Below are 116,397 nucleotides of genomic sequence, written 5' to 3'. Positions count from 1 at the left end.
ATTCCTTCCCAATATCCCACCCAAATTTCCCCTTTTTCACTTTGAACCCATTCTCCCTTTTCCTGTCCCTCCATCCCTTGTCCCTAGTTCCTCTCCAGGTCTCCTGGAGCCTCTTTGGGCTCTGGAAATGGCTCTGAGATCTCTCTGGAGCCTTCTCCTCTGCAGGCTGAGCAGTCCTACCCTCTCAGTCTCCTCTGGAAAACTGCCTGATGGAAAAGTACTTGAGAAACATTTGTGGGAATGTGCCATCTCTGAGGTTCACTGCTCCATCCAGTCTGGCTGGGGTGAGGAGGTTCCAGAGTTGTTTGGAGGGAAGAGGGGGTGGGTTACAGCAGGATACACAATCAGCATCATCCTCAAGTGCTGTAGGAATAAAACAAACACTCCAAAAGCAGCTTGTGCATCAGCAATCCAAACTGACACCAGGAGAAGGGAAACCAGGACAACTGGGAAATTTCTACAAGGCGCAATTAATCAGACCCAAAAAACAAACCACAGTTCTGCCTCTGAGGCAGCAGGAGAAGCAGAGAAGCAGAAAACAAGGCTGAGCCTCTCCCTTTCCCCACATCCAGCATGCAAATCCACTCTGAGCAATTTCTGGAGCAGCAGAAGGTCAGTAATTGATTTGGAGACCCGAATTTCTGACTGCATCACCATGCAGATGTGTTTCCCAGCCTGGCTGGCGGCTGTGCAGCTCCCACTGCAGCAAATGAGCTCGGAATACCAATGGAGAGGGGAAGGAGCACTCTCTTCCCTTGATGGAGGAGCAGTGGGGAGATGCTGGGGAAGCTGAAACAGGAAAGCCTTATAAATATGATTGTCTGGCAAAAGATTTTGAGAATATAGAAACTATAAGTGAGATTGAAATGAAAGCAAGCTTTGAGATCCCTCATTTACTGAACAATGGGAAAGCAATGGTGTGGCCAGTGAAGGTAATCCCCTTTTGATGAAACAATCCCCTCTGCTTGCAGACAGGTCCAAGGGTCAGAGCAGACCCTGCTAGCTTGGCAGAAGGCGTCCAAAGAGGAGTTTTTAGGGTTTAAAATGTAGCACAGCATGGTAATGTAATGATTCTTATAGGCTGTATGTAAATGTTATAGGATTTGTATATTGTACTAGATTGGCTAGTGAAAATTAGAACATTCAACACAGAAGATTTATGTATTCATTGTAAAAAAAAGAACCTTGCTCTCTTACCTTTTTTACTCCCTTACTCACTCACTCTCTCATCCTCTCCACCCCTCTCTTCTCTCGGGCCTGCTCTGAGCTGTGGCTGGCAGCTCCCAGCAGGGCCCTGCACCCAGGCGCTTTGCAGTAAACCCCAAAATCCACCACCTGCCTTCAGAGATCTCTGCTCTCCATCCTTCCCAACTGTTCTACCCCCCAGTGCTTCTACAGGAGACAAAAACCTTTCCAAGATGAATTAATGCAGTTTTGTCTGGGGTTGCAACCCTCCTTCCCTACCTCCCTTCACTCTTCAGGGCAAAATGATTATTCAGGGTTCCCTTGCTGGAGTAAAAGGGAATGGGAATGCTGGAGAAGAAGGAGGAGAAGCAGAGAATTCATCTGGGGTTGTTTTTAACTTGTTTTGGAAGATGCTGGCCTTGGAATGATGCTGCTGTTTCAAAAACCAGAGTGGCTCTGGTCCTTCCCTCTTCTCAGCCCCACAGCTCAGGCATCCTTAGGGAAGAACTGGGAGCACAGTGAGCCTCATTCCAGGGATGAATCCATGGTGTTGTGGTGGGGAATGGCTGCTCCTGGCTGGGGAGGCTGAGCACTGGCCCAAGCACTTAATCTCCCAGCCTGGATTTGAGCAAAAACCTCAAAAACCTCCTGGCTCCTGGGCAGCTGCATCCTCCCCAGGGATTGTGGAGGTTCAAGGAAGGGATGAGAGAAATTCATGCAGGGTTGGTCTATCCATAGGAATTGTGTGAAATCTCACTCAGGAAAACCTCACACTGATGTCAGAAGCTTAAAAGTGAAGATGAGATCCTCCAATATGAGATCCTGAGGAGGCAGGACACCTTCATCTCTTCCCACTGAAATCCTTGGCTGTTGCCATGATGAGGAGTATCCCAGCTGAAGGGCCAGGAAAGGCTCTGGGGTGCTGCCACTCATCCTGCAGGACCTGGATGGAGAAACATGGGAAACATTGCACAGGGTGATCCAAACCTCTGGATTTTGGGCTTTGGCACCTGAACTCCACAACTGTGACGGTGTTCACAGGGGTGCTTGGATGAGGGAAGAGACGAGGATCTGACTCCCTGTTTCAGAAGGCTTGATTTATTGTTTTATGATATATATTACATTAAAAATACACTAAAAGAATAGAAGAAAAGGATTTCATCAGAAGGCTGGCTAAGAATAGAATAGAAAGGAATGATAACAAAGATTTGTGGCTCAGACAGAGAGCCTGAGCCAGCTGGACTGTGATTGGCCATTAATTAGAAACAACTCTATGAGACCAATCACAGATGCACCTGTTGCATTCCACAGCAGCAGATAACCACTGTTTACATTTTGTTCATGAGGCTTCTCAGGAGGAAAAATTCTAAGGAAAGGATTTTTCATAAAAGATGTCCGCGACACACAACCTCGGAGTGCAAAGCAACAGCCCACAGAAGTGATGGCATTGGGAAATTTTGCTGTGGTTTTAAGAAGTTCAGATGGCCTCTAAGCCCAGTTTTGTGGGTTTTAAGCCCAGCCTGGCTCCTTAGCAATTCTAGATTTTGCAGCATCAGAATTTGAGGAGTATCTCAGAAGCCATTATGGAAAATCCAGGAATAAAAAGGAATGTGGTGCCCAGAAGAGCTTTGGGCAGTGGGGTTTCCAACCCTCATCAGCTCCTGCGTGCTGCAGGCTTGGAATTTACATGTCTGTGGTGCTCCAAACCCCACAGCAGCCAAGAGGGATTTCCTGGGATACAGCCAATGCAGGATGAGCATTAAATTAAGCAGAGAAATATCTGGGAATGCAACTCAACAGCAGAGCAAGACCAGTACAGCCATTCTTTATTTCTTCTTTAATTATGTCCTTTCTTTTAAAGAGATCCACAGTGGACAGATGGGCTGGGCGAGCTGAGACCATTCCCCACTCCCCCTCATCCCTGTCTGTACAAAGAGATGCTGCAGGGAAAAGCAAATATTTGACTGTTTGGAATGTTGGGGAAAGAGAAACCGGAACGTGAGCCAGCAAGCAGCTCCTTACTCAAGCAGAGCTTTCTGTGGCAGGGATTCAGCCCTCCAGAGGGGCTGGAGCAGGGGGTCCTGGAGGCAGCTGGAAGGCAGCATGGAGGAAAAATGAGGAAAAGGAAAAATGAGGAAAAGGAAAAATGAGGAAAAGGAAAAATCCCTTTTCAAGGATGTGCCCTTATCTCAGTCCCACAGCTGAGGGTGTTTCAGAGGAAAAATGGCGTTGGAAGGGATGCTTAGGAGGGGAGAGGAGTATTGCAGACATCTTTTATGAAAAATCCTTTCCTTAGGATTTTTCCTCCTGAGAAGCTGAGAGGCCTCAGGAACAAAATGTAAACATTGATTATCTGCTGCTGTGGAATGCAACAGGTGCATCTGTGATTGGCCCATGTTGGATGTTTGTAATTAATGGCCAATCACAGCCCAGCTGGCTCGGACAGAGAGCTGAGCCACAAACCTTTGTTATCATTCTTTCTTATTCTATTCTTAGCCAGCCTTCTGATGAAACCTTTTCTTCTACTCTTTTAGTATAGTTTTAATGTAAGATACATCATAAAATAATAAATCAGCCTTCTGAAGCATGGAGTCAGATCCTCGTCTCTTCCCTCATCCAAGAACCCCTGTGAACGTTGTCACAGAGGAGGAATCCTCCCTGGGAGAAAAGAGTGCAAGGAGTAGGCTTGGAATGCTGGTTAAAGGAGGAATTAAAGGAGGAAAAGGAGATTTGGGAATGGAATACGCCATGAGGATCCATCTCCTGGCAGTGGCTCTGGAGGTGTTGTCTCAGTTCCAAGGAGGTGCCCTTCACCTGCTGTCCCCAAGGGCAGCCAGCACAGATCTCCTCCCTGCAGCCTGCCTGTGCTGGCACAGGACACTTTTCCCACATTTCTGGTCTGCTGCAGTTCATCCGGTCTTTTCCCATCCTTACATCCCTAGATGACACTTTCCATCGTGTTCCCACAGAGATCAAAACTCCAGCAGCCCCTGCTTGTGCACAGAGCACCCTGCAAATGTGGCTGTGCCATTTTCAGAGCTGATATTAAACTACAATCTCTTTTTCTGGATAATAGAGGTATTTTTCTGTGTGGTTTAAGAATACTTGATCATTACTTAATTTGTTTGTTGGGTGACTCTGAGGCAAAGTGATTTAAATTTAAGCCTGCAGGGTTTAGTGAGGCAGCAGGGGTGTCCCCTGTCCCCGGGCATCCCCTGTGGCCACAGAGGCTCCAGGAAGTGGGGACAAGGTGGCTGAAAGTCACAGAGAAATCACACAGCCCATGGGGGACAGGTGCCCAGGGCTGGTGTGCAGCCTCACCTCAGGGAATGACCATAAAATCATAAAATCTTTGGATAATTTAGGGAGGAAAAGACCTTTGAGACCATGGAGCTCAACAGTTCCCCCAGCACTACCAAACCCACATCCCTAAATGTCACATCCACAGGGATTTGAACCCATCCAGGGGTGGTGATTCTACCCTATCCCTGGGAAGTCTGTATAATAAAATATTTTATAATATTTTATTTTATTTTGTAATATTTTTATTTCATAAAATATTTTATAATATTTTTATTCTTGTTTTATAATATTTTTATTTTATTGTTTTTAATAATAAAATTTTATAATTTTAAATACAATTTAATTATTAAAATATAAAATTTTATTATCAAAAATAAAAAAAATTGAAAATCATAGAGGCCAACCATTCCCGCAGCACTGCCAAACCCACCACTAACCCACGTCCCCAGATGTCACATCCATGTGGTTTTTGAACACATCCAGGGGTGGTGATTCCACCTTTTCCCTGAGAAGTCTGTATAATAAAATATTTTATAATATTTTTATTTCATAAATAATAAAATTTTATTTAAAAATTTAAAATTTTATTATTAAAAATATAAAATTTTATTTCATAATTATAAATATTTTATAATATTTTAATTTAATTTTTATTTTTTATTATATTTTACATTTTTAAGGCTACTGAGTAGCTTGTCTATTTGATGTTTTTCATGTTATTTGAATTTTAAGGATTTGCTTCTTATTTAGTTTTTTTTTAAATATATAAATCTAGGTTTAAAAGACTGCAAATATGAAAAGTGGAGGAATATTGGAAATAATTTATGTTGAAAAAGAGCTTTAAAACCCTTAGTCCAACCATTCCTCCAGTACTGCCAAACCCACCACTGACCCATGTCCCCAAGTGCTACATCCATCTTTAAGTCCTTCCAGGGCTGGGGACATCAGCACTGCCCTGGGCAGCCTGTTCCAATGTCTGACCACCATTTCAGGGATTAAATTGTTCCTAATATTCAATATTAACCTGCCCTGGCTCAGTTCAGCCCCAGAGCCTGGCTCTGCCCCTCTGGTCTATTCAAGGAAACATCCTGAAAATGACAATGAAAACTTGTGGGGAGCCCCCGACTCAGTGCCAGCCCCACACAAGGGCACAGTGAGACACACACAGGTTTCCACACTGATTTGTACCCTTACAGGAGAGCTTTGGAGGCTTTTCTGGTCTCTGCAGATGTCCCACGGCTCACACAGACACCCCAAAATCCCCACATTTCCCCTTTCCAGCACCCACCCCCAAATGTGGCAGGATCCACGGAAGAAATTGTTCCTAATATTCAAGATTAACCTCCTTAGCTGGGGACATCAGCACTGCCCTGGGGAGCCTGTTCCAATGTCTGACCACCATTACAGGGATTAAATTGTTGCTAATATTCAATATTAACCTGCCCTGGCTCAGTTCAGCCCCAGAGTCTGGCTCTGGCCTTCTGGTCTGTTCAAGGAAACATCCTTGGAAAATGACAATGAAATGTTGGGGGAGCCCCAGGCTCAGTGCCAGCCCCCACACAAGGGCCCAGTGAGACATACATGAGTTTCCACGCTGATTTGTACCCTTACAGGAGGGTTTTGGAGGCTTTTCTGGGCTCTGCAGATGTCCCACGGCTCACACAGACACCCCAAAATCCCTAAATTTTCCCTTTCCAGCACTCACACTCCAAATGTGGCAGGATCCAGGCAAGAAATTGTTCCTAATATTCAATGTAAACCTCCCCTGGTTCAGTTCAGCTCCAGAGCCTGGCTCTGCCCCTCTGGTCTGTTCAAGGAAACACGCTGAAAACGACAATGAAATGTTGGGGAGCCCCAGGCACAGTGAGACACACACAGGTTTCCACACTGATTTGTACCCTTACAGGAGGGTTTTGGAGGCTTTTCTGGTCTCTGCAGATGTCCCACGGCTCACACAGACACCCCAAAATCCCAAAATTTCCCCCTCCCAGCACCCATACCCCAAACGGGGCAGAATCAGGGCAGGTCCGAGCCACAGCCAGGAATGAGGCACAGGACATCATTTCCCAAAATATCCTGTACCAGTTAATTTTGGCCCTTTGCTCTGGCGCGTCCTCTGGGCAGATGGTCACAGGACACAGCTCAGGTAGGGAGGCAGCTCCTGCACGCTCCAAATCCTCCCTGTTCCCTCTGCTTCCCTGCAAGGAAGGGGCTGATTAGCACAAAATCCATGGCAACCCGGCCAGCAGCCTCGGAGCCAGCTCCTCGCTCCCTCCCCTGCTCAGGGAGCCTTTGTCTGCTGCTGGCACCTCCCTCAAACCCTCACTTTTTGCGCTCCTGGATTTTGGAGGGAGCAGATTTGCTCCTCTCTGCCCTTCTGGGACAGAAGATTCAGGTTTCTCCCTTATCTGTAAGGGACAATTTTACTCCTTTTCTTATTCCTAGGGAGTTTCTGGAGAAGCCTCAGGATTCAGGTTTGTCCTAGAGATTGGTAAATATCCTGAACTGATTCCCCTAACGTCTTGATTTCCACCTGCAAACAGCACAGGGGAAAAAAAGAATCAGCCTGTGACTGCAAAAATATTTGCAACAACCACCTGGCAATTACTGATCAGGGTGTTCCCCTGAGGAAAAACCCTACAATAACAGCCAGGTGTGGTGTCCTTTGGGGTTAAGGGCATTTCTGGAGTAATGAAGCAGCATTTTTTCCCTCTAGGACTCACAGAGCATCCTGGCTAAAACCGGCCTGGAGTCCAGACTGTGCCTTGCCTGAAATATGGAAGTGCCTGCTGAGGATAAATCAGTAGGAAGAGGGGAATTTTCCTTTCCAAGCAAAGCCAGGCTAGAGGGAATCCCCCCAGAACCTCTGATCTCTCTCACCAAGCTCACTTCACACAGGAAAACCATTTTAAAAGCAGCTCTTGAATCCACCCATGAGGATTTCCTTTCCTTCCCTGAGGGAATCAGCCCCTGCAGGGCATGGAACCCTCCAGGTACCTGCACAGGGGTGAATTGAACTTTTACATCTCATGATGTCAGAAATTCCCGCCATTCCCTCTGAAACTTTACATCCCATAGTGGCACAGATTCCTGCCATTCCCCTGAACCTTTACATCCCCCACTGAACCTTTACATCCCATATTGGCAGAAATTCCTGCCATCCCCCTGAACATTTCCATCTCATATTGGCAGAGACCCCTGCCATTCCCCTGCCTGCCTTTCTCCCTGAACATTTACATCCCATATTGACACAGATTCCTGCAATTCCTCTGAACCTTTACATCCCATTTTGACAGAGATTCCTGCCATTCCCCCGAACCTTTACATCCCATATTGGTAGAGATTCCTGCCATTCCCCCTGAATCTTTACATCCCATGTTAAAAACAGATTAGAAACTGTTGTAAAATAGTTGATAGATCATTAAGCATGTGCTGTTAGTTTGGTTATTGTATTGTAAAAGGGGTTTAAAAGGGTATATAAGAAATAAAATATATATTTTATAAGAAACATGGTACTCAACAGTATCATATTACACCTAAGTTAAGTGCACCACGAGCCAGCCTGGACAGAACTGTAATGCACCAATCAAGAGCCTTGAACCTTCATGCAAATGAAGGATTCAAAAAGAAACCAATCCAAAGGGACAAAAAACAGGATAAAAAGAGGATTCTGACCCAGGGAAGCTGTGCCACTCCATCTCCTGCTTGGCCCACATGTTCCCTTGCTTAAGGCCTTTCTTTTTCTTATAATAAATGCTGGAATCACTTGAGAGGAATAGTGGATTTGTCTTTACAAACAAGTTGTGGGTCTGCTGGCAGATAAAACTAGCAATGGGAGATAAAAGAAGCAGTGGGAAATATTCCACTGATTGATGAATGGAAAAAGATATTTGCTTTTACAAATAAACTTTGGGTTTACTGTTAAATGAAATTGGACATTGAAAGATGAAAGAGACAATGGGGAAAACCCTTAAATTCAGTAAGAATTAAAAATTAAAAGGGAGGGTTATACATTAGAGGAAAATCTTTATTATCAGGTGTATCGGGAGGTTTGTATCTCTCAAGTACCTCAGCCAGTAGGGAAAGCGAGAAGGGAAATGTGGCTGGGAAATTGGGATTAAAAAGGAGGCTGTGCCCTCCAAAAATTTGAGCAATCCAAGGGAATGCCCCATAGCCTCTCCCTTTATTCAAATAAAGCCAGAAAGGACTCTTCAGTCTCCTTTTCAGACATAAACTGCTGGTGTTTGTGGATTAATTTTCCTAACACCCGGAAAATTTTAGTACCGGCAGCTTGCTCTCGTTTTATCATCCCATCCTGGCAGAAATTCCTGCCCTTCCCCCTGCTCCCCTTGGCAATTACTCTGGGAGACCGGGGTGAGCCCCCAAGGAATCCAGAGCTGGCCAGACCTTCCCAAATCCTGGCCAGGCAGCCCAACACCCTCTGGCTGGTGCCAGTGAGGGGTGGCAGAGTACCACAGCAGCAGGAGCATCTTTGAATGAAAATGTGAAAAAACGGGCAATTCTCAGCAGTGGGGGCTCGGGCAGGGAATTTTTTGAGTGATGCAAAGCCGGCGCTGGGGCTGCTCGGCAGTGATGTCCCCGATGGAACGGCACAGCTTTCCTGGGTCAGAATCCCCTTTTTATCCTGTTTTTTGTCCCTTTGGATTGGTTTCTTTTCGCATCCTTCATTTACATGAAGGTTTAAGGAGCTTGATTGGCCCATTAGAGTTCTGTCCAGGCTGGCTGGTTTTGCTGGGGGGTGGTGCACTTTCCTTAGGTGTATTATGGTACTTTTAGTACCATATTTTGTTGTAACTACCCTTTCAACCTCCTTTTAAAATATAATAACCAAACTAACAGCACATGTTTAACGATCAATCAACTATTCTACAACAGTTTCTGACCTATTTATAACATGGGACGTAAAGATTCAGGGGAATCACAGGAATCTCTACAAATATGGGATGTAAAGGTTCAAGGGGGGATGTAAACGTTCAGGGGAATGGCAGGAAACTGTGCCAGTATGGAATGTAAATGTTCAGGGGGAATGGCAGGAATCTGTGCCAGTATAGGATGTAAAGGTTCAGGTGGGGATGTAAAAGTTCAGGGGGAATGGCAGGAATCCCTGCCAGTATGGGATGTAAAGGTTTGGGGGAATGGCAGGAATCTCTGCCAGTATGGGATGTAAACGTTCAGGGGGAATGGCAGGAATTTATGTCAGTATGGGATGTAAATATTCAGGGGAATGGCAGGAACCTCTGCCTATATGGAATGTAAAGGTTCGGGGGCAATTGCAGGAATCTCTGCCAGTATGGGATGTAAAGGTTCAAGGGGGGATGTAAAGGATCTCCAGGACAAGCCTGAATCCTGAGGGCATATCCCTTGCCTGGCTTCTTCAGAAATTCCTTAAGAATAAGAAAAGGAGTAAAATTGTCCCTTACAGATAAGGGAGAAACCTGAATCTTCTGTTCCCCAGCCAGCTCTGCCCAGAGGGGCAGAGAAGAGCAAATCCGCTCCCTCCAAAATCCAGGAGCGCACAAAGTGAGGGTTTGAGGGAGGTGCCAGCAGCAGACAAAGGCTCCCTGAGCACCCCCGAGCAATGCCGCCATCCACTCAGTGGTTCTGCTGAAGGCTGTAAAGCTGGCTCTGCCTCAGGATAAGCTGAGCCTGCAGGCCGGGCTGGCTGGATCCCAGACCAGCACAAAGAGAGCTTTGTGCGAGCGGGACGCTCAAGGGGATGGGGCAGAGCTGCTCCAGGCGGGTATTGAGAGCCCGAAGACAAAACGGGGAGAAAATGAAAGGGGACCTTTCTTTCTTTGCTGTCCGGGAGATGGAAGGGAGCTGCGAATGGGGATGGAAAAGCCGCAGGTGATCAAAGCCCCGCGGTGCGAGTGGAACAAAGCAACGCAGGAGAGGCAGAGTCAACATTGCACTGATGGGATCTGATGGGAAAGGAAGGAGCTGCGATGTGACCGTGTTCACAGGGGTCTCAGGATGAGGGAAGAGACGAGGATCTGACTCCATGTTTCAGAAGGCTTGATTTATTATTTTATGATATATATCATATTAAAAGTATACTAAAAGAAGAAAGGATTTCATCAGAAGGCTGGCTAAGAATAGAAAAAGAAAGAGTGATAACAAAGACTTGTGGCTTGGACAGAGAGTCCGAGCCAGCTGGGCTGTGATTGGCCATTAATTAGAGACAACTACATGAGACCAATCACAGATGCACCTGTTGTATTCCACAGCAGCAGATAATAAATGTTTACATTTTGTTCCTGAGGCTGAGAAGGATCTGCCAGGCTGGAGCTCATTAAAAGCCCTGTTTTCTCCTGGCTGTGTTGAAGGGTGGGAGGAAGGCAGGGTGACATCCAGGAAAAGCACATCCCTGTGTCCTGTGCAGGCTGGGATGGGCACACACACACTCAGGGGGATCTGGGGTGTGCAGAGAGCCCATCTGAGATCCCCATGAGCAGCAGCTGAAGGATTGCAACTGAACTTCTGGTGAGGGCAAGAGCTTGGCTTCGGGTCAGAGTCAGGTTTGGGTTGGAAGGGACACTGGAGGTCACCTAACATGAGGTTTCCCTAGGGCAGGTTACTCAGGGTTGTGTCCAGATGGATTTTAAAAATCTCCAGGAAAGGATAAATGCAGAAGCACAGAATGGTTTGGGTTGGAAGGGAGATTAAAGTTCATCCCATTCTGTCCCAGGAACTTCCACTATCCCAGGTTGCTCCAAGCCCCATCCAACCTGGCCTTCGACACTTCCAGGGATTCAAGGGCAGCCACAGCTTCTCTGGGCAGCCTCACCAACCTCACACTGAAGAATTTATTGCTATGATCTAATCTAAGTAACTCCTCTTCTAGTTTAAAATTGTTCCTGTTGTCCTGTTACTCCCTGCCCATGTAAAAATTTGTTAATCTTTTTTTGCTTATAATTCCCTTTAGGCCCTGGAAGGGGCTCTGAGCTCTCCCTGGATCCTTCTCTTCTCCAGGTGAGCACCCCCAGCTCTCCCAGCCTGGCTCCAGAGCAGAGGGGCTCCAGCCCTTGGAGCATCTCTGTGGCCTCCTCTGGACTTGCTCCAAGTCCTTATCTGATACTCCAGGGCTGGATGAGGGCCCTGAAGTGCTCCAGGCTGAATGAGTAGAGGGAGAGAGCCCTTGGTCAGTCCTGTCCACACCCACCAGAGTGTTTGACCTGCTGTTCATAAAGGAGAAGGAGCAGAGGACAATTGGGGTCAGGGGTGGCAGATGGGGCTCTCAGAGCTGTGAAATAACTGGACTTGCACCTGGAGAGAGGCTTGAGAAGCTCTTGGCTGTGGATTTGGGATTTCAGGAGAGTTGACTGCAGCTTTTTTTGGGAAGTCTGAGGTTGCCATGAAGGGGAGAAGGTGTCCAAGACAGCTGGCTGATTTATTTTTAAAGAAAACTCATTCAGAGCTTGGGAACAAACCCTGCCTTTGCTCATGAAAATCAGGAATTTCAGCACAAAAGCCTCCTTGGCTAATTAAGACACTTCTTAGCGAGCTGAGCTGTTAAAAGGGAGCATACAAGAAATGGAAATAAGGAGGGGAAATGAAAGAACAGTGCAAATGCAAGGCTGGGGTACTTAGGGATGAAAGCTGGAGGGCTGAGGAGCAGCTGGAGCAGAGAGTAGCCAGGGATGCTGAGAGTGACAAAAAAAGGGGGTTGTGAGTGTTTTAACAGCACACTTCAGGGAAAATGTGTGTGGGTTGTTGGATGGGGGACAGCCTCACAAAAGGTGATTATGGCAAAGGTTGAATTCCTTTCTTTTTCTCAGTTTCTATAGGCAGACTTGCTCCAAGATTCTGCACAGAACAGCAATGTTTGGGAGAGAGAATAAGCAGCAGCCAGGGAAATAAAATTTTAGGGGCTGTTTAGTGAAATTAAATGTATTTGCATCCATGGGACTGGATGAGAGTGTTCTAATGGAATTCTATGGTGGAATTGTGCTGCCTGTCATCTACAAAAAATCTCCTGGTGTCTGATCTCTGCCCATCCTCAGGTGATTCCAAGATTTATACAAACCTTAAAAAAGGAATAAAGGAGGATTTGGAGAGCTCTGGAGGTCAGCCCCACCTTAGAGTCTGGAAAAATCATGGAGCATGTCCTGTGGGAATTAATTTCTGGACATGAGAAGACCAGAACTCACATATTCCAAGTTTAGTTCTCTGGAGGCTGGTGCATAAGGTGCTCTGCAGAAATGGAATTCCAGGTGTGAGGAAGCACACAAAACAATCAGCATTTCTTCCTCTGTGCCAATAGCTTTGAACTGGGCTCAGGAGGAAGGCTGGCATTTTAAAGAAGTGAAGAAATCCCTCAGGAATCTGTCGCAGACATCTTTTATGAAAAATCTTTTCCTTAGTATTTTTCCTCCTGAGAAGTTGAGAGGCCTCAGGAACAAAATGTAAATATTGATTATCTGCTGCTGAGGAATGCAACAGGTGCATCTGTGATTGACCCATGTTGGATGTTTGTAATTAATGGCCAATCACAGCCCAGCTGGCTCAGACAGAGAGCCCGAGACAGAAACCTTTGTTATCATTCTTTCTTTTTCTATTCTTAGCCAGCCTTCTGATGAAATCCTGTCTTCTATTCTTTTAGCATAGTTTTAATATAATATACATCACAAAATAATAAGCCTTTTGAAACATGGAGTCAGATCCTCGTCTCTTCCCTCATCCTAAGACCCCAGTGAACACAGTCACAGGAATCAAATCCTGGTGCTAAATCCTTTCCATCCCTGACAGAACTGGGAAGAAATCGTGAACAACAAGGAAAATTTCACCTCACCCTGTGGCACATGGAAAATCTCAAGATTTTTGCACCAAAATCAGTCCCTGGCCTTGCTTGTCCTGAAGGTGGGATGGGAAAATGGTAAAAAAAAAAAAACCTCCAAAAAGGGCTTTTCCCAGGAAAAGTATATACAGCCAGCCTTGAGCTTGAAACGTTCTTTTTAGCTCAGGGCAGGGGCCCTTGTGTGACACCCTGGCTTTTCCCACCCAGGAAGATTTTTTCGTGGCTGTTTTTTTTGCCCAAAGGAAGGATTTCCAGGAGCACCACAACCTCTCATCCTTCACAGAGGTGCTGGAGGCTGCAGCTCCTCCCTGCAGAGCCCCTGGGACACCCTTCCCCTGCCATCCTCTCCTCCTGCATGGCAAGGAGCTCTCTGATAAATAATTCCCTCTTTTTTTTTGGCTGATTGCATGCTGTTACTAGGAAACCTCCTGGCATCCCTGGGACTGTAACTCGGGGCAAGCTGGCAGCTAATGGAGATAATTAAGATTTTATAGGCACCTTTCTGAAGGAGCTGGCCAATGGGGGTCCCAGAGGGCTGGGGTCCTCTGTCTGTGCTGAGTGGGCTTGGAAGAGACCCAGAGAAAGGAAAATAACTTCTTCAGGGCTTTGCTGGAGCTGTACTGGGGCTGGGAGCAAACCAAAAAGCTGAGAAACAAACCAAAAAGCTGAGGAGCATTTCCAGGTGCTGGATTTCAGTGGTCACCTCAGCTCCTGGCATGGGTCAACAATTCCCAGGCAAAATTTGGGAGCTTTCATGGATCAAGGACATTCCTAAGATGCGGCTTGGTGTGGCTGCTCTTTCGTAATTATGGGCTATTATGGGTATTACTTTTGTAATTATGGGTATTATTTTCTTAAAATATGGGCTGGATCAGATTGGGGACTTGGCTTCAGGCCAGAGGATGAGTCCTGGTTGCTGATGAAGACACAGCTCCAGCTGTTCCTATCCAAATGAGTGATTCCACTGCTGGGGGAGAGGTTTGTGTGTCACAAGTCAAGAAAACTTTGCCTCTACAGCCCTGGCTTAAAAATGCACTGAATTGTCCCTTTGCACTGGAATTGTCCCTTTGCAAGGTCTCTGAGTCCTCAGTGATTGCTCTCTGTAGGAAAGGATTCTTGCACTCTGTCCTGGCTGGGTTTCCTTGGCTCTCTGGGTGAACTGAACAGCACCAGGGTCATTCCTGTGCCCAGCATTCCAGCTGGTGCAGCCCATACAGGTTGGTATTGTGATAGATGAGTATTGTGGTGATTGACTCTCACAATTAATGGGAAAATATCATGTATATAGGTTAAGAGAAGTTTTATAGATTTATAGTTATGTTGTACCCCCCTCACGTGGTTATCAAGGGACAGCTGGGGTTGGGACATATGGGAGGGCTGGCTTGTCACTGTGGTGACATCTGACCTCCAACCAGGATTTGAGGAAGAGATCTCCACCACTGGACAGCAAAGAAGTGGTTGAGGGACAGAACTTTGGGAGGGGTTAAAGGGTTAAAGAGGGAAAACCTCCATTGTGAGGAGGCTGAGCACATGCAGGGGAAAATCTTTTGCTCCCAGTGTCATAACCTTTTTTCTTTATTCAGTCTTCTGTTGTATTTTTGATAAGGTTCAATAAACTTTCCTAAACTATGAAAAGTGAGGAGCTATTTCTCACACTATGGTTAAATCCTCATGCCCCCATAGAGGGTAGCAGCACCCAGGCTGGCAGTTTGGGATGATCCCTGGTTCCTAAAACTCCTGAACTCAGCCTACTGGTTGGGCTGGACCCACACCATGCCAGGAACCTTGTGGAGCAGGCAGAACCCACCCTTGGCAGGGCATTCAAGGCACCAAAACTCGGGCTGGAATTGGCAGCCTGGGAAGGGAGCAGCACACTCTGAAAAGCTGCTGCCTTCACAGGATGAGTCTGAGAGAACTGAGGACTTGATACTGTGATCTGGTTAGGAGCCTTGCAACAGGATTTCAGTTGTAATTCACCTGCAGGACAAGATTTCCTCCAAAATCCCAGTCCCAGCATCTGCCAGGGTGGTACAGGATGTGCTGAGCCTGCCAAGGTGCTCACACCTGAGCCAGGAGGGGCTCAGCTGCATCTCCAGCTGAGCACCCACAGCAGGGGCCATCCCATGTCAGGGCCCAGGACATCCCTCTGGCTGTCCTGGATTGCCAGAACCCCTGCCAGGGGGCTCAGAGACCCTGGCACAGAGCCCAAAATGCCTGTGGTTTTGACCATGACCCATGGAGCAAGTGACCAACCTTAGATGAAGACCTGCAAGCCATGACAAATTAAGTAGAATGTTAGTGAATTTATCAAAGGTGACAAAGCAGATTTTGGGGTTTTTAGAATGGAGATTCAGGGGGGTAAGATGGAGGAATCTGGGCATGTCCAGCCTTTCTCCTTCTTCTTCTTCTTGGCCTCCATCTTCTGCTGTGATGTTGGCACTTACAGATTGGTTTAGAGTAGAAGCTCACTGTCTAACATAGGTGATAGGTATTGGGAAGTAATTGTAAACATTGTATATGTAGTTTTTAGTAGAAAACTATATAAATGTAGTTTACATATACTATATACTATGTATATGTACTATATATATGTATATATATATATACACGTAGTTTTCAGTAGAAAGACATAACACTGCCCCGGGGACAGGCAGGGTGCCTGGAATTGTCCTGCTGAGCAGACCTCAGCTGGACAGGAGAAAGAATTTTATAGATAAGATACAATAAGCAACCTTGAGAACAAGAAATGAAGAGCCCTGACTCCTTCTTCAAGCACCAGGTTGGGAAAAGAGACTTTAGAACTCTTCTTGGGGTCACTCTGACAAACGAGACCCCAACAATCCCACATCTCATTTCCCACCTTATAACCACAGGATAATCCCTCCAGTCCTCTCCCTGGCGTGGCAGGATGGAGCTGACCTTTGCAGATCTCCACAGGGCACTGCCAGCAGCATTCCTGCTTCCACTGAGCTGCCTCCTTGGCTACCCAGGCTGGGAGCTGAAACAACTCCCTCTGTCCCCCTCTGAGCAATCCCCATCCAGGAGAGATCCCCCCAGAGCACATGGCATTTCTGGAGCAGCTCCTTCCTGCCCCCATTGTTGCTGGGAAAGGCAGACAATGATCTAAGAATGCAAAACTCCTGAAACCCCTCCAGAAAGCCGAAATTTATGAGCAGCCTGTTCCAACTGGCAGAGGGAAGCTGTCAGTGGAACAAAAACATTGTGTAATAACCTCCCTCCTCCCTCTCATCCCCCTCTGGGGGGAGCTGAGACAGCCACAAGGGAGAGGGGGGCTCGGGGAAGGAGCAGTCGGGAAGCTCTGATCATTCCTCACTGAGAATAGACTGAGCAGGGAGGGAAAATAAAGATTATCTCCTTCCAACCTCCACCTTCCACCATCCCAGGTTGCTCCAAACCCTGTCCAGCCTAGTCTTGGACACTTCCAGGGATCCAGGGGCAGCCACAACTTGGGCACTGCAGGCCCCTCTCAGTGGCTGCCCCAGAGTATTTTAAAACACATTTGGGTGCTGATGGCAACAGTGACCAGAATGGTTTGTCTGACCACAGGGACTCTACAATATCCACTTTTTGCAAGGATGGGGCCAGTCCAGGTCTTGGCTGCTCTGAATGATGGGTGAATGAAGGTGGTTTCCTGATTCTTCTTCATAAAATAGATTGAAAAAGTGAAAGGCTGAAAGCAGGAGTTTGGCCCACATTCAATTGTTGCTTACCTTAAATTCCACATTTACATTTCACCTTAACTTTCCAACTACTGGAACCTGGGACTCCCAGGAGTGAGTGTGATCATCCAGGAGTGATTGATCATCCAGTTCAGGTCTTGGCTACTTTGAATGATGGGCAAATGAAGGTGGTTTCCTGATCCTTCTTCATAAAATAGATTGAAAAGGTGAAAGGCTGAAAGCAGGAGTTTGGCCCACATTCAATTGTTGCTTACCTTAAATTCCACATTTACATTTCACCTTAACATTCCAGCCACTGGAACCTGGGGCTGCCAGGAGTGAGTGTGATCATCCAGGAGTGATTGATCATCCAGTCCAGGTCTTGGCTACTCTGAATGATGGGTGAATAAAGGCAGTTTCTTGATCCTTCTTCATAAAATAGATTAAAAAGATGAAAGCAGGAGTTTTGCCCAAATTCAGTTGTTGCTTACCTTGAATTCCACATTTACATTTCACCTTAACATTCCAATCACTGGAACCTGGGACTCCCAGGAGTGAGTATGACCATCCAGGAGTGTCCCAAGGAATGTCATCAGGAGTGTCCTGAGCCTGCAGAGGGGAGGGAAGTGCTGCCCTCACCTTTCCAGATTTCCCACGTCACATGGAGATGAGAGAGGATTTTTGGATGTGGTTTGCACATCTTTGGGTGCTGCATCTGGTTTGTGAGTGCTGCCAGAGGGGTGGTTCCAGCTGGGTTTTGGGATGTCTCACTCCCATCCCCTCAGACACAACACTTGGTTGTAAAATGTGCAGCGGGGGAAGCGAGCCTGGCTCCGGTCCTGGTGTGGAGCCTGCCACCTCCTCCTTGCAATCTCTTGTGTTTTCCTTCCCCCTCCTCCTGTCTGCCTTGATCTGAAGGAAAACCCACTCAGCAGAGAGTGCCAGGCTGTGAAATAAACCCACGAGCTGCTGGGAATAATCCAACTGGGATTTGTTCCCATATGTATCCATATCTATATCATCTCCATCTATAAAAAGGGTTAAACTGTGACAGTTGAAATCCTGTGTAGCAGAGCCAACCCAAAAATTCAGTCATTAAATCCTTAAATGTGTCATTTCTTGGCTTTCCTGGTGCAAGGGGACCCAGTGTGGCTTTCTGTGACAGAGTCTCCACTGAATTTAATTAAGGTTTTATGGAGGTGATTGTGAGAGACCTTGAATCACTCACTGATTATGGGATATCACTTCCCATGCCAAAAGAGTGAGGAATGAGACACTTTCCTGGGAACAATGAGCCTTTTCATCATTTCGGCTGTGGGGCTGTGGCAGAGGAGCAAGGTCCTGTCCATTACCAGGTTGTGGCAGCTCATGCCAGGGAGAGCAGCCAGCTGAGAGTGAAGTAAAATGTGCAAAATTGCTTTGTGCTTCCTCTTAATTGACCCAAAGGAAGTAAAAAGAAACCCGGCCCAATTAATTTTTAACTGGTTTTTTTTATGGCAAGAAATGTAGAGCTTCGGGTCTAGCTGAAAAAGAGAAAGTGGAAAAGTTTTATTAAGACTCCTTCAAGGAAAATTTTTTAACCATTAACAGCAAGACAATGTTTGAATGAAAATGAAGTGTTAATGTCTCAGCTGTAATTTAAAACTTTTAGAACTATTTTTGCAGAATCTCAGAATGGTTTGGGTTGGAAGGGACCTTAAAGTTCATCCAATTCCAATACCCAGGTATGGGCAAGGGCAACTTCCACTGTTCCAGGTTGCTCCAAGCCCTGTCCAACCTGGCCTTGAACACTTTCAGGGATCCAGGGGCAGCCACAGCTTCTCTGGGCACCCTGTGCCAGGGCCTCACCACCCTCACAGGGAACAATCCCCTCCTAAGCAAAGAATTTTAAGTGATATATATATATTTTGACTAAAAGCAAAGTTTATACAATTAAAATGCTAAACTGATTCCCCCCCTTTAAAATTTGCATTGAGCTTTTAGGGGCAAGCAAAAAGAATCTGAAATTTATTTTCCAGTTATCCTGGAGAAATCCATGGTCCTCCAGCCTGACCACCTAAATTAAAACTGCAGTTAATTATTCTCATGGATTAGTCTCAGACTGGCTCTTCCATTTCATGAGCAATGTGTCTCACTGCTGGGTGGCTGAGGACAGCACTGGAATCTGTGCCCAGAAGATTCCTGCTTCCAAGAGATGGAGCAGCAGCCACTAGTGCTCCAGATGGAGATGCAGCTTTGATTTGTTGGTCTACAAAGAAAGCATTTTTGGATGGTCTTCAGCAGAACCAACCTTGATTTCCAGCAGCTTTTCTCTCCAGGCATCTGGGAAAGGGAATGTGGCTCTAAGCCACAGGAGAGGAACCAACACTCGAGGGTTTGAATCATCTCATTGTGGACAGCTGAGACCTGCAGGCTCCTGTCTGGGAATTTTGTGGTGGGACCAATGACCTGTCCTCATGTTTCTCAAATTTGACCCAAAAATTGGGTGACTTTTAATTTTAATTGAAATTCAGCAAAAATCAGACCTATTTCTATTTATTTTTTCCTCCCTAGCCTGATATAGTTGAAGTGCCTGGACCCACTTTTCACTCAGTGGCTAACTAACTTTTTTTTTTTTTTTGCTTTCTTTCCCATAGGTTTTTGTCCAAACACACCATATGTGCTCCAACCTCATTTTCATCCCATCTCTCCTGGACTGCCAGGTGGAGCTGATGGGCTTGAGTGGATACAAAAACCTGCCAGGAAAAAACCTGGCACACCTGTGACCCTGGAACAAACCATCCTGGTGCTTCCCCAACGAAGTGAGAGACCAGAGGCAGAAATCAATACAGACAGAGGCTTTATAATTAAAAAATTGTGCATTTTGACAAACAGCTGGCAGTTACACTCATCCCTCTTCCCCCTTAATGCAGAAAATAAATGTCTGGAACCCAGACGTCTGATTTTCTACTGCCACGTGTGATGATCCACTTAGACTGTGCTTGAATTCACCCCTGCTTTTGGCCACCAGACAAGAGCCCAAAGGCAGGCCCACCCTGTACTCCACTCCATTTGACCCTAGAGAGAACCAATCCCCCTTTCCAAGGCATTATTTTCATGGAAAAACCATCATTTCTATCTTCTGATTGAAAACATGTCTAAAAATCAACATGTGGGACACAAAACCGATTTATTTTTATGAAAAAAGTAAACAAAGAAGAATTTTAATGAGGTGTTTTTTTTTTTTTTTCTCCAAGATGTCCATGGGGAAGTAAGGCTCTTCCTAGTAAACTGAACGGCACCGTGGCTGGTTGTCTTGCCCAGAGGTCAAGTGACAGTCTGGCCACAACCCAAAATAAACCTCCCTCACCTGGGGAGCACAAGAATCAGCACCCAGGCGTGGTGCTGATGGTATAGATAAAGCTCTGGTGCCTAAAATTCTTCTTTCCTTAGCAGAAAGATGAGGGAGCTTTGGGGTGGATGGGAAGGCATCACCCAGGGGTTGTGGGGATGAAGGACTGATCTCATCTCAAAGCCCTCAGCCCCACATATCTGTGAACCCCTTAATTCATCCCTACTGTGCAGACCTGCAGAGGAACACAAATTATTTGTCCTCTCTGCATTAATCTAGAGCTCTCTGTGGAGCCCCAGGTGTGAAAACCTCCTTTCATCCCCCAGGCACATTGGATCCTCGCAGGATCGCGGGTCCCGTCACGTTTCAGAACAAAGGCAAGAACCCGGCCTGGAGCTTCATGGGAGAGGCATCCTGTGGGTTCAGATGGACACACAGCGACTGACACACACACACACACACACACAGAGCTCACAGACAGCTACAGGCACATCGACACAGCCACAGCTTCCAGAGCAGTGGGGCTGCTCCTCCTGCTCCTCCCCAGGCCTTGGGCACAGCCAGGTCTGCTCAGCCAAGAGCTGCTCCTGCTCGGGCACGTGGGGAGGAGCTGAGCTGGGCTGAGATCCTAAAATGGGTTGGGTTGGACAGGACCAGAAAGATCATCTCATTCCAACCCTCCTGCCATGGGTATGGGCATCATGAGCAGGATTGTTCCACTCTGACAGGATCAGGAGCGGGGTGGGCACAGGGGGGAAAGCCTGAAGGCATCCACGCTTGATCTGCACTGTCTTGGGTGCCAGGTGTCCCAAAATTGCCATGGCAAAACCTCTGGAGTCCCTTGCTGGGCAGCACCAGAGGTCTCTGCCCCCCATGCCAGGTACAGGCAGCTGTGTGCACTGAAAGGCAAGAAAACACAGCATCCATCTCACATTCTGCTGGGCAGGGAGGGACCCCCCCCGTGTTGCTGAAGGTCCAGAGATCATCACAGCAATTTCTCCCTTTAATTTTAAGTCCCATTTTGAGTTCGTAACCCAAAAATCCCCTTTCTCCTCTTGAAGTCCCTCTCTCTGATGGATGTGTGCTGCTACAGAGGATCCAGGGTTTGCTGGTGCTGCTGTTGGGGGGTGTCAGCCTGGGGATTTCTCTGACAGGAAACAACATTTCCTTGTTTGCTGGGTGAACCACAGGCGGTCTTGGGGCTGACAACAGGATCCAACAGGATCAGAAACGTGTATTGCTCTGGGTATGATTTCCAGGGCACACAGGAGACTTCTAGTCAGCTGGAATCTCTGAATGTGCCCATGGTGAGTCCATCATCTATACCACAGGCAAAATGAAGCTGTAGTGCCCTGGACTCTACGGAGTAGAGTCAAACACATCTTCTCACCACTTCCTGGGGCTGGTACCATTTAACCCACAGTCCTCTGCTTGATGGGAGGGCTCCTTCCCACTGGAAATCAACTTCCCATCTGAAACAGCCCCATGGATCCCACACTTGGAGCAGCAGAGGCTGAGGGCTGGTGCCCAAGGGGACATCCATGGAGGAAAGCGATGTTGCTCCAGCCTGGGAGGAGGGGAAGGGGAAGGGAAGAGGGATTTTCTTTGTGGCAGATCTTTGACCCCTCCTTTGATTTTTGAGCACAACCACCCACACCAAGCTGTGTCCTGTGAGAGGAAGAGGAGGAGAAGGGGCTTGGCAAAGGAGCTGAGTGCGCGTGTTGGGTCTGGATGCTCTCCAGGCTTCTTCCACGCAGGTCCTGCCTTCCCCCATGAGCATCCCCAGGCCGTTCCAGTGCCAGTCTCCACTCTGCCACCAAGACCAGCTGCAGCTTCCCAGGGAAGTTCTCTCCTCGCTGGCCTCTCGATGCAGAGGGAGCCCTCTCCCCTTTCCTCCCCCATCCTTCTCTCTCCTTCCCCTCCCTGTTCAGCATAGCGAGAACCGGCGGGAGTTGATGTTCATCTTGGTGACCCCGATGAGCTTGAGGGGCGTGGAGAGGCTGAAGGAGCTGACCAGGGGGAAGTCACAAAAGAGGTCGGCGAGCTCGTCCCTCTCCTCCAGCTCGAAGGTGGCGTCGTTGAGCATGCGCTGGTGCAGGTGGCACGTCTGCTCAATCTTCAGCTTGTTGATGTCGCTGCGCAGCCGCATCAGCTGCCTGGCCAGCTGCTGGTCCTGCAGGCGCATTTCTGCCTGGAAAAGGAAGGGGAGAGGGGGTTTTTAGTGGAGAATTTGCTGCCTCCCTGCTTGAGGCTTGTGCCAGATTGCAAGGCAATGTTGGAATATTATCAATATAGCTGGATGGGATATGCTTGAGCTTGTCTGGCCCTTGGTGCTGAACCAAATAGTGGCAACTGTGGTGTTTCACCCCAGAGACACTTTTAGCTGGCTGGGTGCTGCAGCTGGGCACATGGAGACAAGTCTAGGCATGCAAGAGCTCTGGTGGTGATGGGATGGAGCTTTCCCTGTAACAGGGTCTGCTCCTCAGGTTACCTCTGGTGCAGAAGCTTTAAGGTGATGGTGAAGGAAAGGAGCCGATTCTGATGGAGGGTTTGGATCCAGAGCTTTATTCCTGGCCCACAGGCTCTGAATCCAGCAACAGCTCCAACAGAACTCTCTGACCATGTGGTTGCTGTTCCTTTCAACTCCAGGGAGAGGGGGAGAGAAAGGGGTAGGAAGCCACCAACCAGGTAAAGGAACCAAATAGCAGCACTGTGGTGTTTTCACCCCAGAGACACTTTTGGCTAGCTAGATGTTGCAGCTGGGTGCATGGAGACAAGTCTAGGCATGCAAGAGCTCTAGTGGTTGCGGGATGGAGCCTCCTCCCTTAAGAGGGGCCACTCCTCAGGTTTCCCTCTGGAGGAGAAGCTTTAAGGCAATGGTGAAGGAAAGGAGCTGGTTCTGATGGAGGGTTTGGATCCAGATCTTTATTCTGGCCCACAGGCCTCTGCATTCAGCAACTCCTCCAACAGAACTCCCCAAACTGCTTGGTTGCTGTTCCTTTCAACCCCAGGGAAAGGGGGAGGGAAGGGGTAGGGATCCCGCCAACCAGGTACAGGAGAGGAGGTCTCAAGGGACAAAGGACACCTGGATGGCCCAATGTCCCCCCGGGGATAGAGGGCATCCTTTGAATCTGCCAATCACTCGAAGCCCTTCTGGAATGCCAGGACTGACAGACAGTGCTGAGAAGGGTCAGGGAGGGAAAGGAGAGGTGACTGGCACACCTGGGAGGGAGTTATCAGGGGAGGGACCCGAGGTTCTGAGGTAAACCCTGAAATCACAATGCAACAAAGCAAGATGTATTCTATGGCAGTTGTCTTTTGTCAAGTGGGCAGTTTGCCTTATCTCTTCCACACCCACTCCTCTCTCTGGGGGGGAACATCTGCTGATAACAGACTATTGAATGTCTCTGCATGACTGATAAGAACTACAGCATCCCATTGGGAGATGCTCCACCCAGAGGGAGGAGCCAAGCATTGCTACCTAGATATAATCTGGAGATTCTGAAAAAGCAACACAGCTTCTCCACTGGATTTCCCAGAGGAACAGCAGCTGCCTCTTCCACTGGATCTTTGGAAGACTACACCCTTTTCTACAGGATCCCTGTTCCACTAGAACCAGACCTGACACTGCAGGAGGGCTGCAGCCACAATTCCAATTGGACTGCTACCAACTCCCTGACCCACAGGGTGTCAGGTTGTGTTCTGACTCTGTCAGTGTTTTAGTTTACTGCATTGTTTATTTTCTCCTTTTATTTTCTTCCCTATTAAATAACTGTTAATCCTGCTACCATAATTTTTGCCTGAGAGCCCCTTAATTTAAAATTTATATCAATTTGGAGGGGTGGGGAGAGTTTACATTCTCCATTTCAGGGGAGGCTCCTGCCTTCCTTAGCAGGCACCTGTCTTTCCAAACCAAGACAAGTCTGAGGTGTTTTAAAAAATATGTCATGGTTGACAAGGTGGTGTTGGGTCATAGGTTGGACTCAGTCTTAAAGATCTTTTCTAACCTAGCTGATTCTGTGAACTCATCTAGAGGTGCTTGATCTGTGACGGAGACAGGGATCTTCCAAGCCAGCAATGCATCCCAAAAAAACACCAGCTCAGGATGGGGAATTTTTAACAATCGAGAAATTCTGTGCCTGCTCGTGTTTTCAGAAGCACCAGGAAAGTGGAATTAAAGCTGTGCCAAGGCTGTTGGCTTGGGTATCTGTCAGGCTTCAGAGCCTCCATCTCAACATTAAACAAAGCCCAAATTAATTTTGCTCATAAGGCAGCAGCCACAGGGAGACAGAGCAATTAGAGGTGGAAAGGACCAATTAAAAGAACACCAAATAACTGATCTCCAAATACTCAGCCTGGGTTTCCAGCCTGCATTTCCAGCCTGCATAAATCAGAGCTGGCCCATGACAGAGTCCACCTCCCCTGTGGTTTATTTTATCTCAGTGATTTGAAGTGGCTCTCAGGATGGGATCTCCATGGTTTCCCACAGGACAGAGAACTACAACCTCCAAGCTAATGATTTAAGTGTTTCGGAGGTATTTTTTTCTCCCCTGGCACCTGGCTTGGGAAGGTGGAAGATTCAGAAGTAATGAAAGGAAAGAGGTCTTTTATTAAAAAAAGAAATTCTAGCTCATAATTAAGAAAATTCATTGCCACAGGATGCTGTGGGTAGTGATGGAAGGAGTGAACACTTGGTGTGGGAATCAGCCGGGCAAAAAGGAGCAGGCAGGGCTGGAAAAGCAAATCAAGACAATTCCCACTTCCCACCCCACTTCCCTCTTCACAGAGAAGCAACGAAACCACAAAAGCTAAAAAGAAAAGAAGGTGGAAAAGAAGCCGAACATGCTCACCAGAAGGGGCAGGAACAGGATGATCTCCAAGGCCCCTTCCAACTCAGCCAGTTCTAGGATTCTGTGATGCTGTGTTTTGGGATAAATTTCCTTTTCCTGGATTTTAGCAGCATGGATGTGACCAGACCATATCAGTTTCCCTCCAGGCCTGGAAATGAGCTGCTCAGTTTGTGGGTGCAGATGCAGCTCTGGGGAAAGGGAGTGAATTATTCCTGGCCTGGTGGGTTATGCATGAAGATGAAGAAGGGAAGTGAGGAAGAAAAGTTCCCCTTGAGAGACCCCACAAAGGCTCTGATATTCCCACATGAGACCTTTCCATTACCCCTTTCCAAGGCGTGCTGCAAGGATGGTGTGAACCAGAGCAGCCTCAGGGTTGTTTAGCTCCTCCTCCTCCAGGCAAGCAGAGAATCCCAGAATGGTTTGGGTTGGAAGAAACCTTAAAACTCACCCAGTGCCAACCCCTGACATGGGCAGGGACACCTTCCACTATCCCAGGCTGCTCCAAGCCCCATCCAACCTGGCCACGGGCACTGCTAGGGATGGGAAACTGTGTCAGGGCCTCACCACTCTCACAGGGAAGAATTCTTTTCTAATATCTAAATCCCTTCAAACCCAAACCATTCTATGATTCTCTGACACTACAGAGGCATCCTGGAGGACCTTGCCTGATTAAATAAGACCCCAGCTTGGCTGTCTGGAGAGGATTAAGTCACCTTTGTACCTATCTCTTAGTGAATCTTTCTCTCTCTCTCTCAGGAAATCTCTCTCAATGTTGTTGGCAGGTTGTGGTCATTTACCTTTATCAAAAAAACCCCACTATTTCCTCTCAGACCTCATAACCTGTGCTCCCAGCAGAGCAATGCCACTTGGCAGTTTTTATTCTTCCACCTGAGTTACAATAAAAAAACCACAACCCTATTCTGTTGTTATTATGCCCTGTCTCACAACAAATGCTGACATTTTATCAGGAGGTGATCACAGGTGTTATTGAAGTGACCCTGGGTCATTCTTTCTTCTTGGTGTATCAAGTTACCTAAGAAATGCCAACAAAGGCTTTCATTGAATATTTGGAAGAATGTGGGATTAAAAAAGCCTCTGCTGCCAAAAAAAAAAAAAAAAAAAACCCAAAAAAACCCCAACATCATTTAAAAGAGAATTATGAGGCCATTGTGCAGAGAGCTGTGAGTTATAGGTGCTTTTTTTCTCTTGCAAACCAGCTTTACATTTTTTGACTGGTTCTTGTTTTCCCTCTTTTGAGGAATCTGTTTGACTTCCCACAAGCTGGAAGGCAAAGCCCTCTAGAAAATGAAGATAAGGAACAAAGCCTGGCAGTGGTTGACTAAAACCATGTGGATGTGGCACTTGGGGACATGGTTTAGTGGCAGACTTGGCAGTGCTGGGTTAAGAGCTGGACTCAATGATCTTTGAGGGCTTTTCCTTAACAATTCCATGTTTCTATGAGGGGATGATGTGCAGAAGGAGGGGATGGAAGATGGGCTGAGGGCTGGCACTGCCTGGGCTCCTTGGAAGGCTGCCTTGTCTTCCCAAGGGCTTGGGAGTTCCTTGCCTGGTGACAGGTCCTGTGGAGGCAGCTGGGCAGAGCACCAAAGTGGAGCTGCTCTGCAGGGCATGAACTCTCACTCCCCACACTCATCCCTGGGGCTTGGCTTGAGATGCAAACCCCCTGTGCTGCATCCATGCCCCATTAAACACTGCTCTGTTCAAATACCCCCAGAATATTTAGAGGAATTTCAGCCAGAACCCAGAAATCCTCATTCTCCTTCTCTTTCCCACAGACTCAGCACAAATACTAAAGCCATTCCCCCTGCTCCATGCTGAGGACCAAACAATCACTGGAAAGGATGAGTGATGTCCCTTTAAAAGCAGAGTTGTCAGGCCAGCAGAGCTCCACAAATCTGCCTGGCAATGAATAATGGGATTACAGGGGCACACCACGGGGAGCTGTGGGGTTTTTGGTGTGCAGGGTTCACCCAGGAGGGAACTCCACACTCCAGTTTGTCCATGTGAGGCAGCAGCAGGATCCCACACCCGGATCAGCATCCTGGAGAAACCCATGGGGAGCATCCAGCAGAAGCCAGGCTTTGGATTTCCTTTGATCCTCTCATGGCCAGGGCAAGAAGAGCCTTAAGTGTGTCTTGCTCATGAAAACCAACATTTTAACACATTCTGGCTCTCTCTGCACACCCATCTCCAGGTGTTTCTCACCAGCATGGGTGGGGAATGTTGCTGGAAAGGAGAGAATGCCAGGTTGAACTTCCCAGTGTGGAAGGGGAACAAAATTCAGGTCCTTCCTGGCAGAGAAGTAACTGCTGGATTTAAATGCAAAGCTCGACCACCAGATCTTATGAATCTAGGGGGAATTCTCTGCTTGGATTGGGCCTCAGAGTATCCCAGGGATTTTTAACAGAGGCGAGGAAGAGAAAGCTCTGTATTATTCTTTCCTGATTTCCAGTCTAGGTGGCTCATCCTAAATTGCTACAAGCAATTGCCTTCCATTTTGCCTTCAACAGACAGGAAGACCAATAATTTTCCCATTTCCAGCAGCCCATCTTTTCTCTGCATTGCTTTTGGGGGAGGCATGCAGATGAGGAGCTCTTTGAGATTTCCCTCTCTTCCCAAAAGAGAAGAATCCCATGGATGAAGTCCCAGCCTGGTCCATGAAGCTCAGGGGGTTCATCTGTGGAGAGGCAGCTGCTCCCACTGGGCCAGCCCTTTTTTATTTCCAAAAGATCTAAAGAAACTGAAATGTCAATTGGCACTTTCCTGAGTGCAGCCACTTGGATTCAAGCACAAAGAAGCACAGGCCACTTGCTTCTTTGGCCTGTGCTTCTTTGTGCTTGAATCCAAGCACAAAGAAGCCATTTTTTGGCCATTTTTTGCCAAACCCTTCCGGTAAGTCCACATTGTCTGTGTTTTGGTTTGGGGCTTCTTCAGAGGTGCTCAGATATCAAGATATTGCCCTGTCATAGCTAATTTTAGGTGCTCACACCCTTGTGGTGCAGCCCACAGGCCCAGATGAGTTATCCCAGCTCCTTCTGGAGTGCCTGGGAGTTCTCCACCACCACCAGGAGAGCTTTCTTTGCCAGATGGACCATGTTGTGTGTCCCAAATCTCACTTTTCCTCACTGTTGCCTTCCTCTCTCCCCAAAACAGAGTGGCTGCACCCAAACTGACCCTTGGGGATGGTCCTGTTCCATAAAAAATCCTAAACTCTTCCCTAGCTTCAGCAATTTAACAGTAGAGGTCACAGAGTCACAGAATGGTTTGGGTTGGAAAGGACCTTAAAGCTCATCCTGTTCCACCCCCTGCCCTGGGCAGGGACACCCCCCACTATCCCAGGTTGCTCCAAGCATCGTCCAAGCTGGCTTTGGACATTTCCAGGGATGGGGACTCCACAGTTTCTCTGAGCACCCTGTGCCAGGGTTCCTCAGACTCATAATGAGGAAATTTGGTGCTGTATTTTTGTTTAAATTCACTCAAGCACTTGTTCAGCCAATATGAGTATCCCAAATGGAAATAAAAACACTTCATATTTAATTTTTTTTTAAATCTGACTAACAGGACTCAGGTGTTTTATGATTTCCCAGACATTTGCGTTCCTTTTCAGGTCTTTCCTGCAATTCTGGCTCACATCCCTCAGATTTCAGGGCCAAACTGGTGAATTTGAGATAGAAAACTCATTTTTCCTAAAAGGACAAAGTTAGAACTGTTCTAAGATGTCTCTATTCACAGGGCTGTACTTCAACCACACTTAGGAGAGGACTTTGAGTGCTTAATTTCAAAACTTGTAAAACCTGGTGAATTTCAAAAGCAAAGAGCAAAGTGTGACCCCTCCAGCCCTCGAGTCTGTCACCCTCCCTGGTCTGGCAATGGTTTTGCTCTCAGCACAGACGAGGAGCTGCCACACTTGACAGTGCAAAGGCAAACACAAGGGCACAGAGGAGGCAGGAGGAGCTGGGGAGGGAAATGCTCCAGCCCCGGGGCAGCTCAGCACATGCTGAGAGATGCAATTTGCTCCTACACCTCCACAGAGCCTCTCAGCACAAAAACAAGAGCAGTTTGCATGTCTGAATAAATCAGCTTCTCGGGGGCAGGTTCTCAGCAGGGCCCAGCTGAGGCTCTGTGGGTTTGTGTCAGTCCCACACACCTGGGTCTGGCACGGGTCACCTGAGGTGACAGGCCCAGAAAAGCAGATTTTTGGGTTTGTTCTTGCTGGAATGGCTCTTGAGGTATTAAAAAGTCTTTTTTCTCAGCTTTGCACTCGAAGTTGGGATTCTTCAGCTCTGATTTTTAAGGCTGTTTATTTTCTCTTATACATTTTCTTTTGGACTTGTGGAGTCTGTCCAGCAGGTCAGGTTGAGGCACACACTGACTGCTCTCAGGACGGTGTTATCTTTTTATACTAAAAACTGTGTGTACTTTATTTACAATCATTTTCAAATACTTATTACCTAAATTAGACAGTTTGTCTTAAACGAATTTAAAAGTGTTACTATCATAGCAGAAGATGGAGGACAACAAGAAGAAGGAAGACAGGACACATTTAGATTCTTAAATTTTGCTTTTCAAACTTCTATTCTAAAAACTTTAAAATTTTACTTTTTCATTTTGTGATAAATTTACTATCATTTAATTCAAATTTTTGTGGGTTGTAACTTTTCCCATAAGGTCGGTAATTGTTTCTATGAGTTAAAATTGATGTCTTTGACTCCGTGACAAAGTTTCTGAGCCCCTTGCCAGGATTTCAAGACTTTTAGGGCAGTTAGAGGAATGTCTTGGGTTCTGACAGCAGATGGACAATAAAACCTTGGGTTTTGTCTTTTGCTTCACTCCTCAATGTGAGTAGCCTGAACCTGTCTGAAGTCAAAGCAGAGCAGACTCTGAAAACAGAGAGGAAAATTCCTTGCAGTGTCAGATGATGGCTTTTGTGTGGATTGGGAGTGACAAGAGAGGGAGGGAAAGAGGAAATGGCCTCCAATTGCACCAAGAGAGGTTTAAATTGGATATTGGGGAAAAATTTCTTCAGGAAAAGGATTGTCCAGGGCAGAGGAGGAATCCCCATCCCTGGAGGGGTTTGAAAGCTGTGTGGATGTGGCTTGGGGATATGGTTTAGTGCTGGTCTTGGCAGTGCTGGGGAGTGTTTGGCCTTAATCTTAAGGGGCTTTCCCAACCTAAACCCTTCTATGATAGCACCAAATTTACTCTCCTGCCTCTGCTGCTTTTGGCTGGGACAGAGTTAAATCCAGAACTGGGTGGTCCTGTACCAGCTGCCTGATGGGAACAGCCCCCAGCATGTGCAAACTCCTGAAGCTCCAAGTGCTTGGCAGGAGCTCCCTGGGACAAGCCAGAACCATTCCAGGGTGAAGCTGTTGAAACAACCCAGCCTGAACAGGCTGGGAGCTGTGCCGAGGGCTGGGGCTGATGGAGCTGCACACTCTGCATCTCACTCCCTAAGGACAAGGCAGCTGCTCTTCTTTCCTGCATGGAAAGAATCTCCACATTCACCAGGCTTTGCCTCTTCTTTGGCAAGGTGAACCCTACAGACCCTAAATAACCATTTTGTGGGATCACAGAATCATGGAAGAGTTTAGGTTGGAAGGGACCTTAAAGCTCATCTTGTTCCAGCCTGCCACGGGCAGGGACAACTTCCACTATCCCAGGTCACTCCAAGCCCTGTCCAGCCTGGCCTTGGACACTTCCAGGAATCCAGGGGCAGCCACAGCTTCTCTGGGTGCCCTCCTCACCCTCACAGGGAACAATTCCTTCCCAATATTCCATCTATCCCTGACCTCTGGCAGCAGGAAGCCATTACCCCTTGTCCTGTCCCTCCAGGTCCTTATCCAAAGTCCTTCTCCATCTTTCTTGGAAGCTGCTTCAGGAACTGAAAGACCACAATTAGGTCATCCTGAAGCATTCTCCAGGCTGAACAATCCCAGTTCCCTCAGCCTTTCCTCACAGCAGGGCTGCTCCATCCCTCTGCTCATCCTGGTGCCTCCTCTGGACTCTCTCCAGCACCTCCAGGTCCTTCCTGTGCTGGGGCAGCTCTGCAGGTGGGGTCTCACCTGAGAGAGGCAGAATTCCCCCTCCTCTGCTGCCCACACTGGGGGATCAGCACAGGATCTGGTTGGTTTCTGGGCTTCATACTGCTGTGGAGCCTCCCTGATGGCTCTGCTATCACAACAAGAGGAAAAATCTTGTCTGTGTTGGGATCTTTGGAAGCTTGTTCCTTTATTTGACAAGAAACTACATTTCACCCTTGAAATGTAATGTGAAATGCACCTTTTGGTTCCAGCACCATGTGATGGGATGGCCTGGCTGTGCTGGCAGCTCTTACCCACACTCGTGCCTCCAGCTCAGCTATTTCACCCTGTGGTCAGTCAAAAAATTGCTCTCTCTTTTGGGGAAATTGTTCTAAATTACCAGTCATGTCCAGATTCAGCAAAGACTGGTGTAATTAAGTGGCTGGGAAATGGAAAGTGAGGAACAATTAGAGTTTGCTTGGCCTTTTTTCGTCTTTAATTCAAACTTTCAGTTTTTGACAGATGGTGGTTTAGATACCACACCCCAGTCTAAGGGGTAGAGTCAGACTCTGAGACAATTTGTACTTCCATCATGGGCAGAGATTGAAAGAAAACCCCAAATTTTTTCAAATCCAGGGTTCTGAGAAGGAAAATCTGCTTCTTACTCTCTTTGATCGTCTTGAGATTCAGGGTTTCCATCAAGTGTGAATTTAAGATTACACCCAGATTCTGGTCACAGAACTGAGGTTCTCCAGAGCACTGAGGGCTTGTAGGGGATCATCTCCAAGCTGTTCCTAATAGTCCTGAATTCCTGAAATTTTCTTAGGATCTCATGATCCTAAGAAACAAGGTCACCAAAGTGCAATATCCAGAACCACCTCTGTAAATAAACCCTCAGGGGACCAGCGGAGTTGGGAGAATGCAGCAACAGAAAGCTGACAAATCAACATTATCTGAAGCAAAAGTCACAAAGAAATCTTTAAAACTGTCATTTATTTTTGTCAGAAACTTTCCTCAAAGATTTCAGTGCTTCTCTCAAAAACAAAGTGTCTGCACAGGAACATTTTCACAAGTGTTGGCCACAAGTGAGGTCCCAGCTCCTGCTGCAAATATTCCTGCTGGGACTCACAGGCAAAATTCCAACTGGGCAACAGAAACAAAGCCACGTGTCATGAGTCACTTCCAGTGATTTGGGCCAAATAATAAAGAGTTTTCATGCCAGTGAGGAGAAGGGAAGTGTGGTTTTGGTGTCTGATTGCTTCTACTCTTGTGAAGAGCACCTGAGCTCAGTCTCCAGCCCTGACAGGGACATACCCATCCTATCAACCTCCAGGGAATCACAGAATACCCTAAAAGGGAAGGGACCCACAAGGATCATCAATTCCAACACCTGGCCTTGCACAGGACAACCCCAAAATCACTGGAAGTGCCTGGGAGTGTTTCCCAAACATTTCTTGAGCTCTGCCAGGACTGGTGCATCCCCCTGGGAGTTATCCCCAGGCTGTGCTGACTCCTGAGCTCAGCTGGGTCAGGCCCAGGATAAATTTGTGCCAAAAACCAAGATAGCAAAGTGACAGAGAAAAGGTGAATTCCAGCCCTGGCTCTCTGGATTTTCCTATCACAGGTTCCTAGAAAAGACAAAGGATTTTTGTCCTCTCATTTTCTGTGAAATATCCAGCACATAGAAACCAGAAATAAATAGATGTGTGAGACAGGGCCCAAGGCTGGGATTGGGGGGATGGCAGAAATGTGGACTGGGTTTGAAACAAGAGAAAAGCAACAGAGGATGGGTCTGGAAAAGCCAGGTGTGGAAAACAAAATGAGTGATGGAAAATTCAACAAGTGATGGAAAACAAAATGACTGATTGTTGCTTTTCCGCCTGGGGCTGAAGGCAGGTAGCAACAAGGAGTTCCCCCACTCTTTCATTTTTATCCCTCTTGAAAATCTGTGCTAGAAGGGACAGGGAGAGGCAATAACTCACCAGCTCCTTCCTGAGCCACGTCAAAGCCTCGTCGATGCTCTCAAAGCCACCTATCCTCCCCGAGGTGACAGTCCCCTTGTCCTGGGCAGGGCTCCCATTGAGGTGCAGCTGCACCTTTCTCATGGGCACAGTCTCCTCTGGGCTCTTTTTGCCCTTGGTGGCCTCGTCCTCCCTGTCCCCCTCGGCCTGGGGGCTCTTCCAAGCCTGCTCCTCCAGCTTTGCCTTCCATTCCAAGTAGGAAGGGCGCCTGGTCTCCAGTCTCAGCTTCTCTGTCAGTGCCTTGAGGGTCCTCAGGTGATCATCTGGAGGAGGAACCCCCCCAGACCCAGCATCCATGCTGTCCAGGGCCTCTTCTATTTGGATTTGTGGCACAGCCATCCTCTCTGGGAGTCCAAAGGCATAGAGGTGGGCTGGAAAGGACCAGGGATGGAGATGAGAATCCTCAAGTTTTGACCAGGGTGCTCAGCACAGCTCCCTGGAGGACAGCTGAGGTGTGGGCTCCTCTTCAAGCACCAAACCAGCCTTGGATGAACACCTAGAAGAAGAAGAAAAAGGATTGGTTTTGAGAAGGAAAAGGGAGTGAGGAAAGAGAGACAGCTCTTGTGAGGGTTTTGGGAGAGGCTCAGTGCCAAGGTGCTGCAGGGGAGGGTGACCTCACCTCTGTTATCTGAGTGCTCTGGGGCAGGAACAGACAGGCTCTGGCTTTCAGCAAAGCTCTGGTTACCCACACCTCAAATCTTAACTCCAGGGGCCACAGAAGGGTGGCCAAGGAGGCCAGGACACATTCCCAGACCCCAAAGTTCTCTGGAGACAGCAGTGTCTGCTGCTGGAGGTTGGGATGTCTGGTTTTGCTGATTTTCTGCCTGGCAAACCCACATTTCCCCATCTGGGCAAATCAGGTCCAGATGAAATAGGGCAACCTGAAAGAAGGGAAGTTTGGATTAAATTTTAGGAAGGAATTCTTGGCTGTGAGGGTGGGGAGGCCTTGGCACAGGGTGCCCAGAGAAGCTGTGGCTGCACCTAGATCCCTGGAAGTGTCCAAGGCCAAGTTGGACAGGGCTTGGATCAGCCTGGGATAATGGAAGGTGTCCCTGCCCATGGTAGCAGGTGGGATCCTTAAAGTCCCTTTCAACAAAAACCATTCTGTGATTCTGCCAACCCAAACTTCTCCCAGGAGTTTGAGTCAAAAGGAGAACTGGAAAAAAGGATTTATTCTTCCCCACACCACACTACCCTCCAGTTTAAGATCTGGGTTTAGTTCTGGGTTTGCCAAAGCTGCAGACTGAGGATTCAGCTCCCTCCTGGCCCAGTGCTCCCAGCCAGGTGAGGAACTCCCTGGGGTGCTGGCATGGTCTGGGCTCAGACACCCAGGGAGGCTTGGACTTATGGTTTCCATCACTGGCCATGCCCAGTTTGTCCAGTGGGAATGGTCCCTTGTAAACACCCTTAGGAGCAGCAGCGCAGGGAAACCAGGAGTTCCTCCCCACTCCTCCTCCTGCCAGCACTCATGGAAGCTGTGCCCACAGCTTGTCTGACAAACCCTGGGGCCTGGAGGGGCAGAGAACTCCTCAAGAGTTAAGATCAGGCAGCTTCTGTGTTCATTTGCCAGCAGGATCAGATAGGAGACAATCTCAAGGTCGTGTGCTCATCTCTAGCTGAGCTAGGAATAGATCCAGAGCTCTCCTCTGAACGTCAGGCACAAACCAAAACACTTCTCTGCCTGCCTGGTGAGGTGCCTGGAAAACCAGGCAGGATGTGTGCAGCTTCCTAGAGCCACTCAGCCATTCTCCTGCCTGCCATTCCCACAGAGGCATGTGCAGCTCTGAAATCCAGACCATAATTACGCCTCTCCAACCTTTTCAGAAAGAAGATTCGATTTAAAATAAACACTGAGTGAGAGCAAGACTTATCCCAACAATTGTGTGGGGGGCACACGAGCTGGAGGAGGAGTTGAGAGCGTACACACAGACAGTGTGGGGGTGGAGGATTACTCATGTTGTGGTCTCCTTCCTGCTCCTATTTATGTTAATGAGAGTTTTACAGGGAGAGGGAGCACACACAGACACTCTGGCAGGTTGGAGCCAACAGCTCTCATGCCTGGAACAGCAAAATTTTTCCTTTTTCTGTTGGAAAAGAGAGGGGAGAGCAGTGAGCTGCCCTGGTGGAAGAGTTCTCTGCAGGGCTCAGGGCATGTCGATGAATTTACCTTTCCTCCTGCTCCAGCCTCCCCAAATCAATAAAGGAAAACAAGTAATGACTCTAAATACCTCATTTCTGAGCTTTTTTTTTCTCTTTCCTATGAGACCTCTGTGGAGATTGCTGAGGGTGGCCCAAACCCAGCAATCCCAGAGCCTGCTGCAGTTCCACATTGGATTTGCTAATCCCCAGCAAAGATCATATTTTTATAATTTTCTGAATGCCACAGCTACAAAACAGAGCCCCACACAAACTCTTTTGTCCTGTTTTTCAGCATGTATGGGATCCTCAGGGTGGCAATGGCCCCTGGTATTTGTGCCCTGGGCACAGCTCAGATAGCATTTAGAGCATTGGACCATGAAAACAGAACAGCAGCTTGGAGCATCCCATTTGTCACAACCCTGCTGCCATCTCTCCCTCCCTGTCACCACAACTCCCAGCAATTTTGGAGGAGATTTGATTTTTCTGCCCTAAAAGCAGCATTGATTCAGCCCATCCTTCTCTTTCTCCCTGGTGTAACATGAAAAGTCTCATTCCCTCTGCAGGGATGCCCCTTAAATTGGCAGCATTCCCCAGCCTGTCTAAACTCCAAAGTGAGAGAAGGGAGCCACCTCTAATTTCCTATCAATATCTTGGACTTGGATCAAGGATCTGCTGTGGAGAAAGGGATCTGAAAGTTGTAAGTGTGAGAAAAATGCCCTTGTGCTGTAACACAAACCCTGAGAGCTCCTAAATTCCCAGGAACAAACCTGCCCCTGGCTCAAATCCACATCCTCCCAGTCTCCCTGCCCAAGGCTTGGCTCCCCCTGGGCTGGCCTGTGAGAGGGGATTTAAGTGATTAATCCTTGATTTGTCTCATTATCACACCTGCCACAGGGAGTTTGTGCCACTCCTAATTAGGGGTAACGAGTTCAGCCCCAAAACAGGGGGAGGGTTTGCTCACACCTCACTCAGATGAATCCCCCCTTCCCTTACATGAATCCTGAAAGCACAGAACACAACAGGTCACTGAGACAACAACAAAAACCCCTTTTAATTTCTTTCTGGTATTAGATTTCCACTGGAGAAGTCAACTGACCTACCCCAAGGGATCAGCAGAAGCACTAGCCTGGGATGGAGAAATAACAGGAATGTTAAACTGGGAATTCAACAATTAGCCAAGGAGGAGCTGTGGACAGCAAATTATTCTTCTTCCTTCACTGTTCCTGGTGGGCTGTGGATTCTTGTAACACCATTTCTTATTGCAGAGGAGCAGCAGTGGCTGCAGGAGTGTGTGTTAGAGAAATTCTGCTCCTCTGAAAGCAGGGAAGGCAAAAAATCCTCGATAGGAAAGAAAAGCTCAGCTGACAGAAGCCCTTTTGCCCACACACACCACAGGTGACGCTTCTGGCATGGAGCAAACAGGGCAGAGGCAATGCTTCAGCCTGTGAATGACCTCCAAAAAGCACCTCAGCCCCTCTGTGCCTCAGTTTCCCTCTCACTGAGAAGTCAGTCTGTGCAACTGGCCTGCAGGGAAAAAGCTCTGAGGGTTTTCAGAGATGTACAGAATTCAGAATTCACCTCTGGTGTCCCCAGGTCTCATCTGGGTGCTGGTGCTCTCATCCACTGGGTGCAGGGACACCTCCCATCATCCGTGGAGTTTGCTTCTCCTGATCATTTGCTCTGCAGGTTTGCACAGGGGTCACCCAGATACCCCCTGGCCCTGGAGTAAATCCAAGCTGCCAGCATCTCCATCCAGCTCTGCAGCTCCCAGCAGCAGAGGAGGACCCTGAGCCTGCACAAGTGGGATGAAGGAAGACCGAGGTGGAGTGAGAGGTGGGGGAGAGCGCCTGGTGTGCAGGGAGAGCTCTGTTTGCCTCCCTCCATGCACAGTGTTGAAGATTGCAACGCAAGTTGTTTTCCATTACTATCGGTATGGAAGATTACCTTTGTCAAATGGGGAGTTGGCCTTATCTCTCTCTTTGAGTGACCACAATCACTCCTCCCTCGGGAGGGGACATCTGCTGATAACAGCTATTGAATGTCACTGCATGGCTGATAAGAACTACAGCATCCCATTGGGAGATGTGAGCCCAGAGGGAGGAGCCAAGCATTCCTACCCAGATATAATCCTGAGGTTTTTGAGACACCAGCACGGCTTTCTCCATAGGATTCCCCAGAGGAACAGCAGCTGTCTCTTCTTCCACTGGATTTTCAGAGGAAGAATACATCCTTCTCTACAGGACCCCCTGCTCCAACAGAACTACACCTGACACTGCAGGAGGGCTGCAGCCACATTTCCAATTGGACTGCTACCAACACCCTGACCCACAGGGTGTCAGGTTGTGTTCTGACTCTGTCAGTGTTGTTCTAGTGTACTGCATTGTTTATTTTATCCTTTTATTTTTTTTCTTTTCCCTATTAAAGAACTGTTATTTCCTGCTCCCATATTTTTCCCTGAGAGCCCCTTAATTTAAAATTTATAGCAATTCGGAGGGGTGGGGAGGGTTTACATTCTCCATTTCAGGGGGGGCTCCTGCCTTCCTTAGCAGATGCCTGTCTTTCCAAACCAAGACACACAGCAATGACACAGGGATGGGGTGGGGGTGACTGACCCCCCCTGGGTGTCTGCTGCAGGTTGGGAGAGGGGCAGAGAGGAGGAGGAGATGCCTGTGAGAAGGGGTTGCCATAGCAATGGAGTAAGGCTGAGGTTGGATGGGTGTTCCAGAGCGTCCTCAGGGCAGCAGAGACTCAGAGGCCTCAGAAATGTGCTGAGGGAAGGAGAGACCCATCAGGATCAACACTGCAGTTCCCTGGAGCTGGTGTATCCCTTTCAGGGTGGTTGCACATCACTCATTCCCTTCTCCATGCCAGAATGAGCTCTGTCAGGAGACGAGCTGCTGTGCTGTGTGGATTTGGTGAGCTGGGGGTTCCTCACTCTGCCAGAGCCCCCCTTATCCTGCTGGCTCTGCACAAGGGCCCTGCAGAGGTGGAGAACAAATCCCCAGGCATCCCACTGACCCTGAGGAGAGCTGTTTTCCCTGGATTTTATTATTCAGTGTTTACCCACCCAAACCTTTCTGTAGCAGCTGAAATCCTCCCGTGCAGAAAAGCAGCCTGGTCCCTGGTGACCTTCAGCTTCCTTCCCTTCAAAAGGACAAAATCCCAGCACCAGGAAGAGCTGTCTGATCCCGAGGAGCCAGGACATGCTCCAAGGGCTGGAATTGGGGCTGTGAGGATCAGATGCTCTCTGCCTGCTCAGGATGCTTGGGACAGGATGGAAAGGGCTCTGCCCATGTTGGAAGAGCCATGGCAGAGCCCTCAGTGACACTGAGCACATGGAGACCTGCTGGCTACACTCCTGTCTGTGAGCTTGTTCCTTTCTCCATAGAAAAATGAGAGCACTGAAGAGACTAAAATGGGCATTACAAGCATAATGTGGCCATGGCATTCATCTAAAATGGGGAAAAGAGAGGCTTTCCATTCGCATATTACCTGGAGCAAGATGAGGGTTTGCTCCAGCACATCCTCCTTCCCCCAAATGGCCTCCAGAAAGAGCCCTGAACACTGCAAGGGAGGACGGGAGGGCAGTGGGGGCTGCAGAAAATCCATCAGAGGAGTGGAGGAAGCAGAGATGGCTGCCCCAACCCTGGCAGTGCCCAAGGCCAGGCTGGACAGGGCTTGGAGCAACCTGGGGCAGTGGAAGGTGTTCCTGTCCATGGCAGGGGGTGGATGAGCTTTATGGAAGGACCTCCCTTCCAGCCCAAACCATTTTGTGATTCTGTGAGATTAGAGGGGACCAGTTTGCACTCCCTGCCCCGAGGCACTTCTCCCTGGCTGATTTCCAGCATCACAGGCAGAGTCAGAACCTGTTTCAATAAACACATTTGCACCTTCCTGCCTGACTACACCTCATCCCTCCTGCTTCCCCCACACAGGCTCCTGGTGAGGCAGCAGGGCTGGGGCTGCTGCCTGCTTCACAGGGACCCTTGCAGCTCCATTTTCAGACCAGTCAGGCTCCCCTGGATCAGCAGATTTCCAGGCTTTGTGTGGAAATCCTTGGCATTCCAGCAAACCAGTCTTCCAGTCAGCTGGAAGTGGCTGCAAACTGGGGAGCTGAATGGGGGTCAGTGCTTACAACCCACCAGCCCAAGCTAGGTAGGACTCCTCTCAGGAGGAAAAGGATTAAGGAGCAGGAGCAAAGGGAAGTTTTCAGGCTCTTGGTGAAGTCACCATGTCCACCTTGGTGTGTTCTGAGCTCTGTGGAGCCACGGATCATAGGCAAGGTTTCTTCTCCATCACTGCCCAATGCTCCCAGCAGATTTTGGAGCTAAATTTGGAGGTGGCACAGCCAAGCTGTTCCCAGAGATGCCCCCAAAGCACCTGTGGCTTGGCACAGCTGATTGTTCCCCCTTTTTCCCCACTGCCACCCCAGGCACGGCCACGTTTCATTGCCCTGCCCGTGTGCCCAGGGTAATGAAAAGGGCTGGGATTCCTTGGGAATGAGCCAGGGCAGGCTGAGAAATGCTCCCTTCCCAGGAGACTAGCACGGGGAGCTATTTTTTCCCCCCAGATGCAGCATGCAAGGGTGTGTTTACAGAAAGAAAAAAACCAAACAACCCAACCTTTTTGTTTTGTTTTGTTTTGTTGAGCTCCAATCTGCCCAGCACCCAGCTCAGCCCCTGCAGGGACAACGCCAGGGTCGCTGGAGACCCCCAGGCTCCAAGTTAACACCATCAGGGGAGTGGGGTCAGCCCCTCCGTGACCCCCTAATCCCCTTTACATGCCCCCTGTCCCATCCAATTATCCAAGCCATGATCACCCAAGCCCCGTCCCCAGACCTGTCTTCTCCCAGTGCTGAGCTGCACTGTGGCATTTAAAACCATTTAAGATCAGCTGGTTGCAAACAGACCCTCCTCTCCCTCCCTCCAGAAGGGCTACGCTGCTCTGAGGCTGATTATTTTTATTTTTTTTATTTTTCCCTGCAGTGTCTCTGCTACATTTTGCAAACACCTAATGGCTGCGGGGCTGTTGCAAGCCGGATTCCTCCCGTTCTGGTGGATTTTTGTGGTGTACAGACCCCCTCCAAGAAGGATGTGGAGGGGAATTTAATGGGAATTTGAAAGCAGAGAAGAGCTGGGATGCAAAAACACAGCAGCAGCTCCCGTGTGCTGAAATGATGGCTGGCACAGAGCAAACCCACGGCAGCCAAAACAGGCTCGTTCCCGCTGGAAAAGTGGGGAATTCCTGGGATGCAGGGGATGAGCAGACAAAGCCAGAGGAATCGGCTCCTCACTGGAAGCCAGGAACTTGCTTTTCATCCATTCCCACCTCCCCCTCCTGCCTCTGCTGAGGTCTCCGATGTAGGAAATCTCCGGATTGTGGAATAACAGGGGGAGCATCACAGGGATGCAGGGAGGGATGTCCTTAAAGAGGTGCCAGCCCTGTGGCTGTGGGATGGGGATGCTGCACACCCCGGGCTGTTCGGGCACAAACACTCGTGCTGCAAGCTGGTGCTATTATTTTAACAATTAGCCCCAAACTGTTATAAAGGGCTGTGAAGAAGTTCTGTCTGGGTTTTGTTGTTATTTTATTTTTTTTCCCCTTCTCGGTGTAAACGTGAGCTGCGAGGGCCAGACCCGAGCAGGTGGAAACCTGCTCTGCTCAGCACAGGGTTTTTTTTTCATTCAAAAACCAGAGGTAGCAGGTTTATTTTTTTTGATTCAAAACCCAGAGGTAGCTACGCCCTGCGGGGCTCATCCCACCATGTCTGCACTGCACAACCCCACCAACCTTTCCAGGTTCGGGAAAGGTTTCCGGGGCTCCAGCACATCCCAGGCTGGGGGCAGAGGGAGCAACAGGTGATGGTCCCGAAACCCGGGCATCCCCTCCCCTGTCACACCTCACCCAGCGAGGAAAAAATCAGAAAAATCCTCATGGAGAGGGTGAGGAGCCCCACGCTGCTCCCAGCTGAGAGAAAACCCACAAACATCACGGGAAAGGAGGATTCAGACATTCCCAGTCAATGGGGAGCCATCTCCAGGGAATGTCGCTTGCAGGGGGGGGACACTTTGCAAACCCCATCACAGCAGTGCCGGCTCGCCAGCCCCCGGTTCGGTGCCCGCCACCCTGGGGTCCCCCACAGCTCCGTGCTGGGTGGCTCTGTCCCCCCCAAGCCATCACCAGCACCAAAACTTACCGGGGCTGGAGTCGGATCGGGGATTATGGCACGGACATCTCGGCTCCCTCCTTGCACCTCGGCTCCCCAACTTGGTGTTCGCAGAGCGGTGTCACCAGTGCCTCCTCCCGGAGCCTGTCTCATCCTCCTCCTCCTCCTCCCCTGTGTCTCGCTCCAGCAATCTGTGCGTGTGGTGGTTGGTTTGTTGTTTTTTGCCTTTTTTTTTTTTCATTTAGGGGACTTTTTTTTTTTTTTTTTTTTTTTTTTCTTTCCCCAGCGGTTGCGTCAGGGCTGTTGCCTGGAGACAGGCGAGCTATTCCAGTTTGAGCTTTTCAGCGCCGATTTCCTCTCTCTCTCTCTCTCTCTCTCTCTCTCTCTTTCATTCATACCACCGAGCCCTGAACCTACCTCCCACCAAGCAATAACCCTGGAGAGACCTGGAAGGGAGGAGGAGCTGCTCAGCCCGGGTCCTAAACACATCCTCCGGCAGCCGGGAGAGGGAGGGAGGAACATCCGCGATGCTTTCGAGCAGCGATGCAGCGGTCCAGAGGAGGGCAGGTACCCTCGAGGCGTGCAGGAGATGCCCGAAGGAATCTGTGGCTCTTCCCGACACCAACCTGATGCTGATCGTGTTTCTTACCATGGATATCAGCCCCACAAAGAGTTTGGGGTCTTCTGGCATTCGGGAGAGCTTTGGGATGATGTTTTCCAGGTGCCGAGGGGGATTTTGCAAGGATGCATCAGCATCTCTGGGAAGCCCCAAGGTGGTGCTTCCCTGGCTGGTAACATCCACCCCCGGGCAGGAACCAGCTCAGGAACCAGCCTATGCCTGAATTTTGTGCTGGGGGAGCTCCTGTTTCTTCCACAGCTGCCCCAGAGAGGCTGGAAACCATTTTAGCTGCTTCTGAGGAGGGATGGAGGGAGGCAATGCCCCTGCTGAGTGGGGTCCAGAATCAAAGGCACGGGAAAGAGGGGGTTTCCTTCCATTTCTCCTTCTCTTTCCCTTTCTCTCCTTTTTCCTTTCCTTTCCTTTCCTTTCCTTTCCTTTCCTTTCCTTTCCTTTCCTTTCCTTTCCTTTCCTTTCCTTTCCTTTCCTTTCCTTTCCTTTCCTTTCCTTTCCTTTCCTTTCCTTCCTTTCCTTTCCTTCTTTCCTTTCCTTTCCTTTCCTTTTTCCTTTCCTTTCCTTTCCTTTCCTTTCCTTTCCTTTCCTTTCCTTTCCTTTCCTTTCCTTTCCTTTCCTTTCCTTTCCTTTCCTTTCCTCTGCCATCAACCTCCAACCATCCAGGCCCTTTCCCCATTCCCACATTCAGGTTTTTTTTTTTTTTGTGAGAGAAACCTCTTCACCACCTTTTTATTCCTTTTTTTCACCCTTCCATTCTCCTGCCTGAGCCTCCCAGCTGCCCCCCGAGGGCAACAGGGAGATTTACAGCCCATTCCTGAGCTCCAGCATGGAAGGGCTGGGATTTCCCTCTTCCCTTTGAATGCCAGGGGTACCCCAGACCCCCAAAGGAATTTAGAAGCTCTGCCTGCACAGGGTTTTGAACTCTGGAGTGCAGAGAAGGGGGGTGTCCTGGATGCAGCAATGCAGATTCAGAATGAACAGCAGCATTTCCACATTTTTGATGAAAATGCAATTTTTTTAATTTTTTTTTTTTTTTTTTTGCTTTGCCAGCATCCATTTTTTTTGTCAGTTTTCAGATCTGCATATGCAAACTCAGCCTGGTGATCAGCTCTCACTGTGCTGCAGGGAGTCACCTGAAGGCTGATGATGATGGAGAGGCACCAAGGGAGATGGAAGAGCTCTTGGCTGCATGTTAAAACTGTCTGATAAAGACTTGCAGGAGCTTTTAGCAGCAAAAGGAATCCCAGAATCCCAAGAGGGGTTGGAAGGGATCACAGTGGGTCAGCTGGTCCAGCCTCCCCATCCCAGGGCACAGGGCTGTGTCCAGATCATTCTGGAATATCCCCATTGAGGAGACTCCACTCCATCTCTGGGCAATCTGTTCAGTCCTCAGTCACTGCACAGGAAAGTTCTTCCTCATATCCAGGTGGAACTTCCTGGGCATCAATTCCTGCCCATTCCTGTTTTCCTGTTTCTGGGTCCCACAGAGCAGAGCCTGATCCATCAAGCTCGTGGAGGTTCAACATTTTCAGCATCATCTCATCCAAATCAAAACTGAGTCTGCCCATGAACCAAGCAGCACCAGGGATCAGACAGGCACAGGGTGAAACAGCCCCTGGCCTGGTTTTGGTGTGGGATGAGCAATCCCAGGACATGGCTTGGGAATGATCAGGACTGGGGCCCCTTCCTGACAAACAAGTTGGATTCAGCCACCCAGATTTGATGGCCAGGAACTTTGAATCTCAGGGATGTGGCCAGACAGGGTCAGATGGCCTCAGGGCCAGAGCCCAGGTCTAGCAGGGTGAGTTTACAGCAGAGGTGTTGCTCCCAGAGCTGGACGTCTGTCTGTCTGTCTGTCTCCTCACAGGAACAGACCACACACTGTCACCCCGCTCCCTCTTCTGTAAATGTTTATTTTTAATTCGGTTGCGTAATGGATTTCAAACGAGCTGCCATGAGATAGCAGTGAAAGGCTGCAGCCACATCCTTCTGAAGCTAGTCCATGGGTTTGAATGTTTTTTGGCCTGGATTTATCTTGGATAAATTGTGTTCATCCAAAAAACACTGGTGGAGAGCTGCTGAAGGAGAGTGGTTCTCCCACTGGTGATGCCCTAACACCAACCACCTGCAATGGACACCTGAAATTAGGTGTGATCAGTCAAAATAAACTGTGCAACACCATCACTATCCACACCTGTGGCTCAGTATTTTTTTCTTTTCCTCAGACACAAGGAATCCTTTCTGTTGCCCCCAGAGCTCCAGAGACTGCCAGTTCCCACATCATCCCTGGGCACAGAAGCTTTTCCAGAGGACTGCTGAATCCTTGGGAACACACAGATCCAAGCCTCAGGTTTTGCTGGGATGAAGTTTTGCAAAGCCCAAGCTGGAAATTCCTTGCTGTAGTGGTAGTTTGTAGAATCATGAAAGGGTTTGGGTTGGAAGGGATCTTAAAAATCCTCTCTTTCCACCCCCTGCCATGGGCAGGGACACCTTCCACTGTCCCAGGTTGCTCCAAGCCCTGTCCAACCTGGCCTGGGACACTTCCAGGGATGGAGCAGCCAGACTTCTCTGCTGATTTGAACACTACAAACTCTGTAAGGTGCCTTGGAGCTCCCTAAATCTTACCTGGACTTTCTGAGCTGCCTCTTACCACCCAAAATGAGCAGAAATGGCCATTCCTTTATCACAACAGCAGCAGCTCAACTCAGTTTGGATTTGAACCTTCTGCTTCTTTCCCTTTCTGCTGGATTTGGGTGGTTTGTCCCTGCAGGTATTCTGCTAACAGAGCATGGAGGAGCTGGATCTCCTGGCAGGGTTGTGTAGCCATTCTGTGGGACCGCCGCTGGAATCTTGGAGAAGCATCAATGGTTTCTCCTCAGATAGTCCTCAAATAAATGCTTTTCCCCTCAAGCAAAGTCCCTGTAGAGAAAAGTTCCTGAAGTACTCGAAGGGAACATATAGGGAAGCTGGGACAAGAACATGGAGTGACAGGACAAAGGGGAAAGGGTTCAAACTGTGAGAGAGTGTATTTAGATAAGATATTGGGAAGGTATTGAGATATTGAGGGTGGGGAGGCCCTGGCAGAGGTTGCCCAGAGAAGATGTGTCTGCCCCTGGATCCCTGGAAGTGTCCAAGGCCAGGCTGGATGGGGCTTGGAGCAACCTGGGAAGGTGGAAGGTGTTCCTGCCCATGGCAGGGGGTGGAACAGGATGGTCTTTAAGGTCCCTTCCAACCAAAACCATTCTGTGATCCTACAGTTCCCTGGAGCTCAGCCTTCCAAGCGTGGGAAGAGGAGGCTGTGGTGCTCCCAACCATCATCGTCCCATCCTGGCCAGGAGCAGTCTCCATGTTGTCCACAGGGATTGGCACCAGGAATGTCCTCTGGCATGGCTGGAGGATCACCTGGAAGCAAATCAACCTGGAAACGCGGCAGAGGCACCTCCAGAGGGCAGCAGGTCCCCAGGTGATGCTGACACCCCGATGGTGTCCCCAGGGGCTGCAGGGGTCAGCTGTGGTCACCTGGCTGCTCGTCTCCATGGATCTCTGACTGACACTGGCCTGGGTCAGTCTTCACTGAATCATTGAAGGGTTTGGGTTGGAAGAGACCTCAAAGATCACCTAGTCCCCTTGCCATGTGCAGGGACACCTTCCACTAGATCAGGATCCTTCCTTGGGGTATCTACTTTCTCTATGGGTTTCTCCCAGGTGAGTCAAACATCAAAGAACTAACAAAGGATGATTGTGCCTGAAATCCTATCAAAATAATGGTGGGAATTTTCAGCCCATTTGTTTTTTTTCAAAGGTAAAATTAAATCCATTTGGCGATTCCATAACTAACTTTGTAAGTGTGGGTATTACTGAATTATTTCTCCCTCAACTCAAAAAATCCCCAAGACCTGAAGAACTAGAAATCATTTCCTAATAAAATCAAGACCCTTTCCAAAGATTTTTAACTGATTTGTAATGGCTTTCCATTGATAAACCTACTAACACAATTAATTACAGCAATCCATAAAAATAAAAATAGTTTTAAAAATATCAAGACTGATATATGTTTCTTCCACCTCTCTTCTTTGCTGGAAAAAAGAGATTTCAGTTCTACTTTCACTTAAAATATTTCTTGTAAATTAACTCCAGAAGTGCTAATGAATGAAAATTCCTCTTTCAGTCTCTGTCAACCTCTCTCAACCCAGTAAGGCTTTGTCAGAACCCACAGGACTGGAGGGACCTTTAAAAATGCTGTGATTGCCCTGAACTTGTATCCTAGGCTTTGGGAGGAAGGAAAGGTAAGAAAAGTGCATCTCAGACTCTTGCTTTAAGCTGGGGTGAATGAAGGGTGGAGTCCAAGCTGCAGCTTCTCTCCCTTGTCACCCCAGGATCACTTTCTGCATTAAGAGCTGGGTGGAATTCCCTGGATTTGGAACTGATGGTCAGGGGACACAGTTCTACTTCAGCAACTGGTGGCTTGACAAACAGAATCTGGACAATCTCCTCAACCCAGGACAAATAAAATGAAAGACCAATAATTGGATGTTTATGGGGTTTTTTTCTCTCACTCCAGCTGTTGGGTTTTTTTTTTTTCTGTTTCCAAATCAAACTGAGTATTTTGGAACCTCAAAATGCGAACAGCACTTGAAATGTGTTTGCTTGTTAGATTCCTCTTCTTTGCTGTTTGTTCAGACTGACAAATGAGCCATAAAATCAAATGTTTGCAACACTCCCAATGTCCAATATTTCAGAGAAATCCATACTTTGGAATTTGCCTCCAGACAACCTCCCGTGCAGAAATCCATCAGAAGAAGGGTGTTATCTCAGCCAGTGATGATCCTTGAAACTGCAGGACCAAGAGTGAAGATCCAACCTCTTAAATAATATTTTCATCCCTCATGTCAAAAAAACAAGCTGATAAACTTTGCTCAGCCAGTCTCAGACAGGATCCCTGTTGTCCTGTTTCATGAGGTTCTGTCTAGTTTTCCTTTCTCCTTGTCTCAACAGGCAGGGGTGTCACAGACATATTTTATGGAAAATCCTTTCCTTAGGATTTTTTCTCCTCAGAAGCTGAGAGGCCTCAGGAACAAAATGTAAACATTGATTATCTGCTGCTGTGGAATGCAACAGGTGCATCTGTGATTGGTCTCATGTGGTTGTTTCTAATTAATGGCCAATCACAGTCCAGCTGTTTGGACTGTCTGGTCAGTCACAAGCCTTTGTTATCATTCTTTTTCTATTCTCAGCCAGCCTTCTGATGAAATCCTTTCTTCTACTCTTTTAGTATACTTTTAATATAATGTATATATTATAAAATAATAAATGAAGCCTTCTGAAACATGGAGTCAGATCCTCATCTCTTCCCTCATCCTAGACCCCTGTGAACACGGTCACACAGGGGCTTTATCCAGAATCCAGCAGGATCAGGAGGTGGCATTCAACATCTTTCTGACCTTCAGATGAGTTGGTGGGTCGGGAACTCTGGGGATGAGGGTGGAAATGGGGATGATGGAGCTTCACAGCATTGCATGGTAAAAACAGGAATGACCTGGAGCTTCTGGACCGATTCCAGAGGAGGCCACAGAGATGTTCCAAGGGCTGGAGCCAGGCTGGGAGAGCTGGGGGTGCTCACATGGAGAAGAGAAGGATCCAGGGAGAGCTCAGAGTCCCTTCCAGGGCCTAAAGGGGCTCCAGGAGAGCTGGAGAGGGACTGAGGACAAGGCATGGAGGGACAGGACACAGGGAATGGATTCCCACTGTCAGAGGGCAGGGTTAGATGGGATATTGGAAAGGAATTCTTGGCTGTGAGGGTGGTGAGGGCCTGGCACAGGATGACCAAAGAAGCTGTGGCTGCTCCTGGATCCCTGGCAGTGTCCAAGGCCAGGTTGGACAGGGCTTGGAGCACCCTGGGGTAGTAGAAGGTGTCCCTGTCCATGGCATGGTGGAACACGATGATCTTTATTTTCCCTTCCCTCCCAAACCATTCTGTGATTCTCTGGTGCTCTCCTTGGGAATGGAAGGCAGTGAAATGCCCCAGAGCAGTGAGGTTTGAGCTGAGTCTCACCCACAGCAGCTCCAGATGGGCTCTGGGTGCTCAGCACAGGCAGAGCTTTGTGCACTACCACAAACAGTTAATGGCACAAAACAGGGGGAAGGCAGATCTCACCAAATCTCTCACACAAGCAATGGAGAGATACCAGGATGTGCTGTCAGCTGTCTCCTGTGCTCTTCCCCCTGCGCCCTAAATGGCATCAGCTGTCTTGTACTCGTTGAAGAAAGGAGGAAGAACACGGCCTGACTCTTTAGGTGAGACCTGAAGCAGAAACAGAACCTCAAATGGAAAGTGAGTGAGGTTACAGCCCCGTAACCCAGCTGATTACAAAAAAAGAAACTTCTCAGACTCTAACTTGACTGGTGATAAGCTCTCTGAGAGTCAAGTGCAATAAATAACCCCACCCCTTCCATTGGCTCAGGCTGCTCTGAGCTGTGAATGGGCCAATTTACACAACCCCAGGCCCATATTTCTCCTCCCATTTTCACACCAGCTTTATACCCTGAGGCTCCAGGGCTTGACTTTCACATCACCCCAGCCTGAATGAGGGCAGCTCAGGGCCCTGTTTGCAGCAGGACTGCACGTCTTTCAGCCTGAGGAGCCTTTGTGGGTTCCTCTAAGGTAGACCCCGTTCTAATATTAGTAGGGTGTGAGAAGTGTGGTCACATTGCCAGCCCTCCAGTGCTCTAAGTGTAGCAAACCAGCTCCATTTGTCATTCAGCTGTTGGCAACAGGAAACCACCAACAGCAACTCAACACACGACAACAAGAAGAATTAGGGTTTTCTCTTTCTGCATGCTCCAAGGATTGGAACTCATCAGAAGGAGCTGATGGTCCCAAGCTGATGATCTGGAAGGGGTTTTTCGACTTTGGTGGACAGCTAAGATTGAGTGGGATATGATTTAATCTGAACACAGGACTCTCAAGGTAAGTGCAAATTATTTTCCCAGCAGTTTTCCTTCCTTCCTACTGCCTGTTTGTTGTCTGGTGCTCCACTGGGTATATTCCCTTAGGGTATTTAAAGATTTGGCCCAGTGATTATTAAAGCCTTTAGGGTGGGATGTCCAATGAACCAAACTGCTGCTGTGGACCAGGATAGGGGGTGTGTCTGTCTTTTCTTCTGGCAGCTTCCCAGTGCTGGAATTGGGAATGCTCTGAGGTGGGACTGATGCTCCAAGTCAGACGTTCACCCAGTGGGTTCTCTCTCAGGCACAGATCAACCTTCTTCCTCTTAAAAATAGTGAAAGTAGATGATAGCCAGGTGTCAGTGAGTTTCATCCAACTGAATTTCTTGGAAATGAGAGTGGCAGGAGAAGGTGAAATCAGGGACTCAGCTCTGAAGTTGAGGGGAGGTGGAAGTTTGGGTACTCAGGTTCCAACACAGCAACGTTTGGGTGCTGTAGACAGTGCGGGGAAGGGTCGAATCTTTAATTCCCTGTTTGTGGAGAGGCATATTTGGGATTTTTGAGAGTTTTTGCTTTCTTCCACCCCACAGATGGTTTAGATGGTCTCACTGGATGCAATATTTTGTTTTCGCCAGCTCCTCCACTGAAGATGGTAAAAACACTGCAAAGTTAATGCTGGTTGTAGACAAAGCTTTTGGCAAAGCTGGAAATCTCCAGCAGAGCTGTAAGAAGAGTGAACTTGCTGCTTTTACCCTGGTCACTTCCCAGAACCTGCACTAAGACTATAACTTTCATTTCTGATTAAAATTTAGGTCAGGCTCAAAATTGCAGAGCTCTAAGTTGAAGCACGGATATTTCAGGATATCTGTGCTTGCTGTGGCACTTTTGGGAGAGAACAGCACTTGCTATGCTGTGGGGTATTTGCATCTCAGACCTCCTCAGGTGTTTCCTCGGGGCTTTGTGGCCAATGATGCCCCACTGAACGCTCTTCAAAGTGTTTTAGTTACCCCATTCATGATCTGGGGCTATTTCTTGCCTCTCGTGACGGGCTGCTCCGATATTTAATTGATTATGAATATTTAAGAGTGCAAAATCAGGACAATGCCAGCAGTGAGGGTTTTGCTGCTGCATGCAGAGCACACGCACATGGTCCCGGCTTGGGGACGTGCTGGAGATGGAGAAGGCAGATGGAAATGAGGAATAAGAAAGGAAAGCTGCAGGCCAGCCTGGGCACCCTCATTAATATGCTCAGTCAGTCATTCTGTCAAGGTTAAGTCATTTTTATCAGAAGATTTGGGGGCTGCAGAGCTTCTGGTTTCTCGTTCGTATTCTGCTTTCTTCTCCCAGACCTCCTGCAGCCTTTTCATTGTATTGGTACCCAAAAGTCAGTGAAAAAACCCTTCTGGCCCATTCTTGTTTTGTTCTGCCAATACAGGGCTATTGTGAGGATTGCAAAGTCAAACCCTGAATTTTCTGGTGGAGGAGGAAACACCCAAGGCATATTTAAATGAAAATTTTGCAGCTGATTATTCTTCATCTTCTCTTTCAATGAATTCCCATGTTCAATTTAATCAGCATGGAGTGTTCTGGGATCCTGTTTTCAGATTAGATGGTGTGCTTCCAGCTCCTCATAACTAAACCCACAGTATCCCAAGATGGATATCCCATTCCCTCATAATTTGGGCTGTGTGTCCCTTTCAAACACAGCCATCAGCTCCTTTATATCTGCTTTGTGGCTTTATTCCTGACCTGTATTTCAACCTTTAGTTCTCTGTGGCACCTTGATGGGCATATAAGCATCCAAAAATGACCTTGAGGATATTTTCAGAAACAGCCCAGGCTTTTTGTCATCTAAGGTGGATGTAGAAAGGGGGGATTCATATGGATGGATTTCAGAGGGATCACGGGGATGTGCTGAGCAGGGCAGGAGCTCCTGGGCACGCTGTTACTTCATCATTATTTGCTGTCCTTCCTTTCCCTCATTCTTTCCATTCCATCTGTGTTAAAAAAGGAGTTTCCTCACTGCTCCTCCACGGTTCACGAGCCTCTGAAGGCACCCAAGCGTTGCCTCCATGTGGGTGAGGTCCCTTGCAGCCAATCATTTCCTGCAGGGGTTCTATCACAGGCAGAAAAATCTTTCAGGGCACCTGGGGCTAAATCCTGCTGGAATCCTCGCCAGCCCCAAAGTTTCCATCCATGTCTTAATTCCATGTGGTACAAGCCAGATTTTTTCATTTGGCTGACTCCACATTGCAAGATTAGAAGTAGCTGTGGGGGTAAAAAAGGATGAAATTCCCCCTTGCAGAGGTCTTGGCAAGAAATTACAGCCCCAGGGTCCTGATGCTGCTTATGGAAGGAGCAGTTGCACCACTGGACATCACAAAACAGGCTGTGCAGGGTTATGGTTCTAGCTTAAACACAAATAGGAATGTAAACCAGAATTCCAATATTTCATGCTGGACAAGACATTTGCTTCTCACATGTCAGCCTGTTTTCCATACCAGGTTTGAATCCATCACAATATCCAACCAAAAATATCTCCCCCACCACCAAAAACCCAGCTCAAACCACCGCAGTTCCTTGTGTTGAAGTAAAAAAATGGGTTTCAATTTTAATTTTTTCCAAGGAAAAGCTGCAACTGAGCAGGAGAACAATGTTCCTGTGGTTTTACAGACCAATTTTGTCTTTGTTAATGCTGGTCAGTTTTAATTTCAAAAATGTTGTGGCCTTGCCTATTCAAACGTCCAAACCCAGTGATAAATGCCTGAAGGAGAGGGACATGGTTGAGCAAAGGTATGGGAAGTTTGAACTGTGTGGAATTACTGCAAGAAATGATGTTGCTTCATTTGGTGGAGACACAGCAAAGAGGGAGGGAATAAACTTGCAGTCCATCATGGAATCATGGAATGGTTTATGTTGGAAAGGAACCTTGAGGGTCAGCTCATTCCAACTCCCTGCCATGGGCAGGGACACCTTCTACCATCCCAGGTTTTTCCAAGCCATGTCCTACCTGGCCTTGGACACTTCCAGGGATGGGACATCCACCATGGGCAGGACGGGCAATTTTGAATCTTTCAATGAAGGAAATTAGTGATGGTTGTTAGGAAGTCATTTGAAGGCTTTGGGAATTGGAGGGCTGGGATAGACTGATAGGAAGCAATGGGAATTTCCATCACTGAAAACTTTGAAGTACAAGTTTGGGGGTCTCTGAAATTAATGACCTTCATAGTGCCACTCCTACATTTCTACCACCCTGTGGAATACACGTGGCTTCTGAACTGAAATGCACTTCTCAAAATCATTCCCCCCTCTTCATTTATTTACGTACATACTTATAAAATGATTTTCCCAATGTGACCCAACCTCACTGACGATTTCTGCTCCTCTGGAAGTCATGGAATGTGTTGCTGATCAAAAAGCTGCGAGCAGCACCCCTGGGGTCCTGTGTGTCAGGCACGTAGGAGACACAGCAGAAATAATAAACACATGGCTCACAAACGAATTCTTTGCTACTTAACGAGCAGAGAAGAATGAAAAATTACTCAGTGTCCTCCAGGATGTCTGGTCTGCCTCGGTGATGGCAGAATCAGGAATGGTTTTGGTGGATAAAGGTTGGGTGAAAAACTCTTTGTCCCTTGATAAAGGGACCTTACAGCCAAGAGGGAAAAGAGGTGCTTGGCCCCATGCACAGGTCCCCATGGTCCCAATTTACTACAGGGTCGTGTTTCCTCATTTATGGAAGGTCTCTCTTCTCCATGAAACCTGGGGTAGGAAAGGAAAACCATAACAAAATTCCTGGTGCAGAGGAACTGCCAGACTTCTTTCACCCCAGACAGGTCCTTGCCTGGCACCTGAGCCTTGGTGGCATCCAGGGTTTTGTGAACAACTTGGCACCATGAAATCTGGGGCAGAACCTCTCAAAATGTGTCTATGGGAGGTTGATGATTGAGAAGTGGGCTTTGAATAGAGGTAAAATTTGACCTGTGGAAAAATCAAGGCGTCACCTGTAATGTATGATGGAAAGAGGGAGAAGTGATGCCAATCTAAGCAGGCTGAGAAATTGATAAAAAAGCTTTAAACTGACTTTTATCTCAAATTTTTTTCCTGGCTGTCTCTTGCATATTTGGCCTTGACCATTTTAGAAGCAGAGGAAGAAGAGCACAGCTGCTTGAGACATTAATGTAGCAGACTTACACAATTATTATTCTTTTTTTCCAGTGAAAAGTGCCAATATTAATGGGGTTTGTGTGACAGAACATTTTGAGAGGTGGTGATTTCCCATGGAATGCTTTTTTTCCCCCTGAAAATTGTGGTGAAAAAGTTGGAAAAAGCATTCTGAAAGTCACTGAGTGGTCTGCCAAGGAATTAATAACTGTGAGTGGAAGGGAATTGTGAATGTGGGACTCTGTACAAGCCTGGTCCTAACCAGGTGAGAAGAAATCCTGGTTGTTTTAGTGCAGAACTGCTGGTACCAGGCAGAGGATGGGCACTGGCAAACCAAGAAACTTTAGGAAATAAGATTTCTTCCAGCTCCAAGGCAATAAATTCAGGCCAGATCAAATGTGAAGTAACCTGAGAGTGGATCAGCCCCCTCAATTCAGTGCCATAAATAATGACTTTCTGTAACAAACCTGGTTGTGAGGTTTGGCTTTGTTCAGTCACATTTCCGTCTCCTTCAAACATCATAAGGATGTTTGATATTATTTTAATTCTGAAAATTGAGTTAATCTTCTAATTTTGGGTAAAGGCTTAAAAAGTAATGGGTTTCTTCTTTCTTTACGAGCATGAGAAAGGAAATAATATTGAGACAAGATCTCGGCTGCTGCAAGTAGTCAAGAATAGTCATGTTGTGAGTGTAGGACAAGCTTGGCAGGGAGGACTGGCCTGGGCAGGAGTCACTTTCTCTGTCCAAAAAGGCTTTTCCTCACGGGATCCAGAAAAAATCTCTTTGTGGCAATTACTAGCAGAATATCTCCCAATTGTCATCAAGCAAAACCTGCATTTTCATCCCAATTCTTGAAGATATCCCTGCAAAACCAATGGGATTTAATAATAAATAATGGTAGTGAAACAAGAGGGAGCCATCTTCACCCTGCACTCGGGGTGGTGAAGGTGCCTGTGTCTGAGTGTTATCCCAAACACAGGGCTGGGATCAGGGAAAATCCTCTGTTTTTCTTCAAATCAGTGAAAAAGAGATAGCCTGTCTCTTGCAAAGAAAAGATCCAACAGGAGGGCCAGTGAAATCAGGATAGATTTTAAATGAACATAATAAACATACATGGATAAATACAATCCAGGAGCCACCACAGCTCCTGTAGAATGGGGATCACCAGGGGTTTGGATGCAGCCACCAAATTTTTAAGAGGGGGAGGAACCCCAATATTGCCAGTTTTAGTAGTTGAGATGCTGCCTTAGAGTTCAAAAAGCCCTCGGAGAGCTCCGAAAATGAACTCTCAAAATGGAGTCTGGTGGGTTAATTGTAACACCAGCATCTTCCAAGAGCAGCAGGATACTGTAAATAAGCTTTTCATCTGCTAGAGGAGTGGGAACAGGGAGGTTCTGATGGTAAAGGAAACTACTCATTCCTAAAAGGGAAGAGAAAAACGTGGCCAGCCCATGAAAACAAAGTCTAGAGGAAATGAGCTGCCCATGTGCAGCAGCAGCATGGGGAAGCAGTTCTGGGAACCAGCTGGGAAAGCAGAGGTACCTTTATCCTCTCAGTGGACCCAGTTCAAAGCTGGAGATGTTTCTGCAGCAGAAATCCCAACAGGAATGCCTTTGGTTCAGTGTGAAATGGATAAAATGCCATGGAATGGGCATTGCTGCACAGGGAGAACGTGCAGGGGCCACCATTGCACAAGTCTGGCTGTGGGGTTATCCTGGTGGGCTGTGGGGACATCCTGGTGGGCTGTGGGGTCATCTGCAGGGAGGCTTTCCCAGGAATCGCTTCAAACTGACAGAGAGCAGGTTTAGATTGGATATTAGGGAGAAATTCTTTCCTGTGAGGGTGTGGAATCTCTGGCACAGGGTGCCCAGAGGAGCTGTGGCTGCCCCTGGATCCCTGAAAGTGTACAGGGCCAGGTTTGACAGGGCTTGGAGCAGCCTGGGATAGTGGAAGATGTCTCTGCCCATGGCAGGGGGTGGCACCGGATGATCTTTAAGGCCCCTTTCCAACCCAAACTGCTTTGTGATTCTATAATTCCATGAATTCACACTCGTGTCAGGGTCTGCAAAGACACTGGAGAACATCTGGGGGCTGACGTATGAGAGCAGGGTGGAAGCCACCACCAGAAGGACCCTGCTTGGCTGGGTGAGATCCCAGCCTGTGCCTTCAGGTCGGGGGAACAGGGACAGATGGAGCCCATCTGGAGTGGCTGGGAGCTGCAAAGGAGAGACTTTTCCCCTTTTTAGCGCCCTTTTTCACAAACCCTTTCTCAGGGTTCCCCCTCCAGCTGCTTTCAGAGGACATCCCTGGGCTGAGGATGCAAATTTTCTGGGCTTCTGGATTCCAGAAGCTCCATCTCATGGCTATGAGATCCCAGACTGGAGGAAACAGAGGAGGCCCAAGGATGAAGGGATCTTCACAGGAAGCACCTGTGTGCTCCAGGTGACACACAGACGTCTTAGATACCAGAAAAACCTCCCTGGGATGCAGTAGGGCAAACCACACCACATCCAGTCCTTTTTATTTTGAATTCTTGCTTTAGAGCTGCGGCCATCCCTGGGAGAGCCTGTGCAGCAGGCGGCTGCAGCTGCTGGGTTTTCCTGCTGTCAGCAGCGGGAATGTGTGTCAGAGCAGAGGCAGGTTTCTGTCTGGAGCTGCCACGCTGTCCCCCTGCTCCCAGGATGACTTGGCAGACACTGCAGCACTGCTCTGCCTCTGCTGCACCTCGTGGTAGCTCCTCCTTCCCACCTCAGCGGTGGACGACAGCAGCTTTCTGAAAGAGCAACTTCCCTTTTCACAGGGATAGGAAGTGAAGCTCATTTAGCAAAGAGATGTTGCCCACCAAATGCTGAGGCCCTGTCCTAAAGCTCAGAGCACTCCCCCTAACCTGATATTGCTTTTTTCTTTCCCAGCTCCAAACCTGAGGAGCTCCACCTCCATCCCCTGCCCTTATAGCTGGAGGAGAATTGGGAAGGGAAAATGGGAATTGGCAAGGGGGAAGTCTGGCAAATCTGCAAGGGCTTCCTCATTTCTTTGTCTCTAAGAGCATGCACACCTGGCTGAGGCCTGCTGTGCTGGGTGTCTGTCCTGGTTGTCTTCAGTGTCAGACAGGCTTGGAGGGTGCCAGAGGAGGGTGCCAGGCTCTTTTCAGTGGTGCCCAGCCACAGGATGAGCAGAAATGGACATAAAATAAACCACAAGAAGTTCCACCTCAACCATGATGAAATAATTCTTTCTGTGGAGGGTGTCAGAGCACTGAAACAGCTGCCCAGGGAGGGCATGGAGTTTCTTCTTTGGAGACATTCAAAAAAAGTAGGAACCCACCTGGTTGTGTTTCTATGTCACCTGTTACAGGTGATCCTGCCTTAGCAAGAGGGTTGGACTGGGTGATCTCCAGAGGCCCCTTCCAATCCCAAACTTTTGTGGTATTCTGGGGTTCTGGGGTTCTGGGATTCTGAGATTCTGTGATTATGGGATTCTGGGATTCCAGGATTCTGGGATTCTGGGATTTAGAGATTCTGAGATTCTCTGCTGACCCTCCAGGGTGATGGACTCAGTGTGACCCCCCACGGACCTGCAGGCCCCTGTACATGGCCCAGACAGCCTTGCAGCCCTCCATGGGGTTGTCTTCCTTTGTCAGGAGCACAGCTGCAGAGCCAAGGCTGATTCCCACCCCATGTTTCCAAAGGGGTCACCAGCCACATGCACCCTGGAGCAGCTCCCCCACCTCACACATCATCGCGTCCTCAAACACCCTCTTGTTGTCCTTGTGTCCTGTGGCTGGTAAAGGTCTTCTGCCATGACCTCAGCTCAGATCTGCCCCGTGGAGCTTTTCCTCCTGTAAACACCATCACCAGCGTGGGGTGACCTTTAGCTTGTGCATCACTCCCGGCAGATGTTGGCTCGTGTTTGTCCTGCTCAGTGGGGGCAGCTGAAGCGTAAACGATGTGAGGTCATCCCAGCCTCGAGCTGGCTGAGACCAAGTGTCATTTTCCCCCCTGCTGCCTCTTACAACACAAAGATGACGCCATGCAATTACCCACAGAGGTGTACATGGTGGTTTTTGAGGGCCTTGTGTTTGCAACAGCTTAAAAAAATACACTGAGAACACCACAGAGGAGCCAACATTACACATCCACCATGGGAAGCCTCTGTAGAAACAAATTGTGCTTCTTATACAACATTTATCTCCCAGGACAGAGTTTCAGCCTCTCAATTGAACGTGCTGAGGCAAAGTGAGAAAGTCACTTCCTCAGAGCCACCCACAAGTCCCTGACCGTGGTCTTAATTCGTTAGACCACGCTGCTATGGTCGAGTAGGTTCATAGAGGGATGGAGCTGGCTGGAACAAGATGTGCTTCACCAGTAAAAGGTCTTTTTTTAGTGACAGAAAGGAAAGATCCTGCAAAGCCAGTTTGTTGGGTTGTTTCCTGAAATTTGGTGGTTTGCATAGTGGAAGTACAATCCATTCACAGTCATTTTCACTGCTTTTAACGACAGCTGTTAATAGCCTGTGGCATTTGCTAGGGTTTGTGTCTGGATTCTCTTTGTGTTTCTTGCCTTCCTCATTGTTATTTTCATTGGCCAGATTGTCTGGGAAGTGCAACTCCCACCCCCTCCCAGGTGATCATTTTTATAAGCAAAATAGAGCAAAGAATCCTTAGGGGGGGAGAAAAGAGTCAGTTCTGACACAAAGACCTGATTAAAAAAAGAAATCCCATTAAAAGCATTTGCAAAAACCAGGCTGCTCCTGCGATCCGGGGGGTGTAAAGCTGTTGGTCTCATGGATGGTGTGGATGTGGTGGAAGCCAGAGGCCTCTGAAAGAAAAATTTGGGAAGGGCCTTCAGCCCCATGGAGCATCTGTCATGGGTCCGGCCAGCGGCTCGCGTGTCCTCGGAGCGCGTCCCCAGGAGCAGCAGCGTGGGAAGCAGGCAAGTCTGGAGCATCCCACCCCCATCCATGTTCCCCTGAGGGTTTTTCTCTGTCTTCATCCACCCTCTCATCCCTCCTTGTCCTATTTTCTCTCCCCACAATCTATGGGTTAAAGAGATGATGGAGGCACTTCCCAGCTCCTGCTGGATCCGGCACTGAGGGATGTTTGCAGGGATGTTGTTCCCTCTGTCTGCTGCAAAAGAGGGGAGGACAAAGAAGTGCCAGGTGTGCACATCCTGGCACTCCCTCCCCCCCATTCTCCCGGGGCCTGGAGGGAAGAGAGGATTTATGTGTGGGGAAGGCCGACAGGAGATGGACATGGCTGTGATGAGTAGGGAAGTGCTCTGGCATCCCATTGCTATTCCTCAGCTGGAGGTGTTCAGGTGGGGAATTGGAGATGTTCATCTCATGATGGAGATGAACATCCTTCCCTATAGCCCTTTGCCTCTGCTGAGTCTGGTGGGAGGGAGCATGATTCCCTCTGAGACCTGATCCCAGGGGCTTAATTCCTGAGCACCAGCCTGCCACCAGGTTCATTTCTTTTCCTGGTCCTATAAAATGTTTTCCTCTTCCTAGGAAAAGTCATCCTCTGGGATGTAGGGCCTCCAGGAAGGGCCTTTTCCAGGGCAGGAGTTTGGGTGCCCACACACAAAGGTGTGGAGCCCATCCATCTCCTCATGTTCTCAGGGCTGGGAGGGCCAGGACCTCCCCACATCCTTACAGATCCCTGTGCTGTGGAATGGAGCATCAGGGATTCTGGCCAAGGCACCATGGCTGGTGCCCACTTCCATAGGATTTGGATGTCAGACAGGGGTGGTCTGCAGAGGGGATTTCTCCCTTCTGCGTCCCTGCTCACCCAGGACCCTCCACAATCTGGCTCACACCAACACTGGGCAGAGAGAGGTTTGAGTTGAAATTTGGGTTGAAATTCTGGGCTCTGCAGGAAGCGCTGTTGGACAGTGCAGTTTTGTCATCAAACCTGCCCCACCTGAAGAAGCCCAGAGTGGCTGCAGGTACCCAGAGGGATGTGCCTCATCCTCCATGACCCATCCTCCTTTTTGCCCACTCCCACTGCCCCAGAGTCCTACAGAGACATCCCCAGCAGCCATCCCACCTTGCTGCCTGGGCTGAGCTCATGAGGGAAGCATGAAGGGAGGTGGGATAAGCAGTCTGCTCTCCTGCTTTTCCCCTCTCCAAGACCCTGATCCCTGGCTCCGTTTCCTGGCCCGCAGCCTCCTGCAGCACAGCCGAGCATCCGTCAGTTCCAGCAGGATGCAAAGCTCAATGTAAGCAGCCATTTTTCCTCCAGACAGATGTTTTGATTAGGGAATGACCACTCTGGCAACAGGAGGCTGTTTTTTTCTTCTTCTGGAATGAGCAAGAAGCTTTTATTATCTTCTTCTCTTTATTTTTTTTAATTCCCTGTCAAAAGACTTTCTGCATCTGCTTAACCTCAAAGTTCTGGAAATCTGTGCTCTCCCACAGCCCCCCAGCCTCACACAGTCTTCTCCCAGAGACTGTCCCAGCTCTTCAGAAAGGCCTGGAACAGATGGATTTTCTGCTTGTTTCGCTTGCCTGGTCCAGGTTCACCTGCAAATCATGGCCTAAGAAAAATGGTAGATTTTGTGCAGATATAAATTGTAATAAAAATGGAAAGCTGGCTTGGATTGTAGACCTAAAATAAGCCAGTGGGCTCCAGTCTCTTTCCTGAAATGTGTACCCCTCACTTAGGGATAAATCACAGGGCCACAGAGCTCCTGGATTTGTTCATCTGCCCTGGGCTGCCAGGGAACAGATATTTCCAAGGCAATTTGGCCACACTGGCTGTGCTCAAGTCTGGGGCCTGGACAGAATTCAGGCCAGGGAAATGGGATGCACTGGAGTGGGGAAGGAGGAGGAAGGGGCCATAAGAAGGAGGCAGCTGCAGCTGCCTTGGGGTTCTTTGGGTGTGTGAGATTTTATGATGGATCAGCACCAACATCAGCACCTCACCTCAGCAGGAGAGCCCGGCTGCTCCTGGGGGTTCCTTACCTTCCCTTCAAGGACCTTTGAGATGGACCAGAGTGTTTGACAGAGTCCTCATTGCACAAATAAAACCTGGTATCCATAAAAGATCAGGACTGGAATGGGGTCTGAACACTGTCAATAGGACATTCCCAGTTCTCCAGTGAGAATGCAACGTGGAAACCCCACATCTGCTTCACTCCCCAGCAAGAACCATGATGCTCTGGGCTCTCCAGCTCTTCATGGGGGCTTCCTGCCATGCTGGAATTGTGGAATCACAGGATGGTTTTGTTTGGATTGGGAAGGACGTTACAGCCATGGGAAGGGACACCTTCCACTACCCCAGGCTGCTCCAAGACCCATCCACCCTGGCCTTGAACACCTCCAGGGATGGGGCAGCCAGATTTTGGCCATCACATCACAGAGGATGGCTGTAGCCTCCACCTTCTGCCTCTGAGAAAGACCTTGCTTATGGTTTCAGTGCTCGTTATAGCACAGCACATTGGTTCAGAGCTGCCTTCTTACCTCCTCTTAGCAACGAACCTGCAAATTATTTCAAAATATGAGCTAAAAAGGACTTGACTGAAACACAGCAGAAGTAGAAAATGGTCACGGTAAAAACTGCTTCAGTAGCAAATCTTCCTTCTTATTTAAGGAGCTGATCCATCAAGATCTTCAGTAATTCTTCAATTTTGTGTCTTGCAAAGCAATCCGAGGGTGCCAGGTCAGGAAATGTTCTGAAGAGCTATTTTATTGAGGGGAAAGAGAATTGAATGCATCTGTGATGTGCTGAGAACTGGAGGAAAATTTTTTTACTGAACTTTTTCACTCCTCGCTGATGCAAAAATGCAAATCTGGAATACTTAAATTATTGCATCTGAAGTGAATTGATTTCAGCAATTCTTTCAGGAGAGGAGAGGACTTACAAACAGAAATCCAGCATTTAAAACCCTTCATAATAGGCTAGATCTGCATTTTCAAAGTAATTTTTTTAGGGTTTTTGAACCCATTTCCTTTTAAAAATGTGTTCTTTAAAAAATAGATTTTCATAAGTTTTAAAATGAGTTAAAATATCTGATTTTGCTGAACTGTTGAAACATGTTGTTGCACCCACCACAGAATCTGGATGGAAAGGGGGCTCATTTTGTGATTTCAGTAGGCTTAGGGGGTTTTTTTTGGAGCTGCCCTCACAGTGAAACTCTGTTGGCTTACTTAGGTATTAACCTCTTTTTCCATGGCAGTTTCATGGGGTTGAGGCAAATGGTGAGCCAAGACTTCTGCTTTTCTGCTCAGTTTGGTCTTGTTTCCTTTCCTACACCCACCCATGCAATCCCAAGGCTGCCTGTCAGTGTCCTCCACATCCCTCTTGCAGAAGGTGTTGGATTCTCATCAGAAATTACTTTGGATCTCTTCTGCCCTGGCAGAGGAAAGCAGCAAATGGCAGTAGGTGGTGCAGGGCTGCTCACTGTAAAAATGAAATGGGCAAAGATTTTAAGTGACAGAACCTGAGGCAATGGTGTGAAGGTGAGTTCAGGGAGGTTTAGGTTGGATATTAAGGAAAGTTCTTCCCCCAGAGGGTGGTCAGGCACTGGAACAGCTCCCCAGGGAATGTTCATAGCCCTAAGGCTGCCAGAGCTCCAGGAACATTTGGACAATGCTCTCAGGGATGCACAGGGTGGGATTGTTGGGATGTCTTGGGTAGGGCCAGGAACTGGATCGATGATCCTTGTGGGTTCCTTCCAACTTAGGATATTCTGTGATTCCATGATCTTCAAAGAGCTCCCTTTAACTCATTCCTGCAGAAACACCCGAACCTGCACCCACCTCATTCTGTGGCCAAAATGCCACCTCAGCTACCCCTGTGAAAGCTGCTAAAATTGGATTCTATCGTTCCCCAACGTGGGCACCCAGCTTGAACCCCAGTTTTAGAGGTTCTTCTCATTCACCCAGTGTTCCTGTGACCTGCTCGTCTGTCCCACAAATTCAGGGCTGGCTGCACCACAGAGCTCATTGTTCTGGTGTCTCTTGGCTTTTTCAGCTTGGCTCTTAAAGGAGCATCTAATATTCTTTACTCATGACCTAGCAGCCGCTAAGTTGGACCCATAAAACTGTAGAATATCTTGAGTTGTAAGGGGCCCATAAGGATCATCGAGCCCAGCTCCTGGACCTGCACAGGCCCACCCCAAGAATTCCATAGTTCTGTTTCTGAAGCTGTTTTCTGCTAAATGATTTTTATGCATATAGAATAATAAAATCCTGGAATGGTTTGGGTGGGAAGGGACCTTAAAGACCATCCCATTCCACTCCCTGCCATGGGCAGGGACACCTTCCACTATCCCAGGGTGCTCCAAGCCCCATGCAGCCTGGCCTTGGACACTTTCAGGGATCCAGGGTCAGCCGCAGCTTCTCTGGGCACCCTGTGCCAGGGCCTCCCCACCCTCTTGGGGAAGAATTTCTTCCATATATCAGACCTAAATTTCCCCTCTTTCAGTTTAAACCTGTTACTCCTTGTCTTATCACTTCATTCCCTGATGAAGAGCGATAAGGAAAAAGCTTTGTGTTGCCTTAAAACTTTTTTGTTCCACTTGTTCTGCTTTGATTTTTGGACTTTAATAAGAACTTGTTTTGGAGGCCTGAAGAAAAAAAATTCCCCCCGCTTAGTTATTAAATAAACCCAACATTTTTAGATGAGAAATACTATAAATTCACAAAAGGAAATTTCTATGATTTTCTAAGTTATTGTGCTCTCCCCAGCACTCCTTTCCACTGGAAAAAAAAGTAAAAACAGGGTGGGAGAACTACTCCAAGTGGCTTTTCTCATTTGTTTTTCCTTGTGAAGACAATTTCTAAAAGCATTAATCAGAAGCGAAACGCGTTGTCATAATGCTCACTCATCTCAGCCGCCTTTATTTTTGAAAATAAAATTACTTTTCACCAATCCAAGGTTCCACCAGCTGTGAAATGCGAACCAGTGGCTTGCTGTACCCAGCAATATTTGCCTGCTATTTTGGGTTTTGTAAAACACATTTTGGGACTATTTCGGGTTTTGTAAAACACTGCTGGCCCAAAGGGCGGTGGCGTTGGCTGCCAAAGGTATCAGCAGCAACTGGGAGAGTGGGACTGGTGGATTTTGTAGGGACTGCGAATCCCCAGAGCCCTTCTGTGTGTGGGTGGGAGCGAGTGACCTTTGTGGGAGGCTTGACTCGAGGTGGGCCGTGTTGTTCCCCTCTCTGAGCTGCTTTTGCACTTTGGCTGTGTCTCCGACACATGCGTGGGGACAGAGCTGAGCCTGTGCAAGGCTGCAGAGAGGTGTTTCCAGTCTCAGCAGGGTGCAGAAAGGGCTGCAATGTCCCCATGGGGGTGCACAGGTGGTCCCGACTCCTCTCAAACCCTGCCAGAGGAGCTGGGATGGCCCCAAGCCCCTGGTTGGACTTGCTGAGGTTGATGTTCCTCCAGGCCTTTCCCATTCTGCCCCACCAGTGCCACCACAGTAGTAAAAAGAGGATTCTACTTTTAGAGATTTAGTAAAAATCCAGTAATCTTCTTTTAGTAAAAAGAAGGTTCTACTTTTATTCTTCTTTCAACTACCAGAGTAGTAAAAAGAAAATTCTTGGCCCAGTGGGAGAAGTAGGACATGGTGATGGTGTGGATAATTATGATTAGATTTATAGATAATACAATAAATATTGCCAATAAATATCTGAATAATAGCTCCATCACCTATTGCAGTGGTTATAGTGTCACTAGGTCATAGTTTTTCCTTTGAGCCATGAGACCTCCTCACTTTCTAAACTGCTCAAGGAAATCTAAGTGTGGCTCACTTCACTTAGTCTCAGATTTGGCCAACAGTCTATGACTAAAACATTACAATTTAAGCAAGTTCAGCTGGAAATGTACAGATTTTCAGTTTTGACCCTGCAGAATTCACATTTGCAAAGCACCTATGGAGCGACTTTAGGATTTATCTCTGTATTTGACCAGAACTGAGAGCTTTTACTCACCCACCCAAAAGTTCCCCATCTTTGGGCTGGATGTGCTGCAGGTGCCCCTGACAGGGTGAAGACCCCTCCAGAAGCTGCCTTCCCTCTTGGAAGATCAGTTTGTTCAGAGGGTGCAATCTACAACAGCATTTTATATCCTTTTGCAGGCCCCCAAACCACCACAAACATATTATCATTATTATTATTATTATTGTTGTTGTTATTATTATTATTATTATTATTATTATTATTATTTATTTATTTATTTATTTATTTATTCATTTATTTATTTATTTTTAATGTGTTCCATTAATTATGTGAGCACCTGGTGTTCCTATGACTGGACAAATCACATTGCCTGACACAGAGCGGAAGCGGAGAGGGAGGATGTGTGTGGGAGGATATATTTGATGGCCAAAATATCTTTCGTTGCCATCTCACATTGAGAGCAACTGAAAACCCCAAAAGCAGCATCCATGATCCTGTAGATGATCTGTCAACCCTCCCATAAGATCATCCTTGTGACACAACTGGCACTCAAAGCAAATTGCTGACTCGTGCTGCATCTCACATTCCCTAAATCTGCCAAAATTATGACAGTTGCATGAATTATTTCTCATTTGGCAGCAGAGTATATCAGAGACCCCAGGATTTTCCAGCGAGACTGTAACAAAGACAACAAATCAATGCCAAACATGTAGGTGGGTTTTCTGTCTTTCACAGCTGGTAATGAGTGATAGCTGAAATTTACCCATCGTCCAGCCTTGACTTTAAATGATACTTTGCTCTTTCCTGCTGCTGGAAGAAAAAAAAAAAAAAGAAAAAAAAGGAAATTCAAGCCACTCTCATGGCAAAAAACCCCCATGATCCAGAATCTGAAATCCTGGCACAAAGTTGTGAGTGGAAAAGCAGGAAAAGTTCCCCTAATACATCATGTGCCATTGCACCACCAGACCTGCTAAGCAGAGCAAGCTCTGGGTACAACCTGGAGGCTGCCAAATGAAAATGAAATTGCTGCAGGAACTGCTCTGGTTGATTTTTAATAGGTGAAACTCCCCCTCCAACTGTGCTGTCAGTGCCTGGAGCAGAGCTGAGGCCTGGGAACAGATGGATGGGCCATCTGTAAACCCAGGTCAAGGGAATCTCAGAGATGAAAAAGTTTTGGATGGGGGAAAAGTGTGTATCAGGCTATCCTGAAATATTTCACCAATTCCTTCTATTTTGCATACCTTATCAGTAATAATAAAAATAAAGCAGAAGGGAGAAGACATTTAAAATTAAAATATTGTGGTGGCTCTATTAGAAACCTCATTTTCGAATTGCAGATTTTGAAATATTAGATCTGTGCTAGAAAGCAAAAGAAAAAGTTGCTTTTACTGGAATATTTTTCCCTGTGAGTCTGGCTGGCTGGGAGCTTTTCTGAACACACTGGTTGGAATCTGACTAACAAGAGACAGTGCCAGACTGACATTTGGGGGTGTCCCTGGACCTGAGGTCCCTGATCCTCCATGATCACTGCAGATCTTAAGATATTTTGGCAGAAATAGGAGTCACTGTGTCTCTGCACAGCTTACAGTATTCAGGGTTTAATTTTTGAGGGGTTTTGGGCATGTAGCCCACACCTTCAAAGCCTTTGGTTCAAGGCAGGAGTGGGGCAGACTTTGGCGCTGGTTATTGCACTTCAGCAATGCTGACTTCATCTGCTCCTTCATTTTTGAGGCTCCAAGAAGAGTTTGGCCATTTTGGCTACCCAGACCCATTATTATCCTTGAATTTCAGACTGGGGCTGAAATTACATTTCTAGGATGAAAGTCAAAGAGTCCTCAAGCCCATGTTTGGAAACCTTAATGCAGACCAGATGATGTCCATGGAAAGGGTTTGATTCATTTGTGTCTGGTGATCCTTGGGTTGTCCAGGAGGTCTGAGACATCCACAGGGTGTAGGAAAACCTAATCCATGATTTCTGGGAGAGCCACACCTTGGGAGGACCAAGAGCACATCAAAAAGTACCAGAGCGCTGCAGATAGATGAGGCAAACCCTCAGCTTGTCTTTACAGGCAGGATGGATGCAGGCTGCACCACATTCCTTGAACTTCTTACAGTATTCCAAAGGGCCAGAGAGGTCCTGTGGCTTCCTGGACAAACCAAAGTGTGAGCCTGAGCTGCTGAAACGTGAGGAGCAGCGGGGCTGGTTCCGTGCATGGCGCGGCCACATCCGCACTGGCCCTGCTGCGTGGGAGGGACAGGAGCTGCAGAAAGCCCTGAGCTGCCTGAGGTGACTCCCTCTCAGGCCAGGGACTGTGTGACCCTCCTGGTGCAGCTGAACAGCTTAGCACAGGGCTGTTGATAAATCCATCTTCATCCCTCCGGCATCACCCAGTTCAATATCATATGGAAATCTCTGAGTTGGAAAGGGGACATGTCCAAAGCAGTCACTTGAGCCTCTTTTTCTTGTGTTTCTGGTGACTTGTAGTGTCTGAACCTCATTTGCAAAGTGTGAAACACCAGAGTCATGTGGGAACAGAAACCATGGGGTTCACAAGGTCCAAGGCAGCAGAGGACTGTAGACAGGATGGTTTTCAGCTCCTCTCTTCGCTGTCCCATCTTCCTGCATTCTGATCTTCTCCAGCATGTTCTAAATGAATGGAAAGACTTTGTCCGTCAATGCCTGTACCTTTCTCCAAAAGCAGTCTCACTAAAACCAATTTGTGCTCTTCCTTCCAGGATGGGGTTGTTTGGCAGCAAAAATCAGCTGATGTCCAATGACAAGCACACTTCTGGAGGCAACCCAAAAACCAAGGGCAAACCTCCTCCTGCCCCAGCCAAGGTAAGCCTGCAGTTTTGTGTCCTTTTGGGATCCCACCACAGCTCAGTTGGTATCTGAGGTGGTGCAGGCAATATTTAGAATCACAGAATCACAGAATTATTTGGGTTGGAAAGAACCTGAAAGCCCATCCAGTTCCACCCCCTGCCATGAGCAGAGACAACTTCCTTTATCCCAGGTTGCTCCAAGCCCTGTCCAACCTGGCTTTGGATATTTCCAGGGATCCAGGGGCACCCACAGATTCTCTGGGAAACCTGGTCCTCCCAGCTGATCCCTTTTGGAAGGGCTCTGAGGAACCCCTGTATATTTCAAACCCCTAAAATACTGTGTATTGAAATATCTTCTCATCAGCACTTTGAAACCCAAGCTGATGTTGCTGACTTGCAAGATGGGTCAGATTCAGGCTAAGATTCAGAGTTGCAAACCACAATGGAAACTTCACCACTGTGAGTCCTCAGCGGGCTCAGAGAGGAGGGTCTGTAGCCAGTCTGTGTTGGGTTGAGTTGAAAATCAGAAATGCTGGGCATCTGCTGCTCCCTTTGCATTCCCTCAGCCTCTGCTGGCACAGACACAGAGCAGGAAGGAACTGGGGAAGGATTTAGGAGACCTCAAATGACAAACTTGTTTAAACTTTGTAAGTGACTTCGCCTCTGTTGCTGTCCAAAGCACATGAAGCTGTTTTGTCTGTCCTTGCCCCTGCCAGCCCTGCAGCCAGCACTAGAGAAACTTGAGGTGCAGCTCTCATGTGAAGACCATCTCGAGCCCTGGGAGAGGGGAGGAATTGCAAATCATTGCTTTTTATGACAGCTGGAGATGTTTTTCACTCCTTTACTTTCATTTCTGAGTTCTCCCAAGGCTATTCAGTCCAGTTTTCATGACAGCAGATGTCAGATTGACCAAGAAGATGCTATTTTCCTAAATTTCATTCTCTCCAGCTCACTGGAGAGGAGCCACTATCAGTATAAATACAGTATCACTGGCCACCTTCTGCCATTCGTTATTTTTTGCCACAGGCACTCAGCTCTCACATGTCAGGGGAAATCCAAATTTCTTCCACTTAAAAGAAAAATGGCAGCAGATGAGCAGCTCTCCCACCCCACACTGCTGCTGAGCTGGGGTGAAAGAATGGTGCAGGCAGAAAACACGAGGTGTTTTTAATTCTTTGTATTTCACCACTTTTGCACGTGTATAAAAATACCCAGTGTGGTCAAACACCCCACAATAGGCACTGTGAGGTGGGTGAAGGCCAATTTCAAGCAGTTATCCCCCAAAACAAGGTGGTTCCATCCCAGCTCACTTGGAGTGATCTATGATCTACAATTTGCCAGTTCCAGCAGCAGGGCCAAACCAAACCAGGAGCAAAGTAAGCATTTTAAAATTGTGTCCAGATGAGCTGCAGCAACTTGTTGCTATTTAATTTCACAGTCTGCAATTTGTTCCTGAGGGATAGTGGAGGGGTAGCTGCAATCTCTGCTGTCTGTGACCAGTGACAGGACCTAAGGGAACAGCTGGAGCTGTGTCAGAGGAGATTTAGTCCCAATTGGGATTTGGGACTAATTCCCAAATTGGGAAATTTTCCCAATTGGATACTGGGAAGAGGTTCCTCCCCAGAGGGTGCTGGGCACTGAGCAGGCTCCCCAGGGAATCTCCCAAGGCTGCCAGAACTCCAGGAGCATTTGGACAATGTTCCAAGGCATAGGGTGGATGGTTGGGGTGCTGGATCAATGATCCTTGTGGGCCCCTTCCATCTCAGGAATCATAGAATTATTGGATCATAGAATATCCTGAGTGGATATCCACAAGGACCATCGAATATTCCATGATTTCTACAGTTCTCTGATTAATTAGCTGTTGCAGTCACTGCCTCTGTTTTTTTAATGTAATCTTGAGCAAAGGATATCATACACCCATGATGCTTGGGACAATTATGGCAGACAGTATCTCTGGTTTTCTGCTTCAAACAACTCTGCAATTGCCATTTCTCAATTGCACCATTCATCTCTCACCCCTCACTGATCCTAAATCTGGCATCAGTGGACAGGGGTTGGATGGAGCAGGCTCCAAGTGAGGGGGCAGCAGATTTCTGCTTTAACTCAGAGGGAAGCCAAGACTTATTGCAGCTTTTCTGTGAGGACAGCTGTGAACACCTCATGGCAAAATGTGCTAAAGCCATCACAGCTGTGGAGCCAGGCACAGGGGCTGCAGTGGTCTCTGGACCAGACTCCCACTTGTCTGTGAAGCTGAAATCAGTTCTTCCTGAGACACAGCAAAGTGATAAATATCTCCTTTTTCCTTTCTATTTCTATCACAGGGGAGACAAGTTATCAACAGCCCTCATCTAAACCAAGCCTCTGCACAAGGTAAGGCTCTGTTTTCTTTGCCTCCCCGTGGGGTTTTGCAGGGTGGTGGTCCCCAAATGTCAGGGTTTGAGGATGAGCCATCACATCACAGGCGTGTGGTTTCTGTATTTGCAGCCGTGCCAGGCTGATTCTTTTTATATCAGAGTGGCTCAGAAAACTCAGTTTACATCACTAAGTCCTTGCAGCTGCCAATTTTCTCCTTGCTCATCAAAGAAATCCAAAGGGAAAAGCACTCCCTCTCCTTTGGAAGCCAGGTGATCTTTAAGGTCTGTTCCAAACCTGTGATTCCATGGAGCAAAGGCAGATCTGAGCCTGGAGCTGTGCAAGATTCCTCTGCCCTGTCTGCAGTGTGACAAGTCATGGATGCTTCATCCAGCCAGCTAAACATTTCAGAGGAAATAGCAGGCATCAGAGAGCCCAGAGAGGCTACAAAGAGAAGGAGAAGAAAGGGAAAAGGATAAAATAAGGATACACAGAGCCCCTGCCTGGAGATGGGCTGCTGGCTTCATCCACCTCTGCAATTATCTGTGGGTCACAGATGGTGTTTGGAGATTATTGCCTTTTAGTAGGGAGCCCTCAGCTCCCTCTACCCGGCCTCCAGTAGCAGCTCATGGGTATTTTTGTCAAAGAAATTCTGCAGATTAAGTACAGAGGGAGAGATAATTAGAAGAGGGGGAGAAATAGAGGAAGCTTGGAAGGGGGGGGAAATCGAGAAAACTTAGAAGAGGGCAGTTAGCAAAACATGAAAGTTCTACACGTGGATGAAAGGGTAGGATTAGGGGAGATGGTGTGAGGGAAGAGAAAAGGGGGATGGTGAATAAATGGGATGGATGGAATGCCAGTGTTAGGTCTTCTTAGGTCTTATGGATGGTGATGGAGGGTCCCCACCATGGGCCAAGCACAGGAACTCCTGCAACATCAAAATATCCTTCAAATTTGGCTTTTTTTATGGATATCAAATCTGTGGGAGGTGAATATCTTCAACCACGTGATCTGGGGTGCGTTTTCATGGAAATGCCATTTTTCCAGAAACTGTTTTCTTTTGCAGAATTGTTTTCATGGCACGTTTCCAAGTGGCCGTGCTCTCCCACCTCCCCAGCTGAGCAGGGACCAATAGTTTGTCACAGAATTTTTAACAGAGTTTTTTTTCACAGGGTTTTTATCACAGGATTTTTATCACAAGGTTTTTTCCACTCTGGTCAGAGTCAGAGCAGAAATTGTGATCAAGGAGGCGGATTTTACTTCTCCTTCGTGCCCAAAGGCAGAAGTTGAAAGATGCTAGAAAATGGATTAAGCACAATATTAGCCATTTTCAGCTCTCAAAACTAATTTTGTTCATTAGATTCAGTTCCAGTTCTGGAAGAATATTCACACTGACAGTCTGGAAAACTTCCTATTTTTCTCTGCCAGTGTTTGAGTTTCCTGAAATGATGCTACATCTGACTGTGCCCTGTGTGGCAAAACAGGCTGATAAGAACCAAGCAAGATATTTAAGATACCAGAGATCTTCTCCTAAGTGACAGCAATTCAAGTGAATCAAAAGAGAAAGTTCAAAATCCAGGCAATCACATCATATAAAAAAAAATTCAGAGACGTGAATTAAATCCTGTGGGAGAACTTTAAATTCAATCAGGGAAAATTATTGGCTATGGAAGTGCAGCACATAATGTAAAATCAGTCCTTTCTTTTCCTTTTTTTAAAATTTTTGTGGGTTTTTTGGTTTTGCTCTCCTTGAGTTTTGAATGATTTTTCTTTGTTTTTGTTTTTTTTTCTGATTTGCAGTTGTTGAAATTGTCTCACACTTTCCAGCTTTCACACCTCTGTCTATGAAATCATTAATTTGTTTATTTAAAAAAAAAAAAAACAAAAAAAACAACTAATTCCTCCTGACATTATTTATCCTCATGGAAATAACACAAAGGCAGGCAAGGGGTTCAGAACTCTGGATTCAATGTGGTGCATGTGGCAGCACCAATCCTTTTTTCATTTCAGGTGATTCTCCCATGGTGTGAGTCTCCCATTCATTTTAACACCATTCCCTGAGCAACCACAAAGTTTTAAAGGCTGATTTTAAGTCTCTGTAGAGTTAAAATTTTAATTCTGAGCCCCCAAAGCCCCCAGCACTGCAAGGTCCTAGCTCATGGTGGGCCCCAAATCCAAGAGTTCCATGGCAGGGCTGCTGCTTGCTTGCATTGGATGGATAAGACACAAAAAATAGGTAGAATAACCCCTGTCCTTGCCCTGCCAGCTGCTCACAGCTGGATTTAAATCCCACTGATGGAAAGGGCTGGTGGGTTTGGGTGTTTGTCCTCAGGCATTTTAATAACGGGCAACATCATGAGGAGTCTCTGCAAGGTCATTTCTTCTGGCGAGGAATCACCACTTCTTCCACCTCTTCACTTGCTTCTTGCTGACCAAAATATGAACAGGACTGAGTTTCAGGGTGTGGAAGTTTAGCATGGTCTGGAGCTCGAGGTCTTCTGTGGCATCTCAAAGTTAATGCCCAAATTTTTGGTTGTTTTTGTTGTTGTTACTTGAATGTGGATTTGAGTTTGAAAGGAATGCTGTCAGAAACATGAGTTTGAGCTGAGGTGGGAGAAGGAAGAGTTGTTTCTACTGAAAAAAGGGCTGAGTTTTCAGTGGGAAATTAAAAAACTTCTAATCAAAATGTTCGCCTTGATCCATCTGAGGAGAAAAGGATGAGGGAACTGGGGGCTCAGCCTGGAGAAAAGGAGACTCATAGGGACCTTCTGGCTCTGCACAGCTCCCTGAAAACAAATTGTAGCCAGGTAGGGGTTGGGCTCTTCTCTCTGGTAAAAAATGAAAGGACAAGAGGAGGTGGCTTTGAGTTGTACCAAGGGAGGGTTAAATTGGATATTAGGAAAAAAAAAATCACAAAAAGTGTTACCAATCTTCAGATCAGGCTGCCCAGGCAATGGAATCACCATCCCTGGAGGGATTTAAAAGCCACAAGAATGTGGCACTTGGGGACATGGTTTAGGGGTTGCCTTGGCAGTGCTGCATTAAATGGTTGAACTTGATGACTTTAGAGATCTTTTCCAAGTTTAGGATTCAGTGATTCCAACCAGCCCATGCCAGGCTGAAACAGAAAAATGAGCTCATTTCCAGCAGCAGTAATCCATAGCTCAGTGCACCCAGCTGGCCAATGTGTCCTGCAAATTGTCACTCACACCATGACCATCCCAAAATGGCTCTAAACCAATGGATGATCCTCTGGGACACCCTGGCACAGTCTGAGCCCTGCTTTGTGGCCATGAGGTGGTTGCAAAGACCTTCCATTGAGGACAAGCCAGCAGTGGGTGGACTGGTTGAATCATTCCTCTTGAGCCACCAAACTGGCACTGAGCCTCTGCAAACCCTGCTGGTATCAGACTTTGCTGACAGCAGCTCTGAGCCAGGACGTGTTTGGCTCCCAATCAAAGTCCTGGGGCTGGCAGCTTTATCTGAGAGCTCCTCACAGCCCCAGCGAGCCTCTCATGGCCTGAGTGGATCAAACTGGTCCAAGGCAGTGTAATTCATGTGTTTCTCATGGGGTGATGGACTCAGGGACAGGAAGAGCCCCCTCTTTCATTACGAGATGGCAGCTCCTGCTAGCTCGGGCAGAGAGAGCTTTTCTTCTGGCTCATTTCAGTGTGCCTGTTGTGGGATAAGAAGTGATAAAGTATTTTTTCAGCATACAAAACCCTTTTTGTCCTTGCTGCATTCTCTCTTTTTAATTTCGTTTATTTTCACTTATGTCAGTTGCTTCGAGATCAAAACTCCATTTTCATTTTCTGGAGTGCACAGCCACCCTGGGCTTGAATATATTTACACATTTGCTCCTATTTTTCTGAGCACGAGTGTGATCACAGCATTATTCCCCTTTCAAGAGGACCAGGAGAGTGTGTGTGTGTGTGGATGGCAGGCTGGCTGTGGACACCTCATGCCCCAAACCCTTTCATGTCTGAGCAGATGTGTGATAACAACTTTCTCAAGGAGGCAGACAGAGTTTGGGTGCATTGCTAATTCGAGCTGCCTCAAGGGGAAGCCCCCAACCGTGCCAGCTATTTTCAGACTTCAAAGCATTCTCCCTCGTGACTGATCATCCTTTTCCCATCCTGGGAGAGAGCCTCTGCTGGAACCTCTCATGGATCTCCGGTTTCCTTCTCAAAAGCCTGAAGGGCTCTGCTTTCCAAAGCTGCCTTTCCTCCCTCGCTGACCCTTTCTCCTCCCTAACAAATTGCCATCGGAGCAGCAGCCAGCCTCGCACAGACACAAACCCCAAGTCACCCCAGAGACACGGTTATCTTGCAGTGACAAAGGGCCAGTCTGGCTCTCTTGCTGGTGGCATTATTTGAAAAGGTCACCCAAAGACAGTGGCTTGACAGGCTGTTTTGAAAAATGCTAATAATAGGCTGTCCATCCGTCTCAGTGCATTAATTAGGCTGAGCACAAGCTGAAGCCTTCCTGCAGCACAGTTAAATGTTTTTTTCTTTTTCTTTTTCTTTAAATTTTTCTTTTTCTTTAAATTTTTCTTTAAATTTTTCTTTTTTCCTTTTTTTCTTTTTATTTTTCTTAATTTTTCTTTAAATTTTCTTTTTATCCTTCTTTAAATTTTTTCTTTTTTCGTTGTCAATTTTTCTTTTTCTTTAAATTTTTCTTTTTCTTTTTTTCTTTTTTATTTTTCTTTTTCTTTTTCTTTAAATTTTTCTTTTTCTTTAAATTTTTGGTTTTGTTTAAATTTTTGTTTTTCATTAATCTTTTTCTTTTTCCTTTTCTTTTTCTTTTTTTCTTAGATTTTTCTTAAATTTTTCTCTAAATTTTTTTCTTTAATTTTTTTCTTTAAAATGTTCTTTTTTTCTTTTTCTTTAAATTTTTATTTAATTTTTTTCTTCAATTTTTTCTTCTTTAAATTTTTCTTTTTCTTTTTTTTTCTTTAATTTTTTTTGTTCTGTTTTTCTCCTCCTTCTCCTTCTCCTTCTCTCCTCCTTCCCTTATTCTTCTTTCCCTCCTTCTCCTTTCTTTTCCTTTTCCACCACGGTGTTATGGTTTGATTTCTGTGATCCTGCGCATGCGCTGACTCTTTTTATAAACTTTGATTTGCCCCAGAATAGCTGTTCTTTTCTGCTTCAGCAGCTGCGAGCGTGCAGAGCACAGGGGAGAGGTTGCAGCGCTTCCCCGAGAGCAGCCCCGGCACCTCCGGGGTTTGCAAACCAAGAGATTCAGCTCCAGCCCACAGGGATCAGCCTGGGCTGGGCCAGAGCATCATGTGGACTCATAAAAATGAGAGAGAGGGATTTTTTATATGGGCAGAAAGTGACAGGACAAGGGGTAGCTTCTAAAAACTGTTTTAAACTGGCACAGCTCAGGTTTGGGTTAGATGTGAGGAAGGAATTGTTCCCTGTGAGGGAGGTGAGGCCCTGGCACAGGGTGCCCAGAGAAGTTGTGGCTGCCCCTGGATCCCTGGAAGTGTCCAAGGCCAGGCTGGACAGGGCTTGGAGTAATCTGGGACAGTAGACGGTGTCCCTGCCCATGGCAGGGAATGGAACTGGATGAGCTTTAAGGTCCTTTTCAGCCCGAACCATTCTGTGATTCATTCACTGCAAGAAAAAGTGTTCAAAAGGGAGGGATGACAAGATACCAAAGCAAAGGCCACAGACCACGAGCACAAGGAGAGCTAAACTCTAGAAACAGCCTCAAATAACAGAAACTGCAATGACTTTGTACTTTTTTAAATCAAAAAAACCCCACATCATTTTGAGTCAAATTCCACAGCCACCATGGGAAATGTTGCAGTTTTCATTTAGCACTGTGTAAAACTCAGGCTGAACTCTGACTGGTTATTTATGACCCTTCCAATTCCACACAAACCCCTTTTTTTTGTTGACATTCTGGGTTTTGTGGACTGGGGGGTGGTTCTGCAGTGTTTTAAAAATACATACACAGGAAATGCTTTGTTGAATCAGTGTTAATCCCTGAGCAGAGCTTGTGGTGACCAGGAAAGCTGGGTTGGTGGAAAGGTTGGATTTGGGGGTGGGAGGATGACAGAGCCCCATGTTTAGGGGCTGAAATGCCCCACCATACACCCAGGTGTGCATCAAGCCACTCAAAGAACAGTCTGGATGCAAAGGAGTTAATTCTTCTTTCAGATCACTTGTTTGTGGTTGCACTGTACGATTTCCCTGCCTCAAGTGACCGTGACCTGGAGCTGGTCAAAGGGGAGAAACTCCAGGTCCTCTCCAAGTAAGTGACCCAGGAGGAAGTTCAAAGATGAGCACGGGGAGGCTGGGAAAGGGGAGACCTTGGGGTCAGCCACCACTTTGCAGCTGACCAGAGCTGATCCTGTGCCTTGGCTGTGCTCCAGAGTGTGGCTGTGGGTACCCTCTTCTCTCTGCAGGGTGACATTTCCATGGGTCACAGATACTCTGGGGCTGGGGACTGTCCCTGCCTGGGTGGTACTGGGACCCTCTTTGCTGTCACTGCCTGGGGGTGCAGAAATAGCATAAATAACAACAACAAGAAAAAGAACAACAAGAAGAAAAAACAGGTCCTGTCCTGTGTTTGTGCTGATTCTGCTTCTGCAAAGGATGTGGGTTGGGTGTAGTCAGAGGAAAGGACAGAACTGAGCCAGACACTTGTGGGGTTTCATTTCAACTTCTCAAACTTACCACAGAAGAGGCCCAGTCCATAACAGGGCAGAGGTGAGCTTGGGGCCCCCAGGCCTTGCAGGGCTGCTCCATCCTTGACTGCTGGATGTTTGAGGTGGCCTCCAGAGGTGACATTTCTCACCCAGATGCCATGGGCTGGGACCTGTGGGACAAGGAGATGGAGAATCCGCTGCATGGAGATGGCTTGGGGTCATCACTAGTGGCTCAGTCAGCAGTGGGACAGCAAGGTGGGGTGTCTGGAACACAGAGGAAGGAGCAGAAAGAACCCCAATGCCCTGTTAAGGAGACAAAATAAACCCTGTGATCACTCGAGGTGTGTGGCAAAGGTTTGGGTCTGTGGTTGCTCCACATTCATGGAAAGAGATTGTCACCTCCACAAGTCCCTGAAACACCAACAGCCACCAAGCTGGTTTTGGTGCTTGGGAACCCAGAGGGAACTGCAGAGTGGATTGTGGAGTCCTGGCCCATCTGCAGTGCTCAAACCCCACCATCCACATCCCCACAGCCTCAGCTTGTCACAAAACCTCCTGTGAGCACTCACACCTTCTCCTCTGCTCCCTTTGCAGAGAGGGGGACTGGTGGCTGGCAAAGTCCCTCAGCACTGGGAGGAAAGGATACATCCCCAGCAACTTCGTGGCACAAGTGGACAGTTTGGAAGAGGAAAAGTAAGTGGGAAAGCTTTTGAGAGGTCAGCACTGATGCTGTGCCCTGGATCTCAATGAGCTCCAGGAAGAGTTTTATTGATGGCAGGAAGATGTCACTGCTGGGCTGGATGGCAGGAGGTCTTTCCTCATCCCAAACAATGCTGCCCAAAAGCTCAGAACAAGCTTTTAATCATCATATTGGTGTGGAAAGGGAGGATGAGGTTGTTATGGGGAAAGTGGGCAAAGTTTCTTGTCCCATTGATTGCACCCACTGTGGAAAACAAGGATTTGGTGGGGAGGAAAACAGAAAGGTTATGGTGGCAGTGCCAGCGACCATCCTCTGGTCTCACTGGGCCAGTCCACCCACAAAAATGCCTTTAAATCTCTCACCTTCCAAAAAATTACCCATATGTAAACTGGGAATCTCTGGATGGGGTGCACTGATACAGGTCTTGGATCTGCCAGGGGCCAGACCAACAACTAAACAACAAAACTGAGTGCCAGCACCCAGAACCACAGTGTTGTTTTTTACATGAGCCCAGATGCAGCCTCCTGCAAAGAAAATTGAATGAAAGACTGGACTCCAAAGAGTTTATTTTGCCTGTAATACAAACAGAAGGAGAATTTTTTTCCATGAGTTCTCCTCCTCTAAGGCATTGAGCTCTAAATGATCAGTCCTGCCTGCAATCTCTTCTTGGAGGGACCCAACCATCATTGAGTTTAGCAAATATTCAGCAGGGCACAGAAATGTGGCTGAGACATAAAAGTTCTTTGTATGGAATACTGCACATCCCATCTACTCCCCACACTGTCTGAATTTCCAGGCTGTGAAACAAGCCCAAAATGATCCAAATCTGGTGTTAATCTACCCAAAACAGTCTATTACTGCCACTTTCCAGCAGATAAAAAACTACTTGCTAATAAAAACAACCCTCAGTTTCACAGTGTAATGATTAATTTTTAAAAAAATAACTAACTGGAAAGAATTCTATTTTTAAGAGTTTTTCCTTTTCAAGCCATGCCTTTGCCTTTTCTGTCTCCCAGGTGGTATTTTAGAACTCTGAGCAGAAAAGATGCTGAACGGCTGCTGTTGTCTTCTGGGAACAAAGTTGGCTCTTTCCTCGTCAGGGAGAGTGAAACCACCAAAGGTGAGATCCATGGAGCAAAGGTAATTCCCCGTTGTTGTCCAGTCTTGGAAAACCTTCTAGGAGTTTTCTAGGGGCTCTAGGAGTGAGCTGGGGGTTTGGAGGGCAAAGATTTGCTCATGATGTACTCATTTGTGCTGTTCTGGTTGTGGTAAGAGTGGCTCTTCTACCACAGTTCATGGCAGAGACACGGGAACACAAATAAGCAGATTTTCCAAAACAGTTTAGGGGTTTTCTTTTCCTGTTCTTCCCAAGGAAATGTCTCTCTCTCTCTCTTTTTTATTTCTTTTTTTTTAAGATATTTCTACACACTCTAGAAGGAATATTTCTCCTGTTTGCAACAGAAAGTTGCACAGTTTGGAAAAAAGTGATTTTCCTAGGGAAAACATGTTTTTCCTGATTGTCTGCAGCAAGGAGAATTCATACAAAACAGAACTTTTGGAAGGAGAGTGACTGGAGCAGGATAGATGGATTTCATCCACTTTACTTCCATATAAACATCTGATTTTTGAAGAAATTATTCAGTGAGGATGGAAAAGCCAGAGAATGCTCCAACTCCTCTTGGACAGTGGATATGGTTATTAACCATAACAGAAAATCATGTAATTTCAATTTATTTGTTCCATGGTATTAATTCATAGACTCTGGAAGTTAGTTTAGGTTTTCCCATGGGAATTCCTTATTATTTCTTTCCTACTTTTTTCTCCTTGTTTCCTCTGGGCCATCATGTGTGTTTACAGCACAGAGAGGTTCATGATGGTCCCATGGTTCTGCTCTGAACCAGATCCATGGAGTAGGTCAGGAAAGAGTTTCAGTCTTGCTGTCATTTAATTCTTTTCCTTTCAAGTGGATGCAGGAGTCTTTCCTTAACATGTGGGAAAAGGTGCTTTGTGTCCTCCCAATAGAATCAAGGAATTGTTTAGGTTGGAAAACCTCTAAGATTGTGGTGTCCAACTGTGACTTGATCAGTAGAGAGTTGGAGCATCCATCTGAAACCATATGGAACCTTCTTTTCCTTGACTTGTTTCCCAAATACTTCCAAAGGCCCAGGCCAAACAATAAGAGAGGGAACAGTCTGGTTTCTCCATCCTACAAATGGCCCTTGCCTACTGTAGCATCTCCTTCTTCCTTCCTTGTCTCTTTTTTTTCTCCTATTCACAAGGGAAGTCTCCAAGGTAGCATCTGTTCCTTCCACCATGAAGATGCTCCTTCCACCATTGCCAGAAAATTAAACAGTGCCAGGGTCTGGATGCAGCAGCTGGAATCTCATCCTCCGGCAGCTGTCTCCCTCAGCCCCCAGGCAGTGGGGCTGTGTCAGACTGTGACATCCTACTTTGAATTTCCCCCTCAGCCCCGTGCCTGGCCTCACCTCCACACATCTCTGCTGAGCTGATGCTAAGCAGGAGGGCTGCTATCCATAAGGATTTGCAGCTTCCAGAATTTTTAGGGAACATTCAGCTCAGGAAACATTTCAGATATTTGTTTCTAAGCATTTCACTTTATAAGTCACTTTTTCTGTTGTATATCAGTTTCCCTCCTACTTTTGTGGTGCTTTTGCAGTAATCAGGCTTGGACTTAGAACCATGTTCTGCTCTTCTGTTTATCCCATTCCCACTCTCCCTTGTTTGTTAGGATATTTGGGATGTTCATTGCACCAGGGAGGGCAGGGAGCACCCCAAAGCAAACACTGGAATTCTGTATCTGAAGCTCTGTCCACACATGATCCAGGTCTTGGTGGCATCTCTAGGTGCCACACTTGCACAGGATCAGACCTTTCCCTACACTTGTTCAGGACAACTGTCCCCAACTTCTGCAATTATCTGGAGTGTGAGTGGGTCTTGGTCACACAGGGGTTGAGCAGAGGTGGTGGGGTCCTGAAATCCGAGGAGAAATCACCAGATCTTCAATGCCCTGCCTCTGCTGTCAAGAAGAATGAGGTGTGGGATATTCTGCATTAGCACATGTGGGTTTCACTCCGTGTAAGCCCCATGTGAGTCCCAAATACTCAGATGTGTCTCTGCCCTGTGCCTTTTCTGATATTTAGTGTAAAATATGGGTACTATTACTTCAAACACCTCATCCTCTGAATCATCCAACTGCTGCCTGAGCACCCTGTGCTTTGGGCTGCCTGAATGACCACATTTGATCCATCTCAGCCACAGCTTCCTCCTCTCTAAAGAGAAAGGGAAAAGACAAAACCAGGCATCTCCAAATGTGCCATGAAGCTGAATTTCTTGATGTAAACCACCCTGTGGCCCCTCAAGAGATGTGCCATGGAATTAACCCTGCCCTTGCAGCCCCACTGTTTTTTCCTGGTTTTCTATCCCCATGATGTGTGTTTTCATTCACTTGGCACATCACCAGCAAAATTTGACCATCAGGGACAAATTTTGGCCACTGTGCTGAGCTCAATCCCATTAGTGACTTAAACTGGGAGGTGATTGCCTCTTACTGGGATGGGTTCTGCACCCTGAGTGGGAGAAGCAGCACCTATTCCCAGCCCATCCTGAGCTGAATCTCATTTTCCTCATGGTTTGAGATGCAGAAACTCTGCAAATCTTCAGAGCCAACCTTTCTCAGAGTCCCCAAAAGGCAAATTCAGCATCCTGGGAAGATGGGGACAGTGTGGGAAGCAGTGAAATCTTTGGCAGAGCACTGTCCTTGCCAAAGCTGCTGCAAATAAACAAAGTCCCCCTGAAGTACCAATCATTCCAAAAGCTGCAGGAGCACATTCCCCCAGCTGTGCTGAGCCACGGGCTCCTGGCTCCCAGCAGCATTCCTGCATCTCTGCTCCCAGCAGGAGGGACCTCACTGAGCTCAACCTCTGCATCCAGCTCAGCCCCTGCGTCCAGCTCAACTCCTGCCCTTCTCTTGGGAAGGATTTGAGGGGAAGCTGAGAGCTGTAGGAGCAGGAAAAGGGCTAAACACATGTCCCCAAGTGCCATATCTACGTGGCTTTTAAACTCTTACAGTGAAGGGGGCTCCATCTCTGCCCTGGGCAGCTGTGCCAGGGCTGACCAACTTTTTGATGAAGAAATCGTTCCATAAATTTTGTACTCTGGACTCTTTACCAGCCCAGGTCTGTGCCAGGATGCAGAACAGGTGAATGTCCCTTGAGGCTGAGGAGCAAGAGCTCCTTTTGGCTATCTTGGATATCATCAGAGGGAATTAGGAGTCAATTTTCTGCTGTCACTGGGAGCAGGGACCAGGTTGGATGGGGCTTGAAGCAGCCTGGTTTAGTGGAAGGTGTCACTGTCCATGGCAGGAGGCGGAACAAGATGAGTTTTAAGGACCCTTCCAACCCAAACCATTCTATGATTCTTTGATTCTGATACTCTGGACTCTTTTGGCCATCCTGGACATCATCAGAGGGAATTAGGAGTCAATGATTTCCATTTTCTGCTGTCACTGGGAGCAGGGACCAGGTTGGATGGGGCTTGGAGCAACCTGGTGTAGTGGAAGGTGTCTCTGTGCATGGAACAAGATGAGTTTTGAGGACCCTTCCAACCCAAACCATTCTGTGATTCCGTGAAGGAAGAATTGAATCTTTCCCTTCAGTGCCTTCCTCTGCACAGCAGCTCCCAAGGGAACAGTATCTGGCCATGGAGAAGGAAAGGGAAGCTCCACCACGTTCCCTGCAGCAAATTAAACTGTGGCTGGGCCTGAGATGCAGTCATTAGCTTAATGACAGGGTAAGAATTGACTCTGGCAGCTGAGAGATTGGCCCTGACTGTTTGAAAAATGTAGGAGAGTTTAAAGGGTTGGTGGGGCCTGGAAAGGAGATCCTGTGGGAGAAGAGAATTTTGGGTGCAACCACTGGCAAACCGGGCAGGTCTCCTTTCCCTGCTGACTCTCAGCCCCCAGACACCCCCTTGCAGAGGTGTTTTGTCATCAATTCCTGGATTTCCTTCTGCAGAATCATTTGGCCTCAGTGCAGTTGCCTTCACACCACATTTGGCTCCTTCCTTGAGCAGAACCTCACCCTGTAAAAATCCCACAGACACCTTAAGCTGTGTTCCAAGCACACCAAGCACCCTCCTGGTCTTGTGCCACATGAGCCCAACTCTCCTGGGCTGCAGCTTGGCATGGGTCGTATTTCAGTCTCTTTGAAACTAAAACAACATCATCACCCTCCACAGCAATAATGGAAGATAATAACAGTTAATAATAATAGTAATAATAGAAATAATAGCAATAGTAATAATTATAATAATAGAAATAATAATAGAAATAATAGAAATAATAACAGTAATAACAGTAATAATAGTAATAATAGTAATAGTAAATAATAATAATAATAATAATAATAATAATAATAATAATAATAATAATAATAATAATAATAATAATAATAATGTTGGGTTTTCATCAATGTCATATTATTCTTCACAGAATCACAGAATCATTTAGGTTAAAAAAGATCTCTTAGTATTATCAAGTCCAGCCTTGGGCCTTGATGTTTATTATCATTATTTTGGAACTTAGGGCCACAGAGGAGCCAGCAGAGCCATTTCTTTGCCTTTCCCTCGAGGTTTTATTGCCCACTGAAGATGTTTCAGGGCTGTTTCTCAGTTGTTCAGCTGCAGGACTGATCAAATCAAAAAGGCTTCTTAATTTGTCTTCTGCCTGACATTCACGATGAAGGAAAGGGAATCAGAAGAGTTTTCTCTGCTGAGGAGACCACCACATCAAATTTCAGGTTCTCTGGCTCTGCATTTAAACCACCAGGTTTTTCCATTGATTTTACACCACCAGATCTGGTCTCTGCAGGAAGGGAGTCCCCTCAAAATGATTGCTGGCACTTGGGAAAATTTTAGACTCTTCCAAACTCTGCTTGTAAAGATTTATGATCACTCCAACAGAGCAAATATCCACAGAGGTGGGTGTTTTTTTGCTGCTTTTTATAAATGCGAATGGTTTTCAGGCACAGTGTAGGGAAAACTGCTGGGATGGAGAAACAGCAGCCAGTGAGGATTTTATGTTAATAAACTTTCCCCTCACGCGCAGGATTAGGGTTTCAGACTTGCTGTTGCTTCTTTTTATGATCCTGCATGAACAGATCCCTTTTAAACATGCATAGCCTTGCCTTTTCATTAAAAAAAGCATAAAAAATGGGCAGTTTATCAGCCCAGGTGACATATTAGACTTAGAACAGCCCAGCAGGCCTGTAACAACTCACTCCAGAAATACAATCCAGACAAAGGGGGAAAAAAACCCACTGCTAAGCTGCATTGAACCACACTGACACAGGCTGGGAGTTCTGCTCTGCAGCAACATCTAGTGATGCTTTTGTGCACTGAAAACCATCCCTGGTTTAGATTCTCATGGAAGGAACAGCAGGTTGGAGGGGTGGATGGCTGAGCAGCTCCCTTGAAGCCCAAAAGGGACAAGATTCCAGTTGGAAATCCCTAGATCTGGTCACAAGTTTGTGGCTGAACAAGACAATTCTCCTGAACCCACCTCCTGTTCTCCCTTCCCAGCTGAACCACTGACCTTGGCACAAGGTTTAATAATGTTTAATCCAGATGGAAAATGGCTTTAAATGGCTTTAAATGGAAAGAGGGCAGGTTTAAATTGGATGTTAGGAAGAAATTTTTCCCTGTGAGGGTGGTGAGGCCCTGGCTGTGGATGCTTCTGGATACCTGGAAGTGTCCAAGTTCAGGCTGGACAGGGCTTGGGAGAACCTGGAATGGTGGAAGGTGTCCCTGCCCATGGCAGGGGATGGAAATGGATGAAATGGATGAAATTTAAGTTCCTTTCCAACCCAACCTATTCTGATTTCATGATGCTGAGGCTGGCAGAGCTCAGATGGGAACATGGAGCTGTGGAAAGGCCATCCTGACCTGGGGAACTGCTCTCCCTGCAGAGGTTCTGCTGGTCCCCACAGGCTTCCATGGGGCTGTTGGACACAGCACAGGCAGGTGTTAGTCCAGGAAGCCTGGACTGGATCAGTTCAGCTTTGATGAACTTTTATCCTGTCCCCTTGCCTTGGAGAGAGAAAAGCTGTAAATTCTGGGGGACTTGCCCTGGAAAGGCACCAACCAGGGCTGATTTGGAGCTGTTGGTGGAAAGAGGAGGCAACAGGTCCCTGGCTGGGGTGCAGTTTGTTTTCACATCTCCTTCTGCCTCTTCTGCAGATGCCTATTCCCTGTCTGTGAGGGACAGCAACTCTGCCCACGGGGACATCATCAAACACTACAGGATCCGCTCCCTGGATGGAGGGGGGTACTACATCTCCCCCAGGATGACTTTCTCCAGCCTGCCCGAGCTCATCCATCATTACAGCCGTGAGTTCTCTGCCTTCCCTCATGGATTTGTGTCCTGGAGGAGGGGACAGAGGGAGGAAAGGTTTGGGAGACACCACAGCTGCTCACGGGACAGGTGTGATCCTACAATCAGAACCCATGTCCTGGTTTCCATCTTAGGGAATTGCAAGGGTGAGCTCTGCCCCCAGCCCTGAAGTCAGGTAGTGTCTCCCATCAGGAAAGGAAAGACGGGAATGTTGCTAGGAAATGCAGGAGGGATGCATAGGAAGCAGGGTTTGGGATAACTGGGCAGGATAATTTGCTCCTCTATGGCTCCCTTTGAGCTTTCCCCTTTGATTGTGGGGCCATTCTGGGTGCCTTGATCCCTGTGCCTGAAGCTTTTTGTGAAATCATAGAATTATAAACATTGGAAAAGCCCTCTAAGACCACTGAATTCCCCCTGAACTGCCAAGGCCACCACTAACCCACATCTCCAGGTGTCACATCCACACAACCTTTAAACCTCTCCAGGGCTGGGGGCTCCACCACTTCCCTGAGTGGTTTTTGAGGTTTCCATGGGCTGATTTCTCCTGGATGGAGGAGGAAGTTTTCTCTGCCATCCCACTGAACTCTCCTGTGCTTTTTCCTCCTGCAGAGAAAGGGGATGGGCTGTGCCAGCGCCTCACAGCTCCCTGCACATCCCTGGTTCCCCAGAGACCCTGGGCCCAGGACGAGTGGGAGATCCCTCGGGAGGCCCTGAAGCTGGTCAAGAAGCTGGGCAGTGGGCAGTTTGGGGAAGTGTGGATGGGTAAGTGGAGTCACTTCCATTCCAGGAAAAAAAAAGACATAAAGAGAGGAGATGGAAAACCCTTTTATTTCCCTAAGGCAAGATTATTCCGGGAGTGGGGATCCTTAAGGACAAACAAATATTTATGGACACACACACAGGATCCCTGGGAAGGACTGGACAGCTCATGTTTGTAGAGAGCAGGGGTTGAGCAAGGGTTTCACAGGAGATGGGTGTTGAAATCTCTATTTACTCATCTCTTGGGATATGCCCTCATTCTTCCTGGGAATCCTGGGCACAACTGTAGTGACGCCAGTGATCCTAAGTCACTACACCTAGTAGGGTACCTGGGTAACATTTTCCCACTTTTTCTGCCTCCCTGTTCCACTTTTTAGTCCAGATCTCCATCCCTGATGCCCTCCTGCCTACTGCTAATCAGCAGGAGAGGAAGTGGGGGGAGCTCAGCTTCCTTTGCCGCCCTCTTTGTGGTTGCTGGTTGCCTTGGAAATGGAGATTGTGGACATGACCAGGCTGAGCTCATGTGCTGACTGCTCAGTCCTGCCTTTTTGGCTGCATTTGGATGATTTGAGAGCCCAGTTGGTGAGAGGATTTCACCCAGAAAGGGTCTGGGAGGGCTGTGTGAGGATGGGCTCACTGCAGGGACCATCTCTGATGCAGCCTCATGGGTGACAGCTGTGACATGAGTGTCCCTTCTCCCCTCACACCTGCTGGCACTGGGATTTTACCACTTATTCCTTTATGAGGGATTCAAGCTGTTCCTTGGTTTTCTGGTCCATGAACTCTCCTTATCACACAACCCCACATGAGCCTGCTGGGAGCCCAAAATTCCTCAAAACACCACCATCTCCCTGCAGGCTACTACAAGAACAACGTCAAGGTGGCTGTGAAGACCATGAAGGAGGGCAGCATGGACCCTGATGCCTTCCTGGCAGAGGCAAACCTGATGAAGAAGCTGCAGCACAACAAGCTGGTCCGGCTCTATGCTGTGGTCACCAAGCAGCCCATCTACATCGTGACAGAGTACATGGCCAATGGTAAAAACCTTCCTGGAGCTCTGTGCTGGGCTTCTGCACAACCACTTTGGTGATCTGGACAGTGCTCCCATGCAGAATGAGGGTGGGCAGGAAGGGTTGTACCAAATCTGCAAGAAAGTGACCCAGAAGTTTGATTCTAATACAGAAAAAGACTTTCTAGGTGGTGAAAAATCTTTGGTGATTCTCCATTTGAAGTGTGTTTAAAGTTCTCCTCCCCACTGTTCTCACCGGAAGTTTGTTTCAGATTTTTATTACCTTCCTGGTGAAATTGTCCTTTCTTTTGCTCCTCTTGTTTAGAACAGTTTAAACTATGAATGCCCAGCAGTTTGCAACAGATCTGTGCAAAACAGAGGGGAATTTGGGCTGTTTGGGATCTTTCCTAATAAAAGATACTCCAGTGGACACCCACTCTGGCTGCTCAGATTTCCCTTAGCATGGAGGCAGATTTGTTGCATATATTCAGAGAAGCACCAGGGAAAACAAATTTATAGATTATTCAGAAGAGTGACAGCAGTCTCTCCTCTCCTCTGCTGCAGGGTGTCTGCTGGATTTCCTGAAGACAGAAGAAGGAAGCCAACTGAATCTCCCCAAACTCATTGATATCTCTGCTCAGGTCAGCACACAGTGAGTGGGAAAAGGATCCAAGATTTGTTATAACTCAGTGAAATTTTTGCAAGTCTGCAGTCAATCAGAGCAAAGATTTCCTGGAGAAGAACAGCTCCTCCTGGTGTGCTCTCTTAGGGATTCTCCTCATCCTTCTCTGTCCATGTGCATATCAGTTCTGTCCTTAGGGCAACACTCTGATGGCTTAGTGCAGGGCTAGAGATCTGGAGTTGGGGGGTGGTTGAATTTTTTTGGTCTAATTTTATTTATTTTGCTTTCCTTCTTTGCTGAGTAGGAAAAAAAAATTTCTTTTTCTTTTTACTAAAAAAGGAGAAAAAGCTCAACAAAGAGGCTTCCAATGTAGGAGCAGCAGTTCTGCCCTTCTGAGGATGAGGCATAAAGGATGTTCTGATCCTCAATTCTGGGAATATTGCTCTTTAGGAAAACAAACTTTTAGCCTTTAAGCATCCCCAGGCTGCAAATCCTCATAGCTATAGCAGCAGCTTGAAATTTTAGTCCAGAAGTGCCTCTAAACACAAATAGGACAAAATTAGGGAAACCACATGAAGAATGAGAATGGCTAAATCACTGCTCTTTAGTCCCAGACAGCTGTTGACAGAATTTGGCTCATCCAGAGCAGAGTCAGGCTAATTTGGAAATATTGGCCAAAAAAATTACCCTGAAACATCAGGCTGAATATGGGATTTATCCATTAAGTCACTCATCTTCTTTTGTCAAAGTGGATTTGAGGAAACAATGTGCAAAGTTTGCTGGTACCAACCCTCATACAGAGTTGCTTTTTAATAAATTAACAGCTGGAAAATCTTAATATTTGGGGGGATGGTTTATTATATTGAAATATTTTAATTCTTGCTTTAACCAGAATGAAAAGATTTAAATGCTTTAAAGCAGTGCCACCTTCTGTCATTTTTACATTGAATTTTCCATAGGGGTGCAGAAGAACCTCTTTCTGTTTCTTCCCTCTTCACTACTGATAAACTTTCCACAACTGCAGCTCCATTATTGTTGTCTGTGAGATGTTATAGAGACAAATGCACGGTCCCTGTTTAGGATATTTGACTTAATTACTTCTCTCCTTCCCTCCTCTCCTGAAATCTCCACTTCCCTCCCTCCATCTTTCATTGTTTATTCCCTCTCTTGAAAATTACAGCCTGTGGTTTGTATTAAATTCCTGAGGATAAGGAATTAATTAATTCCTTAATTAATTAATTCCTTATTCCTATTAATCAATAGTACAGAGCCCTTGGGGTTAGTGGGAGCATTCCCCAGAAATTGGCAAGGTGCATTTCCGTGCAGGACCAGAGCAATCTCTGGGTGACTCAGAGCAAAGATTTTGGTCAATGTTACAGAATTATGGAATCATGGAATGGGTTGGGTTGGAAAGACCTGAGAAATAATCTCATTCCAATGCCTTGCCATGGGCAGGGACATCTCCCACCATCCCAGGTTGCTCCAAGCCCTGTCCATCCTGGCCTTGGGCACTTCCAGGGGTGGTGGGGCAGCCACAGCTTCTCTGGGCTAATTTCACCACCCAGCAGGACCAGGATAATTGAACACAGACCAAACTCCCACACCCCAATCATGCAAAACCCACAGAGGTCACCCTCAGCATGGGGCAGGAAGGATTTTACCCATCCCTGAGGCATTGGCATCAGCTGGAAGAACAACTTTCAATCCTTCCCTCTCTCAGCCCAGCACCTTCTCCCCAGGGCAGGGGCTCTGACATCCCCTGGGTGTCTCTGGGAGGAGCAGCAGGAGGAAAGGGCAGTCTGCTGAGCTGTTTTGCAATCTGCTTATCTGTGGTGTTGGGGTGACATCACAGCCCAGCAGGCACCCAACCCTCTCGAGCGCAATTTTTGATCCAATGACATCCGTGTGAGTTAAAATTAGAACAGTCTGGGCTGATACACTCAATCCTGTGGTCAGTCTTGAGGGTAAATGCTTGAAAACACTCTGGGCTGGAACGGGCTGAGCACCAGGTCCTATCTCATTAACATCAGGACAGGAAATTACATCAATTCTTCCATTTTCCACTGCAGAAATCAGCCCTTGCACTAGAAGGGTGTTGACACAGGTTAGAAATGCAGCATTGGAAAGTATGTGTGAGTATCCTGTTTGAAACCACATGTGAGTGCAGAGGCTCATGTGAATCTGCATGGAGTGGAAAATTGCTCTGCCCTCACCCACAGGCACTTTAAAGCTTTAATGGTTGCTACCCCTTGCTGGCAGGGGCTGCACACGTCCACTCACCTTCCCAATAAATGCCAATCCAAATCTGAGACTCAACCTGGCAATCTCTGTCTTCTATCAATTTCCCTTTTCAACCCCCAGCACTCATCAATGAAATGTTGCTGCTGTCATTGATGGAGGCTCATCACACACCAGGTGCCTCAATTAGATTTTAGGAATAAATTCTTCTCCATGAGGGTGGGGAGGCCCTGGCACAGGGTGCCCTGAGAAGCTGTGGCTGCTCCTGGATCCCTGGAAGTGTCCAAGGCCAGGTTGGATGGGGCTTGGAGCAACCTGGGATAGTGGAAACTGTCCCTGCCCATAGCAGGAGATTGGAATGAGAGGATCTTTAAGGTCCTGAGGTCCCTTCCAACCATTCTATAATTCTGTGATTTGCTAGTTTGTTTTGTTTTGTGGGTTTCTTTCCTTTTCTTAATTCACATATTTAATGGAATGTTTATGACTAAAATGCCCACTGGAGAGGAGAGACTTGTGGCAGAAACTGGGAATCTAGTGATGTGGTTTCAGCTCTTGCTGCAGACACAACTCAGGGCAAAACAGGGTGGTGCTTCTGTTCTGCTTCACTTGGCTGCTCAGGATGGTAAAGCTGCATGTCTGCACCTGTATGAGTGCAATATCTATTTATTTACCTGTCTGCTGATCCACCTGTCCATCCATCCATCCATCCATCCATCCATCCATCCATTCATCAGCAACATAGGCACATCCATGCTCACAGAGAGACAACAGCAACCCCGTAAAAATGCTGTGCTTTGCAGAAGTGGGTAAAAAACCACCCAAGATGCCATGGGGAGGTGATGATGAAGGTGTGCTCTTCCTCGCCTCCCAGGTGGCAGAGGGCATGGCCTACATCGAGCGCATGAATTTCATCCACCGGGACCTGAGGGCCGCCAACATCCTCGTGTCGGAGACGCTCTGCTGCAAAATCGCCGATTTTGGCCTGGCCAGGCTCATCGAGAACGAGTACCTGGCACAGGAAGGTGGGTGTCCTTCCCAGCCTTCATCTCCCACCCTCCTACTGAAGAGGTCTCTGGTGTCAAGATGACCCAAGGTGTTGGAAAGTCTCTTTTTCCCAGCCCCAAGAATGAAGAAGGCTCTGGTTCTCAAGGTTATTTATTTGCTCTTATCTAATGAATTCTTTCTCTGACCTGCTGAGATCTGTCCAGCAGGTTGGTTCATGGCACACTGACCACCTTGGGGCAGTGTTATCTTTTTATACTAAAAACTACGTGTACTTTATTTACCATAACTTCCCAATACCTATCACCTATGTTAGACCGTGAGTTTCTACTCTAAACCAATCCAAAAGTACCAACATCACAGCAGAAGATCGAGGAAGAAGAAGAAGGAGAAAGGCTGGACACACCCAGATTCCTCCATCTTGCCTCCTGAACTCCCCATTCTAAAACCCCCAAAAATCTACTTTTCAACCCGGGACAAACTATTATTCTACTTAAACTCTGTTGACTTGTAATTCTTCATATAAAGGTGGTAATTGTTTTTTCCATGGGTCAAGATCAAGGGCACAGGAGTCCAAGGTCTCTGAGCCCCTTGGCAGGGTCTCGAGTCCCCCAGGGCAGCCAGAGGGATTTTCTGGGTTCTGACAAATGCCTATCACCTATGTTAGACAGTCTGTCTCTACTCTAAACCAATCCAAAAGTGTCACCATCACCCAGAAGATGGAGGTTAGGAAGAAGAAGAAGGAGAAAGGCTGGACACACCCAGATTCCTCCATCTTGGCCCCTGAACCCCCATTCTAAAAAAACCCAAAATTCTATATTTTCACCCTGTGATAAATTCACTATCATTCTACTCAATCCCTTGTGGCTTGTAACTCCTTGCACAAAGTTGATAATTGTTTCCATGGGTTAAAATCAAAGGCACAGGTGTCTTTGACTCCGTGCCAAGGTCTCCGAGCCCCCTGCCAGGGTCTTGAGTCCTCCAGGGCAGCCAGAGGAATGTCCTGGATTCTGGCATCCTATCCTCAGGAATGCCAGGATACCAGGCTGGCATCAGGTACAGGGCAGGAGAAACAGAAACACCCAAACGTCCAGTTCTGGGAGAGGCAGCAAGGCTTGGGGGCTATAAAACCAACTGAAAACTGCAGGGGGAAATGGAAAACTCTTTTGGTTCTGTTTGGGGGGTTCCTGCTGCCCTTCCAGAGGAGAAATTTCACCTCTGCTAATGAAGGCTGCTGCCAGTGGCCAGGTTTTTGCAGGGATTCAGTTCAGAGGGAAGGAAATAACAGAGCTGGAGCCACAAATCTGGATCCAGCAGCAGCTTCCAGGTGTGCCAGGAAAACCAAGCCCTGACCACATCAGGTCCCTTCTGCAGCAGAGGGACCACATACAACACAATAAATCACAGAATCTTTTAGTTTGGAAAAGTCTTCTGAGATTATCCCTGCACTGAGCTCTGAGTCCGAGGTCAGTATGAGATCAAATAATTCAGATTGCAAAGGGACTCCACAGAGCATCAGGGAAAGTAGCAGTAGTGACTGAAATAAAGCAATTCAGTCAGGCATAAGTGGCACTTACCAGAAGATTTTCAAATTTTGGAAATCTGTCCACTTCTAGAGTTGGGATGAGATAAAGCTCCGCTTAAAATATACCCCGAGGAAAGGAAATTTAATAGTTTTTGTGGGCTTTTTAATAAGATAAGAAACATTTCTTTCAATTTCCTGTCCCCAAGATACTTTTTGATACAAATCATACCCATTTCAACATGCAGAACTGTTTCAGAATAGTAAAAGATCCCAAATGTAATTTGGCAACTGCCATGAAGGGGAATTTTGACTTTGCTGCAAATTTTTAAGGCAGTTTTATCCTTAAGAGAAGCTTTGATGAAATCAATATAATTCTGTTAATAACCAAAGGAGCTGCTTTCCCAGCAGAAAGCAGCTCCCACCAGCATTTTTCCAGCTACCTTGGCTCTGGAATAACACTTCTCCTCTACCTGCTTTGAACAATTCTCACTTCATATATTGCATTTCCCAGCCTTGTCACTCAGAGTGTGATGTGCAACAACTGAGGTGCTTATTTCACACCCTGTAGTTGGATTTCCACTCCTGGGAGGATGTGTATAAATAAAAATGTGGTTTCCTCTGCAGTGTAACATGATCAGTTCCCACTTATCAAGGTTGTTTTGCTGTTGGTTGTTGGTTTTTTTGGTTTTTTTTTTTTTTTTTAGCTAAACTGAAATTGCAACATTTTGGTCATTGCTGTCCACAGTGCATTAAGCAAGAACTTGGTGGACAAAATAAAAAGGTGATTATTTTGGTTTTAATAAAACTATGCAGCTTTAAGGACTGAGGAATTTATATTTGCTGCTATATTTATGCAGTTTTGCTAAAACAACCCCTTCTAATAAGTGATTTCACAGAATCACAGTGTACCAGGTTGGAAAGAGACCTCAAGGATCATCTGATACAATTTTTCTTGGCAAAAGCAAAAAAAAAAAATATACAGAATAAAATCCTACTGTTGTTGTCCCATAATAAATCTGCCAAATTGGTTTTGAATATTCCATACAGCTCTGGGATGGAGCAGATGCAGAGAAGGATGTGCAGATAATTAAAATGCTGGAGCCCCTCTCCTAGGAAGAACCACAGAATGATATTCAAAAGTCCAAAGGAACCAGGGATTGGTTTGGGGGAATTCTTGTGCCTGTGAGAGGTGAGGGAATTGCTCTAATTCCAGGACTTATTTCCCTTTGTTTCCTTTGGGACAGGTGCCAAATTTCCCATCAAATGGACAGCTCCAGAAGCCATTAACTATGGGGTTTTCACCATCAAATCTGACGTGTGGTCATTCGGGATCCTCCTGACAGAGATCATCACCTTCGGCAGGATCCCCTATCCAGGTACAGGATCCCTTTTCTGGGTACAGAATCCCTTATCCAGGTACAGGATTCCCTATCAGGGTACAGAATCCCTTATCTAGATACAGATCCCTTATCAGGTTCAGGATTATTTATCAGGGTACAGAATCCCTTATCTAGATACAGGATAGGTTTTCTTGTTACAGGATTATTTACCCAGGCACAAGATTATTTATCCAGGTATAGGATTCTCTTATCTGGGTACAGGATTATTTATCCAGGTACAGGATCCCTTATCCAGGTACAGGATCCCTTATCAGGGTACAGGATTATTTATCCAGGTACAGGATTATTTATCAGGGTACAGGATTATTTATCCAGGTACAGGATCCCTTTTCTGGGTACAGGATTCCTTATTTGGGTACAGGATCCCTTATCCAAGTACAGGATCCCTTATCCAGGTATGGGATCTCTTATACAGATACAAGATTATTTATCCAGATACAGAATTCCTTATCCAGGTACAGGATCCCTTATCCAAGTATGTGATCCTTTATCCAAGTACAGGATCCCTTATCCATGTATGTGATCCTTTATCCAGGTACAGGGTTCCTTATCCAGGTACAGGGTGCTGGGAATGCAGAATGAGTGTCCAGGCACTTCCACACCCAGCTGTCTCTGAGTCACAGAATTAAGTTGCCAAAGGTCTCTAAATTTAATTAACCTAGCCAAGGTGCCAGGGCCACCACTGCCCCATGTCCCCAAGTGCCACATTTACACATTTGGTAAATCCCTGCAGGGATGGGGACTCCATCACTGCTCTGGGCAACTTTGCCATTTCTTCATTTCCATGAAGAAATTGTTTTCAATACCCAGTCAAAAAGTCCCTTGGTGCAACCTGAGGCCATTTCCTCTTCTTATCTGAGAGAAGAGCCCACCCCCCTGGCTGTCCCCTCCTGTCAGGAGTTGTGCCGAGCCACAAGGTCCCCCCTGAGCCTCCTTTTCTCCAGGCTGAGCCCCTTTCCCAGCTCCTCCTGTGCTTCAGCCCCTTCCTCAGCTCCATTCCCTTCTCTGGACATCTCCAGCCCCTCAATGTCCCTCTTGTCACAAGAGCTCCTTCAAGCTGGCCTTCCTTCCCTCAGTTATCCCTATGCAAAGCCAAACTCAGAGAGGGGAATGAGGGAGGGGACAGAGGCATGGAGAGGAAGCAAACCCTGAATAAAGATTTCCAGAATTCAGGAATTCCAGATTCAGGGACCACCTCAGCCCCTCCATCCTTACCTGGGTGTGAACTTCGGGCAGCACAGACCTTCCCACCTATCCTGTGTGCTGAATAACTCCTGCTGGGCTGTGTTTCCCCCCATAGGAATGACCAACCCGGAGGTGATCCGCAACCTGGAGCGGGGTTACCGCATGCCCTGCCCGGAGTCGTGTCCCGGAGAGCTCTACAGCATCATCCTCAAGTGCTGGCGCAGCAACCCCGAGGAGCGCCCCACCTTCGAGTACCTGCAGTCGGTGCTCGAGGATTTCTACACCTCCACGGAGAAGCAGTACGAGCCCGAGCCTCAGCAATGAGCAGCCACAGCCCCGCCAGCCCCTGGGGACAGCGCTGCACGACAGCCACCACCCGCCGGTGGCTCGGTGGCTCGGTGGCTCGGCTTTCCCTTCCTCCCATCCGCGCATGGAGATGGGGAGTGAGGAGAGACACGAGGGAGGAGGATGCTGCCGGCTCTGTGGCTGTGAAGAGGTGGCTCTGAGAGGTGGCACAGGTCTGTGCCCACCTGGCAGGCATCACCTCTGGCACAAAGGACAGAAAACTCCTTCGTGATCCACCTGGATAGAGAAAAGCCCTTCAGCCCCACAGCTGCAGCTCTGGGAAGAGGGATCCGTGGCCACAGTGGTATTATGGGGGTGAAGAATCACTGCTGGCAATGCTGCACTGCCTCTGTGCCACAGGTGTCCTGTCCGCATCTCCTCGGGCCACACCTGCCTGGTGATGCCCCCTCTCTGCCTCAAATCAGTAATAAAAAACTGGATACGAGGATTTCCCACTTTATTGAGGCGTCAGGGTGATGGCTTGGGGGTGAAGAATCCCTGTCTCACCCTGCTGGCCATGCTGCAGCCCCTCCATGCCACGGGTGTCCTGCCATGCCTTCTTGGGCCACACCTGCCGGGTGATGCTCCCTCTCTGCCTCAAATCAGTAATAAAAAACTGGATATGAGGATTTTCCACTTCTTTATTGAGGTGTCAGGGTGGTGGTTTGGGGGTGAAGAATCACTGTTCCACCCTGCTGGTGATGCTGCACCCCCTCCATGCCACGGGCAGGGCTGCAAGCATGTCCTGTCTGCACCTCCTTGGGCCAGGTGATGCCCCCTCTCTGCCTCAAATCAGTAATAAAAAAAATGGATACGAGGATTTCCCATTTCTTTATTGAGGTGTCAGGGTGGTGGTTTGGGGGTGAAGAATCATTGTCCCACCCTGCTGGTGATGCTGCACCCACTCCGTGCTGCGGGTGTCCTGTCCGCATCTCCTTGGGCCACACCTGCCGGGTGATGCTCCCTCTCTGCCTCAAATCAGTAACAAAAAAACTGGATATGAGGATTTCCCACTTTTTTATTGAGGTTTCAGGGTGTGAGCGAACCCCTGGAGGAGGAGGGAGAGGCCGGGGGTCTCCCTGGGCAGAGCGGGGTGATGATGCTGGGGTGGTACCCGGGGAGGGAATGAGGAGATGCCCAAGGAGAAAATTTCGTGGTGTGGCCACGAGATGTCCCTCCTTCCTTGCGAATCTGGGCGACTCTTGGGAAGTAAAAACATGTAAAAAAAAATCAGAAATAAAACCCTTCCTCATTTGGGTGAGCCTTCGCTGCACAAGCTCCCAGTGCTGTTGCACGGCAGGTGCCGCTCCACACCCAGCCCAGGAGGGTTCAAATGCAATTTGCCTGATTTTTGGTGAATCTCCAACACGGGGGAATGCCCAAAAGAGGCTTCAGGCTGGGCTCCAGTCAGGAGTTTCACTGGGTTGAGGAGTGGAGGGCAAAGAAAAGGGCGCAGGTGGCACATGGGAGCAGTGTGAGGAGCACAGGAGTGAGCTCCAGGCTGGAGCACGGGGGAACGCTCCAGAACCATCTCCCCAGGGAGTTTCATCTGCGGTTCTGTCCTCCATGAAGTAGATTTTGAGTCCAGCTCTAGAGGGTGCATTTCACAGTGGAAAAGGGAAGATATGGGAATGAAACAGCAGAGATTGAAAGAGAAATCTCTGGTAGAACTTAAAATATTCAAATAGGGTTTGTAAGAAAGATAGGGACAGACTTTTTACCAGGATCTGTTGTGATGGAACAGGAGGTGATGTTTTTAAAACTAAAATAGGGTGGATTTAAGGACCAGATATAAGGAAGATTTCAGAATGAGGGTGGGGAGACCCTGGCACAGGGTGCCCAAAGAAGCTCTGGCTGCTCCTGGATCCCTGTAATTGTCCAAGGCCAGGTTGGATGGGGCTTGGAGCAACCTGGGATAGTGGAAACTGCCCCTGTCCATGGCAGGGGGCTTAGAATGAGGTGATCTTTAAAATCCCTTCCAACCTAAACCATTCCATGATTTTATGTCATGTGTGTCAGAAAAAGCACCCGACCAAGCCCAAGCCATGACGCAGAATTATTGTTCATGCCATTGCTGCACAAGGGCCTGGGAGAAAAAGGAGCTGTCCCCCTGAGGGGGAAAGGAGGATTTAATAACAATAAATGATCTCCCAGACTGAGAAAGAAGGGAACAGGCTGAAATGACCCAGTCTCAGAAATTTTAGGTCTAGTGCAGGAACCCTAAGGTGTCTGGGATTTTTCCATAGGGATGATGGATGGAGGTCTATGGGAGACCTGTACTGCTCTAGGACTGCACTGGAGCTGGGTGGAAAACCTTGGGCTGTGGAAAAGATCTCCATCTTCCCAAGCTGAACCCTGTTAACTCAAGGCTAGTAAGTCCTAAAAACAATTTAAGATTACTCAGGGTCGGTCCAGTTCCTTTGTGGTTCCCAAGGGACAAGTCACACATGTGATAATTACACAAATCCCTTTTTAAACCACAGGGGACAAAAAGCCATTTATTCAATAACTTCATTGGAGCTGAAAGAGAAGTCTTTCCCCTTGTTTGAACTCCAGCTTGGTCTCTACCAGATACCAGGAACTCCATGCAGAACCAGCAGATTCCTGTTAATGAGATGATAGTCAGGAAATAAATGCAGATGAAAGCTGTTTGACTCCTTGGCTGTTAATATTTTATTGAAGTGAATACTGTGGATGATTTGTGCTGGAGCAAAGCAGGAAGAAGGGCTGCAGGGTGTCTGCTGAGCACTTGTACATTGCATTATCGCCCAAGGCCAAAGTGTCAAGTGTTGTGGCTCAAATTAGAAAGGAAATGGATATTTTTATGGCCAGTTGCAGCACGTGGCCAAGCCCAGGGTGAACATAACAAGAGGCTGAGGGCTGAGCTTCCTCTGCACTGGACACCACGGTCCTTTTTGTTCCTGCTGAACAATCACGTTGAATTTGTTCCCTGAGGCAGATCTGGCTCCATGAAGCCACTGGAAACTCTTCCCTTGCTGTGGGGAGGAGGCTGGGGCTGTGCCACCAAGCTGAGCCTCTCCAGGGGATGGAGGGAGAGTGTGAGCTCTGTGAGCAGCCGTGGTTTTACAAAACATCCATAATTTTACAAAACACCCACCAAAACCTCTGGGAAACTGGCCCTGCAGCTCCTCCACCACTGCTGGGCAGAAAAGGACCTGCTCTCCTGAGTATGGACATCAGGGGCTGCAGCCACAATCCCAGGTGAGGAGTGGGGTGCTGCATCCAGCCCAGGATGTCCCCAGTGCCATCAGAAAGCTCTGGAAAAACCCTTTTGTCCCCATACCAACCTGGTGTCTCTTCACATGGGTGAGCTCCAGCCAGAGGCTCACAGGGGAGTCTTGGAGCAGGAGAAAGGTGATAAAAGTGATCCAGGCTCTCAAATTCAACCTGCCCAAGAGGAAATTTTTGGGCTGTGCAAAGGTATTTCACAATATACCTGTGAAATATATTGTGAAATACCTTTTCACAGACAGAGCATGAACCCCTGAATGACCCAGACAAGGATTAAAAATGTTATCAAGTTATGTATATCCTGCATGATATCCAAGATCATCCTTGCATTTATTCCCTGGGTGCCACTGGAATGGTATCTCCAGTTCTCACACTGAAAGATTCAGTCCTCCACTGTTGGTCTTTGCTTTCCTGTGCAGCCTTGGTCCTGTCACTGCATCCCCATCTTCTGTCTGAAATTTCATCTCTGTGGGTAATGTCTGGTCTTGAGCTGAGTTCCTTGTCATTAACACCCTGTTTACAAGTGGTTTGAGGCTTTGGAGAGAAGGTTTTTGTGGTATTTCTCAGTTCTTCACCTTGCAGATGTAGAAATAGCTCTGGCTGCAATGCAAAACCTTCCCTGAGCAATGGCTGTGCCCTGTGACACCTTGGCAAAGTGGGGAGAGCATCTGGAAACTCGGAGCCAGGGCCAGCAGGGGAGATTGGCGTGGAAAAATCAGCAGGTGCTGAGGGGAGAGGGGAGGGAGAGCAAAGGAAAACCAGTGAGAGGGCAGGACTGTGGGGAGCTGCAGCACTGGGTGGTTTTGCTGCTGTCTGTCTGTGTGGTAAAGTGTGAGCTCCAGCTTTTCTCAGAACCCAGGCACTCCCAGCAGTGTGGAATTTCTCATGTCTAATGAAAGATTGAGCACAGCAAACACTCCATCTACAGCTGGACCCTGGAGCTGTAAGATGGGCTTGGTCAGCTGGGGTAAAACAAGAGCAAAGCAGCACCAAAGTCATGTCTCAGAGCCAGAGAATCACAGAATGCTTTGGCATAGAGGGAAACTTAGAGTTAATCTTGATCCAACCCCTTGCCATGGGCAGGGACACCTTCCACCATCCCAGGTTGTCCAAGCCCTGTCCAGCCTGGCCTTGGACAATTCCAGGGATCCAGGGGCAGCCACAGCTTCTTCACAGACAAGAATCTCTTCCTAATACCCAATTGAAATCTATCCTCCTTCTGCTTAAAGCCATTCTCCCACCTCCTGGGAAATGGAATTTTATTTTAATGCCATCCCATGCTGAGCTCTTGTTTGGAGCAGGACAGCACTGGCTGCTCACCCACAGCTCACTGCCACATTCCAGGGGCTCAGGAACTCTCCCAAGGGAATAAAGGGAGGATCCAAGTGTCTCCACCTGCTCTGTGCAGGGCAGGCTGCCTGGAGCTTGCCTTGCTGGCAAATGGAGGCTGCCAGGGAAGGGAGCTGGTGAGGAGCCCTCACCTTGCTCTGTTTTACCTCCACCCACACACAGCGGGGTAAATATTCCCTGGCAAACACTGCAGAGCAAACAAGGGCATCAGTGCCCTGCCAGGCTGGGCTCTGGGCTCTGGGCTGCTCCACCAAAGGGAACAAGGATCACTTTTTCCACAAGGGCCCCCTCCCCGGCCAGGCTGCTCAGTAGCCAAGGGAGAATTCACCCAGCTTGCTTCTCTGAGGAGTCGTGGTTCAGAGCATCCCCAAGGGTGGTGACACTCCAGGCTGGCTCTGAAAAGAACTTGTGGCCATCCCTGAGGACCCCTAACCAAGGAGAAGCTGGGTCTGTGAGGGTGTGAGGGTGGCAAAGAGCACAGATGTGTCCCTAGTGGGAAGCAGAGACAGAATCTGCGAAAAATCAGCCCAAGGAATTCCTTCCCACTGGCTGCTCAGGGCAGCATTCCACCTCTACCAGCAGCCAGGAAATCCCTCCAGGGATAACAGGGCTCAAGGGAAGCATTTCCTTGGTCACTCAGCTGCCCCAAAGAGGTTTGTGTTAGGTTGCTGGGGCTGTTTCTGGAGGATTTCTCATCCTTCAGGGGGCTGAGCCAGGTGTTACAGCACCATCCCTGGCTTGGAAAGTCTTTAATCACTGATTTCCTTGTTCTGCTCTCCCAGGGCTCATGTTGTACCCTTCCCCATGACCTTAGGGATTGCCAACCCCTGCAGGCAGGCTGTGACCTGCCATGGGTTCTCCTTTCCTAGGCTGCTTCCAGACCTCCTTTCTGCAGGGTTTCCTCCTCCCTTAATCTGTCCAAGGTCACTCCCAGCTAAAATTAGCAGTTTGTCCAGCATTGGAGAGAAGGGAAGGCCAGCTGCTCTGGCCTGCTCACCATCCTGGGAGCTGGCAACAGGAGATCCAGCTCTGACTCCCCTTGGAGATGAGGATGGAGAGATCCAGCTCTGACTCCCCTTGGAGAGGATGGAGAGATCCAGCTCTGACTCCCCTTGGGGATGAGGATGGTCTTGCCATCCTCATGGTCACCAAAAAAACATTTGTAGCCAGCTTGTCCTCTTGCCTTAAACCTGAGCTACAGGTCTCTGCCAGCAAAGCAGGAGGAAGGAACATCTCCCTGGAGCCACCATCCTCTAAGTGCCAGATGTCACCCTGATTGTGACAGCCAGACATCATTGTCTCTGTGAGAGATTCCCCAGGAATCTCTGCAGGACATTCCCCTCAGCCTTTCAAGTGTATATTTAACTCATCCTCACCTGAACCTTCTTTCTGACCTTATCTTTCCTCTTTTCTTTCAAGGGCAGGCTGAAGCCACAGGGTGGAGACAGTGGAAAGACTGCTGTGGCATGGTGGTGGGAGTTTTCTGTGGTCAGGTCACTGCCCTGGGCTGGGGGTGCTCAGGATCATGATCAGAAATGGGAATTTAAAGCATATTGATGTCTGGGAGTGAGGGCACTGCTGGAAATGAGGTAACAGCCTGCCCAGGACAGTGGCTGAATCACCATCTCTGGAGGGATGAAAAGCCATGTGCATGTGGCACTTGGGGACATGGGTAAGTGGTGGCCTTGGCGGTGCTGAGGGACGGTTGGATTTGATGATCCCAGAGGGCTTTTCCAGCCTAAATGATTCCATAACCACGGGGAGCCTCCAAGCCTTGACTGGGTATTGTGCTCTGGCAGGCAGGGGGATTTTCAGCTGCTCTGAACAGGTGAATGTGAGAGGATTTAGCCCTGGTTTCTTATCCAGATCAAACCTCCAGAACAGCTTGAAATGTTTCTTCAGCTGTCCCATCCAGGAGATCAGAAATTAATATCACACCTTGCCTCTCCCATCTGCATCTGACCAACTTCCATAAAATCACAGAATCACAGAATGGTTTGGGTTGGAAGACATCCTAAAGATCAGCCCATCCCAGCCTCCCTGGACAAGGATACCTTCCCTAGACCTTGTCACATTCAAACAAGGATCTCAGGGGCCTTCCTTTGGTAGGACAAACACTGCCAGGGCTGCTCTGGCTGGTGTTGACCCTTCAGTACCTTAAACTTTGGCACCTATTCAGTACAGCTGTGCTTGCAAACAAAAAATCACCAGTTCTTTCCCCTGGTCCTGAGGCCTTCTCTGGCTATGTCTATGCTATTAAACTTTCTCAACCTCCAAAATAGTGTGGACATATCCAAAATATACTCTGGGAGTTGTTCTTGATGCATGCTGTCTCCAGTCTGATGCCCGGGGATTGGTTGGGTTTTTAATACTTTCTGTGAGGAACAGGTTAAGAATTTAGCAGTGCAGATGTTCAGATTCCTGGCTGGGTTGAATTTAATACCCCAGACACAACCAATAAACACAAATTTGCCTGAAACCACCAGCACTGATGGACAGAGCCACCTCTCTCCATGGGCCAACACCACAGAGGACGTTAATCAACTCAACTGGTCCGACTGGAAAAAGCCACATCTGCCATCCATGGGCTGGCAAATGTATATCCCAGGTGTTTAGATGCTCCTTTAGGCTCCCAGCTCTGTCTCTACATGGGCCAGGAGCCCTCTGTATCTGCAGATCTCCTGCCCTTGGGCTGTGCAGCATCTCCCCACAGCTCCCCTGGCACCGTAGGTGGTCCCCCAGCCCCACCGCACGGTCGCTTCCCCCTGATAACTCCAGGGTCTCCAGGGTCACCCCAAGGGCACTGAGGGGACATGTATCAACCAGCCCCGACACGCTGCACTCCAGGAGTAGCTGTGTTTAGAGCCAGGGACTCTCTGATCTTCAATAACCTGGCAGCAGCTTGTAAACAGAGCGTCTGACGTGATAGCATCCTCCGCGAGCAATTTACACCCTTCCCCCCCAGCCCCCTGCCCTCTCCTCACTCCCACTTTGGCTTCCAAATTGCTGGGAGAGGCTCAGCCTGTGGCTGAGTGTTGGATGCAGTGGGCTGGGGACTCAGGGAAGGCTGCAGGGGTGGGAGCACTGGTTTGTGTGTGTGCTCTGCATGCACAGTTTGGGTGTGTGGTGCTACAGAAGCACCAATGCTATGTCTGAACTATTGCCTTGCTTTGTCTCTTATGGATTTGAGCTAAAAAGAGTGGGACAGTGGAACACTGCAAAGCCTTTGGCATGGACCAACAACATCCCAGCCCCAAGAGTGGCATGACAATGTAAAGCCATTTGTTGGGAGCAAAGCAACACCCAGCAGGCTGGTGGTGATCTAAATTCACCTCCTGTTTCATAGAATACTTGAATGGTTTGGGCTGGAAGGGACCCTAAAGAACAACTTGTTCCACTATTCCCAGGGTGTTCCAAGCAACCAACCTGGCCTTGGACATCTCCAGGGATCCAGAGGCAGCCACAGCTTCTCTGGGCACCCTGTGCCTGGGCCTCACCACCCTCACAGGGAACAATTCCTTCCCAATATCCCATCCATCCCTGCCCTCTGGCAGTGGGAAGCCATTCCCTGTGTCCTGTCCCTCCATGTCTTGCCCTAAGCCCCTCTCCAGCTTCCCACCCTCAGCTCCTTGTACACAAGTAAGGAAGGCCTGAGCCCTGGGGATGGGCTGTGTTTTACTCAGAGGGGCTCTCTTGGCCTTGTCCCACTTGGAAGCAAAAGGAAGGAACATTGGGATAATTCATTGCAGGGGAAATACCCAACCAATGTCTGCTCTGAAGCAGGAGGAGCCCAAAAAGATGGATGAAGGGAAAGGGGATGACCCCATTTCTCTGTCTCTCCTAGGAACATGGAAAAACCCCTTTGAAACTCCATCTCCAAACTCTCCATCCTGCTTAGTTTGGCACAGATCTGCCTTGGCCTGGGTATCACTGATCAAGGTGAGTCCCAGGAGCAGTTTTGGGGTTTTTATGAGCCAGACACCATTCCCAAATTCCCAATAATCATTGTGAGCATTCCCAATAATCATTGTAAGCCTGGCCATCCTTTTCTGAAGATGAAGAGAGCTTAACAGGATGGACCCAACCCATGCTGCAGGACCAGAGGGCCCTTCCATCTGGGGATAAAATAAAATATGAAAGCAGGAGAAACCAAAGAGCTCTACAGCCACATCTCTCCTCTTCCACGGGTAAAGCAGCAGGTGAAGGCCACGGGACAGAGCCCAGCTGTGCTGGCTACTTCCAACACAATCTCCCATGAAATCCCTGCCGCCAGCCCCACTCCTCCTCCTCCTCTTGCTTGGAGCAGGACGGCAAAACAACCCTGCCGCATCCCTGCTGGCGGTGGAGCCGCTCAAGGTGACATCCCTGCACATCTGTGCCTGTCCCCCCTGGCCTCCCTGGGGAATGTTCTGTCCCCAGCAGTAGCGGAGGCGTCACGGGGGAGCGCCTGCGTCAGGCTCTGCTGCCACCGAGGCCTTGACTCCTGCTGGGAACAGGAAGGGCTGGGCTGGCAGGGCAGTGGGGAATAACGGGGTTTGGTGGGGGAGATGAAACAGAGAAGCTTTATATTATTTATATTATTTATATTATTTATATTATTTATATTATTTATATTATTTGTATTATCTATATTATTTCTATTATTTCTGTTATTTCTATATTTTATATTATTTATATTATTTATATTATTTATATTTGTTGGGGAAGATGAAACAGGAAAGCTTAAATATGATCACCTGGCAAAAGGTTTTGAGAATATAGAAACTATAAGTGAGATTGAAATGAAAGCTTTGAGATACCTCAGCTACTGAACAACTGGAAAACAATGGTGTGAAGTTAATCCCCTTTTGATGGAACAATACCCTCTGCTTGCAGACAGGTCCAAGGGGCAGAGCAGACCCTACTAGCTTGGCAGAAGGGGCCCAAAGAGGAGTTTGTAGGGTTTGAAATGTAACACAGTGTGGTAATGTAATGATTCTTATAGGCTGTATGTAAATGCCATAGGATTTGTGTCTTGTACTAGATCGGCTAGTGAAAATTAGAATATTCAGCACAGAAGATTTATTGTATTGTTAAAGGAACTTTGCTCTCTTTACTCTTCCTTGTTCTCTTATCCTCTTTTACTCTCACTCTCTCATCCTCTTTACCACACTCTTTCCTTCTCTCTCTTTACCTCTCTCTTTACTTCTCTCAGGCCTGAGCTGTGGCAGCTCCCAGCAGAGCCCTGCACTCAGGCCTTTGCAATAAACCCCAAGTTCCACCACCTGGCTTCAGAGATCTCTGCTCTCCATCCTTCCCAACTGTCCTACCCCCTTCACTCCTACAGGGGTTGGGGTGCGGGATGCTCCAGTCCAGGTCCCTGAGCTGGTGGCTCCAGAGTGGAGGAGGATCTTGGTGGCAGGACCTTGTAGGTGGCAGGACCTTGGTGATCACCAAGAGAAATCTGAGCCTCCCAAAACCCCTCACTGCCCTCTGCATCCAGCAGAGAAAAGCTCCAAACCCACCTACAAACACCCCAAATCTGACAGTCAGCCCTCTAGGGCTCTTCACACAATACCCAGCCCACATTCAGCAAGAAAACAACAGAATTTGGGTGAAATGCAAAGTCCAAACTGCCCAGAAATGTTTCTTCCTACTTCAACAGAAAGAGCTGGATATCCCCAGCAGCAGGCTGAGAAGTTCCCATGGGACATTTTTTAGATCCCATTCCTCATGTCCCTGAGCAGAAAACTCAGCACCAAGAAGTGCCACAAGATCTCAAAGACAGGGTAATGCCACTTTTGGTATTTACCTTTTTTTCTTTTATATATTCTCTGTATTCTTTACACATCTATTTTTTATGTGACAGGACCTTGGTGGTCACCAAGAGAAATCTGAACCTCCCAAAACCCTCCCTGCCCTGTGCATCCATCCAGAAAGGAAAGGTCCAAACCCTCTAAGGCTCTTCACACAACACCCAGCCCACACTCAGCAAGAAAACAACAGAATTTGGGTGAAATGCAAAGTCCAGTCTGCCCAGAAATGTTTCTTCCTTCTCCTTCCCCTCCTCCTGTTATTTCAGGAGACATCTCCATATCTGTCTGGTTTTTAGCTGCCTTTTCTCAGCACAAGCCAAGAGCAAGAGAGGTTGGCTGCCACTCATGTGCTGCTGCTGAGGGGATTTGGGTAGGCAAGAAATTGTTTGGCACCAGGGTTGACATGAACAGCTCAGGCTATTTAAAAAGGGTGATTTAATCAGCAGAGGCATTTCTGCCCGGCTCCCTGCACAGTACATTTGGCATTTTGCTGGAATCAGACCAAGGTGTTTTATCAGGAGCAGCGAGGAAGGGAAGGAAAGGGCAAAGCAGATGTGGGTGCAGATGAAGGAAAAAAGAGAGGCTTCCAAGGCTCTTCCATAAAGAAAAGCAAGGAAGAGAAAACAGAGTTAAAAATAATGTCATGGCATGTTCTGGGCAGAGATACCAGCATCCTAGGAAAAATATACGCCTTTATTTTTTGCCAAGAGGGAAATAAAAGGGAGGATGAGGGAGGATGCTGAGGCTGTTCTTTGCTTTGAAAACGAAGCAAGGCCAAGGAGTAGAGACAGTCACTGGCATTTGTCAACAGAATCTGCATTTTACTGCTAAATCTAAAGCAAACTGGGCTTGAAAAATGCCAAGTGCAGGAATTTGCTCAGAGGAAGAAGGGTCAGACCCAATCCTGTGCCACTAAATGTTGCCTTCACAGTCCTGTAGGAAATCTGTGCAAATCCTTGGATGGGGTGAATGGAATTAGTGTGAATTCTGCTTTTTTGCTTTTAGTGGTTGTTGGTTCAGTCCCTCCTGCTGTCAAGAACAGCCATCATCATCTAAGCATGAAGGGCCAAAGCCATCCAAGAATTAAGTAGCGGCTCTCCATCATTTGAGAGGGAGTTAGGTACATGCATTCCTTTAAGGAGCTAACCATAAAGGCTTGTCTGGAAAGACTTTTGCACCATTTTAACTTTATCTCTTCAAGACAGCTCTGGGTTTTGTCTCAGCTGGCTGAAATTTTTCATGACCATCATTAATTCACTCAAAAATGCAGGTTTTGGCAGATCAAGTCTCTTTGCAAGTTCAGGCCAAATTTGGCAAGTTCAGCCAAAAAAAAAAGAAAAAACCAAACAAAACCAAAAACGGAGAAAACTTTGATGCATTTTGCCCTGAGTTTCAAAGTGACTGAACAATGCCAATTATCCCAGATTTTTTCCTAATGATTTTCATGGATTCCCATTTCTTTCCCACTGCACTCATAGGAGGAAGCATTGCAGCCAGGACAGCTAAAACTCTGCCTCTGTATCCCATTGCCATGTAGACAACAGGGAATACCAGAGCATTTCTCTCTCTGGCTGGCAGCTTTTCCACAAGCAGCTATTTGGAAGAGGAGTCCCAGTTTCTGGTGCCTTTCCCAGACTGAACTTGCTCATTATGGCTTTGTAAATGAGGAGTAAGTGCAGGCATGGACTGAATAGCACAGCTTGGAGAAGCTGAAGGTCTCTGAAATCTGGGATAAATGAGCAGAGCAGGCATGCAAGGTAATTTCTGGCTTGGCCCAGAATGAGAAATAAAGGATGTGGCTGCACCACAAATAAAGACAACCTTTGAAAATCTCTTCAGGGGAAGTTGTAACAAATATTTCTTTCCCTGGTGAATAGGATCACTCAGCTCAGTTCACTGATACAACATTGCCTCTCATTGTAAACTCCTAAGGTGGGAAGTGCTGAGCCACTGGGGTCTGCACAAACTGCTGGTTGTCTTTCAAGAAAACTTGAACACCTTGAGGTCCTAAATAGCTGCAGAAATTAAGAAAAAGCCATTAAAGGTGGTGCCATACTGATTCTTCATTAATCCATCCACACAATAGCTGTGTGGATGGATCCGCATCTGCTTTTTGGTCCATAAATGTTGATTCTGGTCCATTCTCAAGCATCCTTTGCTGCAGAGACACAAAATCTGCCACATCAACTCATGGATCCACATGAATTTTCAGAGTACTCCTCCAAAGGATGATCAGAAGACAGGCTGGGTCACATGAATGGGCTTTGCTGGATAGCACAAATATCACTCCCAGATAAATGGGAGCACAGCACTCAGCACGCAGCATCAGAGCCAAAGGATCCCAAGAAATTATTAAAGATGTTTTTAGGCATCTGAATTCATCCTAGTCCCCTGGATCCACAGCCAGTGGAGCTTGGAGAGCTGGATGGAGGTGTCTAACATGAGCTGGGTCCTTCCAGGGTCTGCTGAGGCTCTGTGTGACACCTCCAGTGACCATCACAGGACATACTCAACAGCCAAAAAGGGGCTGGAAAATCACTTTGCTGAGATACTTTCCATGAAAAAGAAATAAATTATGAAATCTTATGCTTTGCCTGGAGTCTGATCTGAAGGAGGTGTTGAGATGTGTAGGAGCCTTGAGATTTGAGAGAATCTTTGCAGCACTGGGTCTCACTTGGAGGAAATGGGAAATCCTGGTGGAAGTTTCTGTGCTCATTACACGGTTGTGGCATAGAACAACTTGTGACAACACAGTGACAAAAATCCCTGCTGAAATCTTCACTTCTTGTTCCCTCCACCCTGCAAACTCCATTTCTAACTGCCATAGGTGCTTTGGGAGAATTCCTTGGTTTGGGTGGATTTCTGTGCTCCAGGAGGGTTAAAGGGACAATCAGCCCCTGGCTTGCTCTGGAGGAGCAGCGTCTATCACAACCAACCCTCGGTCACAAGACACAGGAAGAGCACTGAACCCTGGGGTAAATGAGGAAAATTTGGATGTTAAAAATGCAGAGGGACTGCCAGGAAACACTGGGAGGATATCTGAAAGGCAGCAGGGGAAATGACATGGAAGCCAGGTCTAATTTAGGGATACACTCTCCAATCTGCATTTATTATCCTCATCCCCCACCCTGCCTTTGCTTTGGCCATTTTTAGATCCAGAACTTTTTTTTAGGCTCACAAATATTCAGGATTACTTTCATATTTACTCCAGCCGTGCAGAGGTAAATGATCCTGTGGGATTTGCTGCCTGTCCAGGCACCAGAGGTAAATGAAATCTGCACAACAGATGCACACACAGCTCCATTGCTTCCAAATCCAGATCTAGGGACATCCTCCAGCTGGGGGACAGCTGACTTTCTCCTGACATTTCAGATCTTCTCCCTGGATCAAATTCCCCAAGACAGGGGGTCTGCAAAACACACCGTTGAGCCCCAGAAATGGTTTTTCAAGATGTTCCTTCAGATCAGGTTTTGCTAATCACAATCATCTCACATGACAAAATTTTAATAGGGCCTGTTGTGACGTAGAATGATGATTTTAAACTAAAAGAGGCTGTGTTTTGACTAGATATAAGGAAGAAATTTTTTACAGTGAGGGTGGTGAGGCCCTGGCACAGGTTGCCCAGAGAAGCTGTGGCTGCCCCTGGATCCCTGGATGTGTCCAAAGCCAGGTTGAACAGGGCTTGGAGCAACCTGAGATAGTGGAAGGTGCCCCAGTTTACTGCAAGAAGACTGGACTAGCTGACCATTAAACGTCCCATCCAACCAAAACTTTTGTACAAATCCCAGAAGATCACAAGAGAGGGGAGGCTGTGCCTATAAATCAGACTCCAGCTCCATCCCCACCCTGTCACTGCATCAAGGCAAAAGCAGAGACAGCACAGCCACCTGTGCAGGGGAGCAGCCTGAGGATGAAAGCCACAGCCTTCCCTCCCCTCCATTGCCTTCACGCTCTACAAGTCACTTATTTTTTGTTACAGACTCAGCCACCTTCAGCAAGAGGGCTGAAGGGAAGGTCATGGCTCCTCTCTGGAAGCCAGATGATTTCAGTTTCGTTTTCCTGAGCCTGAGAGAGGCTGTGAGCTGAAATCTCTTCTTTTCTCCTGAACAACTCAACCATGATGCTCCCCTGCCCCTTCCCTGCTGTGTCACAGGGAGGGTGTCCACATTGGGACATGGCAGGGATGGGCACCCAAACCTTTCTCATTAGGAAATCCCTCAGTTGCCTTTCTAGAGAAAATGTGTCCACTTATAGCCAAACCATGAAGGATTTACATTTTTTAACCATTCCTTCTGGTGAAAGTCATTTCTACTGCAAAAGAAAGCTTAAGACACACCACAAAATAGTATTAAGCAGAAGAGCATTAAGAGGAAAACTAAAATCTCAGTCCTTCATCCCCTTTAAAACACATTTCAAGTGAATAATTTCTGACTGCAGTGCCATGGGCAGAGTGAATGGAAGCAGCTGAGTCTGGCCAACTAAATGCATGCAGGATTCCAGCTGGGAAGAACCACTGGGTCACAGATCCCTGATCACTCATCAGCAGGCCCTGAAAAGAGATGCAAGTCACTGCAAAAAGTTCCACTGATTGGGGGGGGCAGGGGATGGGGCCAAATCAGTGTTTTCTCATAAATCTGGACAACGTGTATATCACTCTAATTGATGTCAAACTTTCAGCCTGACATGCTTTATAAACCCTGGGCAGCTTTGATCTCCTTGTCTTTGCCTATAAATGCAAGGATTACAAAAACATTCCGAAAAAAAGTCACCAAAAAATGTCTTTCACCGAGGTACTTTGCTCCAGCAGATAAGGCTAATAAGCAAAGAAACCCCAGGTATTAGGAAACGAGGCTTTTCAGGAACATACTCCGGGCTGTAGAGAGAGAGGGGGGAGAAGCAGCTGAAGGATATTGATGCTTATGCTCCCCCTGTCATTATTCCAGGATATTGTTTATATCCCTGGGATGTGGATAAAGGTAGCTGTCACTTCTGGCACCGCTCTCCCCCTGGGAGATTACAGCGAACTGTGGCTGACACTGCCCAAGGTTGCTCTGACTGACAGCCCCTGTGGCATGGTTACTGTCAGAGCCCTCCCAGGGTTGGGGGTGCCCACCTCTGAGAGCCATGAAAAAGGGAAGGGGGGTTTCCATGAAGGAATGGGCTCTGCTCAGCCTCCAGCACATCCCCAGGCAGGAGGAGACAGCTCCTCGCCAGGCAAAGCTCAGCAGTGAGAGGGGAGCTGAGGGAAGGTGTTTTAGCATCCCTTTCCTCTGCACAAGGCTCAAGTCCCAAGGGTTGGGGTCCCTCTCAGGTGTTTCAGTGCTTGCTCCAGGAGGATGCTCAGGGAAGGAGAGGGAAGGGGTCCTGCAATGCCTCCACCAAGCAGGGAAAGGGGAAAAGTGATGGGAATGGAGAAGGGAGATGTGAAACAGCAAGGGAGGCTGTGAGACTTGGCATGCCAAGTCAGGACTCAGTTGTGGATTAAGAATAATAAATTTCCCCAGGTCAGTGTTTTTGAGTGATCTGGATGTCTCAATCCCCTTATATTCCCTTTATATTCCCTTTATTCACTTAGATACTTAGTTGGCCAAACAGAGGCACTGGGAAAGTCTGCAAGCATCTGAGATGTCAACAGAAGGCCAAATGGCAGAAGGACATCAGGCAAAAATGACCTTAGACACTCCTGTGGCACCCAAATCCCACCCCAGTATTGATGGAGCCACCACAGCTCCTTGCTCCCCTCAGTAGCAGAACCCCAGGCTTGGCTAGGTGGATGTGGACGCCAAAATGTGGTGTGGACACCAAAATGGACCCCAAAATGTGGGGTGTCTTAGGTCTGCCTTCCCCAGCCTCCTTTCATAATGGGAACTCCTCTTCCCAACCTCTGGGAGGCTGGGAAGTGTCTGAGCCGTGGGGAAGCTCCGTGGAGTTACGGCATTATCTTTGGAGTCAGCTCTGGAGTTATCTCCTTGGTGCTGGGAAGGTCTCAGCTGGAGCACTGAGCCCCCCTCCAGGCTCCAAGGGAAAGAGGGGTCAGACTGGGGACAGACCAAAAAAATGCCAGGAGAATGAGTAAAGGAGCAGGAGAGTCAGATTAAGGAGGGAGCAGTGAAATTGGTTGGTCTGCAGGGACACTTGAGGAGCGACATTCTTCCATGAGAGGTAAAAGAAGGGAGGGAAGGGACTTTGAATGGCAAGGACAGGGAAGTGTGGGAAGGAGAAACTGCTGGGAAACTCAGCATCATTCAGAACAGCCCTGGCAAGGGTAAGCAGGGTGGTACTGACTGCTTTGGGGCAGGAGGAAGGGGAAGATGCCCTCAAGGAGCCCACTCACTCCTGGGGTTCTTTGATCCTTGGCTGAGGCTGTGGCAGCTGCCATGGGATGCGACTTGCCCCAAGCATCTTGGGACTTTTGGAACAAGACCCATTTCTGGAGGCACCACAGAAGTGTGTGGCTGCAGGGCCACTCTCTCTGTGCCTGCATCTGTCAAAGGAGCTGATTAAAACCTCAGGAAAAGCAAAACCCAGGATTTGGGGCTGGTTTGTGATGGTGTTACTTGGGTCACATGGGGTGAGCTCCAGGAGATTCCATCAATGAAAAAAGGAGCAGGGATTTTCAGCCCTGGCAAACACAGCCCTGGCTGTACCATTCCAGTCTTGGATATATTTCTCCAGGGCATTTTCCTCTTTCTCACTTTGTAGACTTTTATTTGTACAGACAACCCCCCTACAAGGTAGATTTCCTTTCCATCAGGCTGAGGAATGCAACTGAACTGCCTGCATGATGGGTTTTGATGGCAATATGGGGTTCTGGGGGAGAAAAAAAAAGGAATCAGGCATTTCTATGAATTAAATGACATTGCTAATTAACATGATTTAAGATGGCAGGACGTGTAGAACGCACATTAACTCTCCCGCTTTGGGGTTGAAAGCAAGCTCCACTTTTTGCAAGTCCAGATAAGTCTTCTTTGAGAAATGGGAATTTGGCTCCTAAATCAATTAGACCTGGCAGCTCTACAAAGGGAAATTTATAGTGGAGCACAGAATTAACCCTTGGACCTTGCAAACTGTCTGTCAGAGCTGCTGGGCTCTGCCTCTCGCCTCTTCCCCTGCCGAAGTCGCACGGCCCAGAGAGAGAAATTACTTTGCAGTAATGCTGTCAGAGACCAAAGCAAATCTGATGCTCCCAGACATGTGGAGGGCACAGGCCTTGACCTGGGACTGCAACCCTCTGCAAAAAAAAAGGATTCATCCCTCTGAGCACGGAAGGAAGCCAAAGCGTGCGGCATCACCGGTTTTCTGCGGAAAGTCTCCTGGCTGGACCTCTGTTGGGTGTGTGAGGAGCCTGGAAAAGTCCAAAGTTTTTCTCAGATTCACCAACACTGTCCTGAACTCAGCTCCATACACATAAAATCATGAATGGTTTGGGTTGGAAGGGATTTTAAAGCTCATCTTGCTCCAACCCCTTTCCATGGGACACCTTCCACTTGCCCAAGGTTGCTCCAAGCCCCGTGGACCAGCCTGGCCCACGTCATCCATCTTCATGAAAGGTACAGTTGGGACCCTTCAAGGAAGTGAGCTTCACCACTTTGTCTGTCAGACATCATGAGCACAAAGACTGATGAAGGTGGAGTTCATGCCTAAACAACCTTGTAAATATGCCTTTGAGTTTGTTTTAAAGGATTTGGTGATCTCTCTTTTACAACAAACAGGTCACTCAACAGAAATCGTGGATCGCCAGCCAATCTGACCCCAAGCCTGACTTTGGTGCCACTTCTTAACCTGCTCTAGTGGAAGGTGTCCCTGCTTATGGCAGGAGGATTGAAATGGATGATTTTTAAGGTCCCTTCCAACCCAGATAATTTTATGATCCCTTGATTCTTCCCAACTCTCAATACAAGACATGGCCTCTCAGTAAGGCCAGACATCCCGAGCCTGAGTCATCCACAGTGACTTTATCAGGTTGATCCATTGCCCATTGACATCAAGTACCATTTTAGATGCCCTCATCCTCCAAGACCTGCACAGGCCTCCCAACAGATCTGTTGTCCCATCTGTGTGACACCAAATAAATGTAAACATCCCGAGGAAAAAATACCTTGGAGTTGGAACTAGATGGTTTTTAAGGTCCCTTCCATCCCAAGCCATTCTGTGGTTCTGTGATTCCAACCCAAACCATTCTGTTCTCCCTTTCCAGTCACTCCAGGCCGGAATCATTTGACCGCTTTCAGATCCTGCCTTAGCCCAACTCAATTGTCCCTCAGAGAGTGCGTGTCTCTCTTCACTGACTACAAAGTGAGCTCGGGGTGATTAGCTCAGCTCTGGATGTTTACAGTGCACACAGCAAAATTTGACCAGCAGACTCTCACCCTCAGGCCTTTGCTGCTCTGCCTGTCCCAGTGTCCCTTCCAAAGCTGAGTTTCCACCAGAAAAAGGGAAAAAAGAAAGCCGAAGAGGCCCTCCCACTCTGACTCTGCTTACATTGTCCTTACACTAAATGGAGAGGATCCTAATAGGATATTTAGAAGAGGTTAACTCTTCAGAAGCCTCCGGCCCTGCCCTACATCCTGGACGCCTGCCAGAGCAAAGCCAAGGATAACAAACCAGCTTTCGTTCAAGTATTCTGAGCCAATTAAAAAAGACAAATTAGTTTGGCCTTATCTCTTCCCTCCTCCTCCCCCTTCCCACCCGAGAGACAAGAGGGGATTCGCGGAGGAATGTTTCTCCTCTGTGATGGCTCTGCCTCGCTGAACTCTTCAAGGTCTGTGATGGATGAAAGCTCTCTCTTCCATTATGCTTCCGACAGCCCGTGGGTCCTAATGGGACAGGGGGCAGGGGCAGTGCTGGGGGGACTAGAGTGGCAAAGTGGGGGGAAAGCTTTACATGGAAAATCAAGGAGAAGGAGCTAATGGACATCTACTCCCCATCCAAGCTCAGCCTGAGGATCTCTGCAACCTTGCAAGCTCCAGTGCAAGATAAACAAGAACTGCCTTGTGCAATCTGCCTATTTCTTCTGTACTTCTTTATTCCTTGCAATTTTTTTGACATGCAACTGCTGCACTTTCTGTGTGCTGCAAGCAGAAACTCTGGCATGATCTGAGTATGGCAGGAATGGAAAAAAGAGCTGGCAAAGAAGGCTTTTGAGAAGAGCTATCTGGTTCAGCTCTGGGCTTTTTAAAGATATCCTGTGCTGGTTTGACCTCTGCCATGGTCTAAGCTCATCTGCATGAAAAGCAGGGCAGAAACATCTGAGCGGCCGCACAGAGTCAGAGCAGAGCCCTATCTGCTCACGGGCTCTTTCCCAACCCTGGCCATTTGCAAATGTTTATGTAAAGGCTCTAAGAAGCATCACAAGAGGAGTGATGCATCAACAGGCTCAGCTGTGCTTTGCCACATTCTCCTTGCACCCAGAGGGGGTTCATACAGAACACCCCAAAAGACTGGGTGTTCCACCAGGATATTGTCTGAATGAAGCAGCATCCCTGTGCTCCGCTCTGTGCAGATTTGGGTGGCTGGCTGGGGCCAAAACTGTGCCAAGCACCATGTCAACGACAGATACAATCAAGTTCCAGTATCTGTGTTTGGCACTGTTTTATTTACTAGTGGAGCTGTGTCCTGTGACGGAAAAGATCATCTCATCCCCAAGATTAGAAACCCACTTGTTCTTGTTATTTGTGATAACACAGAGCTCTCTTCATCCCACTCTTGCACTGCCTCTGTCTCACAGCTGGGGACAAGCATGATGCGACACTCAAGAAGGAGAGTTTAAATCCCACCTCACTTCCCAGACCACCACTCTACCCAGTGGAGAACTAAATCTGTCTCACTTGGGAAACAACACACATTCTGCACAACCCTCAGATACTCTGTCCCCACTTCATGGACCTTGGGATGAGGAAAGCCAAAACATCCAAGCAATTCTGAAGAACAAGACTCTTCAATTTCCACCCAGCCTCAGTCTCCCAGAGTCTTCAGGGATTTTGCAACATCCTGCTTCTGCAATCCAAGAGAAACTCTCCAGGATGACTTCACTGAAACGCTGTGTCCTTACAGAAGGAGCAGGAAGGACTTCATAAGAAGGCCAATCCCCCTTGTGAAATATGTTTTGGGAAGGAGTTACATTCACTTGACTTTATTTTCCAGTGGTTGGGAACACGGAGAACCAGCAGCAGGCTGGGAAGCATGGGGACAACCAGAGGATGGGGTCCCATAGGCAGAAACAGAACAGAAATCCCAGCTCCGTCAGAACGGATGTCACAGGTCCACAGAGAGAACATGCTGCTCATTTGTGCTTTGATATTTCTATGTGATTTAGGCTGGAAGTTGGGCTCAAAAGGCTGGGAAGCAGCATGACGTGATGTCCTTCTCCCTATTTAGTCCTCCTGACCAGACATTGCTGTCAACTACCAGGACACCAAAAAGGCCCAGATTTCCCACAGCACAAGCACTGCCCAGACACCAAAAGTTCAGGATTTCTCTTCTCAACCCATCCCTTGCCTCTCCCCACCAGCACTCCTGCTCTGGCAGGAGATCATTGCAGGGAGGGCTCCTGATCTGCATCCCAACATCTGCCCTGGCATGGGCAAAACCTCTGCTGAGGAAAAGGGCTCCTGGATTCTCTAGGAAGTGGTGGGAATAGAGCTCCTGGAAACAGGAGAGGTGCACAACTGGGCAGAGAATCACAGAACCATTCAGGCTGGAAAAGCCCCCTGAGATCGAGTTCAACCACAAACCCAGCACTGCCAAGCCCAGCACTAAGCCATGTCTCTAAGCCATAATGTGAATTTTTTAAGGGCCTAGTCTCTCTGAACAGCGTCTGCAGCAGCAGGGACTTTGCAGAGACACAGGCCAGCACCAGCACAGTGACTGCACCCCGTGGGCAAAGTGCCAGGAGGGTTTTCTAGGAACCACTTAGAGGACCTGCATGGCTTGAGGTCAATACTATAGCACTTTCACGCCAGCCCCAGGGACAGAGGGTATAAAAGAGGCACAAGAGCAGCCCCTCAGAGGGGCTCTGGCCAGGCTATAAAAGGAGCTGGTCTCTCCTGAATTCCACAGGGAGGGAACGTGCTGTAATTACACTGGTGCTGTCTCCTCCATCAACAGTGGCACAAACCAGAACCTTCCAGTTCTCTGCGGCGAAACAACGGCCGCAAAAAACGCCGGGTGCCCTTGAGAGAGTGAGCGTGCAAATTAAAGTTTAGTCTGAAGCTTCACTCCTCTGCAGGCTCAGCCCTGGCCTTGGGAAGGGGGGTGTGCATGTGGGCTGCTGGGAGAGAGAGAAACAGTGGGAGAAAAAGCAGGAAAGGGAGAGGTGGAGGGGGGAGACACGAAAAAGGAGAAAAGAAAGATTTAGGATAAACATATCTCAGCTGATAAGCAATCAGGGTCAAGATGGGAGGGGCTGGAAAACCTGCTCAGAATGAATGGAAAGGGTTTTTTTTCCTTTCCTCTCCTGCCATGCAATGAAAGGTATTAGAGCCTTGCTCTGTGTAAGAGGCTGCAGCCCCTCCCTGCTGGGCTGAGGGCTGTGTACACAGGGAATGAAATCCTTGATGCCCCAGGGGGCTGGGAGCCCACCTCCATCTCATATGGATGGGGCTGGTCTGACCTGCCAAAGGTTTGGATCACCACTGGTTCTGTGGGAGTGTGGGAAATTTGTCAGGAAGACAACACAGTGTCCCCATATTGGTATAAAAACTCCTGGAAGCAGAATCTTTGTAAGAGCAGAGGGTAATCTCCATGAACAAAATTTTGTGAGGAAAAGGTGGATTTAGGAAAGAGATCCTGCA

General features: G+C 47.8%; 2 protein-coding genes and 1 long non-coding RNA gene across 4 annotated transcripts; 2 read left to right on the top strand and 1 right to left on the bottom strand.

Moving 5' to 3' along the window:
* Window positions 1–19,808: 19,808 nt before the first annotated feature.
* Window positions 19,809–42,016, bottom strand: FAM167A (family with sequence similarity 167 member A). 2 transcript variants are annotated; one of them, XM_064709942.1, is made up of 4 exons: window positions 36,136–36,180; window positions 33,849–34,110; window positions 33,191–33,725; window positions 19,809–22,508 (listed from the first exon to the last, which is right to left on the bottom strand). In XM_064709942.1, exons 3-4 carry the CDS (start codon window positions 33,566–33,568, stop codon window positions 22,245–22,247), a joined length of 642 nt encoding a protein of 213 aa, XP_064566012.1. In that variant the 5' UTR covers window positions 33,569–33,725; window positions 33,849–34,110; window positions 36,136–36,180; the 3' UTR covers window positions 19,809–22,244. The 2 variants fall into 2 exon arrangements, with proteins under 2 accessions (XP_064566012.1, XP_064566011.1); XM_064709941.1 differs by lacking the exons at window positions 33,849–34,110; window positions 36,136–36,180 and adding an exon at window positions 41,565–42,016.
* Window positions 42,017–43,217: 1,201 nt separating this feature from the next.
* Window positions 43,218–46,418, top strand: LOC135446243 (uncharacterized). Its single transcript, XR_010439709.1, has 3 exons — window positions 43,218–44,515; window positions 45,423–45,628; window positions 46,334–46,418. It is a non-coding gene; the product is annotated as an uncharacterized LOC135446243 (long non-coding RNA).
* Window positions 46,419–49,018: 2,600 nt separating this feature from the next.
* Window positions 49,019–94,783, top strand: BLK (BLK proto-oncogene, Src family tyrosine kinase). Its single transcript, XM_064707143.1, has 13 exons — window positions 49,019–49,132; window positions 66,916–67,018; window positions 69,327–69,375; window positions 75,525–75,618; window positions 76,610–76,708; window positions 77,732–77,835; window positions 83,970–84,119; window positions 84,733–84,885; window positions 85,740–85,919; window positions 86,456–86,532; window positions 89,623–89,773; window positions 92,523–92,654; window positions 93,979–94,783. Exons 2-13 carry the CDS (start codon window positions 66,917–66,919, stop codon window positions 94,185–94,187), a joined length of 1,500 nt encoding a protein of 499 aa, XP_064563213.1. The 5' UTR covers window positions 49,019–49,132; window position 66,916; the 3' UTR covers window positions 94,188–94,783.
* The last annotated feature ends 21,614 nt before the right edge of the window (window positions 94,784–116,397 follow it).

The sequence above is a fragment of the Zonotrichia leucophrys genome, chromosome 3 (genome assembly GCF_028769735.1).
Source record: "Zonotrichia leucophrys gambelii isolate GWCS_2022_RI chromosome 3, RI_Zleu_2.0, whole genome shotgun sequence".
Lineage (NCBI taxonomy): Eukaryota > Metazoa > Chordata > Aves > Passeriformes > Passerellidae > Zonotrichia > Zonotrichia leucophrys.
This window is presented reverse-complemented; position numbering and strand designations above follow the sequence as displayed.

Coding starts and splice junctions, on each gene's coding strand:
- BLK (XM_064707143.1), top strand. CDS start 66,917: ATGGGGTTGTTTGGCAGCAAAAATCAGCTGATGTCCAATGACAAGCAC. Junction 77,836..83,969: donor GGAGAGTGAAACCACCAAAG/GTGAGATCCATG, acceptor CCTCTTCTGCAG/ATGCCTATTCCCTGTCTGTG. Junction 84,886..85,739: donor GTTTGGGGAAGTGTGGATGG/GTAAGTGGAGTC, acceptor ATCTCCCTGCAG/GCTACTACAAGAACAACGTC.
- FAM167A (XM_064709941.1), bottom strand. CDS start 33,568: ATGGCTGTGCCACAAATCCAAATAGAAGAGGCCCTGGACAGCATGGAT. Junction 22,509..33,190: donor CGTGGCTCAGGAAGGAGCTG/GTGAGTTATTGC, acceptor TTCCTTTTCCAG/GCAGAAATGCGCCTGCAGGA.